General features: G+C 40.0%; 2 protein-coding genes across 4 annotated transcripts; both read left to right on the forward strand.

Annotated features, from left to right (window-relative positions):
• The first annotated feature begins 312 nt into the window (after positions 1-312).
• On the forward strand, positions 313-82,954 carry exoc6b (exocyst complex component 6B). 3 transcript variants are annotated; one of them, XM_026352424.2, is made up of 22 exons: positions 315-503; positions 8,403-8,568; positions 8,767-8,814; positions 8,901-8,991; positions 9,214-9,259; positions 11,081-11,285; positions 19,580-19,768; positions 22,750-22,818; positions 28,429-28,512; positions 29,016-29,062; positions 31,369-31,489; positions 31,583-31,654; positions 32,830-32,927; positions 33,734-33,839; positions 34,094-34,203; positions 39,187-39,298; positions 39,880-40,014; positions 40,538-40,729; positions 50,575-50,716; positions 55,334-55,407; positions 78,341-78,453; positions 80,237-82,954. In XM_026352424.2, exons 1-22 carry the CDS (start codon positions 340-342, stop codon positions 80,355-80,357), a joined length of 2,505 nt encoding a protein of 834 aa, XP_026208209.1. In that variant the 5' UTR covers positions 315-339; the 3' UTR covers positions 80,358-82,954. The 3 variants fall into 3 exon arrangements, with proteins under 3 accessions (XP_026208210.1, XP_026208211.1, XP_026208209.1); XM_026352425.1 differs by lacking the exons at positions 50,575-50,716; positions 55,334-55,407; positions 78,341-78,453; positions 80,237-82,954 and adding exons at positions 45,312-45,341; positions 46,321-46,395 and having other exon boundaries at positions 313-503; XM_026352426.1 differs by lacking the exons at positions 50,575-50,716; positions 55,334-55,407; positions 78,341-78,453; positions 80,237-82,954 and adding an exon at positions 46,321-46,395 and having other exon boundaries at positions 313-503.
• A 17,828-nt stretch (positions 82,955-100,782) lies between these two features.
• On the forward strand, positions 100,783-131,319 carry LOC113157549 (cytochrome P450 26B1). The gene is made up of 7 exons (XM_026353109.1): positions 100,783-102,080; positions 116,607-116,831; positions 125,164-125,282; positions 125,725-125,881; positions 126,025-126,180; positions 127,651-127,935; positions 128,059-131,319. The coding sequence occupies exons 1-7, from the start codon at positions 101,877-101,879 to the stop codon at positions 128,449-128,451; spliced, it is 1,539 nt and encodes a 512-aa protein (XP_026208894.1). The 5' UTR covers positions 100,783-101,876; the 3' UTR covers positions 128,452-131,319.
• The last annotated feature ends 12,860 nt before the right edge of the window (positions 131,320-144,179 follow it).

The raw sequence follows: 144,179 nt of genomic DNA on the forward strand, positions 1-144,179 counted from the left end.
TTAGTCTGTGCAGAACATAGTCTGATATATAGTATAATAAATAATACGATGTTAGGAAATTCAAATTAGTGTTCTGAATACATAGTCTAAAGTAGGAAATATCAAAAAGAAGAAATAAATCCAGCTGGGGGAAAATTAAATAGGAAAATAAGGGAGCCTTGTCATTTTTTGTTTGAAATATTTGTAAATGATTTACATGATTTAATAGTCAAATGTTAATCAAATGACGTTGTACAGGTGTTCACACCTTGAAGTCCCTCCTGACAGCGTCAAACGAGGGAAGCTCCGCTCCGTCGGGCTGCTCAGTGAAATAATCGAGCCAACGCTGTGGTCTCCCGCATGACGCACGGAGCTCGGTCGGTGCTCGGTCGGTGCTCGCCGCTCACTTCAGCATCGTCCACAGCAATATGCAGGATGGCCAGTGTGGAGACAGCCGCCGAGCACGAACGGATCCTGCGGGAGATCGAGAGCACAGACACCAACTGTATCGGACCGACCCTCCGGTAAGCAGCTGACATGACACCACCGAGTTAGCAACTGCTCCGCGACTCCAGGAGAATGCTCAAAACTTTAACGCACCTGTATCCATTATCGGACAGCTAGCCGGCTAACTTTAGCAAACATCAAAAGCTAGCTAATTTACATCATAGACGCTGGTGTCTAAACATATAAAGTTAGCTTAGCTGTGGGTTGGCCTAACGTTAACATGTTCGCCTTGACGCCGTCCTTGTAACCCTTGTAAACTTTGCCACCAAAGTTTGTCAACTTGTCCAGAGGCATTTCAGCAACTTAGGCTAACGTTAGCAAACAGGGCTAATGTTAATTGACATTCCGCTCACTGGCGTCGTAGCTTACAGTGGGTGACGAGGTTGTTGCTGGTAGCTAAGCACTCTAACCAAACGTTATGTTTGCTTATAATAAGACTAATAATTTGTGTCAGTTGGGCAAACATATCTGGAGGACGTTTGGCAGCTTTGGTTATTGACAGCTTGCTAGGTGGTTAGCAGCAGCCGAGATGAATAAGCCTGTGTCGAGAAGGGGCAAGTGCAGCAGCCCCAGACAAGACCTGTCTGTGTCTGTGTAGACAATAAACGAGCCTCAGCAACAGTTTATATACTGTAGTGATTTGGTGTGAAACCATGGCGTTAATCACCACACAGAGATGCACTAGTTGCTTTTGACATAAATGTTGCTCAATAATTTAGCCAGTTGAAACACTACTTACAGACTTAAGGTCATTTCCTTTTATTTTTTAGTCAGGCTAAAATGTTTCACATCCCAGATTATCTGTTGGATATATTCTGCAGGATGTGTTCTTTAAGCACTGTATTTGGAACCGAAATGGGTCACAGCTCTGTTTTTACTCATCAAGTTGCTCATCACATGTAAGTTATGTGCCAGACATAGGTGGGACATTTTGACACTTTGTGAGAACATGTTTCATTCAGACAGGTCTTTTTGGAAGACACAATTGACCAGTGGTCTTGGAAATTATTGTATATAGAGGAATAGAGATTGTATGGATAGGGAAATGCAACAGAGGAATTGGTCTACGGAAGACATGTCACAGGTGTGTGTGTGTGTGTGTGTGTGTGTCAAAGACGGTTTTTGGGGTTGAGACTGTGTTTTAGGTTTAGGGTTAATATTTGGTTTTGTATGAAGTTAGGCATTCAGTATTGTTACGATATAGTCTGGAATTGTGATACGTGTGTGTTTTCTCCTCTTGTCCCTGCATGTTCGTCGTTACCTTTTCATACCAAGACCTATTTAGGCTTGTTATTCGAGCCAATTACTGTGCCTCATGGGTTGTCAGTGGACGCAGAGAGAAGTGTGTGTTTGTGTGTTTACTGTACCTCTCAAGAGATCGTGGCCGTATGACTTTACAGTTTTGTGTGACACCTCAGGCTGTCACATAAACTGCTGTAACACTCCTCTGAGTGCAGTTGTGTGCCGTCTAGAAGGAAGATTATTTTCCCGTCCACACACACCACTTTGTGATGTTTCATTCCCTCCAGTTCCAACGTGCAGTCTGACTCATCCTCACTATTTCCACTTCTACTAGTGCACACTCAGACACTAAAAATATAATAGCACAGTCTATGTTTGTAACTGTCAGCAAGATCATTAGCTATATTTAGGCCAGAGGGATGTTAAAAAGAGCGAGTTCTAATAGCAAATAAATCAGATGTGGAAGGACACAGTTGCTAACAATAAGCTAATATTTGAATTGTGTGATTTGATGAGGGACTTGTTTCTTTCTTGTCAGAGGAACACAAACAGCTCGGATGCTGTTTTTATCCCTTGTCAACAAACACTGATGCTTTTCAATTCCTGTCATGTTGGACAAATGTTTTACAGAGATAAAAATGCATCAGGAAGCTGTTGTAGTAAGCCTTGTAGGATATATATATGTACCAATACTTTTGCTGACATGAGAATTATATATATATATATATATATATATATATATATATATATATATATATATATATATATATATATATATATATATATATATATATATATATATGAGAAACACAGTGCATGTGTATTATAGAGTATAGTATAGCAGGAGTGTGCACGTTAAGACCGGCTTCAGCATTCCTTTCCAACAGCAGCTTGAGATCTTATAGGAGCAGGACTGATCAGTCAACTCCCTCAGGTTACAGACATACATTCAGCTATTGTAAAAATGGGGAAACAGTGTTGTCTGTGTGTTCCTCTATATGGAAAGGGGAATCATACTTCTGTGCTTAGCCAAACAAAATATTTAGTCAGCTAAATCCATATGTTTAAGCCTAGAAGACAGACTAAATTAATACATTTTACAAAATAGTTTAACATTTTTACAACTAGCTAACTAACATTTTGGGGTTAGTTCCTGTCATCAATTTCCTGTATACATTGGCTCAGATGTTAAGCTTTGTAAACAAGTCACCACTAACATTATCTGTCTTCTGAGTGACTGTGAGTAACATTGGTCCTGTTTAGCCAGTAATAGATGGATGTGTAGATGGACAACGTTAACACAACTGATGTCTTGGTATTTTGTTCATCTGTTAATGCTGAATGGTGTTTTACAACTGTTGAATTGTCATCTGTTTATGGAAAAGTACTTGTCTCTCCTGATAAGTAGCATGTGAGATTATCTAGCAATCTGCTGCACATACTTTGAAGACACACTTTGTTTCCTAAGGATTGATGCATGATTTCTAACACGGTTTTTTACATAGTTTTGTGAAAATGAGATGAGATGTCACAAAAATTGTTAGTTTGCAAGATGTGATGTCTTTGAATGATTTTCTTTTTTTCAATTTCAAGCTCTTTACATATATATTAAGACACAAGTATTAGAAAAATATTTAGTTTAGTCATATAAAACAATGGTAAACAATTTTGTGACATTTAGCTGATATAGTACTTTAACGATACTGTTTTAATTGTATCAAACTTGGATGAGTCCCTTTAAACGGCACTAGCAAGGGAAGACTTGGTGAAAACTGTTTTGTTAAAGTAGTGCCCATCTGCTTTCCAGTTGTTTGTTTTCTCTGAGCAAAGGAATTATTTAATTTAGTTCAGTTCAGTTCATCTATATAAATCAAATAGTGAAAGAGTGGTTCAGGGAGCATGACACACCATTTTCACACATGGATTGGCCACCACAGTGTCCAAACCTTAACCCCAGAATCTTTGGGATGTGCTGGAAAAGACTTTGCACAGCAATCCGACTCTCCCATCATCAATACAAGATCATGACAAAACATTAATGCAACTCTGGACGGGAATAAATGTTGTGACGTTGCAGAAGCGTATTGGAAGCTAAAGAAGGTTGTCCAGTTAAATATTAGAGTGTATGAATTTTTTTTTTGGCCAGGCAGTGTATATGGAAAATACATACAATTTTATTTAGATTTTAATAAAAAAAACAGCACATCTCATTTGAGCAAGCAATAGGCCACAGTGGACAGGAAAAAAATCACTTGTAATTAGCTGAAGACACAAATTTTCACATTTATGTCAAAATGAATACCAGCTAAAAAAAATATCTGTATAGATACAGCAGTTGATAAAAACATGAGTAATTAGTGGGCTTGACTAATTGTGTAAGCACTAGCGCTGTTACTGAGTGTTTGTTTTAGCCATATACTGGTGTTGTATGACAGTGAAGAAGGTATTTTATTAAGTGTTAAAGAAAATTTGACCCACGTGACAGTTGTTTACTGTGTTGTCCTAGGAAAAGCCCAAAGGGTCACTTTTCCCCGTGTTTCTTTTCTGCAGCCGAGCTTATTGAGAGGCTGTGGCTGTGTGTATGTATGGTGTCTGCTTATCCAATCAATCAACTCCAGACATGCTGTGGCAAGCAAAGAGAAGCAGGGTCAATAACTTGTAAAAAGGCTCTGTGTGAGTGTGTGTGTGTTGAGCTCCACCCTATGTTTTACAGTGTGCAGCTGGTGAGTTTCGTCAAGTTGTAACCATTAATGACAAGGAAGCTTTATGTATGTGCCCATTATGTGGTTTTCTTCTATATGACCATGGAGAATGCTTATTTGTGATTGGTGGGCAGGTGAACATGAATATCTTAAAGCAACAACAGAGACATTGTGCGGGAGAGTTTACTTGTTAGCTAAGTAGCTGTGTTATAAACATAATAAAACACTCTGGTGTTGTATTATTAGAAAATAATACACTGGTGACATGGTTCTAGGGATAGCAGTATTGGCTGGTCTAGCACTTTGCTCAAGACTTTCTTGACTACTTTCTTAGTTTTTCCCTGTCATCTGTTAGCGTCTGTCAATTACAATAAATTGTAAATACAATAAATGCAAATTCATCTCTGACTGGTTGGAAGGGCAACCCTCATTCAGTGACCTTTAAAAGAGAAAATCTCGGCACTAAAGGACATCCCCTTCAACGACAGCTGTATAAGCATTATGATTCTGATTTGATTTTTTTATTTCAGCAGTGTTGCAGAGCTCTAGGTGGTAACTTTTCACACTTTGCATCACATGAGAAATTTTGTAGGACTGTGTGTGTTGGTCTCTAGAGGTGAAGTAGTGGGGAAAGGCAGGGAGTAACTTGCCACAGGCCTGTTAGTCCACACACACACACACCCTGCTGAGTCATCAGACTGTACTTTGGATGACACACATAACACACACACACACATTGATTCAAACACACTCAGAACTTGGTGTGCTTGTTGTAAGTGGGTTAAGATCCTATTTAGCCAGCTGTCAAGGACTCAGCAACTTGTCCCCAAAGATCCTTGGATAGAAAGTACACATGCACGCAGGCAGCTGTTTCATAGTGACGTTACAATTGAAAGCAGCCGTCTTTAACTTATTGTTCGTCAGTACTCCCCACTTTCAAACTTTGTTTCCCAACATGTAATTTTTTCCCCTTGTCTCATGGGATCCTGTCAACCAGCTCCTCCTCTTTCTAAATCTGTATCCCTCCACAGTTTTCATATTTCTCACTGTGTTTTGGGCTCCATTTGGGCAATATTTAATTTCTGTGCACATACAGCCCCCCCGCCCCAAAAGTAGTGGAACAGCAAGTCCATTTAATTTGTATTTGCTGTACACTATAAACATCTGCACTTAAGCTCAAAATATGACAAAGTACTATTCATCTTAGGATCCCCTGGGTGGGGCCCTAAACTTAGTTTGGCAACCATCAGTCTGTTTGCTTCTTTTCAGTGTATATTCTCGTCTTTGTGCAATGTTTGACACATTGTGAGAGTGGCTGTTAGGTAGAGCAGTTGTCCATCAATCATGGATCGTGGCGATTCCCAGCTCCTTCTGTCGTATGTTGAATAATACTTGGGCAAGACAGTGAACCCCAAGTTGCTTCCAGTGGGTTAGGCAGGCTGCATGACAGCTCCACCATGTGTTTGGGTACTGATGAAATTGAAGAGTGCTACATAAGTGCAAACCCTTTACCATTCTGTAGATGGAGACAGACATGTCCGAAGGAGCAAAGAAACGGAGCATGCTCCTCACTTCTTGGCGACAGACAGTGTCAGGCACTGTGGGGTGAGAAACGTGTGCAGTATTACAAATTGAAGCCAGTTGCTTCTAACACACATGCTAATCTTAGCTCTTACACACTCATGCCCATGTTGTCAGGAAACCAGCCATTGTGTGGAGACTACACAGGAGAATTCTTTACGTTTATCAACCTCTATTGTTCACTGAAACCTGTTTGGTTCTGCGTACAATATTCTTGTATGACAGTAATCATGATCCAATCCATATTAGGAAAAATAATTATTATCATCTTAATGGTTTTCTGGTAATAAAGCTTGCTGTCTCATCGCTAATACCCAAGGCACTATTGGTGGACTGCTTTTCTGGAACTGGTTGAAGAATTTCTTTCCATCTTTTTTCTTTGATTCATTCATCTAGTGGGAGTGTGAAGCTTTCTGAACAAACGCATGCAAAAACATAACCATTTTTGTGCTTTGTTATAGTGTACTATTTCTAGATGCATATTATGTCTTATTATGAATGTCTTTGTTTGATGTCAACACACTTTGCCGTCGCTCTCTGGCCTGTTTGTTAGTGTGTGTCTAAAGAAAACTCTTTGTGGCGTCAGACCTGCTCTCTATTGTACATGTCGGGCATTTCCTGGTCAACAGGAGGAAGGCTCCTGGATTCAAGCAGTGTGTGTGTGTGTGTGTGTGTGTGTGTGTGTGTGTGTGTTTAGAGGGGAAAGAACACAGGAAAAACTGTTATTTATTTATTTTTATATATTTAATTTGCATGTTTAAATTTAATTTAATCATAACAAAAAGTTATCTAGGGCTTATTCTTGGGATTTAACTAACAGCTGCAGAAATCCTCCATAAACACATTTTTTTTTCCCTTGATCTAGGTTACCTAAATTACTATTTAAAAGATTGGTCACACTTTCTCTATTAGTAGTTTCACGGTGGGATCTAGACATTCAGAGACCATCTGTTCACCTTCTGTACATCTAACAAAAACACATTTGTTGAGAATCAGAAATCTAATATTTGGATTAATCAGACCAAAAGGCAGTTTTCAGGTCGACTTACCTTTATTTCCTGAAGTAATTATGGACTATCTTTGTTACTGAGTGCTTCTTCTTATAAATCTGGCTTTGTACAGTAGTTGTACAAATTTTTATTGACAACATAATTCCATATTTTTTCTTGTTCATTTGTCAGTCCATCCATACAGCCACTCAGTTCTTGAGAACACAATATTTTTCACAAATCATCACTTGGTCTTAAGGATGAACTGATTAGATTATGTCCCATGTCCTATTCTCATCTCAAACACCTGAACGGATTTTTGTTACATTCGGCACAAATGTCCTCTTGTTCTAAAAATGGTGCATAAACATTTAAATTTTTTAAGAATATGAATCTGGACAGACGTGTGAAAACTAAAACATCTCCGATAATAATTCTAGTTTTAACTTTTATTTTGTTGGGTATGATTTGCTGAAAGCTCATCACTCTTTTTCAGAAACGGTTGATCACATTCATACAGTTACACACATTCATACCTGGAAGCTGCCCTGTACAACCAATACAGCCACTGAGCAGCTCCCCTGGAGCACTTGCGGGGACATATTCAAGGTCACCACAGTGGTGTTGATAAGAAAGTGGAAAAGTACTTCCACGTTAACCAGCAACGTTCCAGTCACAGGCTTGCTTTGCTAACCTTTAGGTTACCTTTAGCCACCACTGCCCTCATTAGCATTGAACTGTAAACTACCAAAGTGGCTCACAATGACAGCAGATCGTGATTGCTAGTAGCTCCCAAATGTGAGTTTGTAGATAAGTTTGGCAGTGTGACTATTAGTGCAACAACACCCCCTGTTGGACACATGGAGTACCTGCACCTGAACTTCATATCCCAAAGTGACCTCTGCAGATAACCTGATTTAAGTAACAGCCGAGACCCCAAATATATTCAGTTTACTGTCATTTCTGAATAAGTCTAATGTTCAAGAACTAGAAACAGGACATTTTTGACATTTTTGTCTATAAAGATTCTCAGTCATCCAGCTGAGGCTATTTGGAAGTTGAGTCATGGCAACTTGACTTCATTGTTGGTATGTCAGTTAATCAGTCTGCTGATGAAGCTACTTGATGACTAGTAAAATGAAGAAGGAAATCCATTTGCCATGACTCAACTTCCAGATTTGACATTTGAACAATGGACAAAAACAGTTCTTAAATAGCTTAATTCATTGCTGTGTTTAAAACTTTGCTATGCTTTGAAAAGCTAAATGTGTAGGTTCTTCTGATTTTTTTTTTTTGTGTAAAATCAGTATCTCAGAAGTGCATGTGGACTTCAGATAATTTTAAAGGATAATTTAAAGTCTTGGACCTCATTACCCAATGTCTTCTCAATTGTCTTCTTCAGATCTGTGTACGATGGACAGGAACATGGCCTGTTCATGGAGAAGCTGGATGTTCGAATCCGGAACCATGACAGAGAAATTGAGAAGATGTGTAACCATCACTTCCAGGGGTTTGTCGACTCCATCACAGAGCTACTCAAAGTACGAGGAGAGGCGCAGAAACTCAAGGTAAGGAGGAAAGAGCAGGATTGTGTAACAGAGCATGGACAAATAGAAGAAGGTTACAAAAAGCCAAGGATGTTTTGAGCATAGGTCAAAATGTCTTTGTGATGACAGTTGCGGAAAACTGCAGAAAACTGAAGCTAAAAGCTGACTGTGAAGGATAATTGTTGACACTTTCTCTATTTTTGCTCTTCTCTTTCTCAGAGTCAAGTGATTGAGACCAACAACCGTCTCCAGGATGATGGCAAAGAGGTAAATTCATAAAAATAAAAACTGTCCAGCTGTCCAATTAACCTCTTTACCTGCTGTCTTCAGCTGCTCTTCCTTCTCATTTTCAGCTCATCGGCTCCATGGAGGAGCTGAAAAGATGTCGAGTGCAACAGAGAAACATTGCTACGACCATAGACAAACTTACGCACTGCCTACCAGGTAACACAGACAGTTCCTTTGAATTTGTTTATTCTTTGTTATAGGCAAAAAAAATACAGTTTTCTGTCTTTGGTATTATATTGGGCATATTTTCTGTTGTGCATTAGTAAAAACAATACTAGTTTTGAAACTGCAGCTCTTTCTTTGACGTGCTGGGACTTTGATACATTACTGCTCTTTTGCCTTTTCTTTTATTTATTTTGTTTTGTTTTGTTTCATCAGTCCTGGAGATGTACAGCAGACTTCAAGAGCAAATGAAGGCAAAAAGGTATGTGACTGATTTCACTTTTTGAGGGCCCCATGTTAGAGGTCTACGGTAGGTGAAGAAGGACTGTTTAACATGTCGACCCTTCAATCTGACTTTTGGGGCACCGAATAGCAAGAAACTAGAGCATTGGCACTAGACTCACACTGCAACAGCCGCACTTGAACTTTAAAATGTGACCTGATTTTCAGTGTCTTTCAGTCTTCACAACTTCTTTTGTAACTCTTTCTAGCCCAATTAAATTGAAATTCTGCGATACTCAATGATAATTTTGTTGTCAAGGCAAAAAAACTATTTTATAGTGGAAATAGGAAAAGAAAATACAAATAATAAAATAGATTTGGTGTAAGCCAGACAGGAGACCTGGCAACTTGCTAACACAAACACAGAGCTGAATAGTTCATTTGGTTACATGACTAGCATTTAGTTCATGTCATTAGCTGTGGTTTGATTAGCATAAGCAATTTTTATTGCTTATATTCTCAAAACAGTCTTACCCAATTTCCCAAACATCCTATTTTTAGATCAAAATGAAGCTCCACACTCAAAACCATTCACTCTTACTGAAAAAACAAACTTTGCCCTCAGACATCACACACCAGCCCTCAAAAGATAATTACTAACTACTTTTACTATCTTTATCTACAAGACTAGCTGGATTTCCATTCAGGGATTAATGAAGTTTATCTTATCTGTACGTATTACACACACACAAAATTATTTTCCGAGACAGCTTGTCTCCTTGCACTTCCCCTTGTTCTCGTCCTCCTTCTCCACCTCCTCCTCCTCCTCCTCTCCCTCTCCTTCTCTGTGGATCCATTGTTTCAAAATTCAGTGAACTGATTTAGGCCCTCTATCAATCTATTGAAGTATCTGATTGATGTGTTTCATTTTGACTCTTAGTGTATTCACCTGGAGAATTGTTTGCTAATAATGAACAGTATTGAATGCTAGTGCTTACAAAATGACCACATGGTGTATGCAATAAGAAATTAAGGGATTTGTGAGGTCTGCAGTGACAGCTCAACAAATCTGACTCATGTCAAAACAGGGGAGTGGTGTTTAGAGTTTAGGGAATTGGGTGTGCTTTTTAATAAATAGCCTTATGGTTCTGAAATTTTAGTTAGAAAGCCTGTTTATAGTTTTTTAGCAATCAAGAAAAACTGTAAGATGCACTCCTGCACTAGTACTATGACCAACTTGTTGTTTGTGTGCTGCCACAAGATGGAGCCAGAGCTCATGGAACGACAATACAAATAGCTTCTCTCTGTGTCTTTTTCCCTGCCTGCCCTCGGCGTGACCTGTAGACAGGAGTCTGGTTGGTCGTAAATTTGTCATTTGTTTGTATGTTTTTTGACTTCTCTCCATCCTGCGGCTGCTGGGCTCGCAGAGAGCAGGGAGAGGTCAGCCAACAGCGACTGCTGCTAAGAAAGAAAGTGTGTGTGTGTGTGTGTGTGTGTGTGATGCATTGGACCGAAGTGGAGTGGAGTGTTTGGGGTGTATTGTATTGCCAAAGCTCCCTGAGGTGTATCTGTGTGTATTTATTTCTGTGTGTGTGTGTTTGTGCTTTTGGATGTGTTTATCTTTGAGTGCTTCTGCTTGCTTTTAGTCATGCATCATACAGCCAGGACAATGTTTTATTGCCATGTGTCTGTTAGTTTTGCAAGTGTCTCTTCTCATAGCCAAAACTTTGCAGGTTCACTGAGGATTTGCACATGTTTGATCTTTACCTGAAGTTTAAATTAAGTTCATAGGAAATGAACTGACAGACTGAATGAATGAAAGGGGACTTTTTTATTTGTATTCCTCTGTGTGCTGCTGTAGGTACTACCCTGCTTTGCGGACGTTGGAGCAGCTGGAACAGACATGTCTTCCCAGGGCAGGTCAGTACCGGTTCTGCTCCATCATGGCGGAAAACATACCCAAACTGAGGACACAGATACGAGACACGGCCATGACCCAGCTGCGAGACTTCCTGGAGAGCATCCGGAAGCACTCGGACAAAATAGGAGAGACGGCTATCAAACAGGTAAACAAACATAAACATACACAAAAGTAAACTGAACAACAACTGAAAATTGTCTTATAATTTTAAGGATTTGCAATTCTGTTTATCAGGTTTTGTGTAGTTTTACAGTAAATTCTCAGCACAGACTGATCCATAGACACATTTTACATCAATAGAAAGTGAATATGTGTAGCAGATTTGAAGGCAGTTCACTGTTCATATTTTTAATATGGACCAAAGTGGTGAAGTGACTGACCAACACTGGACCAAAGCCACACCATTAGCATGGCTAAAAATCATCTCCCCTTTCTTTACTCTTGTAACTGTAAACTATCAGCCAAAAATGTAATATCTGACATATTTCTGCTGCTCTTCGTAGCTGGTGTTGTGGAAATACAAAGTTTCTTCACACACCATTGTGCTGTTGTATCATTGTCACAACAGTTACTGCTGCAGATAGCAATCAGTACAAATAATGGAAATGTTTATGGTCTTGAATGCAGCATCACCCAATCTTTGTCTCCTATAATTATCTCTTGTCATCTTTCAAATGGGTCAGTTTTTAGTAGTTACATCTTGTCTTTGCTACCTGTATGTGCTAACATGCTGTTTTGTGTGTCTTTGTAGATAAGGGCTGTATAGTGTTACTGGCTTGTCTGACTACCCTCATACCACAATTGGTTTTTGTTCTCCGTCATGTCGTTCTTTCTCTGTTAATCAGAAGCAGCCTCCGTGTCTGTGTGTGTGTGCACACATGCACATGTGTCTTTCTCTTTGGTTCCACTGCCAGTAAACAAGCATGTAGGCGCTGCAGGAGACGACGTGGCTTTCCAGTGAACATGCACACACATGCTCACGTGCACATACACTCTCACATGCACAGAGACCCAGCTTTTCAGCGCTTACCTCATTGTTTTTCTGTTTTCCAGGGCCAAGGAAGTTATATATGAGTATGTCTGTTTGTGTGTTTTGTGTTCTGTTGTGGTATCTATAGCTCAAAGTGAGGCCTCTTGTTTATTTGTGTGCCGCCATTATTTGTGGAATGTTGTTCCGTGGAATTGCAGGGTGACGGGGTCTGATGGGAATTAACTTTTGACGACAGTGAAATGGAGATTCTGAGAAAAGTTGCCGCATAGTTGTTTATGAACTGTTTATGTATGGTTTTCTAATCGTGACTCCCTCTATTAATAATTGTTTGGATTTTGAATCATCACATTGGCCTTGGTATGAAAGACGAACAACCTCATCACCGCAACATCCTTGATTTAAATCCTGGTTGGGAATTTTGCTGCACTTGACCTAGTCAGTCTGCCTCTCTTCAAAATAAAGGGTAAATGTATCAAAACTATATCCCAGGAAATGGTGAATAATTAAATTGACCTGCTAAATGTGCTCTATGCTGATTGCCCAAATTGCCAATGAGAGGCAGACTTTTTAACATTCGCTTCAGCTTTAATTTTAACGCTTTGATTTGTCACTCTCTTTGGACAGAGAAGTGTTTTTACAGATGATTGAACAAACCACTGTTCTTTTCAGAGATTCATTAATTGAATAATTGATTGATCTAATTAGTTGATCAACAAAAAACATTAGTTAAGTATTATGATAACTAATAAAGGTCAGTTTTAGTGCTCAGTTCTCAGTTTAACATGATGGTTTTTGTGAATATATTCATGTTTTGCAGTTTCGGTCTAACACCACAAGCAAATTGAAGATGTCGTTTGGAAAATTGTTAAGTGTTTTTTGTAAACACACATTTTGTAAATGATTAAATGGGCACATTAGAGCAATTTAGCATTTTCAATTATGACTTCAAAAACCTTATATTTTGCTGACAGGAACTGTCAGGAATATCATGTTTTCTTTGTTATTAGACAAGTCATTAGATATTAAGGACATTTTTAAGGATCTAGCTATAAAGCTTGTTTAACACATCTATTGGAATTGGGTAGTAGTTTACAGCCCAAACTGTTTAGCCCTTCAGAAAGAAACACTGTAGGTATTTTTGTCCTCTAGATGTCACTAGAGAATTATTTCATAGGTCGAATCCAAATCATTGCTGTTTCTGGTAGACCAGGGGTTTTAAAGGTCAGAGTGGTGACAGGAGTATGAAAATGAATCATATGAATCATATGCTATGCTAAATGTTTTGAAACGTTTCCTTTGAAACAGTGATTTTCATGCCTTCTGTAGAGACTTGTTGCATGTAATGACAAGTTTTAAAGTTGTCCTTGAGCCTTGTGGTCAAACAACACCTCAGTTTCTCAGTCAATTTGTCATTTTTCCCCTTAATCTCGTCATTCATTCCATCCATTGAAAGGAGTTTTTACATCCAGCAGAGAGGCCACTGTGGTCAAATGAAAAACACTGATAACAAAATGTTTCCTTTAAGAGGTCACAAACACTAAAGAGTGTTATTAATGTCTTCAAATGAGCTTAGTACACAGCAAAAGTAGTCCCCATGAATGAATCCACATCCCCACACTCAGAACCCTTCACTGACCCTTCAAGTGGGGGGTCCTCGGACCGTAATTAGAGAATCACTGGCGTAGAAAATCCACTTGCAGTCTCTGAAGAAGCTAACCGCTAACTCCTCTAACCACTAATTACAAGGGAGATTATGGAAACCCCAGTGGTCTTGCAGACCTGATACTGATACTGGGATTATGTTGTTGTATCACATGTTGGCTTTCAGTGCTCAATTCAGTCAAATGTGTGTGTGTGTGTGTGTGTGTGTATATGTGGACAGACAAATTAGAAGTTCTTCTTTCCTTCCTTTCTTTTGTCCCTCTTTCACCCCCTACTTTTTTTTTATTCAGCTTCTGCTTTTTTCTGTCTCTCCATCTCTTCTTTCTCAGACAGTGTGTCTCTCTGGTGTGCTCTGTTCCAAATTAGCTCTAACTCTGTACCCAGTCATCGTTACAGCTCCCTCGACCAAGGATGTGAAAATAAATAGATCTGGGGGAAAAAGGAGGAGGAGGGGATGGAGGGAGGAGACAGAGGAAAGCGCTTGGCTTTACAATGGAGCTATTGTCTGCTGCCACATGCCCATAGAGGAGGAGGAGAAATAGGAGGAAGAAGAGGAGAGAGGGAGGAAGAGGAAGAGGGTGGAAAAGGATGGGGATGAAAAGGGTGAAGAAGAAGAGAGCAAAGAGGAGAAGAAGAGAGGTTTGAGAATGTAAAGAGAGGTTTGAGAATGTAAAGAGAGGTTTGAGAATGTAAAGAGAGGGGTAAGAGGAGGGTAAACGGCTAAGAGGAGAGAGGGAATAGAAGAAGTGAATAAGCAAGATGAACAGAAAATTGAGAAAATGATGGATGCAGAGTTGCAATGGACAAAGGTAGATATGGAGGTGGAGGGTGAGATGGACAGATCATGTGTGTTGGCCCATCATGTTCAGCTCTACTTCAGGTGATTTGGACAAATAAAAATGAAAAACTGTTGTCACAAGACAATAAGATAATAAGAAGGAGTCCTCCAACAGGCGGTGTGGCACACGTATAGCCCTGATCTCAACTTCATAGAGTCAGCCTGAGATTACACGAGGAGACAGAAGACACTGAGATAACCTCAATCAAAAGGAGTGTGGCAAGTTGTCCAAGATGCTTAGACTAACCTATTGGCCAAGTACCTTGAGAAACTGGGTGCAGTTTAAAGGTGAAAGGTGCTCACATCACATAATGATTAGTTTTATTTGTGGTGCCTAAAACCTGTACATTGTTTTGAAAGTGCATAAGCACTTTGTTACTTGATAATTCGATTATATTTTCTTTTAATTTGGCCTTTAAAATTTAGGATAAAGAAGAAGATTTGCAAATGAGACATGTTTTAGTGCCTGATTATTTATTTATTTTACTCAGTTCTGGACTGTATTTTGCCAGAGCAACAACAAGGGCACACGTGAATGGAAAAGAATATCAAAGAGGGAGACGTGAAAAAATGGAGAAGAGAAGGAGAAGTAGAGCTGGACAAGAAGGATTAAAAAAAAAAAATGAAATGAAGGAATCCATCTCCAAATGCCATTGTCAGTCTTTCACAGCTCTCCCCTGTCATTTGTCATTTCCCTCTTTCTCTCCTGCTCTGTCACATCACATTTCCCCCTCTCTATCAAGATATCTTTCTCTTTTTTCACTGTTTCCATCTCATATTTCCATCTACCTCACTTCTCTTGCTCTTTTTTTCCCCTGTTTCTTTGATTCACTTTCAGCAAAGGACGAGTAGTGCAGACTGTGTATTCTGTAGTCGTACACTCAGACACACTTGCGAACACTAATGGGAAACAGATTGTTGGGCGTGTGAAGTGGAAGAAGATTGATTACCTGTATCTAGTTACTGAACACACACGTGTGTGCGTGTGCAGCGAGGGTGGCGGAGGGCACACGCTGGGTCGGTGTATTGAACCATCACAGGGAAAACGAAAATAGACTGTTATGAGTCCCTTTGTCAGTCGCACTGTGTGTGTGTGTGTGTGTGCACCAAATAGTGCACCATAGTCCACTGGTGTTGGATGCCATTGACCTGGAGTCTGCCTGCCAAAAAGTGATCTATAGCGCAGATGTGTCAGTCATATTTTGCCCTGTATCATGATCTAAGTCATTTAATATGGAATTTTTTTTTTAATCCAGTTCCAGGTAGACTTGGTGGTGCAAATACCAAACTTTACATTAGTAAAGTCAGTGTGTTCCAACGTTTACTTCTTTTTATGGTGGAAAGAAATACTGGCAAACATCATGCTTCTGAATGAAAGGCGCTGGAACAGGTTTATTCCCATTTCCACCCTTTGATGCTTCAGGTTTCTGACACAATTAGCCAATCGCAGATGTTTCATTCACATCGGATCTGTTTTCTTCTTTTTAGAGTGTCTACTTCATGTTTTATACACATGTTCCCTCAAATTATATTAATTTATAATACAATTCAGAGACAATAAATCATTAAAACACTTGTGAAGTTTGGCCTGTTTTTTTTTTTTTTTTTTTGGACACAAATGTGTTGTCACTTAGTCAAACAAAAGCTGTTAGTCTGTCTGTCCAGATCCCACCATTTAGTACATACAGTAGTTTCAGCATTTTCTTGTCACTTGGTAACATGTTGAGTGTAAATTAATGGTAATTACATGCGTTTCTCATGACTTCAAATAGCCTGCTCTGTCACGACATAAACCTTTATTTCCCTCTTTGAATTGTCATGGGTGTAGATTTTTCTTAAATTGTTGTGGCTTTCCCACAACAAACAGTTTGTTTAACCACTTGTCAACAAAGAGATCACTGCAACTTTGCTCTTTCATTTGCAGTTTTTATGCTCACGCCACAAGTTCCCAAAGAAAACTGCAAATCACCTTGAAGCTCATCAGCAAAGCTATGCAGCGCACATTGAACTCAGGACTGTCTGACAGTGCTGCCACAGTGTAATGTCAGATCCTTTAAAAATATTTAGTCATTTTGTACTAAATGAATTATAATGTGGCTGTCGTTATGCCCCCTTTTTTCTCTTTTTTTTCTCTCATTTGTCTGGCTTTATCTGCGGATTTAAAAAATTCAGGGGTCATTTCTATGCTTCTGTCTGCTCCATTGCCATCCTCTCTTCACCTCTTCCCACCGTAGTCTTTTGTCCTTGACCAACTTTATCTTCTTCAAACAAAATTGAAGTTATTTTCCTTCGAGTCCTTCTTATTTTCCCCCATTTTTTTAGTTGTTTGTATTGTTTTTTTAAAACGGGATTGTGCGCAATTGATGACGCACATTCTGGCTCTTGAGCTTCAAGTGCCAAACCAAATGCCAACCCTGAAGAGAAATGCAGTAAAAGTGGGGGTTAAAGGTTTTTATTTACAGCATCACTTGGTATTGTGTGACGAATAAGGATGAATGTTGCTGTGTGTGTGTGTATACACAGTATTTTAGTAGATGCCTCAAGTCACAAATACACCTGTTGAAAAATGCAAAAGGAATGAATTCAGCCACTAAGTGGAATTACTTGACGTAGGTGCTGACGTCTGTATCTGCAGCATTGCACGCTGAAGAAAAAATGCTTTTCTATGTTAATCAGTCCTTCTCTCATGTCTGTCTTTCATGGATTGCTGTCTCTTTTGAGGTCCAGTTTGTTAATTTGAATGTGGAGTGAAAGAAAACATCCATTTGAAAGGTTAGAAAGGAATTCCGTACAGAGAAAAGTGTCGCTGGCGAAACAACACTCTTCACTTTTCGTTTTGGAGGTCTGTACCATTTTCTTTTAAGTGCGACGTTTCTCGTAGATTATTCTTGATTTTTTTTTTTTTCCTTTCAGCTAATTTGAAGTGTTAAGAGCCATAGAATTGGTGAGAACCCTGTTTGAGAGTAATGTGAAAAGATTGTTATCAATTTCTTTTTCTTCAAAAGAGGGGGCACATTTGTGTCCCTACTATCAACGATCCTGCTATAGAGGAATGCACCTTCCCACTGATTTTGTTTGTACATATTGTCTTTTATGACTCATTACTCTTGTGTGTGTGTGTGTGTGTGTGTGTGTATGTGTGTAGTGTAGTGCATGTGTGTGGGCATTAGATCAAAGATGGCATTGTGTTCTTCCAGCATCACCGATATTGTGTTCTTCCGGGTTTGTGCATATCCACCCTTCTGTGAACATCAGTTTTTCTCATTACTGTTGCCATTAATGGCTGAAATAGAGGCGCTCGAAGTCTCTGACGTATCTTTTGACGTCCTTATCAACAGATTTAAGGGCATAAGGTAGGCTACGTGCTGGCGCCGGCGAGCAAAGGAAGTGGCGGCGTTCACATTGATTTTTTTTTATTTATTTATTTTTTAAGTAACTAAGGCGGATCTGGGTGTAGATGGAAAGATGCACTGATAGGGTTTTCCCCCATAACATGGTTTTCCCACAGAAATGCTAGTTGCCATTTTGTGATAGAGGCTCGGCATTGGAATTGTTTTTGAGGAACCAACGCCGTTTAATGTATCGAAGAATTTAAAAAAATTGGTCACTTTACAGAGGCAAAACCATCGGTTATGTATGTTGATCAGCCATGACATTAAATCAAACTGGTGGTTTTAATGTGTGAGCTCTAAGAAACTGTATTTCCAAAAGAAACCGGACTTTGTTTTCATTTTGTTTTGGATACAAGCTCCCATTAATTTCTAAACAAAACTTCCTGCGTTTTGATTATTTTATTTTTAGGATTCCCGATCCAGCACGGCTGCACAGGGAGCAAAATGAATCATTTCCCATAATACTCTATGTTCTCCAAATAGCAACATAATGTAGACAGGACACAGTTTGCATCAGATATTATTGTACACATCGCATTGTTCTAGGGAAAATCTTTCCATTTCTGCTGTGTTCTGTTTCCTTATGTCACTGCCCCATCTTTTTTATTTTTTTTAATTGACACATATGAAAACATTACCACTTATTTCAAATAAGTTTTCTTTCTGTAATTTTGGGATGAAATCTAACTCCAGACGGTGCGTCCACATTGCTTTTAAATGTTTAGTATACAAAGTTTTACCAATGCAACTAAACTTTAAATGTAAGCTTTGAAGATGTTATAGCGATATAAAGTATAAATTAAACCCGTAAGCTTTTCCTGTCTCCATTTTCATATGTTCATTTTATGTGCTTTGTTTCTGCTTTAATTGACTCTTCATCCTGCCCGTTCTTCCCTTCCTGTCTTGCTATTTTCCCTCTGGTGTATTCTTAGGTGCTTGGTTAAGTCACTTTTATAGGTCATTTTCATGTGACAAGGAGTGGCAGGTCTTACTCAAAGGTCTCAGCCATTGTCCTCATCTGCAATTTCTAAGCTTTTCCCAAAATGGTGTTTAAAAGGGAAAATCAAATGGGAGGCGTTATAGCTCAGTTGCCTTTGAGTATTAACAAATACCTTTTTTTTTTTTTTCTTTTTTTTTATTTTTTTATGTAAATATTCTGGAAGTGTTTCTGACTCCCATTTAAATGTTGGTGCATTTTTATGTCTCTTCTTTATTCATCAGCCTACCTACAATGATGTATGATTGCATTTTGAGATATTGAAGTTTTAGCCTTTTTATCAGTGTTAACAACCAACATCTGGTTTTAGAGTCTGACCCCTGAAATCAAAGAGCTTCCACTATTTGGCTCTGAAGCTGAGCCAAACACTGAATATGAAATAATTCCTCCACCTCCTCTGTGGCTTTTGAAAAGGGATCTGTGGAAGTGTAGGAAATAACAGTAGTACAAGGAAGCCAAGCAGAGAGAAATTACCCCCCACCCCCAATAAAAATCTGTTCAGTTGAGTCAAATTTGCCAAACATTGATGTCTAACGTGTATTTTCATGTTGTGCTTAAGGCCCAGGTACAGCGCTCACTGGACAGTTCCATCTCTACACAGCCGAGGGCCCTGATCGGACGACGCAGCAGAAAGGAGGTGTCGGCAACGCCTGGGGTGGGAACAGAGAGAGACGTACACTTTGGCAGTCCTGTGTCGCAACAAGACTCAGGCATTCGGGATGTGGAGGATGACGAGGAGGATGAGGAAGTGAGAAAACCACCAGTCACACACACACAAACACAGAATTTGAGCTACACATGTCCTTCTAATTGTCTGGTTTTATCTCATTTGACAGAAGCTGGTACTTCTACAAAACATATCTATACACGCTTGGTTGATTATCCAACGTTATGTCTCTCAGTCTTTAGAGAAAAAGTAGATTAGAGAATGAAGTATCAAACAGTCCTAGACAATCAAAATGAATTGTTTAGAAGTGATGAAGTGATGCCGGCCCCATGTGAGTCTACTGGTCCATTTAGCAGTCTCACCTGTTTGGCTCAACTGTGTGGGAGTGGCTCATATTTTCTCTAAGGGGCTGAGATTTTAGCAGCACGTCAACTCTTTCTGAACTGTATGTTTGAATTCACGATTCCATCGTGTCAGAAAACCTCCTCTCTCCAAAGCTTTCCAACAGTTTATAATTCTGCTGCTTAGGCTACCTTTCTAAAACCGAGGATTCACAATTCACACTCCCTTTACGTGGTGATTGACCAGCTTAATGTTAGAGAATCACCTTTTCGTAAATTATTTCTCCATTTTCTAAGTATCTTTACTTTAATCTTTTCCATGTGCACTTATTTGCTTTTTGTAACTCCTTGTCTTTCCACCCTTAAATGACCAATTCATTTCCCTTTTCCATCTTTTCTTTTCCTTTACTTTTTCTTTCCTTTATTTTTCTTTCCATAGAATCCACCCCCACTCTAAACGGTATGTTCTTCTGTCCAGCAGTCAGATGTCATTAGAGTTAGCCCAGTGTCCCAGGTGAGGTCTGGGAAGTTTCTGCTGGATGACGTCACAGTGAATGTCAGACCCATAGCAGCACGTAGTCCACGTAATCCAGTTGAGCTACACACACCAGCTCATTTATAAGCGATGTTAAACCTCCATTTTTTTCAAGAGGCTGGTTGAAAGAAGTCTGTTTCAAACCAGAAGCAAAACAGAAGTCTAAAATATGCAGTGTGGATAAGGCACCCCTCAAACCTGAGACAGCTGGAGCAGTTTGCTCGAGAAGAGCTGGTCAAACTACCTGACGACAGGTGCTGAAGTCTCACTGAGAGCTACAGAAATCACTTGTTTGTTCAATTGCCTCTAAAGGTTGGGCAACAGAATATTAGGTTAAACAATTGTTTTGTTTTGGTATATTATATTCTATGTTTTCTCAATTAATGATGCGTCTTTTCTTTTTTCTGGAGTTACAAAAAGTCAGATCAAATAACTTTGCAAAGTAATTGGTACACAAATCAGAGAAGTGGGTAAAGAATGTACATCAATAACGTGTTTCCTGACTGAATGATAAAAGTTCAAATGATGAACTAAGGTCGTTCTGTCATTACTACAAAATGGACAAAGCAGCGTGACACTGAACTCTTCAAGTCATCCCTCATGGGATGAAAGTTCCCTATTGCAGCCCTTGTTGTTCACACTCAAGGAAAGCAAAATACAATGAAATCGAAGAGAATGGAGTTGAACTTGTCACCCCATTGCTACCATTCTGTTTTAAAGTCCCTGTTGTCTCCTTGGCTTATTTACGTCCTGTAAACTTGACTCAACCTTCTTCACGGGAAGACCTTGGCTCGAACAAAGGCCTGACCCAGCGTTGGTCAGGGTTACGACCGCATTGGCGCCGATGACTGCAGCAGTGCCAACCATTGGCATCCCGTCTCCTCACGCCATCGGTCTCTGCAGTGTCTTTCCCTTTCTAGCCCTTGTCTTCATTTACAGTCATCTCCCTGTGTTACTGTATCCCATCTTTCTTTGCCAGCTTTCACTCTTCTTCTCCTCCTCTATTCTGTCTCCATGCATCTGCCTTTAAATGGTATGACTTTTTGTATGTTCTCATTGTTTCAACACTGTGTGTTTGTGTGTGTGATTACATCAAAGCTGGCATTGTGCTGTGCCTCCAATGATTTTCACAGAAAGCAAACTTTCCAGAGGGCAAGAGGGCACATGTTTTTTGCATTGTGTGCTTTAAAATAGGTAAATTGTCACTGTGATGTTCTCCGGAAGACAGAGGATGTGGGTAGAGAAAAAGACATTAGGGATGGCTAAACAGAGAAACTGAATGAAAAATGGCTTTTAGACATTAGAATATGCTATAGAAGGATTTAGTCCTTTGTCGCTCTTTGTGCTTTTGTGTTACTCTGTCAGTTAGATTTGTAATGTTTATAAAACCTACCCTAAATGGTAAATGAAAGTAAAGTATATTGTGACCATTTTATTCCATGTTCAACACTATCTCTTTATTTAATTCAGTTCCATTCAATGATTCTTTATTGGTGTGACATGTTTATTAAAAACAGTTGCCAAAGCAAGGATAAAGTCAATAATAGACGTGTACTGAGCCAATCCAGTCATGTCTTAAATACGTGATATTAGCTATAATAAAGCTAATGGGTGAAAAAAAGGCATGTTGAAGGGTGATGGGCGGCAGCATTGCTTTCTTTCACAGTTGAGCTCTGCAGTGCAGGAATCTCAATATGAAATAATAATGAAATAATAATTTGGGCACACCTGTAAGTGACTCTGAGTTAAGATTTTGCAGTTGCACTTCTCATTTTGCTGTATATGCTGGATAAAATGACAAATATTGTTTGTTAGAGAAGATGCTCCGCATTGTGACACCACTATATAATCACAAGATTTATGAGTGTGAACCTTTTGGAATATCATGGAAACCATGAAATTCCAAAAGGTTCACATACTTCTTCTTTCCACTGTAGCTGTAGGTGAAGCTGTATCAAAGCACAGCACTTTGTGGAGTTATAGAAACACATTTACAGTTCTTGAGTTATAGCAAGTGTCATCACATCTCATCATTCATCACACTTTTGGCTTTTATGTCCTTGTTGTTATAGAATATAAGGGAACATGCTGTATAAAAGAAAAGATCTGTTCAACCTCTCGTGTTTGCTTTTTGTTCATAAGATGCACATTTGTCCAATTATAAAAAAAATGGTTTCTCTCTCTAGGTGCCTGGAGCTCAGGACTTAGTGGATTTCTCTCCAGTTTACCGGTGTCTGCATATCTACACTGTGCTGGTAAGTTTGTCCTCTTTTTTGTTTCCTTCTCTTTCATATCTCTTTAACTTTTACCTGCAGTCATTTATTTTCCAGTGCTGCTGTAACAATCATAAGCACTGATTCAGTTCCTTCTCTCTCGCCGCCACACATGTAAAAATGCGTGTGTTGTACTGACTTCTGTGTGAAGTTATTCAGAGGTTAAGAGAACTTAAAATGTTTTGTGCACTTTCTGGAAACTACTGCTAGATAGTCTGTTTACACGTGAACTTTGGTTACTTGTTATCATCTGTCCTGTAAATCCAGTATTAACATGAAACAGCACTGCTCATTAATTTGTAGCATTAACAACAAAGACTTAATCCAACCAGAGACAACAAAGGGCAGATACGGTTGTGATGGTTGACAAAGTTCTGTTGTCTCCTGCCAACGCTATATAATTAGGAAGATCTAGCACAAGATTTATGTATAGAGAGGTATATGATGCTGTAAGATGAGGCCTCGTGCTCAACCCTGGCTTTAATCCAACGTGTGTGTGTGTGTGTGTGTGTGTGTATATGTGAGAGAGAGAGAGAATGTGTATGTCTCATCTCATATAGAGTGAAAGCGACATGGGTGGAGGTGTTGACTGGGCCATGACTGTGTTACTTGCACATTTGGGGTGTATGTGTGGCGTGTGTCTGTGTCTGTGTGTGTGTGGGCGTGTGCATGTCTGTAGGGGTTGTGACCGGGCCAACACAGCCAGAGGCTTGGCTGTTACTGTTCAGTGTGTATTTGTGTGTCTGGGGGGCTCTCTGGCAGGGGGACAGGAAGTGCATGAACTTTGACAGGAAGGAGAGAGTGAACAAGTAAAAGAGTGATGGAGGGAGGGAGCGAAAAGGGAAAGTGAGGGTAGAGAAAGGGTAAAAGAGGAGAAATTATGCAGAGATTGAAGAGAAGGAGCAGTTTAATGATAGAAGAGAAACAAGGAGTGATTAAGAAAGATGAAGGTAATGCTACAAACCTCCAAGAGGTTTAAACAGGTGACAACAGGAAAGAGTCCATAGTAAGGAATGGAGGGGTGGGAGTTGAAAAAGAGGAGTTCTCTTGTAAAGACAATTTGAGTTTGTTTGTAGTTCAGGCAGCTGGAAGACAGCAAACCTGACAAGGATTTAGGAGAAGGGCTGGATGGGCTTGGAGGAAGTGTTGGAGCAGTTTGCCGTGGAGTCACATGCTAGTGCTAGCTTGATTTGCCTGTAAATTGTTAATTTCTGCAATATATTCACAGCTCAATTTGCCTAGAGTTGAGAGCTAATTCAGATCAATGGATGCTTGGAAGGTGGGAAACCAACCTGAGAAGATCAGCTGATGTTGATATGAATGTAGACATTGTATAGTTCAGTGTAATTAACCTGTAAAGGAATGACTGAATGAAACATGAGGGAGAAACGTGTGTCAAACTATGTACAGATGAGCACAAATGAGAGAGAGGACGGGAAATAAGGGAAGACAACAAGGATGAATGAGAGGAGAGGAGAAAAAGGTGGAGGAATTTAGAGGAGAGAGGGTGAAATGGGGATATGTACAGAAAGAAGCAAGCAAAGAGTTAGCTAAAGATCAGTTAAAGAGTGATAAAGAAAGACAAGAGGTGGCTGTGGGGGTTAAGGGGCAAAAACAGGAAGGTGGGGATAAAAAGACAGCACAGAGAGGGAGATAGATTAGAAAGAGGTAACTGCAGTGGTGAGTGAGAGCAGCATTAAGGTCAGTGGGAAAGAGATTGGAAGGAGTGTGTTCTGTCTTCAGATGCTGTTGAAAGGTCTGGTTGACCCCTGATGTCATCCTGGCTCTCACATTCACCTATCTGCCTCTCTCGCTGTCTTACACACACACACACACACACACACGCACATATTTTTGTATAGCAGTCAGTGGGAGGACACCACCTAGCCCCCTATTAGGCCATGATAATCTATTCTGTTTCAGCTTTTAATGTATCACATGTTACTGCCTTACTTTAACTCTAAAACCCAGTCGTAACTCCTAAAATTGCTCTTTAAACACCCTTTTTTATTGTGAGGACCGACTTAAATGTCCTCACTTTGTTAAAAATCTGTTAAATTCATACTGGTCCTCACAATAATAGCATACAAACACACACACACACTTTCCCCCTCTTGTGTGGTAATTTGAATGTGTTTATTCAGTCCTCTGTCATCTGCTGCTATTTGGATTAAGCAAACTAATGAGACACAAAGTCCCATTCTTACACACACACACACACACACACACACACACACACACACACACACACACAGAAATTGTTTTATCCATTAAAGCGGTTTTGTAGCAACTTGAATGACAGGTCATTGGGCAGAGAAGTGGATTTACCATTAGAAAAGAAAACCAGAATGTCCAGCACAGTTTGCAGTACTGGGCAGGGGGTAGACTGGAAAATCACAAACACACTCACACACTCACAGTCTAATTGTTAAATAACAGGCACGCGAATGTAATGGTTTCATTTATTTTTCTAGTAAACCTGGATGTGGAATCCCATTTGCAATCAAGAACCCTACTTTCCCCACAATCCCCCTTTTTTATTCTTCTCCTCCTCCTCCGCTCCTCCATCTTTCCTTCTCTTTTCCATGTTTAAAGTCTATGATTTTCCAGTCATAGTCGAGCAGCGTCAGGCCCAAACAATAATCCTTTGTTACACTCGCACACATGTTGCACACTAAGAAATGTGGACAGAGTTGTGATCAATGTAAACACAGGCCTTGAGCCCAACACACAGAGCTAAGCAGAGGGTTGGGGAGTAGATGGAAGGAAGAGCAATCCGATTCATCACACTGGTCAGACCGAGAGCTCTGTGCTGCAGCAGGACAGCCAGAACTTACTGGACTGCTTTGACACCCAGATTTTGTCCAACCCTGATCATAAAAACATAAAATCAGGACTAATTCATGGATAAATAAATTTCCTCCATCAGTGGATTTTCCTGTGGGGTATAGATTTGCATAGAAGTTTTGTTCGACTTCAGTAAACAGACAAATTTGTGCCATTGACAGAAAGAAATCTGGGTTTGCAATGTTTGAAGGAACAGAGAACCAGATACAAGGTCCCATAGAGAAACCTTTAATGGCTCATTAGCTGTTTTGCACCAGCAACCTACTCTATTCAGCTGCAACTGAGCAAAAGAAGAGTGAGTTTCAAACATTTACAAGACAAGATTCTCTAAATACAGTTTTTATTTAATAGTATGTGCTGTTAGCATGTACAGGTTTTATTCATAACATGGGTTTTTAGTTTACAGGCTGTTTGCACGCTTACTAGCTCGGAAAACTCTCTTTACTTTTCATCCATCCATTATCCTAATCACTTTTCCTCTTCTCTGGGGTTGCACAAAAAGGCACCTGGGCAGTGGGTGGGTTCAACCCCAGGTCCTTCTAGCTCTGAGATGATGGTACCAACCACTACACTACGCCGCCCTCTCCACTTTTCAGTAAACTTGTAATTGAAAGATATGTTTATAGCTTACGAGAAAATGCCAGGAATTAGTTAAGGGCACAGTTCAGCGGAGTTTTGTGACTGAACTTCATTAGGATTTTGCAGACTGGAAGACGTGTTACATTCCAGCAGTTTACTACCTAACCCTGTGAGTAATTGCTACACAAGTTTCTAAAAACAGATGTAATAGAAACGTTGTGTGTAACTGGATGTTTAAATTATTTTAAACTGGTTTTCTTTTTGTTTTTCTTTTTTCCAGTTTAATTTTCTTTGCAATCATTTGTATTTCCTCAGCTTTATCTGTTCCCTTGCAGACACATGCACACATACTGCATAACCTCAGCCCTGTGTTTCACCCCTGTGCTCTCTCAGGGAGACTGAGCTCTGTATAATGAAGAGTTCATGGCCGTTTGATGCTGCTCATTTGTTGAATACGCATTGTTCAACTGAGGGCCAAACAGGGAATTAAAGAACACAAATGTAGTTCCAAAACACTATTTAGATCTCGACCAGTCAGATGCATGTTTTTAACATTTACTTTATTGCTTTGTTTGTAGCTTTGTGATGTGTTTTCAATGGAGATAGTAGTCATAGTGTACAATTAAAGATCAGTTAAGCTTGAATACAAAACCTCCATCTAGATATTTATTTTTAACATTCTGTGCTTTGTTACTTTATATGTTTTTTTGTTTTTTAAGCTCTTCTCGGGCTTCAGATGTCAACATTTTACCAGAAAGTCTGTGGGTGTGAAGTTTGAAAAATATGACATTTAGAAAGGGTCAAACCGAATGATTATATTGTTTGCATCATTGAAAATATAGGATCCATCCCTTTGGAGCTTTGGCCATCAGTAAGCCACAGTTTAAAAAGTTTAGATTCCTTTAATTAATAAAGGTCCACCACTCATTAACACTATACCCAAATTAGCTAAGTACAAGGGACTGAAGTGTGCTGTAATATTATTTTTTCTTTATCATAGCTAAATACCACCAAGTCACAGTCTTGAGAAATGTTGGCATTGGCTAAATGCAGCTGTGTTTGTTCAAATCACAGAATGTTTCTATTTTAAATTTATAATCTTACTACCACATATCACAGGTGGTGCTCGCCAAAGACCTGAAAATACACTGTAATGAATTAACAGAACTCAGTGGTCATAATAGTGTGCATGTGCCTGTGCGTGTGCGTTATCTGCCCAGTTCTGGGGCTTTTATCTCTGAGCTCACCAAAGGACTGAGGGTCCTGGTCTGGTCCTTAGATAGGCCACAAGTTTCTCTTCACACAGAGCAGAGAGAGAGATAAGAAAGAGCTTCTGTGTAATGGAAGGATGAGATATGAGCTGGTCAAGTTTAGAAAGCTGACTTTGTGATTCTGTGCGTGGGGGTTTTAGTTTGAAGTCTGACCAGTGACGCCAACCAAAACTGAACAGGAACCAGTTTTAGTCATCAAAGACATGCTGTCTATCTCTCCTACTCACTCTCACTTACACTCTTTCTCTCACTCACATGACCTTATCTTATACTTTCCCAGCATTCAGTGGTTCTAACCTTTGGTTTTATACACCATTAAATGCATCCTTCCCTGAAATTAATAACAGCCTCAAACAGTTTTGAACACTTGGCTGTTGTCAGCGATGGCGTGTGGCTTCACAGATTGGACAGCAATTTCCAGTTGAATTGAAAAAGCATGAATTGGTATTTTTGACAGCTGAACATGTATTACATGGAAATGTGGGACAGTCGACATCAACAGAATCCTGAAATGTTGGAAAAAAGACAAGCCAAATCTGCCTTTGGCTTGTCTTTTTTTTATTACAGGCCTGTCCTTAATGTAAATAAGTGTAAAGCTTCAGATCCTACGGTATAATTAGATTTGAGTTTTTGAGTTTTAGCATCTGGGCCTAGTCTGAGATGTTTGTTTTACCCAAATATATACAACACTAAAATAAATCACACTCTTATTTTTTGTTTAACTGCCCATCTAGACTTAAGAATATTTTAGTGAGGTTTTGCCAGATTTCTTTCATCACTTACTTCATCACAAACTGAGTTTATATTCTATTCAAAAAGTGCCACTGTAAGACTCTCGGACATCCAGCATTTCGTCCATTCGTCCACCCATTCTTACCTCCAGTTTGTGTTGTAGGGTTTGCGCGACACGTTTGAGAACTACTACAGAAAGCAGAGGAGGAAACAGGCTCGCCTCGTACTGCAGCCACACTCTAACATGGTATGACCCTGCACTGCCACTGTGTGTTTGTGTTTTTATGTCCACGCACTCTCTGTCCACTAACTACACTTGCAATACCCATCTCCTGCACACACACACACACACACACACACACACACACCTGTACCTCACTCATACACACTCCTCAATGTATTTTAACGGCTGTTATTGCTAACAACAAACATTATTGTACAAAATTAAAGGTAATTCTGAACAATTTAATATTTAGCGTTGAATATGTTGATATAATGATATAATTAGGTTTACTGTTGAGTTGTTACTTAACGTTCTTATAGGTCTCCTGTGAATAGTTTGACCTGTAGTGGCACAACTGAACTGTTTATTTTTGCAAACGTATGTACGTCATGTGTACATTTGTATATAAGAAAACTCCAGGGTATTTATTTATTTATTTATTTATTTTGCCTCTGATTGTTTCTACATTTTCTTTTGCTCTGCTGTTGGATGCTGGACTCCTGGTTTCTCCACTTTTACATTTCTAGCATGAAACTTTGGAGGGATACAGGCGGTACTTCAACCAGATTGTTGGGTAAGTCCACTTGTGTTTCTTTTCTTTAGTCTTTTTCCTGCACTGGACTCTAGATATGATATTTATGAGCCAGAATCTGAAGGAGTTACAGAGTACTTTAATCCTTTAAGGGCAGCACATCATCTCACAACAGAATCTTTCAGACTGTACCAAAGTGTGTCTAATGAAACCAATATATGTGAATTGTATGTCATACATTGATTCTTCCATCTATTTATGCACCTAGTGTCAGCATTGTCTGTAATTGGGCAAAAGGCAGAGGAAAAACATTTACATCGTTATCATCTCTCCTCCACTGATTTTTTTTTTTTTTTTTTTTTTCCCCATGCTGTCATCCCTCTTTGGCCACACTCATTACTCCCCTCCTTTCACTTTTCCTTGAATCCCTCGTTTCATCCAATTGTCTCTGTTGCAGTTGCACACACGTTTACATGCTCTGGGAGGCGACTAGGTCTCTCTAACACACACCCACTGGTGACGATTGATAGAGTGTATGCAATGGTGGTTGGCTTATTGCTGTTATTACTTCTGTCTGTCTGACTGGAGCAGACACTTCTATAAACACTGCCAAGGTTGGACACTAACTAACACAGAGAGAGAGAGAGAGAGACACACAATCTCAGGTCTGGTATTCCCATTTGAAATGTCGGAAAGTGCTGCGTCTCATCCATTACTGTTTCTCTACCATTCAAGTCAGTCTTTGATCCATTTTCCACTTGCTCCATATGTATCCGTTCAGCCAATCATTTTGTCTGCATTCCTTTTAGCAGCCCAGCCCTCTTTATATTATTCAAGTCAGTATACAGTAGGCATAGGCACTTATAAGTAGAAACACGTTAACGACATGGGTTTAAAATTGAAATAAAAGCCAAAAGGAAAAGAAAACATAACATGATAAAGGAGTCATGTTTAAGTACAGAAGCAATTGGTCTAAAGAGTTGTTTAGTCTGTCATCAGAAATGTCTATAGACGTTTTGTATGGAGAAATGGCTCAAACATTCACTGGTTCGTAAGTAGAAAAATAATTTGAAGGTGTCACCTTGGGCTGTGGGGAAAATTATTTTAAACATGGAATGATTGAGCTGTCAATTAAACAAATAATTTCTCTTCATCAGGAAACACAGTTGTAAAAAATAGAAGGCTGTCTTGTTTTATGTATCTACTATGAATTTTAGGCTTTTGTTTCCCCTCAGGTTGAATTGTGAGGGTTAATTCTGCCTGCCTCACAAAAGGTGGAACTGTGGAAAAAGTTCATTTGAATATTTAATCCCAACATATTTATACCCTTATGTAATGACAAAGAGAAAACTAACCATGCACAGTCAGACCACAGAGTCGACCACAGTGTAGCTCATTGTGGTCTGGCAAGGCTCGCTGGGCATTAGTCTGAGTGAGACATGTTGTCAGTGGACATAAGCTAAAGTCACTTTGCAGGCGATTTGATCCATTACACACAGGAGTAATTTTAAGAAAGCAGTACAACATATGATTGACAACTGTGGCCCATTTCTGAGACACCAACTGCATTTTACGCCTGCTTGGATGAATCTCTTATTCACTCAGATGCCATTTATACTTGTAAATCTTTTTCAAACTGGCAAACTGTGGCAGGTTTTCTGGGAAAGTTGTCCATAATCACTTGAGCTATTCGTGCAAATAGGTTTATGGAAATATCTGAGTGTAGTTAAAAGCCCCACAGATGTTTCATTACAGTTTACTTTGTATTGCTGTAATGTGTTTAATTGTTAGCAAGATAAGTTGGTGGTGAGAGGTCAGTCTTATCATCATCTAAATTACCTAACATAGTTCATAGTTCACTGACAGGTGCGTCTCGCAGCTCCTGATTATTTGATTTAATATTCTCAAAATAAGTGTTACATTTTGAGTTTAGTAAATTGGCTAGCCTCCCTTTAGTTAAAGATCAAATCTGGCTACCAGAACCCCTAAAGCTTTTTAATTAGATCCTTACATTACTTTTTACACATAACAATTGTAAATTCCAGGATGTAGCGTCCTGAACTGACAATAAGACTCCAGGACTCCATGGCTGAGCCATGAAATTATCTGGCACCTAAACTGAGCTTTAAAGGTTTTAGTTTAGTTTTTTTTTTTGAGGACGGCTGTATAAGCTCAGTCATTATTCTATGCTAGGCTAACTGTGTCCTGAAACGTGAGGCTGGTCTCGTTCTTCCCATGTAACATGTAGGAAACGGAATATGTGGTTTTTGCATCATGTTGAATTAATATTTTAGGCTAATGTTAATATCTCATGTATATTCTCTCCCTCATTCGTTCCTTTCACCCAGGTTTTTTGTTGTGGAGGATCATGTCCTTCACACTACACAGGGCTTAGTGAACAGAGCATACGTTGAGGAGCTTTGGGAACTGGCACTTTCCAAAATCGTGGCTGCCCTGAGGACGCACTCAGTAAGATTTAACACACACTTAGTTCATGTAAATAATATGTTTTCACAAATGTACAACTTGTTGCTAGTTGTGATAACTCCTCTGTTTCCTCAGTCATACTGTGATGATCCCGATCTGGTGCTGGATCTGAAGAACCTTATTGTCCTTTTTGCTGATACACTGCAGGTATGTGTGTGTGTGTTGCTATTCGTGCAGCCCTGGTCAGCATCACACTGTATGAACTGATCAGTCAGGGCTTTTCTTTCCACTTTGTTGTTTTTAACTTTATGTTCACTTATCTTGGCACATGCCATTTAAGCTATTTGACCCTGGAGGCCCATGAAACTTGTTCAAAGTGTGTTTTTTAGTTTTAAAAATGGATGACTGCCAGTCTCTGAAGAGAGACCTTCTTTATTCAACCCTTTTAGTAAGAGAAGTTTATCATCAGATGTCTCTCCATATATTCACTTTCCACTGTATACATGAACTACCTGGATGTATTGAGTGTGATGGATGAGAGAATGGGGGGGATCAAGGGGAGATGGAAGGGATGTGGGTGAAATCCCAAATGGGAGAAACATTTGGAGATGAGTGACAGAGAACGAGTCAGGGGAAGTGATGGATGCATGGTATGATGCCCAAAAGTAATTCACGTGAAGTGATGAGGTGCCACTGAATGGCTGAATTCTCTTCTCTTCTCTTCTCTTCTCTTCTCTTCTCTTCTCTTCTCTTCTCTTCTCTTCTCTTCTCTTCTCTTCTCTTCTCTGAGCACTGTACAACTTTCTCTATTTCTGCATAAGTCTGACCTGAATCTGGGCCTTCTCCGCCCAAATTGTATCTGTTAGTGGTACTCAGCAGGCAGGAAAGGGTTACTAAACTATTTCTGAAAGACTTTAGGAAACTAAAGGAAAACTAAAGACCTCTCTTTCAGTGGTTAATATCCGTGTTGATGAGTCTACCATCAGGAGGGGCATCCATCCATGTACTTGAAGCTCAACAGACTATGGATTATACAGCAAGACAATAACTCTGATCACACAAGTTGTTGTTTTGGAGGACTGACTCAATTCCCGACCTTAACCTTAGGACTTGTGTGAAATCCCACACAAGTCAAATTTATGCAGAAATAGAGAAAATTATAAAGGTTTCACAAACCTTCAAGCACCAATGTAAGTAAAACAGATATGAGCAGAAAGAGAACAGAGATCATGATGTGATTAATGTATGTGTGATTCTTATGTTTTTCTGCCGTCTGTGAACTTCTTTCTGCATAGACCTTAGCTTGGCCTCATTGTTCATAATTTTTTAGATGTTCAGGTGCAGCTGGACACTGACTGGTTGCTCTGTTTTCTCTCTGGCAGGGTTATGGTTTCCCAGTGTCACAGCTGTTTGACATGCTGCTTGAGATGAGGGAACAATATGGAGAAATCCTGCTCAAGAGATGGAACGTCACCTTCAGGTTCTCATTAATAGGAGATAACTGACCTTTGCCGTTTGCATGAATGAGGCAGAAAGTGATTGAGAGAGCGTCTGTTATTTCTGTTTTGCATTAGCTGAGGATGTGTTTTTGAGTGCGTGCTGCATTGACCTTCCCCTTTCTAGTCTTAAGGTCATTAGGGCACACCGAGTTTTTGTGACCACTACACACACTTATACACTGGTGTTGGTTTGTGGGAAACATTCTCGTGCTGGTTTTGAAGTTTTATGACCAGCCAGAGAGGGGAAGTGTTTTAAAGCAAACGTCCGGAACATTCTCTGCCCTTCAGAATGGGTAGTACCCTTACCAGACTGCGTGTGTGTTTGGGTTTACATGCCATTGTTTGCCGTCGCTTTTGTCCAGTGACACCAGTGGGAACGGACAAACAAACACACACTCCCTCTCTCCTTCCTCTCTCTCTGTCTGTCTGTCTCTCTCTCTCACACACACACACACACACACTCACACAGTGGGGAAGCCACAGGAATGTTGTGTTGTATTGTTGGAGAGAGTGCGCTCTCCGGTTCACGGCCTCTCCATGGAACATTGGAACGTCCGAACTCTGGAGCGCCAACAAGAAGTGGGGGTGGTGAAAGAAGGGAGGGTGGTAAGAAAACCTCAAGCGTTAGAATGACTCCCAGTGGGATGATTGTGTATACGTGTGTGTGTGTGTGTGTGTGTGTGTGTGTGTGTGTGTGTGTGTGTGTGTGTGGGGCATCTCAGTCACTCCCATTGACCTCTTTTGTAATTATTTATATGTATTTTTTTTTTATCTTTATCCTCTTCAGACAGGTGTTGGACCAGGACAACTTTAGTCCAATTCCAGTCTCAACAGAACAGCAGTACAGACACTACACTTCCCAGTTTCCCCTTCAAGACCCTGAACTGGAAAAGGTAGGGGAAAAAAAGACACAGAGAATGGTTCAGATCAGGATACACCAACAAACAAGCAAAATAAACACAGGAAAACTAGTGTGTTTTTCTTCAGTGCAATTTCAGTTAAATTTATCCTCACAATACTTTGTTCATTTTGAATTGTGCAACAAATGTATAAGAAGAAGAGACTAAAATAAGCTGTCTGTGCAGAAATGGTGATGTATTTGCATAAAACTTCACTTAATGGCTGGTTTTTCCTCTGTTTCTTGTAGCTTCCCTTCCCCAAGAAGTTTCCCTTCTCTGAGTTTGTGCCAAAAGTCTACTGCCAGATCAAAGAGTTCATCTATGCCTGTCTGAAATATTCGGAAGACCTACATCTCAGGTATACTACAGTATGCGTCTTATTTTTACTTGAATTTTGTCCCCCTTTGTCAACTCAATTTGAAAATCCTAATATACCCTGCACAAAAGTCCTTTTCACTGTTAACTCCTCTGTACATCTGGTAGACAGCCATGTGCTTCCTCTGCAACACCTGGAGGCACCAGATGCTTCTTTTTAACTGCTCAAGGAGCTTTGCTACAAAGGTGGAGAGTATCAGGCTGACCTAACAAGTTCCAATTCCCACTATACAGGCAGAACATTTTTACCAGGGATGTTTGTCTCATTACATTTGACCTGCGCATGCACACACACAAATACTGAACCTCAGCAATCAAGTCCAGCTTCTGTTCCATGTTCTGTAGAGGGTCAACAGTAACCTTCAGCCTGTGTGTGTGTGTGTGTGTCTGTGTGTCTGTGTGTCTGTGTGTCTGTGTGTCTGTGTGTGCGTGTGCGTGTGCGTGTGCGTGTGTGTGTGTGTGTTGGTTACGCTTGATGGAAGAATGAACTAAAACAATGCAGCTACTTTTCTACTGAGGAGACGAGCAATCAGGAAACAACTTCTGTTGTCCAGAAGGAATTAACAAGGCTGGGACTCAGCCAGATACACACACACACAAACATGTGCATGTACACTATGCATAAACACATGCAGGTAACTATGTTTTCATGCACATTTTACAAGAAAACACAGGCTGTGATTTTCTTTTTCTTTTTTTTATTCATATATAGATATATATATATATAGATATAGATGCGCACCATCCTACTTTTAAATTTAATATAAATCTGAACACAGGTTTTATCTATTAGTAGAAATTAACTCATAACTCTTGGGTGTTACTGTGCAAGACATTGATTCATAAAGACATCAAGACCCAAATAAGAAGTGAAATTCCAACAGAAAACAACTACACACCTCTTACCCTGTATCTTGTAGCCTTCTGAATGTTCCAACAAACATCCAGTCTGCTTTGGTCTGATATTGGATTGTTTAAGGAAGGGATTGTTGAATCGTCTGAACCCAAATCTCCCAGACAGATGTGTTTCTCTCCGGTCTCCTGCTATCCAGACAGTGCTAATCGCTCTTCTCAATCAGAGCAATGACTCCACCGATTGACCTGGCTTGATTTCTACAGCCGTGCACACACTGCTATCTGGTTACCACGGTGGCATGCCTTCCTGGCCACTTCAAACGCACACACATACAGACGCACAGGTCCGGATGCAGATGGGATGATGGAGCAGGATTGTGGTCACTGATCCTATTGACCTCTGCCCTCAACCTCTGTTCACATTTCTGATTTGGCAGAAATAGAGTATGCTTGATGTATATGTCTGTATATGTGTGTGTGTGCGTGCATTTCCTTCAGTGCCTTTCTGTTATATTTTCTGTCATTTAAATGTGTTTCTGTGCTTTTTAGCAATTCTAGTGGAATCAGATGAAATGTCATAACACTCAAGGTTCCCAGACAATGAATCATAATTACTCTGTAAATCCTCTAACCTTTCTGCAGTGCCAACATGAGACTTGCATTTGTGGTGAAATTTCTTGACAACTGTTGTAAAGTAGGCAATGACATTCGGTTCAGACTTTTACCACATTTACACGCTTGTTACGAGAGGTTTAATGGCTTAACTGGTAGGCTAGGTTAGGTAAGGTAAAACAATTCCTTAGAAGACCAAGTAAGAATGTGTCAAGCTGTGTATATGAGGCTAGGTGTTGCTGAAAAAGACCACTGGTGCTCAGCCAGCCTGTTCAAGGTAAAGACTGGAAAGAAATTGAGGCAACTGTGGGTGAAAGTGAAAAGACGTTTTGGCTCTGATTTGCATTCAAGCAAAGACAATCAAGTACTTCTAAATTCAGTCGCACATGTTGGTTTTGGTCAGGAGTGGAATGTTTGATCACACACACTTTCACATTTCTCAGATTGCAACTGTTGACCTCATACCAGAGTGCTTTTAATGTTTTTGAAGTTGGCAACTAATTGTAGAAATAAGAATGTTCATGCCTAATTCAAAGAGGCCATTATAATTGAACAATGCCATTATATTTCTTAAGCATTACCAGCATTTCGCTGGGACTACAGTTTTTTAGTTAGTAACATGCTGAGCAGTTAAATGGGATCATCTGTAGTTTTTTCAAAGTATTTGTGAATACAGCCCATTGTGTCCTTACAAAGATTTTGTTATCAAGAAAATGTCTAAAAATAATCAATATCAGCTTCATGACGTGTTCTTAAAAGGGCAGATTTGCTCGTACCTTTGTTCTTATAGCGATGAATCCCGGAAAGTATGTTCTACTGTATTGTCCCTTTTTAGCATAGCATAGTAAATACCCCACCAATGCACAAAAAAGGAAATGAGACTGCAGACACAGAAATAGAAATGTATATACTTATATACATACATACCCACACAATTTATTGATACTTTATTAATACTGGTGATCTTCAGTGTCTTGTCCAGGGACGATTTACCAGGTGGTGGTAATCGAAAGTTGAGCTACCAATTCTGGAGTTTGAAGACGCCTGTGCTGCAAACTTGAGCCGTGGTTGTCCCTTAAAGATATTTTTTAGTTTACATGTCTGCAAGAGGACAAGGAAATCACTACACTTAATCAGTGTAGCTTATTTTAAAATGCAGTTTCTCTTCAAATTTGAGCTTTAGCCAGGTTTTCCCTGCTGTAGGCACTTTTTATGAAGCTAGTACTACTACCAATTCATACGAAATTCTCAATGCATTTTGCACAGCATATGACCTCATAATTGCCACTCTTATTCCCTATTGTAGCGATTTAGTGTGAGTGTTAGTGTTTCATTAGCAAATGACGTAGAAAGTCGCGCTATGGAGCCATTTGAGGCTGAGAGAAAATATGAGTGGAACTCCATTTGCCTATCATTGTGCACACACACTAAGGAAGAACAAGACAGACACAGATGCTGACCAGGCACACACTTAAAGCAACTACATGCTGATAGGAACAGCACATACTGTACACTCCCTCACACTGTCCATCTTTCAAATGTCAGGAGAGACACATGCACACAGAGCAGTGTGTACCTGGCTGGCTAATCCACAGTACATCTATCTTACAAGCGATAAGTGCTAGGTAATCACCGCTCCTCACTTGAATAAGGATGTTAACTGTGTGTGTTTGCACGTTCTTAACACTGGCCAGAGTGTGTCTCGTGGTATCATACCTGTGGCTTCCTGGCTACGTGCGCTCCAACCCCTTACTGTTTTCACTGCTGACTGTGGTGGGGGGGGCGTTTGTCATTGTTTTGCTCTACAGTATGTGTATTTTTAGCAATTGCTCCTGCATGTGTCCATCCATTCCTCGCTGTAATCATGCCTGAGCTCAAGGCTTTTGGCTTCTTTTTTGAGAGCGTTGACCACTACATTTATTGTGACTGATGGAGGAATAAATATAATGAAATTCAATCCGTATTCTGCGGTGCGTCTATTTGTATTTGTCTGTGCTTGCAGAGTTCACTAGCCTGCTGGAGCATCAGCCTGGGATGCAGAACGTTCCTGGTTCAAACCCCGTGTCTGTCACCAGGTGTGTCCTTAAGACACTCCACGTTAGTTCCCCAGGCACTGTATGTGCCTGCCCACTGCTCCCCCCAGGGGAATGGGTTAAGTGCAGAAGGAAAATTTAATAGTAAGATGTACGTGACAAATGACAAATAAAGACCTCTTCTTAGCATAAGTTGACTTTTTGCCGCTCTACACACATACCATTTTTGCCTACTTGGCACTTCTGCTGCTCCAGGAATTTTTTTTCCCCCCCTGCACTGAATTGTTGGAACGTTTTTAGGATTCCTTCACTTTTTTGGAAATAAAGTGAGGTGTGCGTGCGTGCATGTGCGTGCGTGCGCCTAGGTTGAATTCCAGGCACAGACAATTTACTGATTTGGTTGGAATGTGTTTGTTACCCACAGAGCTCTGGAATCAAACACACACAAACACAGATTATTCTTCATCATCTCACAGTGGGTGAAAGTGATTGCTTTCATTTTTGCTGAGTATCTGTCTCTGCATGACACGTGTTTGACCTCTTCAGAGCTTTTATATTTTGTGTATTTGCCACCTTCTCACTTCATGTGCATTCTCTTCAGATTTGTGTGTTTCAGGTTAAACCTGACTGTGATTTTGATGGTGTGTGTATTCACCCATCTGTCTGTGTGTTCAGCCTCTTGCTGATGTCAAAAGGTATCTGGACTCACACAGGCTTCTGTTCAACCTTTCCAAGAATCAGTTATTAAACAGTGGGTGACACTTTGCCAAGGATACTCTTGGCCATGAAAAGCCTTACTAGACAGCACAAAATTGTGGAGAAATTTGTCTGGGTTTCTTCACAAAACATCACCCATATTTCAAACATAACAAAATCAATGGTATGTTAGAGATTTGGTAAGTGGGTGTGATTAGCTGCCAACAAACAATTGTTTTAACAGGAAATTTGAGCTCATTTTACACTTGAGAGCCTCCCGGCCATCTTTATGTATTGTTGGCTCTACAAACCTGGTCATTTTAGGAATACTGTTGAGTGTTCCTAAAAGTTTGTTGAGAAGGAGTGGTGAGCTAAATATATTTAAAAATTACAGGGGTAGTGTCAGGTGACAGAATTCAAAACCAGATTTTTGAATAGTTAATAGGTTAAGACTTAAATAGCCTTTTCTGAGTTGTTTAGAGGAATTATTTTCAAACTGCAGTCTTAATAGGTAATTAAAGTCTGTGTTCTACTTCTAATGAGCCTGACAGCTCATAACATGGTAATGTGCTCATTAGAATTGGCTGACATTTAGACTTTTTTTTTTTTCTTTTCCAAATGGAGACATCCATAGACTGTGAAATTTACTTTCACTCACAGTGTTTGTACTGGCTTCCAGAGGCAGCCGCTCCACAAGGAACGGAAGAACTCGCTCCTGCACAGTCACTGATTCTCTGCCATTCTCCGTGTGTTTGTGTGTGTGTTCTCAGTTCCACAGAGGTAGATGATATGATCCGCAAGTCGACAAATCTGTTGCTGACCAGAACCCTCAGTCACTGTCTGCAGTACGCCATTAAGAAGAAGAATGTCGGGCTGGCAGAGGTAGAGTGTCTGTGTCTGTGTCTGTCTGTGTGTATGGCTATCATAGTGAAGACCAGCATGAATTTTTAACCATTGGACTGAAGACAACAGTTGGTTGTCTTCACTGAATGGTGAACTGTGATATCAAGTGTTGATATTTTCAGTTTGTTTCCAAGCCCAATGATCTTCCTAGAGACAAGACGATCATTAATTTATAAGAACAGGATGTCATGATAAGGAGTGTTATGGTAAACTCAGAAACTCAAAATGAACAAGAGTTGCTTGTCTTATCTTGTCTTGTCACTAAAGTGGTCTTATCTGTGTTTAAAAAACTTAAACACATCATTGTGTTGTTTCCACATCAATAAATAAGGTGCTTAATAAAAGGTCAAAGACATTTACTGTCTCTGTTTGTCAGTGATTGCATAAGTTAAAAATTCACATTAACATCTGCATCAGATAAACACAGTATGTTAACATTTGATTTTAGTATCTCTATGGTGCAGATGACTCCACCTGCTGCAGGTCTTTGTTTGGATGTTTATAGGTTCCTAAAAAATGCCCACAATATTTGTCTTCTTTCTATGTTTGTTTGCATCCAGCTGGTGCAAGTGATCATTAACACCACCCACCTGGAACAGAGCTGCCACTTTCTGGAGGAGTTCATATCAAATATCACTAATGTTCCTCCTGACACAGTAAACGCTACCAAACTATATGGAACATCCACGTTTAAGGTACATCGACACACTCAGCTTTTTCCCTGCTTGATTTATGTGCTTGTTGCTTCACTGGTGTTTTTGTTCTTCTATTCTGTCATTTCTACCTGTTTCTTTACTTTGATGTACACAAACAAACTCTATTTGTTCTATCTTTACGCTTTGTATTTATTTATTTGTCCTGTTAACACAAAACATTATTTGTTTTGTTCTCAGCTTCACTATGTATTCAGTACTGTACTGATGCTTACATAAATGAATGAATTTCACAGTGAGGTATTGGGATGACCACATGACCTATACAGTACCTGATAGGCTTTCTCTGTTCTTCTAGAGAAGAGTGACTCGTCTCTTGTAGAGCCTGGCTACTGCCAACTACTTTGTACCCATATGTGTCATTCATTCTTATGTAAACAATTGCATTGTAAACACAAGGGGCAATATCAAGGTCAAGGTTTGACAGGCCTGGTGATAAAATAAATAAATAGTCTGAAGATATGACAGAACCAAAATGCCTTCTGCCTGACCTCTTATCTTGCAGGATGCCCGTCATGCTGCTGAGGCAGAGATCTACACCAATCTGAATGCCAAGATCGACCAGTTCCTGCAGCTGGCTGATTACAATTGGCTGGCTGCTGAACAGAGAGTCGGCACTCCACTGACAGCCAGTGATTACCTGATTGACCTGATTGCTTTTCTGAACAGCACCTTTGCCGTCTTCACCAACCTTCCTGTTAGTATACACACACACACTAACCCAACATGTAATTATAACAGTAATAATAGCAATAAACAATCATAAGTTAATCTTATAAAGTTCTCACATGTAAATTGGCCGTTAAATTTAAATATAAGTATGTTTGTAAACTCACTCCTTGAAAACTATTTGTGCCCAATACTACTAAATAGTATGTGTGTGATTACTCTATAGAAAAGAGTGTGTGTGTGTGTGTGTTGTGTGTTATGGCAGTTTTGATGTCCACTCCATCCTCTGTAAAATGTGTGTATGTGCATCGATGTGTGTAAGCTCACTCAGCAATCTCTCTGAATGTTAGCATGAGACCTCACAGGGCAGGACAATCTGCTTTAGTTCGTTAGGGTATCCGCTTGTTACGACCTAGATCATTAACATGGGGCCCGTTAAGCTCAATAAAAGGTGAGCTGGTCAGGTCAGCAGATCCAGATTATACTCCAGCTCAGTCTATTGACTCTATAGCCCAGCGGTAGTAATTCTCCGTAAGGATTTTATATTGAACCATTAGCAGTATAGAGAGTACTTAATTCTGACTCAATACATAAAAAAGGTGACCTCACATTAACAATGTAAATAATTTTCTTTCTCTTTGCTCTTTCTCGTCACCAATACCGTCAACTCACCCAACGTCTTTGCTAGCTTAAAAGAATGTTGGTACTCAGTTTATTTAATTTTAAAAGCACAGTATGCTGCTAAATAAATTGAATGACGTGAATATTGCTATGCAGCTGCATTACCACATTTGGGTATAAACTGTGAACAGACAAGAACCATAGGTTTTTTTAGGGTGTACACTGCCTGTCCAAAAACAAAGTCACCATCTGGAATTAATAAGGAAATAGGTAAGAGCCTCCCATTGGATAATTACTGTATGGATCATTATGTTTCAGCTGACAACAAGTTATTTAACCCAAACTGATGCAGTTAGTAGCTTCTCATTTCTTAAACAACTATGTCTGAAGACACGTCCTGTGGTTGTGGAAAAGATAATAATAATAAAAAGTTATTAAAGTAATTAAAAGTTAATTTGTTTTAGAAGGGTCAAATTATTGTCATGAATCAAGCAAAGAAAACATTTAAGGAGATTGATGAAGCTACTAAAACTGGGTTAAGAACTGTTCAATGGAAGAAGGTCATGTGGTCTGATGAGTCCAGATTTATACTGTTCCAGAGTGATGGGCTCATCGGGGTAAAAAGAGAGGCAGATGAAGTGACGCACCCATCATGCCTAGTGTCTGGGGTTGCTGCAGTTGGTCAGGTCTAGGTTCAGCAACGTTGTGTGCCTAAAGAATGAGGTCAGCTGAATATACTGAATGACCAGGTTATTCCATGAGTGGATTTTTTCTTCCCTACTATCACAGGCATATTCCAAGATGACAATGTCAGGATTCATTAGGCTCAAATTGTGAAAGAGTAGTTCAGGGAGCATGACACATCATTTTCACACATTGATTGGCCACCACAGAGTCCAGAGCTTTACCCCAGAAGCTTTGGGATGTGATGGAGAAGACTTTGCACAGCGATCTGACTCTACTATCATCAATAAAAGATCTTGACAGAACATTAATCCAGCTCTGGATGGGAATAGAAGCTTATTGAAATGATGCCACAGTAATTGCCTGCCGTAATCAAAGCTAAAGGCGGCCCAACAAAATATTTGTCTGCGACAAATAGTAAACGGGCATTTTAACATTGATTGTGAGGTAATGTTTACGTGGAATTTCCACATCCAGAATTGATCCATAATCCATGTATTATGTTCCCCTTTCACTTGGCCCCAAAGTTTTTATGTTCATAGTCTAAAAACACATTCGATCAGTGTCCCCTCTCTGTCCTTTGTAAGACTGTTTTAAGCACATGTGCATAAAGCCTCGTAAAACATGCTGCAAACAAACACTTGCACACACACAGGTTGGCTTTAAGATGATTGCGTGCACAGATTTGGTCAAAGCGGGTCACAAGGCCGAAAGGCCACACACACAAACTGCTGGAAGTGTTCTCCAGAACTTTTAAGAAGCTTTTCCTACACCCCCACAAGCCCTGGACATGACCCCGTCACAGTCATTTTAACACACACTCTCACACAGTCTGGGGCCTCCTAAGTAGATCAGATGCTGTGGATGTAAAAAGCTGGGTGGTATGACCCTCTGAATCTGAGGTGATAAAATATAAAAGAGTAGAGTTACTCAGAAATAAATAAGATACTGTTGAAGGGAGTACTCAAGAACAAGGTCGAAAGAAACAAGCATAAACATATTTTTACCACTGCTACTACTAGTATAGTGTCTAGTAGTGCCTCCACTGCCACTGTGGCTTGTACAAAGCTCATTTCCAGAAAAGTTGGGACTTTTTCTAAAATGCAACAGTAGCTAAAACCTGTAATTTGTCATTTAGATTGAAGCTTAATTATTCTTTATTTTCTTTTTTCTCCCATTTCTTAGTGATTTCTAACTTTTACTTAAAGAATAAGCCAGTGACTTGGAAATTTTCTTTACAGACACACACACACACACACACCTACACCTAGTACTGTAGACTTTCACTTTGACACGAGTTTTTTGTTTTGATGATCAATGTCAAAAAGGCAAATCAAATCAAGAGTGACTGAATAAAAGGTGACGTCTTCCAAATGGGTGACTAATTTAAAGGCACTCTAGAAATGGAAATGCAAATTGGGAGTTGCAGCTGAGTCATCATAGACATTGGGATTTATTATGTATTAAGTTGCATTCAGACATCAAACAAAACACAAAAATCTTGATAATGCAACTTATCAGTGTGAATAAAAAGTGACTGACCTTTTTTTTTTATTCAGTAATGAATTATTGATTTCATAGACAAATATTATTGTCATTCATCATATTGTGTATAATATATAATACTTTATACAGCTGTGCATGGAATCTCGGTAGCCAATATTTCAGCTAAGTTCAAGCATCCCTGATCGCTTTGAGTACAGAAAGAGCAGAAACACAAAGGTTGCTTACTATTTCATCTGTTCTGTGTGTTGACAGGACATCAGCCTGATGCTTGCAGACAGCTGTTGGCTAGTGTTACTGTAGCTCCCTGGCAAGAACCGATTGAATAAAGTGAAATCTACAATGTTTAGTTGATTTCCACAGGCACAGCCAGAGATAATATCTTATTAAATGTTTTTTATTTTTATTTAAAATCCATTTTAGTCTTCTTGTTAATGCACACTCCGCATTTAGTTTAGGATGACAAGGCTGAGCTAAGCATCCAGACTCATGACAATACTTTAAGGCCGAATTCAGACAGACATTTACTCCTACATAAAAGCACAAACACAGTAAGCTACATTGGTGAAGGAGTGTTGTTTAATGTACATGTCAAATATAATCTGGAAAGTTGGGAGAGAGTATTTACAGTTGCATTGGAAGGTATTCAGACCCCTTCACTTTTTCTGCATTGGAACTTTATTTTAAAAGGCAAAATGCAGTTTTAGTTCATTAAGCTACACACTGTAATCCATAATGAAAAACATTTTCACAAACTTTTACAAATGAAAACTTCTGATTAACATTAAGACACGTAATTCAGAACCTCCTGTGATAGTTATTCCAGCACCAGTCTTGTTTGATAAGTCTCTACAAGCTTCCCACATATAGACAGTTTATTCCATTCTTTCTGGCAGATCTTCAGACTCACAGCAAACAATCTGGATACTTTTTGTTTTTTTTATAGTTGGCAAAAAGAAAATATGATGTTATATTAAGCCCATGACACACAAGTCTTTGAGTGTCTGTCAGCCTAGTTTTTGTGGTGTGATTCAGAGCCACTTTTTGTTCGAAATCTGGTTCCTCCTGGCCACTAGTGAGGTGTCTTCGGACAGGACTCTGAAACGCTGTACTAGTGCTGTCATATACGTGCAGCTGTCATGGGGGAAACAATTTAAATCCTTGACGTCACTGATATTAATAACACAGCAACATTCTTGCAACCCTCTGGCACACACAGTATGTGTTTTTGCGCTTGTGTGCTTGGTTTAACAGATATGTTCACTGCCCCAGTGCTCTCTAGAGAGGAGAATTTTGCACCTTTCCAGGTCCATCGAAGAGTTTAGTGCCATGCAGCTAAATACTTTTAATTGAATTGAGCTCAAATTTAAAAAATCAATTCACAGGAGGCTGGAAAATGCCTTAGGAGTGAAAATAATCATGTGAAAATTAGAAAGGAACTTTTGGCCCCGTAGTCCTTCAGTTTTATTACTTATAATCTCCTTGATCTGTTTTTGGCTGTGTACTTAGAAGGTTTGGCGGCAACTTCTCCTCTGTGCATCCAGGAGGTCCCTATCGTGCTTTAGCACATCACAACAAAGCACTAGATAAAGCCAGATTAGCATCATCTTAGGGGCCCATGTGCAATAAATATTAAAATAGAAAAAGCTGCCAATGTTCTTGCAGGAGTTTGATTGAGCACCTTTATTTCCATGAAGCCGTTACACTCTTTCAGTTTCCGTAAAGCTTTAATGTCTCCCATTAATAACAGTTTAAATGTGTTGCTGTACGCTAAATTTCCAGGTTTATGTTTCTTACCTCAGGGAACGCCTGTAGAACATGCAACCTTACCGGTGAGTATCTGGATTGTTGTGGTAACAGAGTGATGTGTACCAACCCCTGACTGACCTTCTTAACCTTTGAACTTTGACTCTAATCTACACTTGGGACTTTACCAACTTGTATGTGCATGTGAGGTGAAAAGGTAGTGATGCACATTTGCCTGAATTTGCTCCTGTGCACAAATCTCTGTTTCAACAAGGGAGAGAATACATTAGCAGCCTCCTGTCACCTGCTAGCAAATCTTCTTTGTATTTAAGCTAACTAACCACAAACAATACAGTAAACTTTATTTATACAGTGAAATAGTTAACATTTTAGAGTTAGATTTGATGTAGTCACCAGTCTAGACCTAAGCAGACAAAAGCAAGTCTGGTGTTCACTTACGTGTTGGTTTTCTTTGACTAATTCATAACAACAACAGAAAATGACAATCAAAAATGTTTTTAGTACTTGTTCCACTAGACAAAAAGACATGTCCAACCCTGGTGTCTGTCAGATCAAATGCGGTTCGAAGACCTTGAAGTGAAGCTGCTTGCACTGGCTCCATGTGTGTGTCAAGGTTAGATTCAGAAAGAAAACACTCACAAAAACGCAGCCAAAGCCGCGGTCCAGGTCTCATTTTTGTGGTGTTTTCTTGAGTGATGTTAACAAATATCTGCTACAACACAGAAATTTGTGATTGTTCAACAAGACTAATCTGGATCTTCTCTCTTTACGGTGATTTGGAGGTTGGCTATGTAAAATTAAGTCCCCAAACGCACAAGTGGATTCCCATTTCTAGTCATTTTCCAGGTCATGAATTAGAATAAACATCTGTAACCCTTCAGGTCCACCCCCGGTATACTCAGTCATTCTCATATTCTCTGTCACAGATTTAGTCTAAGGAGCTTTGAGCTCTAGGGTGTTGCACATCAGCATTGTATGTTTTTTTGCTGAGATTCCACCTCTTGACTTTTGGCTGCCCTGACTGGCTGTTCGCTTGACTGACAGGTTTCTGGATGGACAGAGAGCATATTGTACACCGTGTCAAATCTTTTCCAGGAGTTGTGAGTCTGTGGCGTTGTGGCATTGTGAAGCACTGACTTATCGTGCCATCGAGTTTCTCACTCAACCCGCTTCTAGCATTATGGGCCTATTAAATATGAATTCAGCTGGGAGTAGTTGAAAACAAGCTGTCCAAAGTAGGAGGCACAGAGTTTGGTGGAGATGCACATCAATCTGTTATTGTACTTCCACACACGAGGTTCTGGTTGTTCAAACTAATTTGTCAATAGTCTTTTGAGTCTTTTTTTTTTTTTTTTTTTTAAATCAGTATTAAATTTAACACAAACATGATCAACATCAAACAGTCAACATCAAATATGGAATTATGTTAAACTGAAACCTCATTGTTTATTTGACAGTATATAGTACCTGATCTGTCTCGGTCAGATCACCACAGCAGTTGTAAATAAGTTGTCATTGTCAATGGCAATCGGTACTATGGCTAACTGAACAGGACTGCTGGAGTAGTGTGTTTGACCACACACGGACAGATGGATTTATTCTGAAAATACATTGTTTGAATATTAGACCACATCCCTTTCTTGACCACAAACACACATAGACATTTTTTTCTGTTGTATCAAGTTAGCAGGATTGGAACCAGACTTTTTGGAGAGTGTTTGAAGCTGCTTTAAAAATGTTTAAAAGGACTAATCAATATTTTATTTTAATATTTAATCACATGCCTTAGTATGTTGTGAAAGAAGTCACTCATAATAACAAACCCCCATGTATTCATCACTAGAGCATTCTAGCGTTGTTCAGCCCTGTGTTTAATTTTTGGATTTGGTGTGCAGGTTTATTTTGTTGGCTTTCACTGTTTTCATAGCATTGTTTTCATTTTTTGTCATTAATAATTGATTTGCATAGTACAAACACCAGCTAATCTACTTGTTTAAAGACTATGTGGCATAATCTCCCTCTGACTGAACCCCGCCAACCATTCAAACCATTGAGAACAACAAAGCCAAAAAGACAAATTCACAATTCTTCTATGGGACAAGTAATGTTCTCTCTATTGGGCTGAACTTGTGTTTTCAGCACTTTTTAAAAATTGCAATAATCAATTTTTCACCACTGGAGGAGTGGAAAATAAAAGTTGAGTGACTCACAGCTCTTAATATTGTCCTACAAAGTTAATCATGGCTAATAGTTGCCACACAATCGACTTATTTAGCAGATCAAGCAACATTAGCATTCCTTTGAGAAGAGGTGAACATTATGGATGGTTATTATATTCAGTGTTCATTTAATTAAAAAGAGTGATTGGACAAGTTTAAAGCTACTCTAAACTACAGATTTCCAGCTACTGAATGTTGAAATAACAGAGAGATTGAGAGATGTAAGCATGTATTAAAATATTTTACTCACTCTCATCCATCTGCATTCCTCTCATTACTCGAATTTGTTCTTCCTCTTCCCCCCTTCATTCCCCTTTCTTGATTATTCACCGCCCCCTTTGTCTCTCGTTTGCCTATTTCCCTGACCCCACCAGTCCTGTCTCCGTCCTTTCCGTCCACCTTGCCTGCTTTCTTTCTCTCTTGTCTGTTTGTTCAGCCGTTAGGAGCTGAGTAGCTTTTAATGAGCTCTTTGATGAACGTCCCCCATTAGCCATATGGAGAGATGGAGGGAGGGCTGGAAAGGTGCAGTTTGGGAAGCATTTCCTCACCTTTTCTGTTCTTTGCTTTCCTTCCTTTTCCCTTCCTTGTATTGCCTCTAGCTTTAATTCTTCAGCTTTCTAGCTTTTTATTTTCCTTTCTTTCCTCCCCACTCTTTTCATTCTTTATCCTTTTTCAACCTTCTTTCTTTTTTCCCCTCTCTTCACTTCTGTTTCTGCCTCCCTCCGATTCGCCCCAGGCTAATTGTTGCCAGTTGTCTGAATTGAATTCAGGACAACATATTTGTCAGACTGGCCTACCTACGTGTTGTCAGTATGTCAGTCAGCCCAGATCAGGACACATAAATAGAATTAGACCATTTCACGCTCAATCTCCGCCTATAACAGTTGACCCCTGGGGGTGTGTGTGTGTGTGTGTGTGTGTGTGTGTGTGTGTGTGTGCATCAGAGACCAGCATTGTCTGGAAGGATATCCGGCCAGTTGTAGGTGTGTGGTTCACTCACAACTACAATGGGATCTTTCTGCTGCTGCTGTTTGGTTTGTTATATAAGCTGAATTTTATGGAGCTGGCAGGAGCGGGAAACTAGTTATTACTGTGGCAGCAACTTGAGCTGCTGCCTGGAGAGCAAACAGAGGAAATTATATTAAAGTATGTAGCTAAAATGGTTTTAGAGAGTTTTAACTAATGTGTCTTTTAATCTGGATTTACACATCAATTTACATTTTCTAGAAATACTTGGGGGATGGAGTGCGTATTTTAAATATTGTACAACCCTGGAGAGTTGTTTTACTTGTAGTTGTGATGCTTGACCAGCAGACATACAACATTCAGGTTACAAATACCTTTCAGACATGAGCTCGTTTCTGTTAATCTGACGACATCTGAATGTGTCTGAATGAACACCCTGGTCACTTTCCCTTAAAAGTGGTGACAGCGATCTTACTGCTACAGTGCTGTTGTCGCGTCGTTTTTAATAGTAGTTTTCAGTTTAAAAGACAGTGGAAAACAGAGAATGGGGGAAAGGAACCAAGTATCTGGGCTTGTGCAGAGATTTGTGAGAAAATCCTGATATATTCATTGTGAATGACAGCAACATTTACAAACACAGCCAAAGAACATAAGGAAACCAAGTCACATGTGTGATCAGAGCTGTGTAAACACGCAGTATAATTATGATTATAACAGATTCACACCAACACTTCAGCCTAAACATTAAGCGTAATTACACAATTATGTATGTGTTTGTCTGATGATGTGTATATTTTCTTGTGGTGGGTGTATACATGCACGTCGAGTCTCATAGTGTGATTAATGAAGGTAATTAAATATGCAGGGCTGGAATGAAAGGTCTGATGTTTATTGTTAACCACCTGAAGGTGAATAATCAGGGCCTTCAGTAGAATATGCACTTCCTTTCCTTTTTTCTCCTTATTTATATCCTTTTTAAAATAACCATTGTTTTATTCAGATTGTTACCTTCTGTTATCAGTGTTCACAAATGCGATCAGCGATCACAAATGTCTTAATGGAATAATGAGAAAGGAAGTGAAATGCAACCTATTCTCTTGCAGTAGATTTTTTCATTTTCCGCCTTTGCTTTTTTTTTTTTTTCTCCTAACGGCTGTACTTTTGCTCTTTCACTCACAGTTTAACTTCTCTGTTCTTTCCTTCGTTCCTCCTTCATTTGTTTGCTTCATTCTGTTGGAATGCAGACGCCAAAGTCAGGATCAAGGCCACAGCTAGTCACTGAGATTGCACACATGCCTGGTAACACACAAACGCTATACACTCAAACACACCCACACAAACACATGTTTTGATTTTTGTATTAATGCGTTGTCATGTGCTTCCTTATCCGCTGCTTTTATTCTTGTTGTGCTACTTTATCATTGTGACTGCAACTGAATTCTGCAGTTCTATTAATGCTCGCTCTCTCTCTGAGGAAACCTTGTGAGTAGGTGCACCATTGTGATTACCGCTGTGTCTGTCCATGTATGAATGCTTTTGTGTGTATCTTGGCTTAAATCTCTGCCTGAAGACTTCCACAGTTAGATCCAAAACTACCAAATTTGGTCCCGTGTTGTTACTTCCTTTGTAGTTGAGTGGTGTTAAATTCCTCAGCAGCTAGTACATCAGAGCCCCTGTAAACAAAACTAGAACTGCATGAAAAGGGGTGTTAATTCACCATGAAAGGAAATTAAAATGTTACAGCATTAATCAGAAAACAATGAGGTAGGTACAACAACAAACAAACTGCACCACACAAGGCTAAAGTGCATACATGATTCATAAAGACAAAGTAATCAATAAGTTAACATTTATAACATATATCAGTAGAGTGGACCCTCATAAAAGAACCATAATTTTCCAAAATAAATGTTCTGCTATTTCTGTTTTGCTGCTTTTCAAAGCTGATCGGTAGAGCAAACGTTCTCAGACACACAGAAAGCGATGCACAACATTCCTGATTATTTGAATTACAAACGAACAACAACTGGGCAGGTTGCCTGGAAAATTAAGTTTTAAAATATGGAAACTTCATCTCTTTTTTTGCTTTTCTTGCGCTCTCTCTTCCTCACAGGGTAAAGTGGCACAGACAGCCTGCATGTCCACCTGTAAACACATTTCCACTTCCTTGATGCAGCTCTTGATTGACCCAGAGATCAGGCAGATCTCCATGGGAGCTCTACAACAACTCAGTGCTGACGTCAAAGAGTGTGAGAGTAAGTGTTGATATCTAGTTTTTATTTTGTATTGACTTTTTTTGTATATACATGAAATAATAGCTGTTAATCCCTGTGCAATATTACAAAATACATAAATCAATCGCCATTGTTTCATCTCACACAAACTGTTTTGGTATCAAATCATATGTGTAATATATGATTGTAAAATTTGGTTTGCAGCCTCTGCAACTGCAAATTAACAGCTATCGCTCGTGTCTACTGCACTACTCTTTAATATTGTTAACTTTTTCTCTTATTCAACACGTCCCTTGCATACTTTTTTAAGCTTCACCCATGTATTCACCTGTTGCTCTCATCTTCCCCACATTTCCCCTTTTCCGCTTCTTCTTCGGACTCCCCTTATTCTTGCATGTCTCTCCTATATTGTTTTTCTTATTACCTTTCTTACTTTGTGCACTTTTTGTCCTCTGTCCTTCCTTTATCCCTGCATTTGCACACACACGCATTCCCATACACTTGACCACCACCCAAACAAGCAGATTGAAATTCAAAATTATTTAAAGACTTTCTCTAAAATAACTGTATATTTCTGTACATTATACAATATGACTAAAATTAGAATAGCACCTAGTATCTTTACTTTCGGAAACATGTTCCTTTATTTAAGCAAGTTCAGATCAAATAAATATCTTGATGAAGTTGGCTTTCTTTAAAACGGGCGCTGTGTGTGCAACATGCATTTGAAAACGCAGGGGGCGCTATGAAACAACCAGTTCCATGGTTTGAGGAGAGCATCCTTTATATGTTTTGTTAGCTACAGATCTTTGCATTTTAAACATTAGATTCTCTCACCTCTCTCTCTTCTCATTGGTTCGATTCTCCTTTTTTCTCCTTTGCTCCCTTATTTCATTTTTATCTTTTGATTCTTTCCTTGCATTTCTTCCTCCCTCGCCCTTCTTCTTTCCTTCTCTCTGTCCCTGTTTCTTTCTCATATCTCCCTTTTGCTCCACCCTTTTTTTTGCTTTCCCTCTGTCTTCTTTCCTCCTCTTTACACTTCCTTCCCCTCTCCATCACTCTGTCCTCTTCTCTTCTTCTCATCGTATCCTTCCTGCCCCTCCTTCTCTCTCCCCTCCGTCTCTTTATTCTTTTCCCCCCTTGCCTTGTTTTGCGAGTCTTAACTTGGAGATAAAGGAGGGCGAATAATGAAAGAGTGTGAAGCATCGTTGGCTCGATTTTTACATGATCAAGGTGCTTAGAGTCACAGCTCAGGTCACACACTGTGTGTGTGTGTGTGTGTGTGTGTGTGTGTGTGTGTATGTGTGTGAGTGACATAATGTGCAGTGACATGCGTACAGTGCTGCAAAAGGGTTAGGAGGTTACAGAGTTACTTATTCAGGACCGACAGAGTTTGGAAGAGAAAAAATGGGACATATGGAGTGAGATGAAAGGAAATGGGAGAAAGGAATATAAAGTAGAGGTACAGATGCAAAGGCAAAAAGTGTGAATGAAGTTTAAGGGAAATATAATGAATAAAAGCAAGACACCAAGACACAGATGAAGAATGACAAAGGATTAATGGAGAAGGACAAGAGTAAGTTGGATGGATAGATTGAAGGGAAGAAATGGGAGGATGTGGTGTGATGGCATAAGACGGAATGTTAAACTATAACCATCACATTTAAAATGAAGTGAATGAATGAATGATAACATTTCACAATTTGAGGCAAGAATATTAGAAAATTGTAAATAACCAGATCAATGGGTTAATGAACAAGTGCATGAAAAAAAGTATGTAAAACTAGTGGACACAGCAGATATGGAGGTGCTAAAAGGTGGCTCTGAAGATGGAGCAGACTGGAATGCAAGGGAATAAGGGACAAGGTTGCAGGGAACTGGAATCAAATAAAAGAGGTGTGAATAAAACAAAATTAAAAGCACATAAAGAGTACACAAGAAAGGAAAGAAAGGGCAGAGAAGAGAGCAGAATACACGGTTGGGGGGATTAAAAATTAATGGTTAAGTTGAAAGGAGGAGGAAGTAAGGGAGAGCTTAAGAAGGAGGGATTAGAGATTAAATAAAAGGAGGAATTTCAGGATTGTGACAGATGAAAGGAAAGGGTGGTATGGATGAAATGAATACGATCCCAATGAGTAAATGACAAAAGATGGAGAGGGTCGAGAAGGAGGCAAGAAAACCAGAGAAGAGTGTGAGCTAAGGAGGAAACATGATAAAAGTACAGTAAGGGTAAAAGATGAAGAAATAAGAAATGATAAGGAAAGAATTAAAAAAAAAAAAAAAAGATTAAATATTTAAAAGTTTTTAACAGGCCCCACCACTCACTGAAACCAAATGGAGTATTCGTTGCAAACACGGTAACTTAACATTCCTAACCCAGGAAATCACTCACTGTCAAAATTAAAATGTAGAGTACTGTGCAAAAGTCCACTTTTTGTGTTACTAGTTGTTGTCATGAAAAAACTAAGTAATAAATATATAAGGCCACCACAGCATTGCTAAAAAAAAACAACTTTAAAAGAGTTTTTACAGTAATGTAGATAGCTAGAAGTTGTCAGGAGATGGCTCTGAGTTGTGTGCAGATTGTGTTTGAGAAATGGTTTTAATACTGACTTATACTACTGGCTTATTGAAATAAGTTCATATAAAATACCTTATTGACAACAATTGAATAGTTTTGTGACAGATCTGTGTGGGATCCATTTGCTCCATAAAGCAGAGCAATTTTATGTTTCTTATAACGGGGATAATGTGGCTGATTTTGGTCTGACACATAAAACCTGATTTTTATTCATTTAGTCGACAAGTATCGCTAATCCAAACACACTCTAAAAAGGTGTAATCACTAATGACGTTAGGATAGCGGCTAATGAGGATCCTGTCTCTTCTACACCGTGTCTGTTTAAAAAATGCCTTAAAGATGCCCAAAAATACAAAAACTAGCTTACTACATAAAGTAAATGGATGTATATTCTTGAAGCATTTTATAATTGAATCTTGGTTTTGTCTATATGTATAAGCTTTTACATGCAAATCTGCATTTCAGTTTTCCACGCACTACTATAATCTGTACTTTGCAGCTCTTGGTCCTACACTGAGGTAGGAGTGCTGTTAGACCTACTGTAGATTAACTTTCAGCACAAACTCAAGGATTGATTCTGAATTACTTGTTGAATGAGAACCCAGAAAACACGTTAATGTTTTTATGAAGGCCACATTACAAAAAGCACTAAGTACTATGTCCGTGCAGTATAGGCTTTATAACAGAGATTCATCATTGGTAATTTCCGGAGGCCATAAGAAATAACCAGGTATAGCATTAAGGTGGGAAGACTTGTTGAAATGAAGACAAGGTTGACAGGGTATGAACGGAGGGACAAATAAAGAAAAGGAAGGTGAAGAGTGAAAGTTAGTCTTTCAGAAAGAGATAAAAGGTTAATGTAGCAGATATCTGCACAATTCAAGAGCAGGACTTCTGTGTGTGTGTGTGTGTGTGGGGGGGTGTGTGTGTGTGTGTGTGTGTGTGTGTGTGTGTGTGTGTGTGTCATTGGGGTCACTAAAGATGGCAGGCATGTAATCAGTACTGTGGTGTGTATGGCCCAGTGCTGTGTGTGTGAGTTTGTGTGTGTGTGTGTGTGTCGTGAGGTAAAAGAGATTAGCTACAGGCTTGTTTTCTCTCTCTCTCCGCGGCACTCCTCTTTTCTCCCATTCCCTCGCTCAGAATACCAGTCGGCTTGTTTACGGGGGCCAACTGACGCCAAGACCCCAGCTCACACTCTGTACGACCCCGAGACACACACACACACACACACACACACACAAGCGTCACCCTGAGTTCAAAATCCAACAGTTCTCGACTGTTCTCAAACATGCCGGCGAGGCGCTGTACAAACAACCAGTAAACACACACACACACACACACACACACACACAGTCACATCCAAGTTCAGCAATACAAATGCTAGAAATTTTCTACACACACATTCAACTCAGCCTACATTTAAACACACTGCAAAACCTTTGCTCTTTCTCTCCCTCTCCTTATACACACACACTGAATTATACTCTCACAAACATGTGCACACACACATTTTTGTATGGCAGTCAGTGTGAGGACACTCATTGGCATAATGCATTCCCCTACTGTCGTGTAGGCCATATCAATCTACTCTGTTTCAATTTTAAATTTATCACCTGTACTGCCATACCTTACTCTAATCAAAACCTCAGTCTAACTCTAAAACCCAGTCTTAACCCCAAAGTTGCTCTTTAAACGTCCTATTGTGAGGGCCGGCTGAAATGACCTCACTTTGTAAAAATCCTCAGTCCATTGGTTAGAAATGCATGCTAGTCCTCACAATGATAGCCATACAAACACACACACACTCTCTTTCTCAAGACAACAAGACCCAGCGACATGACTCTAGCACCCTGCCCTCCCTTTCCCTTCCTCCCCGTCCTCCCTCCTCCTCCCCCCTCCTCCCCAGGCTGTCATTTGTCTGCCAATCTATCCCGATGCATAGCGAATCTGACCAGGTCTTTTATTATTCCCTTTTTCACCCTCTTTTTTTCCCTCCTCCTCCTCTCTTCCCTCTCTTTGGGGGTGGACTGGGGGGGTGGGTTTGTATTTTCCCACAGGTTTTGCCAGAGCCGGCCCGGTCGCAGGCTTCCAGGGTGACACGTTGCTTCTGGCCTTCAGTGACTTGAGACAAGTAGGTCTTTGTCTCCCTCGTGGTCCTCTCTCCTTCGTTTTCCCTTTCTCTGATTTTTTTTTTTTTTCTCACTCCGCTATCTTTTTTTCTCCCCCCTTATGCTCCCCCCTCGTCCTTTACATCCATCCTCCCATCCTTACTTACAACCACCCCCAAATTCTCCTCCTCCTTCTCTTTCTCCTTCATTTGTTTTTTTTCTTTTTGTTTTTGCACCATTTGCTTTTTAGTCTACATTATTCTCATCCTTGTCCCTCTACCCTTTTTATTCTCTCTTTGTTTACTGTCATAATGTACAAGTTGCCATGTCTTCTAAAATGTCATGTCTTATTTTGTTTCATTCACCAAACTGATCTGATGCGCTTTATCTTGCTGTTGTTTAGAGATTTATCGTGTCCTTTAACGAATCAGTGTTATTTATTAAGCACTTTAAACACTCAACACTATGAAAGCAACCTCAATGGAACAACCCAATGAGTTATTGAGTTAAAATGAGAAACCTGTGTAAAAGTTTAACCAAATCCAGAGGTCATGACAAATTGATAAAACATTTCTGGTCAAGGAGACTTTGGTAGGACCTCACATTGGCAAAAGTCTGCTGCAATCACTGTCTCTTTTTTCATTTGATTCACTTTATACTACACCAAAATCACCACTGGTTGGTGGCCATCCCACGTAGGTCACTAGAAAAAGGAGGATGATTCATCAGCATCAAATCGATTCCAGGATACAGCAGAGACTGTTGGCTGAGAGGTCAAAGGTGCCTTACATGACGAGACCAAGTTATTGTGCTATTAAAGTGTGACTTTGACTCAGAAAGCAGATGCTAAGATAGCACAAAGGTCACACATTTGTTGGCGACTGTTGTTGCTATGTAAGATTGGAACTCCAGTAGCTGAAATTTCATGTCAAACCTTCTTTAGGTTGTTGTCTGTTTGATGTAAATCTGAACACCATGTCAGGGCCTTTTTGGAACAACCTGGGTCTTCAGATCTGATATTGAGAAACAGCTGAGTGCAGGAAGTCAGAGACTCTGTGGTGGGGCATCTTGTTTTGGGTCCTGGGAAAAACCGAGCAGCAACAGAACTGAACGGCTCCACTGAGCACCCAGGATGTTGGGCTGTGTGTGCGTGCATGAGTGTGTCGTATTTCAACGTTGCGAAAAAGCATTTGGCAGGCAACTGCGTACGGGCGTGAAAGTGTGTGCGAACTTGTTTGCCACCGCCGTTTTTGAGGAGAGACTTTCGAGTGAATGTTTGTGTGTCTGTCATCGTTGTTGAATGTGTGAAACGGGGCGGAGAGCCCGGGCGAAAGTTTGTGTGGCTTTCTGGCTACTGTGGGTTTGTCGTTGTTGCTGTGAGAGTGAGTAGAAAGTGTGTGTGCGTTTCAGTGTGTGAAGCTGAGCGTAGAGAGTGTGTGTCTGTTTGTGTGTCATCGCAGTGAATGTGTGAAACAGGGCGGAGAGCAAGTCAAACTTTGTGTGTCTGCGTGCCCGTCTTTGATGCGTGTATGTGTTTGTCGTTGTTGTTGTTGAGTGTGTGAAAGTGGTTGGAAACCGTGTGTCTGTATTTTGTGTGAGTGTGAGTGTGACAGCAGATGACGGATGGGCCGGCAGGATGGAGCAGGGGACGATGAATGAGGTGACGGACAGAGACGGATAGCCCTTTATCCCTCCGTCACAATCCCTCTTTCTCTCTCCCTCTCTTCTCTTTCTCCGCCTGTCGGGATGATGCAGTGCCTCTTGTTCTCTTGCTTGGAGGAGGAGATGGAAAGGGGGGAAGATGGGGAGAAGGAGAATAGAAAAAAATTGCATTCATCCGGCATCAATGTTTACTTCAACCCCCTCCACTTTTTCTTTCCTTCGCTTTTCCTCCTTTGCCTTCATTGCTCCCAATGCTTCCTCCATCTTCCTCTTCGTCTGTCTCCATCCTCTCCTTCCCTCCTGCTCTTCCCTCCATCTCCTCTTCCTTTCCCCGCTGTCGCCTTTCTTTCGCTGATTAGAATCATCTCAATCGCTTCATTTTAAGATATTCAGCTCCTTTGCTCTCATTTCTTTCTCTTTCAGCCTCTCATCCATTGTTTTTTGTAGCCATTCTTATCAAATCAAAAGACACACATTCCCCCCCGCCCCCAAACGCGCTTCCTTACGTGATTCCTGTGTGTACAATTCTGCCAGCACGCATCTTTTTGTGTGAGATCCATTCTTTTGGGTAAATTTTTCATGTTTGAATGTCAACCTGTGCGCTTTCATATGTGAACATTGATGCTTTAGTGTGAGCGTGTGTGTGTGTGTATGTGACATGTTGGTGAATGGCCGATAAATCATGCTGACGGGACCGTTTGTTGTGTAGTCGGGTCCCGGTGTTCTGGATGGTTCTGGGGTCCTGGGACAGGGCCGAGACAGGAGTTCCCCCAGGACACCCACATTCTCTCTCTCTCTCTCTCACACACACACGCTCACACTCTTAGACACTTAGATGGACACATAGAGCACACAGGGAAGAAAACATTGTTAGTCTGAGCTAGTTTGAAAATCACAGTACGTATAAAAAACCAAAAAAAAACAAAAGTACAGTAACTGTATATGATATATGGAAAATATCTCAAATAGCACAATGTATTGTAACAGCATCAAAGTTAAATGCTGATTGCTCAATTTCAGTCAACGGAAATGAAACTTTGTTCAATACCTTGTTTTAATAAACTTGATCATTTATATATGTACAGAATCTCAAAAGTACTGACTTCGGTTCCAAGGTTTAGGTCTTAAATACTTGCTGTGTTTCAAGTGCTAGCGATGTAGTCATATTTAATGAATGGCTAATTAATAATATTATTAGTTAGGTAGGTAATTATATTGAGAAAGCCCAAACTCTAATTTGGATATTTGTTGATTGGGCAGTCTGACTGTAAAACAAGTATTAGACTTGTTGTATTAACATGTCATTACATTTGACATCCTTAGTATATTAAACAAAGTCTAAGTCTTTTAAATGATATATTTAAAAGTAGAAAGTATGAGTTAAAGCAGGAAGCAACACTTAAAATCACTTTTTTATCACAGCCTTTGGTTGTTGATATTTTCAGTACTTTGGTGCTGCAGATACTATGTAGTCAGTACCAAAAAAGGTGTCATTCCCAGCCCTTAATGTCATTGTTTCTGTCTGAGCAGAATCTAAAGGGGATTTTTTTCCATCTGGCCACAAAGACAACATGCTCCTTCCTTGCTTTTACAGATGGGAAAGTTCTCCGGTTCCCTTGGCATGAGGTAAAACTAGCTCTGTCCCTATACATCAGGCTACAGAAAGTGCTATTTCAGTCAGGTACTAAACATAACTATGCAGTATGTAGCATACATTTTCAGCAAGTGGTTGGCGTATAAGAAATTAATACCTCTTAAATGCTCTTAGAAAGAGGAAATGAATCAAGACATGCACAAAAGGGTTGTCGACCAAACTTTAAAACATTACTGTCATTGCACAAGGTGGAAACAATAACAGTTAAATTATTTTTCCAAAGATGTAATACTTGATCTTTTTTGTTTTCCACTGCTGTATGCCACTGTCCACAATTGGTGAAAATTTGTTTCCAGCTTTTAGTGGGGTTTCCATTTCCTCCACCAATACATTTATTCTCTGTTCTAGACTTTGCAAAAGTACAAAACGATGATGTTCAACCAAGCTCTTTTATTTATGTAATCTGAAGTGAGATCAGAAAGTGAAACCTTAAACGCAAGAATCTACAGAGAATCTGTTTGCCTTTTTTTCTGCAGATTTGATCTGTTTAGTGTTGGACTAAGGGTGTAAAATTGTTGATTTTACTCCAAATAAATTGTAGACTTTACCTTCAAATGAGGTATAAAGAATGACAAAAGTACATCTGTAAGTGGTTACTGGTTTTACTATCAATTAAACTGTTTTTTATTTTAAGTTAATCAACTACATTTAGTCTATAAATTGTCAGAAAATATTCCCATCATAGTTTGTCAGAGCCCAAGATAACATCTTCAAATGGCTTTTATTTTGTTTTGTCTGAGGAAGGGTTCATAACCAAAAGATTTATGATGATTGAAAACAGAAGAAAAACAATAAATTCTCACATTTGCGAGACTGGAACCCGTTGATGTTAATTGCATTGTATTTGTGTGCAATAATTGACTTGATGATGCTAAGAATTGATGTTGATTAACTTTTTTAGCACTAGAATGAGCCTTAATCAAATCTATCAACAGAAGTGCTTAAGGCTCAACTGGATGGAAAGTTATTGTGATGTGGAGATGACCCTGTTAAACATTAACGCCCATGGCTCAGAAGTAGTTTAACCTTTTCTTGCTCTACACTGATCAGTGGTAGACCAAAAGCAGCAACACACAGGCCAGATTTTTCACTTTTATGGCAAACTATTTCAAAATGTCTAGAAAAAGGCTGATTCACTGTAACAAGCTTATCTGAGCTGTCAGCAACTTTCTCATGTTCTCTACAATTGCTAAATCATTTGGTGAGCGTAGGAGGCTGATTGTGTTAGTATGAGTGTGCACTCCCCAGGCTGCCCTTCTCCACAGATCCTATCAATCCTCCTATATTTAGAACATTCAGAAGTTTGTGGTTACTTCAAACCTTTGGCTGGCCTTAGTGTGTGTGTGTGTGAGTGTGCGACAGAGAGATGCTTGCAACACTAGAGTTCCACTTATCCCCTTCTCTAGTTCTTCATATGCCAGGAGAGCATTCTTCCGCCTTCGGTCCAGTCGTGTGTGTCTTTTCTGTAATTGATTGGACCTGGTTCATTCCTTTGGTTGACCACAGACAGTCAAATTCCATCTCTTTCACTTTTCTTTTCAGATGTTATTTCTCCCATCAACCCCTCTCTCTCTCTCTTGATGTCCTTTTGTTGTCCATCAAATGTCTGCCTTATTGAACTTTAACTCCTTTGGCTTTGTTTTCAGTAATGTTCCTCTTTTCCTTATTAATTCTTCTTCTTCAATATTTATGCACTGCCCATACAAAAAAAAAAGTCCCACACTCTAATATTTTATTAAACCACCTTTAGCTTTGATTACAGCACGCATTTACCATGGCATCATTTCGATAAGCGTCTGCAATGTCACAACATTTATTCCCATCCAGAGTTGCATTTATATTTTGCCAAGGTCCTGTATTGATGATGGGAGAGTCAGGCCGCTGTCTTCTTCAGCACATCCCAAAGATTCTCAATGGGGTTAAGGTCTGGCCTCTGTGGTGGCCAATCCATGTGTGAAAATGATGTGTCATGCTCCCTGAACCACTCTTTCACATATAGTGGTTCAGGTCACATAGCAAATCGAAGCCTTTTTTTCGATTAGCCTCACTGACAAGCGGTTTTCTTAAGGCAACACAGCTGTTTAGCCCCATATCCCTTGAGTTTCCTTCACATTGTGCATGTGGAATTGCTCTTACTTTCACTGTTAAATATAGCCTTGAGTTCTACTTTTGTTTTTCTACGATTTGGTTTCCCCAAACATTTAAGTGAACACTGATCACAATCATTTAAGATTTTTTCCTGACATTTGTTCCTCAAAGAAGATTGTTTTCCCACCCCTTTTTAATAATGCCTTGGACAGTTCTTAACCCAGTTTTAGTAGTTTCAGCAATCTCCTTAGATGTTTTCTTTGCTTGATGCATGCTAATAATTTGACCCTTCTCAAACAGATTAACATCTTTTCCACAACCACAGGATGTGTCTTCTGACATGGTTGTTTAAGAAATGAGAAGCTACTCACTACATCAGTTGAAACACAATCACCCACACAGTAATTACCCAATGGGAGGTTCTTACCAATTTGCTTAGTTATATCCAGGTGGTGACTTTTTTTTTCTCTGGATATTTCTTTTATCTCCTTTTACCACTTTCCTTAACTGTTTCATCTCTTTCTTTTTTTTTCCCTCTCCCCTCTCGTCTCCTGGATAACTGACTTGACTGCTTTAGTTACCTTTTTCATGTCCTTCACTTTATTCTACTCTTTCCTCTCCTCCTTTTTTATCCTTTTTTTCAGCCCGTTTCTTCTAATTTTCCAAGGTAATCTCTTGATTTCCTCCACATCATTTCAGATGATTTCTTTTCATTATGGATCATTTGTTTTAATCTCTTTCCCCATCTACCATTCACTCACTTTAGATTCGCCAACACGATGTGCATTTTATTGGTCTTAAAACCACAAATTTTCCTTTGTAGCACAGAGAAGCACACACTACTTTCATTACTATCTGTCTGCCCTCTGTCTGACAACTGTGTGTGTCCCAACCATTACCTCACTAGGCTCCCCCCTAGCTCTCCAAAAGCAACATGTATCCTGACTCTAGATTGACCAGCGTAGCCAGTAATGATTATCCAGTGACAGGATAGCAGATTTTCCCGCTCTGCTTTTGTATGTCTGAGTGGAGGTAATAGCCAGGCTAAGGGATGAGATGAGGCCCAGTGGGAGAGGAAACCTCAATCTCACCTCCTGCTAACCTAGACTAATGAGGCAACAAAAGGTAGAGACGAGAGAGATGACTGGAAAAAGAGAAGGAAAGGTGTTCAGACATATTTTATGGAAAACACAAGTAAAATGTATTATAACATACAAAACGACCATCTTAATGATTTAGTGATTATGTTTTGTCTTCTTTGCTGTTTTAAACACTGGTGAGTTGGAGTATCAGATGACACTAGGGAGAGCTGCAAACTCATAATACCTAAGCCAGAGTGTTTTATTTTTTTTATTTTCCTTTATCAGCATGAATATCACCATCAGAATCACTTGAATGACATGACAGGATAGACTCTTTAACTTTTTTTTCAAAATTAAAAGTCCATAGAAAGATAACTTGTTTCCAAGAAAGGCCTTAAACAATGCTAACTCCAGTATCATAATATACCATAAATTTAAGTAGTATAATTCTGATAATGGAAACAGGAAATGTTTTGCAGCTTTTAAAAACTCGAGCTTCAGGATCACTCCTCTAGAAATCAGCTAGAAGAACCAGATACGTTTAAATTTGTAGTTCAGATTTTACAAAATGTTGAGATTTGAATGTTGAAACAGGACTTGCAAGAATCAAAGCAGATTTCTTCAGTGTGGCCCTTAAGTATATAAGAAATTAGTTTTTTGTTTTCTGTTTTCCTTTTAACTTTAACTATGTACACATGATAGCTTGTTTTCTTTTTTCAGAAGATACTGTTTGCTTATTTTCATTTTTGTACAGTATGAAAAAAGCGTGCTCGCCAATCATCACAGCAGGAAGCCTTCACTTGAGTATGTCAGGAGTTTGTTTGTTATTTCATTGTTTCTCCCTTGAGTGCACATGCTACTTAACGCTCCTCACTTCCTTTCAGTTTCCTGACACTTACTAAAATAAATTATACCCTGTTCCAGGAAATAATGCTTCAAAATCATATTATATCTTAAAGGCTTTGTTGTTTATGTCCACATCTCTCCATTTAGTAGTTAACTTAATGTCAGTATGCATAATGCTGGGGTTGCAGTGTACTGTATAACGGCAGTTCTCTACAGTCTTGTATACCTGCCAAAGTTTAGTTTTTGTCTTGAAAAGAGGATAAATGGAGTTTCATTTAGGCTACTGGTAAACCCGTTGTATGTCAGCATAATTTATGTCCCAGGGTTTGATCCAAAAATTGTCTTTTGCCAAGCTGAGCGGAAGTCTACACCCATATGTCGAGGGAAGTGGAGATTAAAAGTATAGAAGGGAGAGGGGGGTGGTTAGAAAGTAATGACGAAATTAGTGGTTTACAGTAAAGTTGATCGGTACAAAATACGAGGAAAACAAAGGGCTGTGGGTTAAAGGAGAGGATGAGAGTAGTTTACAGGACATAACCAGTAGATAGACAATGTAGCACATTTGGCAAAACTTTATATACATATGATTTTATGTGAAGCAATGAATCTCCCTTAAAACGAAATGACTATTTAAATAATGTCTCTTTTACTGTATGTTTTAATGTGGTCTGAGCCAATTGAAGTAATTTAGCATGTAAAGAAAGATAATCTAAGTAAACTAGTTCAGTAAGTCTGAGGTCAAACATAGCCAGGTTACTTGCTTAGTCTTCAATCTCACCTCCTTACAACTTTTTAGCCAGGCCCAAGCTGGACCAGGTGTCTTCATAAGTAAATTGTAAATCAAGATTCATGTCACAAGTAGCTAAGACTAGGTCCTTCCAAAATGGAGGCCTAATAATTAAATATTTAAGTAAGACATGGGAAGTAGTAATGGAAAGGAAAATTCTAAGAGGAAAGACGGGTTAGAAGAAGGTTAGACAGAGGTGAGAATGAGGACAGCAAGATATAGATGAGGTCAGAGAGATGGAAGCATGCAAATCTGCTACTGTCACATTCCTAAGGACTGTGGTCACACTGGGACAGCTGCAGCATAAGGGTGTGTTTTTAAAACTGTGTGACAGGTCAGGTTCAGGAAGGGGACTGCAAGACAGGGATGAAGTGTATCAGGGTTGAACAGCGGCCAGCATACATGCTTAACAACAACTGCAACAGGTTGATCTTTGACCATTTTGCTCCACTAAACTCAGACATTTGAGGGAAGAGGAGAAATGATAACATGTAGAAGCAAAGAGATAAATTAGATGTAGTGGAAGGGAAGCAGGAATGTGGAAATGTGACATCTGAACAGGCAGGCATAAATAAGAGAGATGGGAAAACATTTCTACGAAAGAGTGGATGGATGAATGAATCCAAAGGAAAATGACAGGAGGAGATGGAAATGAAAAAGAGAGTGTTCTGGGCCAGATACTGAACTTGTAGAAAGAGAAAACAAGACATGAATGTGTGAAAATGTTGACGGAGCAGAGCAAAAAGCGAGGGATAACAAGTGAAAGAGTGCAGTCAGGTGAAAGTGATATGGTGGGTGAAACAGACATACAGGGTGGTCTCTTTCGCCCCTTGTCTCTTTACCTCTCTCCCCCTCTCTCTCCTCGGGAGGCTGACACTTCCCTTCATCCGTTTGACCGGTCACAGAAGGGGGGATGAATAGAGGAGTGGAGAGGGGTGAAAGAGCGGGATGAGGGGAGAAGAAAGAGGGCGAATGGAGGATGAGCAGCAGACAGACATCTAAATGCTCGCCTGCCGATCTATTGGAAAAACTGGAGAGAGGGTTGGTCACACATAAATATGGATGCACATATTGCAGCAACACATTTGTTTTTAGTGGGTACTTGTGTGTACAAAACTTCTTCAGGCGTGGAAGCACTTCTCATTGAAACGTTTTTTTTTTTTTTTTTTTTTTGTCAACCCTGCACAAACAAACACAGAAATGTTCCACTGGGCATCATGGTGGCCAAGCAGTCTTGAAGACATACTAGTTGATGTTAGCTCATGTTATCTGCCAAGATATTGTATTGATGATGAGAAAGTCAGACCACTGCGCACAGTCTTCTCCAGCTCTTCCCAAAAATTCTCTGGGGGTAAGGTCTGGACTCTAGTGGCCAATCGATGTGTGAAAATTATGTGTCATGCTCCCTGAACCACTCTTTTACAATTTGAGCCCAATGAATCCTGGCATTATCATCTTGAAATATGCCATCAGAATAAAAAAACATTGATAGAATAACCTGGTCATTCAGTATATCCAGGTAGTCAGCTGAACTCAATCTTTGGGCACATAACGTTGCTGAACCTAGACCTGACCAACTGCAGCAGCCCCAGATCATAGCACTGCCACTACAGGCTTGTACGATGGACACTAGGCATGATGGGTGCATCACTTCACCTGCCTCTCTACAACCCTAATGTGCCATCACTCTGGAACAGGGTAAATCTGGACTCATCAGACCACATGAACTTCTTCCATTGGACAGTTCTTAACCCAGTTTTAGTAGTTTCATCAATCTCCTTAGATGTTTTTATTTGCTTGATTCATGCCAATAATTTTACCCTTTTAAAACAGATTAACACCTTTTCCATGACCACACTATGTGTCTTCCAACATGGTTGTTTGAGAAATGAGAAGCTACTCATCAATTAGGGTTTAATAACTTATTGGCAGCTGAAAAATAATCACACATGCAGTAATTATCAAATGGGAGGCTCTTACCTATTTTCTTAGTTAAATCCAGGGAGTGCCTTTTTAATTTTTTGGATGGGTGGTATACATAAGTATTGCCTCCTCTTTGCGAGTGCATTTTGTGTATTACATGGTCTCCTTCCTCTACGCTTGGCCTTCTGTAGCTTGGTTTGTTTTGCTTTGTTTTGTTTTTCGGGACCAAATCTCTGTACAAGCAAATTAATCTATTTTGAATAGGGAAAAGTTCAGGGTTTTTTTGTCATCATACTGCACGGACTGACTGGTTTCATTAACAGGAGGGGGAGAGGTTTTGTTATACTGTACGTGGAATGCAACCTGGCCCTTGCTTAGCTGCGGGTATCCAACTCTTAATTAAACGTTGTCAGTGAAAACACAGAAAATCTTTTTCTGTGTACATTTGACAGATAAACACATTTAAGGAAGTGAAGAAGGTTGCAAGGAACAGTTGACTTGTTTATAACCTTTTCATGTTCCACTTGAATCAGCTATTTTCCTTCTTTGAGCATTTTTTAGGACTGTATCTCTTTTCTCTCTTTCCCTTACTTATCCTCTGCCTCTCCTTTTCCTGTTTCTCCTTCTTCCTCTCCTTCCCTTTAAAGTGCGATTGCTATGTGTAATGTAGGCTGATGCCTGAAGAAAGACAAGAAAAGGTTTCAGGCATAGGTCGCATACACACAACACACATAATGACTGCAGTGTGAGGTTAGTGGGATAAGTATTGGTGCCAGTCAGGGGTGTGAACAAGCCGTCAGACCCCTAAAACTCCCTTATCTGATCACATATGTACACACACACACTTCCACAAATCCTGTGTGTCAGCTGCCTGCACAGTGACACACTTGTTTCATGCCTGTTTCACACATATAGATTTTTATCTTTCTGTACAGACATAGACAAAATTATTGGCACCCTTCCCTTAAAGAAGAAATAAAACCCACAAAGGTCACTGAAATAACTTGAAACTGACAAAAGTAATAATAAAATTAAGACTGACTTAAAATTCAGACATCCTTTTGAGTTTTGGTTCAACAGAAGGTTTTTTTTTTTTTTTTTTTAAACAAAATAAGGAAAATGGCCTTGACAAAAATGATGACACCCCTAGAAGAGAGGTTAAAGAATTTGACCAAAGGGACGTTTTAAACTATAGTGTGTCCTGTAATTAGCATCATGGGTGTCTTCAAACTTCTAATCAGTCAGTCTGTCTATTTAAAGGGTGAAAGGTGGTCACTGTGCTGTTTCAGGATATTAGAAATAAAAATGATGGACAAATATGTTAAAGGTAACGAGCGATGACAAATTGAAGAGACAGATAACACAAATAGTAATCAAAGAGTTCAGAACATTGCAAAAGGTGTTAAAGGTAAAATCCAAGTTCAAGGTACATCAGCCTCAAATCACACCATCAGTCACTGTTTAGGCCAAAGTGGACTTAGTAGAAGGTGACTCAGGAGGACTCCACTGATGAACCATATGATGATTCATAAAAAAAAAAAATACAAAAACAAAAAAAAAAAAAGAACTTAAACTTCTGTTGAACCACAACTCAAAAGCAATGTCTGAATTTTAAGTCAGTCTTAATTTTATTAATATCTTTGTCAGTTTCAAGTTTTTCCAGTCACCCTTGTGTGTGTTTTTTTTTTTTTTTCTTTCTTTAAGGGAAGGTTGCCAAAGATTTCGTCCACGTCTGTATGTAATATATAGCTGACTGCACACACTTGCGGACAGCAGGTTCTGAGTGTAATAAAGCATTCAGTTATCCTGCTGTGCTGTGCTGTCTGTCCATATCTGCAAATTTATGAGTTTATTTTTGTGGGAGAGGTCACTTTGTGCTTGTGAGAGTGTGTGTCTTTCTCGGCCCCTGTCTCAACTTCCTGTCCTGTCTGTGGCCGGCCTTATCGGTGTGACAACAGGTCAGGCTGTGGTCACAGCAACAGAACTATTCACTGCCCTGATCGGGCAGGGTGGGAAGCAGCAGGTTGCTACTTCCAACCAACGTTCAACTAGCGGTCACGATTTGGAGGGAGTTTTTGGGGGGAAAGTCAAGGTTCAAGCTTACTCACATACACACATACACAAATTGATCTCCCATACACGACTACATGACTTTGATGAATAAAATTACAAATATAGACACTCACACCCACATATCTTCCTCTATCAGAAATGCATCACATTTTCAGTCACACATAATGACTGTCAGTCATACCTATGTTTTAACACACACACAGTGACCATGTGGTGACCGGGTCAGGTCATTGTTCTGTGTTATCACTCTCGACCTCTCCGTCAGGATCCCCGATATGACCTGCATCTACACCCCTTCCTGCAAGTGTTTGTATGTTTGTGGGACTCTGTGGTCATTCCCTGGTCAAATATATAAAGCCTTAGACTCTGAAACAGCTCTCACCTTTCAACTGTTTCCTGTTTTTGGATCATTGAGGAGACGGAGTAATTGAGATATGTTTTATTTCAAGCAGTATAGTGTTGTGAAACAGTCGAGCATCTAATTTTTCTTTAGCTCCAAATTAGATTTTTCAAGGGAACTTAGAGGGTTTTAAACCAGATGTCTCAGGATTCATACCAAGCATCGCCAACATAAAATTTAGACCAATAATGTGATTAGGTGATGAAAGGAAAAGGTAAAAGTACTGTTTCACAAGTAAAAGTAGCAATTTTACAAATCATCACATTATTTGATGAATTATTTTTTCCTAGTATCTTTTGTAACCAATTGCACTGCAGGAGTGTTCATCCAATTTAGTATTCACTGCCATAAAGTTCAGGCACCTGGAAGATCTTGACTCCAGATTGTGGTCAGTGTTATCCCCTAGCCTAAGGGAATCCCTAATGCAACATAGAAGCACTCAAAAACTATACCAAATTTGATTTTACCCTTTAAACACTTTTCTGTTTACTTAAACAACTTTAGGGTGGGTCCAGCAAAACAACAAACAAAACTAAATAAATCAAACCTAATTTTACACAACCAGAAACAACTAATCAAACATAGCTAACGGCACTCCTATAAAGATCCCAAGATCTCAGGGCTATTGGAATATAAAGATAGTACTGCAATCAGCAAGGGGACACAAGATGATTATCTTTCAGTCAACCGACACACTCCTTTGCTATGATCTTAAACTACAAAATTTAAACTGAGCTACACTGATAACATTAAAACAGAACCATTATAACATTCCCAAATTTTGACTTTGTGTTATAAATATAGCCTATATCTTTTGGTGAAATATAAACATTACATCATTTACATTTGTTTAATAATGCATTTTTACAAATCCATAAAATCTCATTCTGAACTGTGATCAATACATATGACAATTAATAAATAAACCTGTTTATCATTACAAATGAGCTCACAATGCATTCAGCATCTGAGTGTTAAAGTCTAAATTAATAACCCACTGAGGCACAGTAAAATTACAGAAGCAGGTTTTCATATATAAACAAATGTTTATATTCATAACAAAAAACATGCATACGATGTTGGTAACTTAGTGTTCAAAATAGTTTTTTGATAGTGTGTTTTTAGACACATAGATTTTAGACAGAATAGAAACTGCAGTAGTCCTCCGATAGCCAGGAGGAACTGGGAATCAAACCACGCATCCTGGGGTTTGTAGACGACTGCTCTACCACCTGAACTATTGCGGCCCCAAAGAGCGGAGAGGAAGTCTTGTGTCTCCAAAAATCCTGTTTTCTCAGTTCCTCTCACCTCAGGTCTTTTCCTTGCTCCCTTCCATGTATCTTTAGCAGGAGGGACTAAAATGCAAGAAAAGACGCAAGTGAAGGACATGTAGATTCAATTAAGGGAAATGGGATCCACACACACAGATAGTAACAAAAGTACACACAGTCAAAAAAAAGTCCATATTTGCAACACAGGTGCTCTTTAAAAGATTTTTCAAACGCAGACCTGAATACAGAAATTAAAACAAGTTTATTTGCAGTTGAAATTATTTCCTTGTACTTGCATGCTCATTAAGATTAAGAACATTTTAAAAGGTCCTAAACAACAAATCTAAAATCTAATAAAAAATCTAATAAAAAAAAAATGACAAATGTTAAACCTATAAATATGCATATATTTTCCATTTACTCTCATCACATACATGTATTATATATGACCATGATTTGCTATCGAGCTAATTTTAAAGTCACAGAGTCATAAAGTGTATATAGAGAGACTTTAGCCCTCACCAGATGGATGTAGAAATAGCCTCATTATCACATATCTTCAACTTATTATGTAATAGTTTATTGTGAAAATCTGAAGGAGTAATCCAAACACGAGTGTAGTGGGATTTTAAGTACTTGGACTAAGTGTGTTATTCTTTGTTGATAATATTAAAACATTTCAGGTAGATGCTGAAAACAGTCTAAAGTTTAATGTAGTATACAGTAGTTACAACACAAAATCTATCTAATTTGCCTCTTGCAAAGGATTGTTATTGGGTTTTTTTTTCAGAATTATATATTTAAAGTTTTATCAAAGTGAAGTCTGAAAAGTGGACGAACCCAAAATGAACTCTCAGCCCAGAATTAACCTCTGAGAAGTGTGTGTGGACCCAAATTGACTTTAAAAAAGTGACTGAGGCTAAATTGACCTTTTTAAAAAGTGCTCAAATCTAAATTGAGCTCCCAGTGCAGCTAAAAGCCGCTGTTTTTCTGGCCCTGTTTGTTTTGAAGTATTCAGTCTTTATTTGCTTTATCAGTGCACAGAGCAGCTCCCAGTAGGCCCCTCTGACTTCAGCCTGCACTCGTTTATCGTCTCCCCATTGCACTCTCACTCCTTCTTCCTCCTCTGTAACATCTAGTTACCCTCTGCCTGACCCCCTTCGCTCCCTCTTTTCCCTTTCTCCTGAAGTCCTGTAATATTTTCCCAATCATTCTTTTTGAGTTTTCTCTCTTTCCTTTCATTTACCTCCTCTTATTCTCTCTCTCTCCCACTCCAAGTCTTTCTGATGTCTCTCTCTCTCTCTCATCCTCTCTCTGTCTGTGTAGTGTCTAATTGACAGCGGAGACCCCTGGTTGAACCACCAGCTCTCTTCTCTCGTTTTTGTTTCATATTTTTCCACACCTATTCCATTTTAGCCCTCTCACTTCTTCGGGGGTCGTACAACTTCTCTGTCACAGCTGACGAAGAGAGGGGGCAGATAGGGAAAGGATGGGAGGTGAGGGATGGTGTCAGTGAGAGAAAGATGGGGACCTGTGAAAGGAAAACGTTAAGAAACAGAGTAGGAGATGGAGAAGTTAGTAAGTAAGTTAGGAAGTTATGTAAGCCTGTGACACGAATATGTGAATAAAACATCATTTGGGAGCCATGTCCTCATTCTCTCTTGCTAAAAAGCATTTGACTTGTAGTTGTTTGTGTGTGCTGTATGAAACTTAAAATGCAGCATTTTACCAACATGATGCTATTACTCATTTTTTCTTAGTTTACAACCTGTATCTCAGTGTGTCGGGGTCTTTGGGATCAAGCTAAAGAAAATAGCAAGTTTTAACCAAAGCTTAAAGTCACATGTTCCCAATACCTGATCCTTTTAATAAGGTCCCATCAGCACAATAAGAGATTGAGTGTATGAAATAAGTTTATCACTTAAAATTTTATTTTAATTAAATTTAATTTAATTTTATTACTTAACACGTACATTTTATTGGTAAATTGTTATAAAGAAACCCTTTAACTGATTATTCTTAGTGATGCAGTATGTTTAGTTCAACAGCAACAGTTGTACTCTACCAGGAAAAGGTCTACTGTTAAATAGACCTTGAATTAGATGTTTGAACAATTTGTTTTCCCTATACTATATAAACGTTGAACCACAGTTTAACAGTTATCAGAGATGAGTTTAAACACTTCTAAGAAATTTGAATGATGGTGATGCTGTAAATACCTTTGTTCATATGTTGATTCATTCTTGCTGTATTCTACAGCTGACCTCTGACTTCTTGGAAAAGTAGAACTACACAAAAGATAACTTCCCTACAGGGAGTGATAAAGTACCATGATTCTATCTTTACTATTCTGTATTTTATTACCCTCCACATGACGAGCAGTCGACTCACTGTGGATTAATAAAGTACTCTATGTACATTGAAGAGTATCACAGTGGAGGTTGTGCTGTATTGTGGTTACTGGCAGTGGTGCACTGCGGTCGTAGAAATGAGGGAGCAGGCAGATGTACAAAGATATATGCTTTTGGTTTTAATTTAATTTTTGGCCCTCTACTAAGAAAGAAAAATTAGTTCCCTGTTGCAACGCGATAAACATCCAAGCTTACTTCATTCCATTCATAGTTCAAGATGGAGTGATACTGTTCAAGCTGGAGGGTACAAGTTTGGTTGTTGTAGTTATAAAAAATAATGGAGGACCTTTCTTAACCCCACAATTAGAAGTTATAAACAAATGTTGCTAGAGTATAGTGAAGACATAAGAGAGCTGGATAAAGAAGAAAATGTTGGATGCACATTGTTTGTTAGAATTTAAGTAACAGTGGAGCAGTGTCTGTCATTGACAGGGCCAATACCCAGACAGTATTGCTCAATAATATAACCTTTGACCTTTTTGCTTTCTGAGGTCAAGAGCTGACTTTGGGGTTAAGTGTAAAATCCCTTTTCCTGCAAGTTGTCAGTCAGCTTCTGTTGACAGATAAAATGGACCACCCTGGCTTGTGGCCTTATTGTCAAGTTAAGCAGGTTTGACATGATGGGAACTTTGTGATTATCAGTAATTGAAGTCATGTATGTAGGCATAACTCCCTATTTAAACATCATAGTCAATATTCTTTTGCAGACTGTTACCTGTTTTATAACATCATCATGAGTTCTAGGCACTAGGCCTTTTCTTCTCTTACCTGATGTTTTACTATACTCCGTGAATGAATGAGAGAGTAATTGCTAATTGCAGGCCTAACCAAATAAGATGATTTGAAAATGCTTTGTTTTTCATCTTCTGTTCTCTTACCCTAGACCTTTGTGCTAGAAAACCATAGCAGGCCACCATGGAAGGTTTAGAGATTTAAGCAAAGAGAAACAAAGATATATGTTGTGGCAGGTAGACAGGCGTGATAAGAAGCACTTTCTCTGCTTTTAGTGAATTCTTGTTGGAAGGATGGAAAAGACACAGATGACCACTGTGACGGGCACATGTCAAAATACTCCATCACATCCAGGATATTTTTTTGTTTTCTTTCTGTTCTTTTGAACCTTGAACATACTCAGGGAAGACAGCAAGAAGCACATTTGACTGACATCAGTGTGGTCTGTGGTGACCTTTGAACTCAAGTGAGGGTTTAGTGATAAAATGAAGGACAAAGAGAGAGGTGACTGGGGACAGACTGGTGTCAAAGCAAACCGTTTTTTGTTTTGTTTTTTCCTCCCAGAAGCACTTTTTGATTTTGATCAGCTCTGAACTTTTAACTTGTGTTAAATGCAGAAGGTCACACAAAACTGCATGAATCAACATGTACTAGTGCGTGTTAGTAAAAGATGATCTATTCAAGCAAATCATTATTTATTATTTATTTTTTCAAGCCAACTTGCCAAACATTTTATAGTTTAAAGATCTCAGATTTAACACTTTGCTGCTTTTCTTGCTCATTTTTGTATAGTAAATTTATTCTTTTTAGATGTTGTACACTTTTGGTCTGATAAAACAAGACATTTGGTGAATTCACCGTCGACCTTCACCTGAAATTGTGATGTTTTGTGGGTTTCTTATGGTTTTAGGCAAGGCGATAATCAGCAGATTCATCAATATTGAAAATACTCAGTCTCAGCTCTGCAGTTATTACTTTAAAGTGCAGCGGATAGACAGAGAGATGATTGATGGATGGAGTTAAAAAAAACACACCCAATAGATGGACAGGTGCAAAAATGACAGCTGATAAAATGTCCAATCCACTCTCTTTCGTTTTAGTGACCTTTGACCTCTTCATGGTCAAATGTAAGGTGGAGATGTGCAGGTGAGAGAGTTGTGAGAGGAATGTCTGTTTGGAGTACGAGATGAATAATGGGGTGTAAGCAAGAGTAAAAGTAGTAATAAGAAATGATGGTTATTAACATATTATTTGAAATCATTATGTCTAGGATAAACTATTGTGTTTGACCACTCATTTATTTTTTTCCATTGTGGAAATGTTACATAATCACAACCTGTGTGTGCGCACATTTGTCTGTGTAGAGTGTAAACATGATGAATTTTGGGTGACCCTGACGTTTGGCCATTAGGATTGGGAACCCAGCAATTTCCTCAAGGTCACAAACAAATAAATCCTGCCCACAGCTGGAATAACCATTAACAAGTCTGCTAAACACTGAGAGTGAGGAGGGGGCAAGAGGTATGGACAAAAAGAAAGAAGGGCTGTAAAAACGATGGAGTGGATTTCAAAGAAAAAGGAGGACACTGAGAAGGAAGGCAGAGGAAAGAAAGACAGGAAAGATGGCAGAGAAGGGATGTAAGTTAAGGAGAGAGATAGGGGTTAGAACAAATTATAGATGGAGAGGAGGGATGAAAGGATGAAGGAAAGGACGAAGAGAAGGTAAGAGGGATGCAATAATGTAAAGGAATAAAGTTAGAGAACAGGACCCAAAAAGAAATGTCGAATCAGAAGGAGCGAACAAGTGTGGAAAAGAGAGAAGGAGAAAAGGGGGGTCGGAAAAACGGAAACAAAAAGAAAGAGAGAGAGTGGTAAGGAACCCCATTAGCAGTGGAGAATTGAGAGAAAACAAACAAGATATGTGAGGGTAACACTGTTTTTCTGCTCGTCCCCCAGAAGAATAAGAGGAAGAAATAATCTGAGAGAGTGTGTGTGTGTGTGGAGACAGGAGCGATAGCGCAGGGGAGGTCATGGCGAGGTGAGCGGGGGGGCGAGACGGAGAGAGAAGTTCAACTAGAGGTGAAGGGGGAGACCTGCCGTTTGTGTGTGTGTGTGTTTTAGGGTGAATTGGGGGTCAGGTGTGTGTGTGTGTGTTTCCTGAGGACCTGCTGGCTTGCGTGTGGCTTGTTTTTCGGAAAGCCCACACTTGCTTTTTCATTTTTTTTTCTCCCTTCTTCTCCTCCTCCTCCTCCTCCTCTTCCATGTTCATCAGTCTTATCTGCCTGCTGTCCTCCCTTCTTGTTGCACTTCTCCTACTGTTTGCAACCTCACCACCTCCCACCCTCCACCCAAACTTACCTACTGACCTCAAGTTCACCCATAACTCTGTGTCCTCTCCTCCTCCTCCTTGTCCTCATCTTGTTTCCCTTCTTTTTTCAGTTTTTTGTTTCTCCTTCATTTTCCATTCCTCCACTTTTCCTCTCCTTCATTTTCTTTTTTTTTTTAATCTTCCTTCAACTTTTATCTTCTCGTCTCCTTGCCTTGCTTTAAACTTAACCACCATTCTTCTCCATGTTCTCTCCTCTTTCTCCTCAACTTTCTTCTCTGGGTCCTTTCTCGTTTGTCTTTCTTTTGCCTCATTCTCTTGGTTTTTTTTCTGCTTCTCTCTCCTCTTTTATGTCTTTTATCTCCTCAGTCAGTTTCTCTTCTTTCTTCCCCTTTGTATTTTCTTCACTCCTGTTTACCTCTCCTTTTCTCGTATCCTTCTTTCTTAATCGTTTCTCTTTCCGCACCTGTTCTTAGCATCTGATTGTTTTTGTTTTCTCTGATACAAATAAAAAACACTAAAGAGGAAGAAAGAGAGAGAAATGTACAGATAAGGATTCCAGGGTACAGATAGCAACATGATTTTAGATAACACAAAACTCTTATGGATGTAGGGGTATGAGTGTGTAAACACAGTTTTTTAGGCTTGCTGCCTTTAAACAGCAGCAGTATCTATCTACACACGCACCAAATAACAAATAACTGCCTGCACACAAGCAGAAGGCGACATTCAGATAGGAACTGTCAGAAGGGAGTGCATTTCTATGTGTTTGCTATCTTTGCACTCAGTCATGCACACTCTCTGATGTATCTGTATCTAATTTGCTGACATATTTGTTCACATAAACTCACAGCCAGATGCAATTTATGTTTTATGTAACTGCTTTTATTTGTTTGCGTGTGTGTGCGTCTGTGCCCGTACGTGTGTGTACCTGTACATGTTTATGCATGCACATTTAGCATGCGTGTATGTGTGTTTGTACTTGTTTAAGTGGTAGGATTAGCGGGTCGGCCGTGCAAGGGTGAACTCGGGGACAAAGGAGAGAGATGAATAGAGAAGTAAAAGGAGCAGAGGGAGGAAGGGTAGGAGAAGAAAACACTGATAGGAGCCGCTGGAAGTGGGACGAAGGAGGAAGGAAAGGAAGGGAGGCAGAGAGTAAAGGACAGGAGGGAGGGAAAGTTGAGGAAGTCCAGTTCAACCATTTGTCTTATAGTTACTCTCCAGGTTCAGAGGAAACATCGGTTCTACTAACTCTTTAGTGAACATATTTAGGACACTTCCTGTTTTCATGAATTACTCAGATCAGGTGAATTCAGGTAAAAGCCATGACCTCTTTACTCGCTACGGTTGTGTAATAACCTATTTTGATGGTGTGAAGGGAGGTCCTCCAAGTGTTAGTTCATGCACTTGCTTTCAGATCTTTTCTCTTTTAGTAAGATGCATAATGTTCTTAGTAGTTTCACTACTTCGTTATTAGGATGATTCAAATAAAAAGGTTAGTGTGAGTTTGCACAATATTCTGGTAATAAAAGTATTTGAATGGTGAGACTAATTAAGTTGTTTTTGCTGTACTCTAAAAAAAAAATGTTTGTGATCAAGAGATGATTATGAAGCGAAAGTTTAGAATTCTTCAAAAGTTGAATTTCCTCATATATGCATCTTAATATATTAAACAACATAATGACACAGCTCTATTTGTATCAGATCACACACATTTTAACTGTTTCTTGTTCCGCAAGCGTGGGATTGATTGTGTGTGATTGAATGCGTGTCATTGAACAATCAACCACTTGCTTGGTTTTAGTCTTGGGTTTTTTCCTACCAAGGCTGCATTTGTTGCAGTCAACATGAAAACCAACATCTTGAAATGTCCTAAAATATAAAGAAACCACTGGTGTACTGAGCAACTTACAAAAATACAGGGTATTACAAGATTTTGTCAGATTCAAATTTAGTAGTTTATCTATTATGATATTGTGTATTCTTTGAACAAAATGCCTGCTTCTGAATATAAATGATGAGTAATTCACAGACTCAGCCTATTTTCGTGGACTTCATGCTGCTCATCATATGATCTCTGCAGATTGTATCACTAGTGTTGATTCACCCCAACTGATATCAAGTTCATGACCTTTGGAAGAACAACAGTGATCCAGATTTCACAAACAGAACAATAAAAAAATCCAATTAAATTGTTGGATGGCCTCAAAGTTGCCTGTCTATAAAAGTTTAGATGAATTATTTTAAGTGGAGGTTTTATTTGTGAGGCAAACTTTCGACATCAGGTCTCTGTGGTGCTACAAATTCTGTGTCCCAATTTGTTGAGCAAATTGACCTCATTCTGTTTCCCTTTAAACGTGTGTATGTGCTGCAGGTCAGCTCAGCCAGAAGGACGAAAACAGGCGTTTTGCTGTTAACCCTGCAATTTTCTAAATTATGACTTTGATAGTGAAATTGGGATGACGCAACAAAATTTTGAGGCAAAAGATTTTCCGAACATGCTGTTTTGTTTTGTTTTGTTTTGTCTTTTTTTTTTTTTGTTGTTTTTATTTCAAAGTCGATTATTTTCCAAAGTGTGTCACTCATGTCTTCTGTCCTCCTCTCTCTGCTTCCTGTTTGTCTAATGGCGCACCTCCATCATCTAACACTCATTCATCCCCTTCCCTTGCCCTTATCTATCTTCATCTGCCCTTCCTTTACCCTCTCTCTGCACTGTTATCCATTTCTCCCCATCTGTGTCTCTTTCCATCTTCACTCTCTTATTTTCTCCCTTTCTCTCCCCCACATGTGGTTTTGCTCTCCATCCCTCTGTACTCCTTCCCTCTCTCCCTCCCTCCCTCCCTCCTCTTCTCTCATCCCTCGCTCGCATATGGTTTCTCTCTCTGGATCTGTGTGTGTTTGGTGTTACCCAGAGTTCACTGGGGCTCCCTGCTCATATATATAAGTGTGTGTGTGTGTGTGTGTGTGTGTGTGTGTGTGTGTGTGTGTGTGTGTGCATGTATGTGTGTGTTTAGCAGACAGAAAGAGACATAGTGTGTATCTCTGAAGGCTTATGAGTTTGGTTGCTGGGGCCCATTTCTGTGTGTGTGTGTGTGTGTGTGTGTGTGTGTGTGTGTGTGTGTGTGTGTGTGTGTGTGTGTGTGTGTAGCATAGAGTTCACCAGGGCAGCAGCAGGTTATGCAACAGTTTGAAATGTTGGCCATTTAGAGTAAGACTACCCTCTTTTACTTCACTCTGTCGTCTTTTCCTTCTACTTTCTTTTTTTCTTCGTCTGCATTTTTTGGTCTGTTTACCTACACAGATGTATCAGCTCAATACGATTCAGACATTGGGAAATACAGTAGATTTTTCAGTTAATTGATCATCTGTTAAGTGTTGACATCATAAACATTGGTATTTAGTTGCACCAGCCATTATTGATTTACGGATTTTCTGGAGAAATCTTAAGATTTCTGCATTTTATAAGAAATCTTGATTCATATTTATTAGCTTTGGAGCTTGTACAAGTTCAGATTTCCCTGCTTTTAAATGGGTTACTAAATCTTACTCAACATTTTGAAGTGTTTGCATGGGCTGTCAGAGCCAGCAATTTGCTGGATGATGTTGGTGTTTCACTGCCGAATAATTTAATCTTCGGAAAATCACAGTTTCAGTGACTAAACGGCGAACATGTCTCTGTTTCTCTGTCTTTCTTTATCTAGTTACTGGACCTGTTTACCCAGTGGGATTGGTCGACCTACCTGGCTGACTACGGAAAACCCACCTGCAGATATCTGAGAGTCAATCCAAACACTGCACTTGCCCTGTTGGAGAAGTTAGTACACCTTTATGTATCAGTGATTCCTGACATCCTTCTTTTAATCCATTATAGCGAAACAAGGAATCAGTTAAACAGACCGTGTTTCAGAAATTTGATCATCCATTAATCACTCAAGTTGTTTATCAATTGCCAAACATGATGGTTTCCTAAAAGTGATCATTTTCTGCATTTGTCTTCTGTATAGCATCTTAAAGTGTATATCTTTGGGCTCTTAACTTAAATAGATTTATAGATTGAAGATGGCTCAGTTTTGTTTACTGTTAACTCAGTGCACTCTATTTTAAAGAAATGGTAAAATAATTTGGAAAATATGCTTAGTGCCTTACTTTGTGAGAGTTGTACTTGTTTTTGTGGTGTGTGTAGCTAAAGCCAAGTGGATGTTAGTGTAGAAGACGTTTCTTTCAACAACTGTTATGGACTTGAGTCTATGAGTTAAATCAATAGTTATTACTCTGGGCTTTGCTAACAACTTGGTTGGCGCCTTTGTCCATTGACAACTGGGATTAGCTCCAGTTCCCCAGTGACCCTTAACACTAAAGTGGTTAGGATGATGGATGGACGTAGTCAGAGATGATCACTCTGTAATACCTCTGAACAATCAGAGTGGAGTGAGGTTCTCAATAGTTCAGAGTGAGTGAGTCAGTGCAACATCATCTTCACCCATTTAAATTTTTGTTTGGATTATGTCAATGTGTCAAGATAAACTTTCACTGTTTAAACCAAGTAACTACTAGAAACATACATGTGACAGTGGACTAGGCCAGTAATTCAGAGGGCTGTAAATACAATTACAATCATCATGCAGTTAAAATGTCATCTTCTGTCTTCCTGAAATTGAAGACATTTTTCTTCCTGCTTTTTTTACTTGACCTGTTCAATCTTCTTTACCTTCATGTCTGTCATGTTTTGACAGGTTATTTAGGCCGTGAGTATTGTCTCTGCTCGTGTGTGCAGATGGTTTCTGGCATGTGTAGATACTAGTTGCACTAGGTGACTACTAAAATGTGTGTATGCACTTTTTTGTAGGTGTGTGTCGTGATATGTGGCTAAACGCACGCAAATCCTGATCACAGATAGCTAGCATGACATTTACTGTGGCAACCGTTAACAATGAGATGTTATCTCTAAAACACCCATATCGTGTATCTGCACCATCAGATTATCAATGTAAAGACTCAGCTGATGTGAAGATAGTGATGATAACCATACACACAGTTCTCACACAGATACACACTAACAAAGCACACACATAAACTTGAAAAGCTTCAGGCAAGACACACACACACACAGTCGTATGATCCCATACAATGTTCAGGACATTACAATTGACATTCCTTGATCAGGCTCATTTTCTCTCCAAAGCTTCACAGGCCCTAGGTCCAGTAGTTTATCTATACCCAGGAGGAAGCACCCTGCTGGGGCTTCTTTGGTCTGATGGACCCACCAACCTTCTTGGAGGTCCGCAGCAATCCACAGTGCTGCAACAAAATAAACACAAATTCTAAGATGAACTTGTGACATTTGACACACACACACACACACACACACACACACACACAAACCTGAGTGTGTGCCTGAAAATTTGCATTTTTTTGATTCTCAGACTAAACTGCAACTATATACTTGTGTTGGTTTTTCTCCAGCGACTCGGTGCAGACTACTATACTAACAGCATTCACCACAGAACCCTCTTCATCTCTTAACTAAAATTCATCTCACTTGTTTTGTTTCCCTCAACAATCCTTTTTTTATCCTGTCCTTTGTTCTGTATCTCCAGGATGAAGGAGATGAGCAGGAAGAACAACGTCTTCAACTTCAGGAAGATGGACAGAGACAAGCAGAAACTCATAGACACCGTTATCAAACAGCTACGCAACCTCATCGCTGGACTCCGCTGACATTTCCACCTTCGACAATTCGGCTTCATTTGATCTGTGTGAAACCGTAGACACCTTCGGTTGCTACGCTGATCAAACATTGATCCGTATGGCTGAAGACAAGAATAAAAATGATTCTCCAAAATCCTGTCCAGACGTCTCTTCATGCACACAAGCTGGAAAAAAAGGACATGGTCACTTCATCACTTCGTCAATTCATCTGATATGAGAAGTCATGGAAGAAAAGAATATTTTCATACATTATGGACTTCTTCAAAATACATTGTCTAACAAATCTGATGATGTTTCCTACTCGCTGATATTAAAGGTAATGGTCAGTATTTATTTTATCATCAGTAAATCCCATAAAACCAACCACAAGTAACAATTAATTGATCCTGACTATAACATCTGATACCTTTATTTTCAAAACACATCAGTCAGTCACAACACAGTGCAGAAAGGTTAAACTCACAGTATAAATAAATCTTCATTTTCAGTGGTCATCCTTCAAATTTCAGAGAAATCTTCCAGCTTTTAGTTGCTGTTGCTCTACTTGTTGCTATAGTTGCTGGATGCCACTGAGCCTAGTTATCCACATATTTGTGGATGGAAACACAGGTTAATTATGGCTGTAAGTCACAGCTGATTCCTGTGTCTTGGTGTTTAGGAGGTTAATTTTAGTTTTTGAGAGAATTTATTTTTTTGTGCCACAAGCTTCCCATTTTCCTTCCTTAAAGCCGAGTTGACCTTGTTTTCCTCCCCTGTCGCAAACAACCTTTAATGTCTTCCACATTGCTGTCCCTCACTGTGGCACAGTAACAGAGCAAATTGAATGTACATAAGCGAATGGGTTGTCTTCCATAGCAGAAAGTCATTTCAGGTCTGGTTTTAATGTTACAGCCACTAAACGGACTGAAGATCAGGTCAGTGAGGGGGAAAAAGCAGACATTGGTGACAAATGAACTGAATGTTACTTCGGTATCAACTTTTGTTCAATAAAAGGGGGATGTCGAAGCAACATGGCAACCCTTTTCTGTTTTCATATTCAACCTGCACTTGAATCAACACTTGAATGTCTGCTCAGATGTGGCAACTTTATTCCTGGATCGAAATTCCTGAAGGCACAGTCAGTGTTTGGGATTTAAAAGGGGGACGTTGTCCAAACATGGCAACCCTGTTCTTCCATCCCCTGCAACTAAACATATTTGGTGGGATGCTGAGCATGTTCTACTCATCGCACCTTAACAGTCTTAAAAAGGGGGATAACGATCCAATTTGGAAACTGCGATAAAGTGTATAGTATATTGTTTTAGCTGGTTGATTAGAATTAGACTTTATTTCTATAGAAAACATCGTACTAATGCCGAGCAAACACACTTTTCTGTCTTCCATGAACATATGTCAAGCTGTGTGTGTGTGTGTGTGTGTGTGTGTGCGCGCACGCGTGTACTCTGGCTACTTGTAAACACACAAACATTTGTTTAGTTGAAACACAGCACATAATTCACACATTCACTCTAGATTATTTTTTGAACTAATATGGGTCTTTTCACTCTTTGTGTAGCCTTTTATTTTTTTGCTTGAACCTGGGTGCAATAATAGCATTGGAAACTGCATTGTGTTGAAGTGTGTGTGTGTGTGTGTGTGTGTGTGTGTGTGTGTGTGTGTGTGTTTGTATGTGTGTAATAATTACTATAGCGCTTTACAAAGGGATTCAAACCTCCGTGTGTGTTTCTAAAGGGAATTTAAAATCTCCTTCCTATGCCACAAAGGAGGACGTTTGAACAGTCAACACGTTTGACCTGCTCTGCAACATTAGTTTGTGTTCACTTGTGCGTGTGGGCACATGATCAAATGTAGACATGTTTGTTTGTTTAGTTTTTTTGACTTTCATCTTTAGCTGTGTATCATTTTTAGGTGTTAGTATGGGAATGGGGTCGTCTTTGTCTTTTTTTTGAATGTGCCTTTGCTGTATTTCGTTTTGTTGTTTTCTTGCCAATAAAGCAGCAACACTGGTGTTCGGACTCTGGACACCGTTTACTGAACATCCACTTGGTGCTGGAGGTGACAAAACTATCTTCACTCAACGTTCTCTTAGTAGCTCCTTCCAGAGCCTTCAGCCACATACACACTTTTAGTCTCCTGTAGAACCATTTGTTACCTTTTCTGTGACACTAATTGTGATGCTGTACCCTGCTGTTTGCTTTCACCTATGTAACGATCACTTTTTAGATCGAGTTGGATTTATTTGGTGAACGCCAGTGCACTTTTGTAGAGTAAACACATTCTCTGACTAGTTTTAGTTCAAACTCTTTTCTGTTCTGACTCTGCTGTTAGACAAGAGCAGCTCTTTGACAGTGATAAGAAAGACGTCAGTGTTTGTTTCTCTCCACCCAGACAGTCACACTGAGAACTCGAACCTGTTCCCCTGCTCGTCTCAGAGTCCCCACACTGCACGTCGTTGCTGCTTTGTTTTTTATTTTGTAAGCAGAAATCTTTATTGATACAGAAGCACTGTGCACGCTGTTGTATTACCACTAATGAATGAAACTGAACTAAAATACTAATTGTGCCAACAGATAAATATGAAATAAATGGAAAACTGTTGAACATTCTGTCTTGGTTGTTATTTTAAGTGTTTCCTGTTATGTCACGGTAACCTTTTCCACGCTTAGACGATGTTCTGTACTTTAGATGGTGAAAGACCTAAATTCTTTGCAGTCGTGCACTGAGAAATATTGGATTTGTACTGATTGACAGTTCTTTCATGACCTCTGGCACAAGGCGTTGATGAATGCTCCTTTTATATCCAAACATGTCGACACCCTCACCTGTTGCCAGTTGACCTGCTAATTTTCGTCCTACAGAACCGTGTTGAATATTTTATTAACTTTTTTTTTTTGTTGCGGGCGTCAAACTAAACCTGCTTATTTTTACAAAATACAGTTAAGTTGGTCAATGAAATCTTTGTACTTTAATCAGATAAAGTATCACGCAAATTGACATATTTTATTTTATATTCATGTTAGAAGAAGTACCAACTTTTCTAGACATGGGGCTTGTACGTATTTACGTTACTGCAGCGTCGACCTGCAGAGCAGTGCCAGAGAAATCCTGTCGTTACAGCTGACGAAAGGATAATATTCCAATCATTTGTCAACATCTCTGTCTATCTCTGCCTTTCTAACACTGCCTGACTCTCATCTCTGTGACCTTTGACCTCTCAGACAGCAGGGACGTCTGCTGTGAGGGATGTGATTAACGACTGTGTGTGTGTGTGTGTGTGTGCGCCTGTTCACTGGAGGGCAGTGATGTGAATCCTAAGCAACACAAACTCTCTGCATGCACCAAGTTTCCTCAGCTCACTGTGTGTGTGTGTGTGTGTGTGTCCCAGCAGTCTATAGAGAAGCAGTGGACCGCTCAGAGCTTAGGGATGCCTCACAAAAACCTCCCTCTCTCTTTCCGCTCCCTCCTCCACCACCACCCTGAACTTTTCGAACTCTCTGTTCTGCCCTCCGTTTCCACTTTTTAAACATTTGCCTGAAACATCCACGCACTGATTAAGCTGGGTTTCTACGAAGTGCACTTCCTTCCTTCTGCTCTTTCTCATCCTCCCCGAGTAAATAAAGAAGGAGCCTCATCTAACGAAACCTGCAGACGAGCGACGAGTCACTGAGCAGTCACTGTGTTGCTGACTCTGCAGATGCTGCTTCCTCATTGTGCTCTCCTTCGTGCAGTGACACTGTCTCAGAGTGCGGATGTTGTTATTGTACAGTAACAGGTATCATGTGCGTGTTTACACATGTTTGTACGTTACTGTATCTATTAAACTACATTCCTATATGAACACAGTTTATGACTCATATACCCAACAAGGTCATTTTAATTCCCCTCATTTTTATATATGCAATAACTTTGTGCATCATTACTACAATTACATCTACAGCATAATGAAGTAGTAGATAGTGAAGTAGACGCTGTAACGTTTTGGAGGATGAAGTAAGGCTGTTTCTACCCAGTCACATCCACAAATACTGTAACAGTGTCAACAGAGCAGAGACACAACATATAGTTTTTGTGTGTTTTCTCACATCCAGTTCACGTTTTAGAACTTATGTGTTGTTTATTAAGCTTGTTGTTTTGGTGACTTACACTTTACTGTGTATTTCGGTTACAATGAATTCTGTTGTTTTAGGCACAGCAAGCAGCTGCATTCAGCCTGTCAACCCACTGTACACTACCTATGACAGACAAAGCAGCAATCATTTTTTACACTAGAATTAGTTTTACATTTGATAAATCGTATTAGCTCTAACAGAGGAAGAAAAGAAAGCAGAGAGAAACAAAAGCTCAGTGTTTCCCTCTCGGTTTCATGCTCCTTTGTGTGTAAGTGTGTGTGTGTGAGCAGGTCCAGTCATGTAAATGATAAAAGCGTGTGTAAAGTGTAAATTAGTGCGTTTTAAAGTCTTCCTTTCTGCTGCACACACGCTGAAAGTTAGCCCATCATTACTCCGCGTGTGTCTCCGATTCACGTGATCGGGCAAAGTGTGAGAAGAAGCAGATCTCTCCTTCAGACACAAACACACGAGCGTCCTGACTCCAATAAAACAGTCCTCATGTTTCCCTGTCTGTCTTTTTATTTTAAGAAGAGCCAAACACATCAGGAGCCGGCATGAAGCAGATGCATATAGGTTAGATTTATGGTTATGAGTAACAAAAGTGTCCAAACAAACGATAAACTCTGTCGTTACCTCCGTCATAGAGGCTGCTTTAGAGCAGTCAGTCTGATTTGTTGTCGACATATTAGAAAAAACACTGGTCGACAGATTTATATAAAGTTTGGACCTGAGCTGGTGTCTATCCAGTGTCAGTGACTGTGTTATTTGTGCATTTTATCAATTTAATAAACTCATCACTTGTTTATATCATGCTTTATAATGGTTTATAGGCTTTAACATATTTAGCAATGTTTTAAAGCAATAATGCTAAAATATAACAAGCTACAACTAATACAAATACTTTATAGATGACACATAGATCCAGATACATTTGATTGATTAAACACTGATATTAGGTTAAAACACTCAAACTAAGATTTGGCCACTTATATTTCTTCATTTCCATTTTTTGAAATTTTATTTTATTTTGTCATTTCATTCAGCCACTGTCTGATCTGATCTCACTGTGACCTGCATAGGTCAAAGGTCATCCAAGGTTGCCCTGGTGTCATGAGACGTCATTGCTGCATGTAGGACCACACACAAACGCACAGTGCCAGTGTATCTAATCTGCTCCTCACAGCCACACAAACTATCTTTTCATCTTTATGTTTTTTTAATTTTTTATCAGATAACTTTGTGTTTGAGTGAAGGAAGAAATGAAAAAGCTAAATATAGAAGTCAGGAAGCAGTTGTTGCAACAGGTTAAAGAAGACAGGAAGGAAAGTTGTACTGTACAGTATGTCCTTCCCTGTTTCCTTCCCTCCTTTACGAAAAAATGAACTGTAACCAACTCATTTTATTCGCACTATGTATCTTTGCATGTGTACGTTATGGTATCATATAGAGTCTAAAATTTAGTTTGAAGCCTGCATGCCAAAACCAACTGTATCACAGTGTAGTGATGATGCTGCTTCATTTCAAAGGCTCCTTTAAATGTTTCGCACTGCTGATGAGAGGAGAATATGGCAGATTTGTACAGTGATACAAAAGTTAAGGTGTCTTAAAGCCTTCAGTTCTTATAAAACCTGGTAAATGAAGACAGCAGTGCAAGCTAAGCCACTAACTCAGCTCAACTAGTATTTCCAGTCAGGACAACAGTGGTGATACTGAATCTAAATGACACTTGTTTCTTTTTAATTGTTGATCTGGAACTTGCCGACACTCAGGGGTCATCATGGGTCAACACCAACTTCACTTCCCAGTTTTGGTTTGGTTTGCATATCATCTGGCTGCAGCTTGTGAGATAAAAAGTTAAATAATCATCTCGTCAGATATGAGTGAGTTGCTGTTCCTTCCTCCACAGTTTGAAAGTGAGATGAGTGGATAACAGAGAGAGAGAGAGACAGCACAACAGTATCTGGCTGGTCATCAGAAAGTTGGTTTAACGTTTGTTTTGCAGGGGAGCAGCTCCGTAGCTGCAGGTCACACTGTGGTTGTACTGGGCAGCTTCCAGGTATGACTGTGACCAGGGTGACCTGTCAGTGAATACATTTATAGATTTAAAAAAAAACTAAAAAACTAAAATGTATGTGCCTGAAAACACACACACACACACACACACACACACACACAGGCCTAATGAAGACGGATGAGACAGCGCTCACACTTCTCCTCACCTCCCAGTTAGAGAAGAGCCTGAGGGGTCAAAGTTTATAAAAACACCAACTGTTTGTGTGTGTGTCACTTTCACTTTCTTTCCTTCATTTCACCTTTGAAGGATAAGAACTCTAACATTTCAGTTTTCCCACATTTTTACTTGGTTATTTTTCCATCATCCTCCACCTGCACTCAAACACAAATCTCATCCTCTGTCGTCGTGTTTGATTGTTTCTTTTTTCTCTCCGTCTTCCTATGGGACTCACAATAAATTTCAAAAGAATAAACTGTAATTTATCTTTTTTGTTTTCCTTTTAGTTTTTCTGTTTAGTTTCTCCCACGTCTTTGAAACCTCCCCTCCCTCTGACCCATCTACTTTTCCATTTTTCAGGCCAAAATGCTTGTTTCTGTATTTATTTAGTGTTGCTATCATGTTCATGTATCACATATTGATATATAGAAAACACATCTTTGTATTTGGGTGGGCGTGAAAGGTATGGTGGTCATCATTTGTCACATTTTGAAATAACTTGTCTAGTCCCAGTGTAGTTGCTCCAGTCGTGTATATGGAACCTGTAAACCTGGTTTTGGTTTTATAAAGGCTACAATAACCACAGCATTCCCTCTGACTAGTGCCACATGGAAACTGTGACATACTCTATCAATCAAAACTAGACTTTATCTCTGCTGGCTACTGTATCTTAAACAAAATGAATCTATGTCAAATTTATGTTTATCCAACCTGAACATTGATGTGAATTTACCTACTTGTTAGAATATAATGTTTCAGACGTGGAACCCGTGCATGTGGGAGTTTTTTTTTTTCTTCTATTTCAAACAGCACATGACGCACCAGAAAATATTTGCTGAACTAAACTCAATTTAAAAGTGGAAACGTCCTCTGAGCCTCAGGATAACCACATTATTCATCCCTCTCTGGACGTCTGTGGTCCGGTGTCCTGAAAACTCCTCATCCCTTCTTTTCCTTCTGTCTCTCATCTCTTTATCTCTTCATCTCTTTCAGTTTTCATCTACAGTGAGTTTTACTAATATTCCCCCAAAATAGCTGCGGCCTGACCAGCAAATTCTCCTTTTGACTGAGAGACGACTACTGTGTGTGTGTGTGTGTGTGTGTGTGTGTGTGTGTGTGTGTGTGTGTATGTGTGTGAAGTCCTGCCAGATTTTCTTTTTTCTCTTTTGTTCCTGACCACATAAGAAGAAAGTTGAATTATAATGGAGCCCATTATTAAAGTTCAGCAGAGACGTGATAGCTCTGCGTTTCGGGTATTGTTGTGCTGCGTGTGTGTTTGCTGTATTTTTCCCCCAGTACGGTGAATACAAAAACATTAAAACATTAAAGTGTCGAGCGGCATTACTATAATTGCCATTTTAGATCTGATTTGATACAGACCTCTCTGGGGAAACTTTAGGAAATGTGCAAGTTTCTGTGTTTGTGTGTGTTTGTGTGTGTGTGTGTGTGTGTGTGTGTCTGTGTGAGAGCATTTGGGCAAGCAAGAGCAGGGGAGAGCTATCCAGCTGGGAAATGGGACTGATTATCGTTATGATTTCTGGGAAATGAGCAGCATTGGTGATTACAGATTAACTGTGTTTATTAGTGATTTGTTCTTTTTTATTATTATAGTTATATTATGATAAATTAAGTACACTGTGTTTGTTTGTATCAGCTATGATTAGACACACGTGTCATTTCAGTGAAACATAAGATAAATTAAAATGCCATTACTTTGTAGCAACTCAGCGCACTCTCATTAATTTCTATTACTAGAAAGGAAATGAATAACCCCTGCCCACGCTGCCCGAACGGTTCAAAGAAAAGAAAAATCACCAAAATTTGGAGTTAGTCATGAAAATAAAAAAAACAAACTTTTTTTGACCACAGTGATTCAAAAATATGAAGACATAGTTTTGGGTTTCAGTTGTACACTCTGCTTATTTTATTTTAAAAATTGATCATTGTAAAAATTAACTATATGTATATATATATATATATATATAATCCAATATATTAATGTAACTTAAAGTTGTGCTAATGGTTTGGAGCTTTAGATGGTAAATTATTGCTTGTCTTTGAGGAAAAAATTAAACTAGCACTTCCTCGTAAATTCAGTTTTAGTTTTACGTTTTTTATTCTATGGGAAAATTCTTTGCAGCAGCTGCAGTTCCACAGCTGGCCACTGGGAGCAGGAAACTGACAATAAGGTTGGACGTGATGCTTTACTTCATGAACCCTGTCTAAAATATGCGCAGTTCTATGAGCATTGTGAAGATATGTTGATAATGAATGTAAACTGCAATAAAGGTAAACATTTCTTTTCCACTAAAACATCCAGTCTCCAGTTTGAATGCCTACAGTGTTATTGAAGTTTGTAGTAACTTTACACACTCACAGCACTTAGTTAAAGTTAGAGACACTTTGTGGTCTGGCTACAGAAACGTAATCCCGTTTGCACCACTGTTAAGAGAAACACAATCAATGCATATAAAGGTCATTCTTACAAGACGGAGTTGGGTGGTCTGAGATCTCACTCCTCTGGTTTTCTCCTGGTCGACTTCTTCTTTAACACAAACGTTAGCCGCAGGTGTCTCGTCCAGCCTGTTAAGAGAAACACAATCACGGGAACAATAACAAGACAGAAGAAGAGAGATATTGAGGGCTACATTAATCTTTTCCAGTTCTGCCTTTTCTCTCGTTTTTGAGGGCAAACGCTGGAAAAAACGAAAAGAAACTAAATGTTTCATGTTACATTTGCTGTGTTCTTCCTCTTTACGAGAACTGTTTCCTGTTTTTGTTATTAGAATGACAGCGAGTGTGCTTTTCAAAGTAATCGAGTAATGAGATTGAACTTTTCACCCTCACCAATGATGAAACACAGCAAGAGCATGAGACATAAACATTAAACGTTACAGAATGCAGGAAAACACACACACACACACACACACACATACACACACACACACTGCATCATTGAGCCCAGATGTCTTTATTTGCTTCTACACCTACACACAAGAAAACGACTGCTGAAGTCAGAACATTCATAAAACCCGATTTAACCCAAACACACTCTGCACACTAATGAAGCATTGAATACACTCATACACACAAAAAGGCTCACATACTTGCTTTATCAAGAACTCACCTGACAGTATCCACACACACACACACACACACACTCACCACACTGACCTAATGAACTGTGTTTTCTAGCTGACGGCGGTGTGTCATCATGGGAAACTGCTGCTACATGTGTTATGTATAAACCTATGATTAACAACATTGTGTGCCACAGATTATATGTGTTACGTACACGTGTAACTCATAATGTTTGTGGGAATTGGTTTGTTGGCCGTGAGTGTGTGTTTGCCTGCAGACTATTAGTCTGTACTGCACCGCGCAGACTAATAGTTTTGGGATGTGTGTATCGCCTTGTTGGCACCGAGCAGTGTGACTGTCAGCAGGGGATCAGACACCCCGAGGACACGTAGACATTTTACACACATGTCAGTGTGAAGGAGCAGTTTGGTTCTGCCCAGTAAGATGCCAGTCTGAGGTCAGACGCTCTGTCAGACTCTAATCCGCTCCATCCATCAGAGCGAGAACGAGTGAGGGACGCAGAACAAGAGACAGTAAAGTACTTTTATGCCAATTTCATACTTAATGCAAGAAAACAAATGTGCTTTTTACATTTAGGTATTTTAAAACCATGACCAAACTTTTCCCCTCGACCTAAGCCAAAATAATTTAACCAGGGCCACTTTTGTTGGAATAGATCTCATGTTAACAAGTTCTAATTTCCAATCAGTGATAAGATCAGTTTTTAAACTTAATTCAGTATTTTTTCCTCTCTAGTAACACAATGGAGCTATTTCTGGAGTTATTTTCTCCGGCTTGTACCTGAGAACGCACGTGCACATGTTGTGACACAATACAAAGTCTGGCCAAGGGTTTCACCCCCTTTCCACTGAGCTGCAGTTGGCAGTAACGAACCCAGGAACACAGCGATGAGCCAACAAAGTTAGAGAAGAAGAAGCATGTTTCTAGTAAAGTGAACTTAGCAAATGCGTCCAACGTGTTTGTTAGACTTCAAAGACAGAGACACACACTGATTGTTAAACCAAGATCACCGAGGTTATTACAGTTCATCCTCAGGGGAGCAGCAGAAATGAGGACGTCTTCGAAATGAATCCTGATGTATTTTAGACATTTCACTCAAAACTAAAACACCATTGTCACTAGGATTCCTCCTCTGAGGACGTTGCCATCACTTGAGCCACAAAACGATGATTCTTGGTTACGTGGTAGCTCTAGATATGGATGACTAAAGGGAGATTTCGCTGATTTGCTAATTAGGAAAGTTTGTATTAAACTTCTCTCTGCCTTCCCTCTACTTCGACAACTGTGGCTGCTCACTCAGCGGAGGTTGCAGCCTTCGTGTACCTGCTCCTCTGACATCGCCTGGAGGAACCGCTGGAAGAAAACTGACATTCAGTGAAGGAAAGCGAAAAACAAGGGCAGTGGGAAGGACAAAAAGCAAAAGAGAGAAACCAAAAGCAACGAGTTAAAGAGAAAAGAACATGTTGCGGGAAGAATGATTAAGTGCTAATTTGAAGGGGAAAGAGACAAAACAAGAGCGACCATCAGTCATCTTCTTCATTTCTGTTCTAAACATGTTTGTCATGTCTTTTTCTTTCCTCTCCCTCTCTCGCTTTTTGTCGACCGCCTGCTGTGTACAGGAGAAACCTTCGGTTTCATGCTCACTTTTTGTCAGGCTCTCTCTTGTGGTGTCATGGCCGTCACATTTTCCCCTCCACGCCTCGTTGGTTCTCATCATTTATCACATTAGTTTGTCACTAAAACACGCTCCCAGCATTACTCGTTTTTCCCTGCTGCCCCTGCATCCCTTCTTCATTAGACCGCGTATTTGTCAAGACAAAGGAGCTTCAGTCATCCCCCAGTCTTGTCATCAATGTATGCCGCTGCGACTGCCGACGAGGGAGGATTAAGGCCCATTCCTCTCTCATACAGAGATATTCTCTTAATTTAAACCACTCTCCGTCCTCACTAGTAGCGTGGTGGCTCCCTGTGGAGCTTTTGACGGCCAAGAGTCGAAGATTCTTCTGAAAAACGATTTTGGTTAAATGACTCAGAAATTACAACAAATAGATCTAAAGGATCCTCATAAATTACAGTTGGCTCAATTAATGTCTTTCATTTTTGCAACAAGTTAGAGTTTTTAACAAAACATTCCCGCCTCATCGTCTTAAATCTCAAAGATTCCTGCAATCTGAGATGATGCAGCTTTGTGTATGATGTATTTTAGGCTATGGCCCTCAAGTTTAAAATCTTTATAACTTATAACTTTATAATGTCATCTGGAAACTCAACATTCAAGAACAGGAAAGGTGTTGTTCTTTATGGACCCAAACAAGTAGTACATTTAAGAGGATTTGTACCCACAGCCCACCATAGGTGGGATTCATATAATATCACCAACAAGTCTGATGCTATATTATCACTCTTAGTATTTTAGTCAATATACTGTCATTTAAATTATTATTATTTTGTTAATTTTACAAATTAAGAGACGCTTCTGACTTAAAACATGACATCACAATATCAGATTCCTTTTTCACTTTAGTCTGTTTGTTCGTTTGTGTCCATCAATTATGAAGACTGGATTCAGAATAAAGAACAACAAGCAAAAACATGTAACATGTAACATAAAACAGTAGTGTAGTTGTTTTGCTTATTTCCAATTATTCCGAGTCTCTCAGTTAGTCTCAGTTAGTCTCCTTGTAGCGACTTTAAGTCTCTTTGCAATCATTTTGTGTCTTTATGGTCATTTGTCACACAGTCAACAACCTTTTAATTTAGCTCCATGACCTAAACAACAATATTCACACAGTCACATTATTTAACAGAACTAATGGAGCCATGAACCTGGTGGGCCCGGTTGATAGCCTATCCATGTGTTTGAGGAATAAAAAACAGAAGTGAGTTACTTCTTCTGTCTTACCCCTGCAGACATGTAGCCACGGCTGGAAACACTGTTCTAATGAAATGAAGCCCCAATTAAGTTGTCGCACAACGGCCTTGAGGAGCAACATAAAAAAGCCCACATCCTAGTTTTACCCAGAAGTCTTCCCACAAGCCCCGATCCAGAAAATTTGGCAAGGAGGGGGGACAGCCACTTTGTACTTAATTAGTTCAAGGAATCTGCATGGAATCCAGGACTACTTAACTGCACTTAGTCATTGACCTCGGGCGGGCATCAGACCCAGAACGTTCAGAACTTTATTCCTGCTACATTTATTTGCGATCTCTCCATTCTCAGTCTGGGTTTTTTTTTTAAAGGCACAAGCCTTCGGTCTATAATACCTAGATTTAAAAAAAAAAAAACCTCCTCAAAACTCCAGTTTGGAAAGTGAATAAACGTACTGACAACTTTTGAATTCTTATGGTCTGCCATGTTTCATTAATCTGACGCCCATCTGTTGATTAACACTAAGAAATACACATGGGGACCGAGTTCAAAAGGAGCCAAGTTAATTTGTTTGAATTCACACTCATATGGTGATCCAAGGCAAAGAATGTCACATGTAAAACCTCTGTCTCCCCAGAAAAATGAACCATTAGCCACATCTGTAACTACTGAGTACTACTTCACTTAATTTGTCTAATCTTTTTGTTTGCTCCCTCTTCACTGTGACTTTCCTGTTGTTTGTTGTTGTGTTGTTGTCCTCTCCAGGTCATTTTTATTCTTTCTTCATTAGCACGGGTCTTCAACTGCCCAGCTGTGCTACACACTGCTTTTATTTGGCTAATTGAAATTACCTAAGAGCACAAATGGTGATATAATGTGCAAAGCTAATTGATGCAGCCTGTGATTACACAGGAAAGGGTTCACAAAATAGTTTTAAATTAATGTAATAAAAGCTTTTCGGATGATCGTCTCTTTCCACAGTGAGATTATCCAAAACCTATTACTCTGTGAAGCAAATCCAAATTGACATTTTTTCTCAGATTGTTATTTTTATATACAGGCTTCACCTGCTTGAAAATCAGGTAGGAGTTCTCCCTCGAGAGTCTGTGTCTGTAAGTGTTGAATGGCTGGACTAATATTATAAATAAAAAAATAATGGGCTATAAGCAGAGTCGGCTATTATGCAGACTGACATGAATTTAATATATGTTATGTTTGAACAAAACTTGTCTGATCAATATATACCATAAAAAGAAGTGCTCTTTCTAAAGTACACTGTGGACAATTTATACAGTAAAGAAAGTGTTAAAGAAGCAACTCAACAAAATGATCTCCACATTAAAATGCTGCTTCTATGTTGCATAAATCACAACAAGCTCTGCACGGGTTTTGTTCAAGACCATGAGAACATATACATTTCATTGTAATACTTGAATGTACTGCATTTTAGTACCTGTACTGTTCTCAGTGTTATTTGAGGTTGAAAACTGATACAGCTGAGATATACCACCTTCTTTAATCAATGCATTTGTCTTCTTTGCAAAAAACTGACACCTACATTACCCACAATGCAACACTAACTGGCCACTGTTCAATAAGAGATGCTGATGTTTTCATTTCTTAAACCCAAATCAACTTCTCGAGGCAGCAGATCACACTTTAAAGTTCACCCTCTGGAGCTATGAAAGACTTTATACCCATTTTTCTCACTAGTGTTTAACACCTCAACACCGGTAAACAGGTTTTCATGTGTAAAATCAGTGGAATGTCCCTTTAATGAAATGATCACTTCTTTCGCCAACCGAACTACTAGTGCTGAAAGCCAAACTGCCTAAATTTGTCCTAATTCGTAAATCGCTTGTTCTCCATCAACAGATAATAGCAAGCCTCGGGCACTGACTGATCGCACTGGCTGTGATTTTCGGTAATTCCCTCCTCCTGATTTTGGTTTGGAACACCCACAAATCCAAAAACAGCAAACAACAGGCTCAAAACAGATTTGAAAATGGATGTTGTTTGACTCGCTGTTCACCCTCTGAAGTCATCAATCTGACTGGAAATCAGTGAGCGTGAATCTGACTGTGAAGTCTGCGAGTCAGGATGCTGTAGGTGATGTCATAGTTTGGTGACCTCATACGGCAGTGTGCTAATACGACCCAGGTTGTTGGGTCACGAGGGTCACACTAATGTAGGACACAGACGTGGATGAAATTATTGGCACCCTTCACTTAAAGAAAGAAAAACCTGCAAAGGTCACTGAAATAACTTGAAACTGACAAAAGTAATAATAAATAATAATTTACTAAAAATTCAGACATTGCTTTTGAGTTGTGGTTTTTGTAAAACAAACTAATGATACTGGCCTGGACAAAAATAGTAATTTGACCATAGGGACATGAAACTAAAGTGTGTCCTGTAATTAGCATCATGGGTGTCTTCAAACTTGTAATCAGTCAGTCTGTCTATTTAAAGGGTGAAAGGTGGTCACTGTGCTGTTTGGTATCATGGTGTGTACCACACTCAACATGGACCACAGAAAACTAAACAGTCGATAACAAATTGAAGAGACAAATAATCTGATTGGTAATTAAAGAGCCCAGAACAAATTCAAAAGACATTAGAGGTGAGATCTAAGGTCAAAGTACATCAGCATCAGATCACACCATCAGTCACTGTTTACGCCAAAGTGGACTTAATTGAAGATGGCCGAGGAGGACTCCACTGTTAAAAACAAATCGTAAAAAAAAAAATAGAAAACCCATATTGACAAACCACAAAGCTTCTGGGAGAATGTCCTCTAGACAGATGAGACAATACTGGAACTTTTTGGCATCAGCTTTATGTCCAAGCATACAAAGAAAAGAACACTATACCTACTGGAGGAGGCCTGGTTATGTTCTGGGACTGCTTTGCTGCATCTGGTACAGAGTGTCTTAAATCTGTGCAGGATACAATGAAATCTGAAGACTATCAAGGCATTCTGGAGCAAAACATGCTGCCCAGTGTTAAAAAGCTTGGTTTTTGTAACTGGTCATAGTCCTCCATGGATAATAACACAAAACATTGCACTATTCTAAAGTGGCCTTCTACGAGTCCTGATCTAAATCATATTGAACATCTGTGGAAGGAGCTGAAACATGCAGTCTGGAGAAGGGACCCTTTAAACATGAGACGGCTGGTGCAGTTTGCGCATGAGGAGTGAACCAAAATACCTGTAGACGTCTCATTGAGAGTTACAGAAATTGCTTGATTGCAGTGATTGCCTTTAAAGGTTGTGGAGCAAAATATTAAGTTAAGGGTGCCATTATTTTTGTCCAGGCCAGTTTCATAAGTTTGTCTTTAAAAAAAACATCTGTTTAACCACAACTCAAAAGCTATGTCTGATGTTCATGAGTTAATCTTTAGTAAATTTCTATTTATTATTACTTTTGTCAGTTTCAGGTTATTTCAGTGACCAACATGAGTTTTTTCTTTCTTTAAGGGAAGGTTTCCAGTACCTTCGTCCACGTCTGTATGTCTGTGTGTGGTAATGAGGTCATTGCTGATGAGTCTCAGTTTTTTACTCCCATACCCTCTCATCTGTTTCTGTTCCCCATCGTCTGCCCTCCCCACTTCTTTTTTCTTTAATATTAGGTCATGTTATAGTTTTGTCTTACAAATGATGACTGTGTTTCATGTCATTTAGGACACAAATCTGCTGATCAACTTCATCACATGATTAGTTGATTTCCTCTTGGATGATTAATCCTGTGTCAGCATGTACAGAAATCTTAAAAGTTTTGTTGTTCTCTTCTTTTGATCATATGATACAATCTGTTTAAGTCATTTCCTGGAAATCCTAATTTACATATTTACAGCAAACATTAAACCTTTTTAATTGATATGATTATTTATCACATCTTTTAGGGTTTATTACCCAGAGATGTTCAAATATGATCCACTTTTAGTGGTCGTACACCTGAATAGAAAAATGAAGGTGAACATAATTGTCTTTGCTACATAGCACATCACTATAAGGTCCCCAGGTCATCTTGCAGTACAACATCAACACAAGAGAATCCTGCTGTGTACTGGGACAGGCTGTAAAAAGAGTTGTCCATGAAGTGCTGTGAGCAGATAAAAACATTTCTCAAAGTCTGTTCCAAATAGTGCTAGCCATGAGAGGAGTAGCAGCAGCTAACCTGAGAGGGTGGGAGGGATGACGTAGAGTACTTAGTGTAGGAGTGTGGAACAGATGAACAGTTGTGAACCTCCACACTGCTCAACATCAGACAGTTCAACCAGTTAGAAAAAACTCTGGAGAACGAAGCAAATTTGCCAGATTGGAACTGGAACTTGTTTCTCTACCAGCCAGCATCCAAACCAATGTTCACCTGTTTTGGTCTCTGGCTATAAGTGTAGGCGCCCAGCTTCACAAAAGTAGATATGTGAAGCTGGGATACGGAAAGGATAAAACCACCCCTTTAACTTCTGCATAAAAAGAGTTGAGCATCTAACTCTCTCTCTCTCCTACCTCCATCTTTCTCCTCTCCTGACATTTGTGTGAATGTGTGTGTGTGCTTGTGTTCACTTCCCGTGTCCCACTAAGCCTCTAAAGCCTAAGCTAGACACCTCGGCTGCGAAGGGTCGTTCCAGGGTTAGAGGAAATTGAAAATATGTTCCCTAGCAAAACTCACACGCATCATGCTCCACACACACTCTCCTCACACGCTCTGACACACTATTTTATTTCCCTCGCGGACTGTCACACATCCACATGCTCTCCGCTTGTGGTAATAGTGGTAAGCGTGTGCGTGTGTCTGTGTGTGTTTAGGTAACGTGTTAAAAGCTTAAACGGACATAGCTGTGGAATGTAGAGATAAGGAATCTTTGTTTATACAAAGTAACACACACACACACACACACACACACACGCACACACACACACTCAGAGCGGAGCCACGCTGAAGCGGTAATTATCTAACTTACACACATAACAGCGTTTAACGGGCTAAGCACCACCAAATCTTCCCATCCCTGACCTGGAATGGAAAACAGTGGAAGTGTAACACATTATACAACAGGAGGCTGTGACCTTGTAATGGAGTCGATGAGGTCACCTAAGACTCCAGTAAAGATGTTTTTTTTTTTTTTTTGGTGTTGTGTGCGTGTATTTGTTTTTAAAAAGCACAGGAACTGTTTGAATCAGAGTTGGGCTGAACCTCTGCTGAACTCTTACAAAAAAAAACACATCAGTCACCACAATCTGTGCAATCAGAGTTACAGTAGAAGATTGTGAATCAGCACTGGCAATCTGGGCTTCGTTTATCTGCATCATCAGCTCTTCTCCTTGAGAGATTCACAGTCTAACTTAAGGATACCAGAGCCCTTTGAATGCACTTGTTTTGGAAACAAGAGGTAACACTCATGATTTACTAACACGACTGCAGCAGGTTCACTCAACAGGAACTGTGTTCTGAAATATCTTTTTACATGTAAATACGTTTTATTAATGTCTATGTGCAAAATGATTATCCAATACAACTGTATGACGTTTTGTTGTGCTGCGATGCTATCCATGGTGCTGACACTCCCATTATAACTACTAATGTGAGTTCTTAAGGAGCATTAAGTCCGCAATTTAGCAAAATGATCAATAAAGACATAATGGCACAGTGACAAAGTTTTGCTTATGACCTTTTGAACTTGAACTGGTGCTGATGCTGCCTCTGCATCTTTAAAACCCTTAGCTGCGTATTCACTGTGCAGGTCTATACATCATGACTGTTGTTTTAAAGCCGATCTGGCAAAGAATGGATCAAATCACCCACATATATTTAAGTATTTATGACGCAAGATATACTGTACTTGGAGAAATAAAGCTTCAGGAGGATATCAAACCAATTTTTAACATGAACTCACTCATTCACCCGATACCTCACAAAGGTCCTGTCTACACAGCATAAAGAAGTTGCATGTAAGCATTAATGAGAATAAGAGGTGATTCATCCATCTCAACTTTCAGATGTGCTTTAGCTAATGTCAGCACATAATGTAGTATATGGGGTATCTGTGTGTGTGTGTGTGTGTGTGTGTGTGTGTGTGCTATGTGATATGCTTATCAGTGCACAATCAAAACACAACTCTATGCTGTCTCTCTTCCTGTCGTTTTATCTCTTTCCTCCCGTCCTTCTGACCAGCTGTCATGTCCTTCTCCCCCGCTAGGCGGCAGCATTGGGCTGTTGTCTGAGAAAGAGTGTGAGATGCTGAAAAGGAGAGAGAAAGAGAGGGAAGGTGCTGTTTTTTGTTTTCTTCAGTAAATTATCCCCCAAAAAATGACCCTGTTGGTTCTTTGCCCTGTGGTGAACAAGAGAATAAAAGATATGGAAGAAGAATAAAATGGTAAAGAGAAGGGGGAGATGAGGTGTGATCAGAAGATACTGAGAGGAAGGGGAAAAGCTGTTGCACACATTAAACATGTAGATCAAGTTAAGAAAGCAGCAGCATTGGAGGTTAAGTGACAGATGGAGAGATAGAAATGGAAAAATAGAGAAACTCAAGGGACAGAAATTTAAATATATATATTTTTCCACTCAGACGTGATGAGCCATTACTGTATGAATGACCCTTGGGGTGTGGAGTGTGCTGCAGCTGGGGTCAGAGACTCCACCAGTCTGTTCCTCTGTTATGTAACAGCTGATCACAGTCAGAGGACCTAATTGAAGCCAGTCATTTTCTCTGTAATGGAGGTGGTGCAGCAGTTTGCTGAGAACTGCCCCATCATTGCTGTCCGAAAACAGACGAAGCTGGAATTTTATCTGTGACCTCTTGGTTACCGGACACTCAAGTGAATCGGTTCAGTTCGTCAGTCACCAGAGCCTAAGCTAGTTTTGTTCATGAGAAATGGCACAGGGGAGGATGATGGGAAACAGCCAGAGGAGGATGATGGGGCGATGTGAAGTCTCTAACAAGGAAATATCTTCAGGGATTTTAAAAAGTCTGAAAAAAACAGTTTAAGAATATCAATGAAAGAAGAAACAGACTGACAGGAAAGAAAGAAAAGACAAAAGGAAAAAGAGAAGAAAGACCAGAAAAGTGAAGGAAAGGAGGTCCTCTTAAACCTTTTTGTCAGTATAGAGAAAATTTCTTCAGAAAAATGAGTGGAAAGTTAAAGAAAGAGAGTGCAGGGCTCTCGTGTCTCTTTCTGTTGAAATGTCCTTGACTAAGACCCTTAAACTACTTCAGAGTTCAATCTGAGGGGATAAAGTGATAATCTGTAAATTAAATGGCCAATAAAGACACTTGAAGATTTAGTTGTGTGGCACAGAATCATATTGGAAAAAAAATGATGCAAATTGGTCCGAGGTCCAAAGTTCATATCCCATGATTCAACGGGAACATGAAGATACAGAAGTGGAAATGATGAGTGTACTGCAAATTCGGTGCGCTTTTACGCACCACATTTCGTGCGTAAAAGCGCACGTTGAAGTGAACCAATGACCAGTGAAGTGTTTTTTTTTTTTTGGTTCGGACTTACTTTTTTTGAATAACTGCAGTTGAAGCTGTTACTGATTTGGAGTCTGATGCGTCTACTAGGCGGTAAAAAATGAGGTTACATCAATTCCAGTGTGCGCCCGGCGCTGTTTTAATATGCAGGTGATTAGTTCAAGAGTGCGCACGTCCTGCACGGAGACACAAGTCATAAAAGTGACTGCATGCCCTGCTTCTCTCTCTCTCTCTCTCTCTCTCTCTCTCTCTCTCTCTCTCTCTCACTGGCACTCTGCCAGCTCCAGCACGCTCCAAGCCTCCTGTGCTCTTGCGCCGCTTGCCGCTCACTTTACACCACCCCTTCTTCTGAGAGGAGGGAGGGTGGGAGGGGAAAGGGAGAGCAAGAGGAGGAGAGAAGGGGGGCGGCGGGGGGGGAGGGGAGGGGGGGGTCCTCCAGGAGCCCAACGAGGTGGGGCAGAGGGGAGGTATGGAAGGAGGGAGGAGGAGGAGGAGGGAAGAGGGGAGGGGAGTCTCTCTGCCTCTCTTGCCATCGCTGGAGTGAGGTGGGGTTGGAGGGGGGCGACGGGAGCCCTTGGCCGCCTATTCGCCTTCCAGTTGCCACCGCACTATATAAACACTCATTGGTGCCTCTGGCTTGACGCGCACACACACTCTTTACGCACGCAGCCGCGCACACACACATACTGAGGGTGACTTGTATAGACAGCCAGCAAACAGAGAGAGAGAGAGAGAGAGAGAGAGAGAGAGAGAGAGAGGAGCGCTCTGAGAAACAGAAAGGTACACAGAGAAGAGAGTGGACGACAGAAAGTGAGAGAAGGAGAAGGAGGACGGTGGCTCCCGAGCATCTCCCGCGCACCTTTTCAATCCTGCACGTTCACGGATCTTAAAAGTCTTCACTTGACTTTATCTTCCTCCAGAGAGATTAAAACCTTTGCAAAGAGGCTTTTTAGGATTTTTTTTTTGGGGGGTGACTTAAGAGAAACGCGCTTTCTGGAAGAGTTTTTTGTTCATCTCACATCCCCAAAACTAAAACTTTCCATCCCTGGAGAAGTTTTCAAAAAGTAAAGTAAAGCCCTTGTTAGTTCCAGGGCTCGGCTTCACTTTTTCCACGTGTCCCACGGTGTCCCAGCTTTTGACATAAACGTGTCACCTTGAGACTTTTACTTGCCATCAAGTTTCAGACATTTTTTCCCCCAAACTTTATTTTAAGCCACTGATCCACAAACGAGACCAAAATGAGATTTCAAAAATCAGGAGAGTGTGATTCTTGTTCTAAGTGTTTAAATCATTAGAACAAAGTGAGTTTTAATGATTTTCTTTTTACAGTTTAAGAGGCGAGGTGTGATACTGAAGACACGGGGAGTCTGGCAGCGCAGCTCACCTGCAGCATCTCCTCCGCTCAGCCAACAACTTTTTTGGTGAACTTTTTACGCACAGAAAACCACTTGGTGACTTTTCACAGATAGAGATCCAGTGTGTCTGAACGAAAAAACATCGCACTTCACATAGTTCATTCATTCTGAAAACGGCAGCCTCTTGTCATTTCCAGGCAGTGCGTAAAAGAGCGCTGCGCTTTTACGCAAAATAATAATACTCTGAAAAAACAAAAAACGACTTTTAAATCGCTTCAGGGACCAACAGCTATTTTTTTTGTCACTTTAAAGTTAACATCGCAACTTTGAGCAGATTTCTGAAAGTTGTCCAGAGAGACCGCCGGGCTCTCCATCACCATGCTGTTCGACAGTTTCGACCTCGTCTCGGCTCTGGCCACCCTGGCCGCCTGCCTGGTGTCCATGGCCCTGCTCCTCGCCGTATCCCAGCAGCTGTGGCAGCTCAGATGGACGGCCACGCGGGATAAAAACTGCAAACTGCCCATGCCCAAAGGATCCATGGGCTTCCCCTTCATTGGCGAGACGTGCCACTGGCTCCTGCAGGTAAGAGCGCCCTCGGGGCTGGGAGGGGGGCTTGGTGGTGGAGCGCGACTCGTTGTCTGGGTCAGCGCGGGTCCCGGTGTCTGCAGAGTGAGACTTTATCCGTGCATGATGAAATCAGTGTTATCAGTTACTGCACTTTAAAAAAAAACTGCTTTTTAAAAACTTCTCTTCCCATTTTTTTTTTTTTTTTGCATTTCGCGGTTTGAGCTCATTCATCACACTTTAACGCGCTTCACTGGCTTTTTACTGGGTGTTATTTCATGTCTGCAACATCACGGCACCGCTGAGTCTGTTTTAGTTCAACATCCCGAACGCGCAGTGGCTTCAGATACGTTTTGGGCTGCTTCATCCTCAGCCTGCGCGCCTGTGATGCACACAGAGCGACTCCAGCCCTCGCACCGCTGCCTCTGGCTCCCCACGCACACACACACATGCACGCACGCACGGGACCATCAAAGACTTTAATTTCACTTTTGATTAGTTTATAGCCCTGCAATCTCTCATCGACTCTCTCACTGTGGCTCCATCCCGCGATCAGATCAGTTTTTATTGTCTCAGACGGGAGCGCGTCGGGTCAGCCAACCGCGGCGAGACTTTCCCTGCGCCGCGGGGTCGAGCTGCAGTCAGGCTGATAGGCTATCTGTCATATCTGATCCGGCGGCAATTAGTGATTGTCCCTGAATTAAATATAGAATAAAACAGAATTTCATTACTAATGTTCACATTAGTAGTTGAACATGTTCCAAAGTGACATGAATACATTTGGGAACGTTTCTATAGAGAGTCAGAATGAGGAGGAGGGCAGGAGAGGCACTTCTGTTGGTAAAAGGGTTGAGGTGAGTGTAAAGTGCACAGCTCCCCACTCTCTCCTCCTTGCTGGTGATTCCAGACGCTGCAGCTCCGCTTCCCTGTGGACTCCCCTGTGTTTTGGCTGCATCCAAAAGTTCCCAGCGTGCTGCATGTTTCAGAAATCACTCAGTAACCAAGATTCCGCCTCAAGCGTATTGACTGACAGACGGCGCGCAGTGTCGGAAAAATGGAATATCATGAGGCATGCATGGGTAGATGTGATTAAAGCACTCAGGGGAACTTTTAAAGAGATAGTTCTTATTTATTGGTGAGGTTTTTCCCTCCGTTTGCTTCAAAACCTGCGACCTGACTTCTATCAAGTGCTGGTTGTACTTTAGGTTCAGACCAAGCTGAATGCAAGTGTCGCTACTGAACAGAAGCTACCAGGAGCAGCTGATAGAGGAGTTTAGTTGGGAGGGGGGGGGCAAAGAGAGAGGGAGCAGAGCGGAGAGAAAGAGAAAAACTTCAAAATGAAAAGCAAAAGGGGTTAAAGGGGGAAAGCAGGGGCTGGAGGCACGTCAGCCGCGCGCACAGGCAGCGGCTCTGTACTTATGAGGACCAAATGTCCCCACAAGCATAGAAAAACTCTGCAAAGTGAGAAGAGTGTCTGCTGGCTCTGTGCTTCTTCCACTGGCCACACTGGGATGAGGTCTTGACCCAATCTTAAAGTTTATGTCAACAAGTTAATGTGGTCTCAAAAACTGGTGTATGAGAAAGAAATGTAGCGAGACAGAGATGCTGGGCTGCAGCCTAATCATCTGTGGGAAAGCCAGCAGACATGAAGAACTGGAGGAACCCTCCTGCCCAGATGCTGTTTTATGTCTCTGCTACTAGTCTGCTGCCTGATTACTCAAGGAGACGACATGTCAGAGGTGCTCGCAGGCGAGTTGTCTCTCGGAGGAAGCTGGGGAAAGGCAAATGAACACACCAAGCGCTAACATCTCAAATCAAGTTGTCAGTGTGGACTAGCAGCAAATCTTACAATCGAGTCTCGTTTCTTTCCATATTTTCTGCAAACGATGACTGTCCCCTCTCCAGAAAACAGCCAGGTTGGTGGATTCATGTGCATGAGATGAGCTGTACCTGACATTTTAATGATGAGTGAAAAGCAGCTTTTCTGTGGTTTGTGTGTTTAATTGTTAAAGCTGCAATCTCTGTTTTTTTTGGCCACTTGGGGGCAGTGAAAGCTCACTATGAACACAACCAGACATATGACTTTTTTACTTTATATGGCTGACATGTTAGCAAACAGTTAGCAACACATAAACAGCAACAATACCATTCATAGGGAATTAACGAATGCAGAAGTCCAGAGGTCACTCGCTGCCTTTTAGCTCCGTTTTTGGTCACTACCAACTGCTGAGGAAAATGACTGGCTCTTCAGCTGCAGAATCTAGTGTACAGCTGCCTGCTGCCGAGAACAACGCTACGAGAGCGGTGAGAGGTTCAAACATTGAAATTAAACTCTGGTGCCTAATAAAGCCGCGGGGCGCTGCGGACTGTAATGATAAAATAGTAACTCTCCTCAAGCTAAGCACAGCGAACAACCATTGATACATTATTATTATGAAACTATAATATCTCCACACGGGGGGTTTGTGGGTTGCAGAGTGTATGTTTCTATGTGTGAACGAGACGTAGCTATGTAGGAACATGTCCTGAGGCAGTCATAGTTGCATCGAATTACTCTGGTTCAGATTTACGAGGAACTGCCAAAGTGACTTTTTTTGCCTGCATCTTGTTCACGTTTCATTATTTTCTTTTTCTTTACTCACGTTCTCTTTCGCTTTCCTTCACTCTCTCTTTGCTTTCTCCCCCCGCAATGCCTCCGCCAGATTTTCTACATAAACACACTGTTCTGTCTAAAGGTATGTATATATATATATATATATATATATATATATATATATATATATATATATATATATATGTACACGCAGCGTATTTTTACCTCAACGCACACGGCAGCAGCAGCAGCAGTAGCACATTTTTGTGACGGATCCATTTTAAAGCAATCTGCAGTTCGAAATAGTTTTATGGTCACTCTGCCAAAGACCTGTCTGCTCTCATTAGAAGCCTGAGTTTTCAGAAGAAATGGTGCCAAGCAGGAGCGCAGCTGAGCAGGGAAACACACACATGCATGGAATCACTACCTACATGGTGCAGGTTTTTGTACGCACCTACATTACTTTAACCCACAGTAGTTCTACCCACATACTTACTGCACATACACCAATATACACATATGTAGACACAGATTATGATTGTCTGCATGCACTGTAAATACGCCATGTTGATACGTACATTCAGAATGTGGTTAATGGACAGAAACACTAATGCTGGATGACAGTGTATATTCCTGTGTCTGACTGTTTAAAACTGTAGCGTTGTTCAGTTAGTTTACATTTTTCCTCTGTTTCAGTCACATTGCGTTAAATTAAATACGGATACTTTTTGGGTTCGTTTCCAAAACTGCTCTTGTTCACAAATCCTGCAGTTGAACCATGATTTAATGTGGAGTTCCTTCTCTGTATCATCTGCATTCAAATAAACATCTGTGAAGATTTGTTGACCTGAAAGAGTCCCACCGTCACCTCCCACTGCCACTCGGAGTCATCGATGTGCAGAATTCCCAGACGTGATTGTCAAGTTTATTTCATAGCTGCATTTTAAATTTAGAAACTTTTAAATTACCAATATGGCAGCCTGAGATTTCTGGGAAATGGAGTTCTCCAGACTTCTGAAAACTTTGCTCGTCTGCCAGTCGGGGCTGCTACAGCACAGAATTTCCTTGTTTGACAGGACAGATATTAACACACAGACTCAGACGCCCCTTGATGCTGTTCCCAGTCAACAAGGGAAACCTATCTGTTCTTTTGGATACAGTTTCTCCTGGTCTGGTCCCGGTACCTCACAAGTACACACACACACACACACACACACACATACAGTGCAGACAGGCTGAACTAAATCTGGGTCAGACTAAAGGAAATGAACACACGGCACAGAGACCGAGACTGTTTAACCAGAGACAATGTCTCTACGTACATTGGATATTTATGCAGAGTGTTATCAGTGATTGTTTCTTGGTTTTAGTAATGAGTCACATTCATCTCACACACACATGCATTCAGACTGCACCCACTAATGCGTTGTCCTCCTGCCTGCCAGCTAGTCTCCTTGTCTGTTTGGCAGTGATGAAGTGCAAATGACGGTGGGCAGAGTATTAACGGTCTCGCAGACCAAACACTCTCTCATCCCACATAGTGATGACAGCTCTCTCTCACTCTATCTCTCCGTCTTCTTCATCTACACCTGTCCTGCTCACTTTGGTTTTTCTGAAAGCACATTTGCAGATATTTGAGCATTGGATTCCCCCTTTTTATTTTAGGCGGAATTCATAGATGTAAACACAGATATGTGTGTACTGTCCACAGCAGTTTGGGAACTTTTATGGTCTCCAACACTGTTGTGCTGTGGACTAGTCTAAAGTAAGCACATGTACCATCTTAAAAATCACTCATCATGATCAAACTGTGGTTCAAATCCATCCCTGTATTATGCAGGATTTTAAAGTTGGGTGTCTCAGAGCCCCTCAGGTTTACAGCAAACCTAAGATCTTTGTTTTTAGGTGGATTGTGCCTTTAACAAGCTCAGACAGAGCAGGGATTGTGATGCCTCGTGGCTTCATCTATAGTAGGTTCCATTACTGCGGTCCAGCTCACTGTGTGCTGCATAGCTGCGGTTACACAGTGCTGAGGTACACACACACACACACACACACACACACACACAGTAAATGGAAAGACTTTGATTATAGACACACTCAGTCATATAGCCTGCAGCAGACGCACACACAGCGTACAGAGATGTAGCTCATAGCTGCAGTAAAGTGTGTGAGCGTCCACTGTTGACTGATTAACCTTCTTATTCTTCTGCTCTGTACTGTGAAGAGTGGCAGGATGCTGGCAAACGGGAGGGTGTGTTTTTGTGGGGTGAGCGATACCTAGTTCACCGAGCGGGCACAGGGGGCAGCATTTTTATTTGTGTGCGCTACGACGGTGTTAACATTCAAGGCAGGACCGTCAAACCTCAGAGGACTCTTCTTCTCCGACCCCGCTAACATTTTTTCAACCTTCTCTCCATCTTTGCTGATCATCGCTCCTGGTTTTAGTCACGTTTTGAAACATTTTTTGGTTTATATATTGAATTATAAGGCCCGTTTCCATTATTCTTGTTCGTGGAAGTAAGTGTCTCTACATTAAAAGTCCTGCTTTTAAATTTCCTTCACTGAGTTTAAGCGTTATCGGTCTTTAATTCTAGTCCTCTATGCTCGCATCGTTTCCATCATTACACTGGTGGTTCTCCAGTGTCTCCTCCTTCGCTTTTACTCAACCACTCCACTTCCCTGCATGTTTTTTTTCTCTTACATGTTTCTCATCTTTCTCCACTCACAAACAATACTGGTAGAAACTTTCGGATGCATGGACGGTAACTTGATCACAACAGGAAGAATGCATAAATCGAAACCTTTCCTCCGGTAAAAGCATCACTCCACATTTATCATTTTACATTTCCCTGTTTTCCTTTTCCTGTCTTCTCCATCCATCCATCCTACCTCCTCTTCTTGTTCTGATTAGCAGGACGTACTGGCAGCGGTCTCCCTTGCCCCTTCTTTCACCCCGAGACCACACTGCTCCCTCCTCTAACACTCTTGTCCTTGGCCGAGTATAGAGCCCAGTGCTAAGCTCTCTCTGCCAATGAGTGTGTGTATGTGTGTGAAAGAAGGGTCACATTTGTCTAAGTTATAAATGTTGTATATGTGTACTCGCAGAAAGACTAATTTTATGCTTTATTTTCCTAATTGTCAACACATCTCTACGAAAACCAATTAGTCATTTTGGCGTCATTAAAGAGCTTAGTCACAATTCGCTAAAGCGTGTGACCACTGTCCTTTTAACCAACTTTTACCAAAACTAGAGGAAACACTGCCATAGTTTGGGACTATTTTCAGCTGCGCAATAATACCGAGTCGGTGCTTTAGTGAGTATTTAAGTATTTAAAGCAGCAGGGCAGTTCATATGGGGTTAATTGAAAAACAACATTGTCCACGTTCATCATAATGAAGCAACATGTCACTGACATGTTTCCAGTAGTTTCAGATACACGAGGCTTTGAAGACACAGGCAATAGCTGTTAGCGCAAGTAATTCGTTTATCCAGATTAGTAAGATAAAATAGAGAAAATTAGAGAAAGAAATAGAATATATTTACACATAAACATAGATTTGTGTATGTACTTGCTTGTAGTTGAAGTATGTGTGTGTGTGTGTGTGTGTGTGTGTGTGTGTGTGTGTGTGTGTGTGTGTGTGTCTGACTGTGTGTGTCAGGGTATTAGCTGGGGTCCCGGGGTGAGTGCTTAGAGAGTTTTGAACAACCATAATCTCCCTTTCTATAATGTCCCCGGGTCAGGGGCCAGCCCTCTCTCTCTCTCTCCCTCTCCCACTCTCTCTCTCTCGCTATTCTCATTATTTTTTGGCTGAACTATCCATAGCCCTTTTTTGTTAATCCGCCCTTTTGAAAACCAGCAGCCTTCCCATCTCTCCGCCTCCTCTGCCACGCTCTGCGCTCGCTTTCTCTCGATCCCTTTTTGGCGCTCACCTCTTTCACACTTTCTCCTTCCCTTTATCTTGTTCTTTCTCTTTTGTCCTCGCCACCGTCTCTTTCCCTCCTCTATCCTTCCTTCTTCCTTTCCTCTCCTCCTATCCTCTTATTCCTTTCTCCTGCTCCCTCTGTCTCTCTGATGTGGTGGCGTGACCGCAAAGGGACAGGGTTCATTGTCAAGTCGAGGACCTATCGTACCATTCAGACACACAATCACACACATACATACAAAAACTCACCCACTGGTTCCTTGGTATTCCTGGCACCGGCTGAATGATTGACAGCTGAAAAGAAAGAAGGAATTCCCTCACAGCCTTTGACCTCGTTTCCTCTCTCTTCTCATTCTCTGCCACCACTTTAGCTTTTTCACTTTTCATTTTTAACCTTTATTTTAGTTTAAATCTCAAGATTCAGCTTCTTGACAATTTTCGGCTCCATCTTTGTGTTGTCCTGCAGTCATCTGTCCGTCGTGGACACGTTTTTTCCTCGTTTGGATTTAGTTTTCTATAATATATGCACGTTTTTTTTTCTAGCGCTGATTTTCTGCTACTTCCTTATCACTACGGAACATCGCACCAGGCTGCCGAAGTACGACTCGATGATGATTTCATCATCACTCTCTGTTAAAAATTGCGTATGAGCAAACAGCTGATGTCTGTCGCTCACGTATCCCTCTCTGCAAAAAGACAACATCACTTATCAGTAGTCTACAGCTTTCTCAGCCAGTAGCTGAATTTCAACTCAGTATTCACATACATTTGAATTGTGCCAAACACTATTTACATTTTTACATTTCCAACATGCAGAAAACCATGGTTGTGAAGCTGCATTTACTCGATTCTCCATCTTTAAAAATCTTTGCAAAAGTGTTAGCAGCGTTATAACTTTTAGCATCAATGCCTCCAAAACTGTAATAAAAAAGAGTGAAACTGAAATTTAACCACAGATGCAAATTTACTGGTTGCGACAATTTGAAGAAGACTTAAAGATGTGAGATGCCCGTCAATGCTAACCAAACTGTAGGATGACTCTCTGATAAACCATCTAAATAACAAAAAAACTCACATAAAACAGGGAAACTCCAATTCAAATCCCAATTTCTTCATGCTCGTGTTATTCAGAATCCTCCATCATTAGCTCTTAAACTCACGGCACTGTTTTCTTTTTTTAATGCCGAGTTCTCATATTGGTTTTGGAAGTCACCATGCTAGATCGGGAATTGTGCCATTTCATCCTAGAAACTACTTAACGAACTACTACACCTAGACCTTAAAACAAATGGCGACCTGTCACTCGCTGTGGTTATGTGACAGATGTTTGCTTTTAACTAAACTCCACTGATCACTGTTTATAATTGAGTTTAACATTTGTGGTGTCAACTCTCTGTCTGGAAGTTGACAGATTTAGACGTGTGTCTTCCAAACTAGCAGCAGGACATGTTCATCAGAGCCAGTGAATGACTCTGAGTCTTTGTTGCATTCATAAGCGCTGTCATTTATCTTCTGCTACTGTTTTCCCATCAGTCTGTTTCTCCCTCCAAGTGTCACTCTAATATTTCTCTTTTATAACTGCTCCCCCCTCTACGCACACTCTCGCTGTCCCCTCGGCTTGCCTGTGTGTGTGCCGCGGCGTTGATCTGAGTAAACATAATTAGCTGTGTTTTTTTGTCTTGCCCTAATAAAAGAGTCATTTGTTGGACATTTCCACTGCTGCTACAAAGAGGACATTTATAAGCCTGAGCCCAGGTTCGCCCCCAGGCCAACCCCAACAGAACAGACTGGGTATTTTTAGCACGGTCGGCTCCATAGCTAACTGCGCTCGGCCAGTGTGTGTGAGAGAGAAGTGTGTGTGCGTGTTTGTACATAGACAGAGAGAACATAAGAGAGACAGGGAGATTTTATGAGATATTCTCTGATTGTGGTGGCACTCGTCGAAAAAGTGTGTACAAGCATGTGAATGCGTAGTGAAAGCTGAATGTTTGGATGGAGTGTGTGGAAAATCCTCAGCGAAACCCTCCCTCTCTCCCCTCCTTTATTGAGGCTCTTGTAAAATATCTGATAAATCTCTGTTCAAAAAATATAAAAGGCACCTCTGTAGAAGCTGACATCGCTGGATACAAGCGTGGCCCTGTCCGGAGTGCAGACAGACACAAAGGTGAAAGCATTATACAGTACTTAAGGGACATTTCCTCAGTTCGTTATTAAACGCTGTTCTTACCAATCAGTTGTGTGTGCATAACCTTTAACCCTTAAGTAACCCTTGATTTTAATCTTATTCTAACCTTCCTTTAACAACAACTATGATCCGTCAGTAAATCTCAACCTGCGGCTCTGCGTCGTATTTCATACCTGATGATGCCTTGGGGTCTAGTTTAAATTCGCAGTACTCAACGTGCCGGCGCCGGTGTTATTTTTAACTAAAAGGGAACAGGGCGTTTGGGGTGAGACAGACGGAAAGTGGGAGATAAAACAGACAGTTTAACGCGCTCAGGAAAACTCACTTCGATTTCAGTTCATTTCAGGAAATGCGCCTTTCTTTGTGTGTTAGAAGAAGAACAATGGGAGTCAGTAGCAGAATTTGTGGAAATTAGGATGTGACGTGAAACCATTTTGTCGCTCACTTACATCTCGGCTTTGTTGCTTGTCAGCAGCCTGGTGTCATTTTCTCTTCCGTACATTTTGTATAGAAGCAAACATCCAAAAATAAAAATTTTGCTCAACTGATTTCACGTTGACGAAACATTTCAAAGATGTCGATTTAAATAGAAATATTACACCATCTTATTGACAGTCACATTTGTGCCACACAGCAATATACAGGAGTTATTTAACATATAACAACGATGGAACATGGACTTTTTTTGGGATCATCATTTAGCTTAATAAACTACGACATAGCAAGTGAAGACGGAGGAGTTAAACACTTAGATGAACAGTAAATGCTGCATCAAAGCCAATTATAATACCTGCATTCTCAAACCACTGCTCAATTCATTTGAACGTGCAGTTTAACAATTACGCAACAAAAACAGCTTGAGTTCACCCTAAACTCTTTGACTTATGGCTTTGTTCAAAATGATTCACATTTGCAGCTCCTGACGGCACTGTGTTGGAAAAAACCGAGCTGTGTTCCCCTCTACACACATGCACACATCATGTTTTGGAGCCTCCACGGTTAACTTGTACTTTTCTTCGTTGCTAAGTAACATGTCCACAAGAAGAGAGAAAAAAAAAAAAAAGCTTTAAAACTTTATGCCCGCCATCATTAAGAGAAACCTCTTTATGGTTTTCAGCTCACATCAGAGTTTGTTGTCTGTGACCTCGGTGGTGAAATCCGCCATAATGTTGTGGTAGCAATTTTGGTTTCTGGGCTTTTGCGAAACTAAGCGAGTGTTTACACTGAAGGCTCCTTAGCTTCAACTGAAGTTCGGAGGGAAAGTGTGTTTCAGCCTGTGCAGTCAGTGTGAAGCTGCGACGCCTGCATCTCTGCGCGGCGTCTACGACTTCATGTGTGTGTGTGTGTGTGTGTGTGTGTGTGCTCTGATCCCGTATGTGGTTATGTACGTGTTCTCCTGCAAGAGAAGTGTGGCGTCATTACATCACAACTTTTCCATGCTTGCTCTGTGTGTGTATGTGTGTGTTTTGCCAGATTTGGGAGGGAGACGAATGGAGGGTGTGTGTTTGGGGAGGGGGGGGTATACACTTCTTACCTTTTAAGCTAAATGTCATCCAAACCACACCCCTGGCTCACACACACAAACTCAGATTATTTCAGTGTAACTTATTTTTGTTTTATGCACTTTTTTTTTTTTTTCCGTTTTCTCAAAGGGAACAACACACTTGAAAACTCTCAGCATTCTGCCAAAATTGTGTGTGTGTGTGTGTGTGTGTGTGTTGTGAGAAAAGAAAGTAGTGAGAAAAGGAAAGTGAAAATATATGAGAAGGCACTCACATAATGCACGTAGCTACACATACACGCAGCAAAGAAAGTACACAATCGGCCCAATCTGATGCTGCATCTTGGAGTGTGAAAGGGAGCCTTGTCTGGCTGCCTGAGGAACTCCCTTTGAATTACACTGTGTTGGTGTGTGTCAGCGGGCCTGCCAGGCAGACATACTAAACCACTCTACATCCATGTGGCAGCAAAATGTAGCTTGGAAAACAACCCCACTCTAACACAAGCACACACACACACACACACACACCCCGAGGGCTCCAGAGGCCAGCCGGCGACCTGGTGTGTGTGTTTATGTGTGTGTGCATGCCACAGTAAAAAGAGGAAGTGTACAGGAGCTGTGAAAACAGTTCAGGTCAACAGTTTGTACCCAGACACATCAACACAGAAAGAAAAAGAAAGCTGGAGTCAGTCCTAACCGGCCACATTAAGGTGACTATTTCCAGTAACTACAGTGAAATTTGACGTAAGAAACTGTTTCAATGATCTAAAACATCCATCGTAAAGAGCGAAGCTTGCTAGAGTTGCCATTTCAACGTTCAACTGGAAGCGACGCATCGTTGAAGGAACAGGGCAAAGACCAGAAAGCAATGCTGCTATAAGACAGGATGTGTTTTGAGCAAAACGAAACAAATATATAAAAAAATCTAAATAAACGTGTAAAAATACACATGGTCGATAACCTGATGTCAACTCGTCGACTTAACATCTGACGTAGCTTAAGAACAACCATAAAGGGAGCTACAAAGGTAGGGTGTGTTGGGCAGAATGGTAATTAGCAGCATTTTTCATCTATAAAAGCAGTCTGGCAATCAGAGTTCTCAAAGCAACATGAAACAGCTAACAGAGCTGCAAAGAGGCCGAGGCATCTGTGCTCAATTTAGATCGAGTTCACACAGAGAAACCGTGAGATGTGAGGTTTGTCGCTAAAAGGGGAGAAAGAGATGAGCTGGCTACTGCCAGGAGTGGAAAAGTAGGTGAGACTGAGGATTTGCTGTATTGGACCTGTCTGCCGTGGGTCGAAGCTTGACAGGAATTGAATTTGTGAATAAAGCCTCAAAAAATTAGAGTCAAAATCGATCCACTGTTCTCAGCCCAGCCCTTCTGCTGCGATGCTCTGCGATGCTCTGCTACAGTCTGCTATACTCCGCCACACTTCACGTATTTGTCGAAATTACAACTAAAAAGTTCCCAAACGTACAAATTACTAAGAAATAATTTAAATACTCCTATTGGTTAGGAGGCTGAGTAAATAGATAGGTTGTGGAGCATTAACCTTTACTTCTGATTTGAAGTTTTTATTACTATAATTAAACAAAAACAATAGAAGAAGAAACACAGGAAGAAGTCATTTAGTTCAACAGGAAGTGACAAATTACTGTAAAGTTACTTTTGATTACTTTAACATCAGTATGGATCATCACAGAGACAGAAAGATTTAGTTAAGATGTTCTACTCGACCTGTGAAAGGAGTTGGATGATGTATTTTATGGCTATGAGGCTTAAAATAACCACTGTTTTAACACACAGTACACGTTAGTTAAGTGTTTTCTATGAATACGTTTTTCAACAGTTGTTGGAAAGCTGAAACAGTTTTAGATTTAATGGTATTAAATGTAAAAAGTCTTCACTGCAGGAACCCGACTCACAAATTACACTGTAGAACAGAAACACTCTGAAGTTAAATTGGTGCAGCAGCGAGACATTATGGGATTTTGTTTGTGTATGTACACACACACACACACACACACACACACAGTTTGTGTAAAGCTTACAGCTGCAGAAGGTGTGTCTCAAACAGGAAATAAACGACCTCTTCAAACAATTGCGCATTCACACGTATGCTTAAGCGCTTTCTGTGTCATACATGTACACAGAGAAACACACCAAACTAGTTCTTAATGTTAATTCCCACAGAATAAAAGGTAGAAAAAAAAAAAAAACGTTTGCTATTTTCTACATTAGAAACCAACAACGGTATGTTTGCATATTTTACCATATGTGTGTGTGTCTGTGTGTGTGTGTGTGTGTGTGTGTGTGTGTGTGTACATATCTCTTTCCCCATGAGTAAAGTGGGGTCAAACCAGTTAGTGTTGTCACGGCAATTTGCAGTTCGGCCTCCACGTGTTTGTTTGCTTTGCATGTTTTTTAGTACATTTTATGAATTCAGAGTGATTGTGTGTGTGTGTGTGTGTGTGTGTGTGTGTGTGTGTGTGTGTGTGTTTGTGTGTGTGTGTGAACATGCATGACCACAGCATATACATATATATATGTCCTTAACTGTATGTGTGTGTGTGAATGGTGTGTTTGTCTGTGAGACCTGGTGTGTTTGTGTGTGTGTGTAACACAGTAAGCCGCCCTCGGGCTGATATATATTCTTTTCGCTCAAACAGCCCATTTACAGTTCTGGGGTCGGCTCCCTCTCGCTCTTCCATGACCCGGACCCGTTTAGAGGTCAGCGTCAAAGCTGAACCCAGGTCAGCTCGCTAACTGACTCCAGCTCTGGTCCTCTGGGGGTTTAGTGAAAGCCAGGCTGCTCAACCTGTGGGGCACAGGCCCAAAAACAGGTTGTGCTTCTTCTGGTGGGTCCCAATGTGAAAAAGGGACAAAGATGTGCTTTTAGCATCGTCTGAATATTCAACTGTGATGTTTATCTACCTTTCTTCCTCTAAATTACATGTATTTAGGTTCTTGTCCTCTGTCTTCTCCTTTGAAGGCTTGTATGTCAACTACCCATTTGGTAGCTGAATGGTTACGACCTTTGCTGCAAGTCATACCGTCTCTCTTCTAACATATGTCCTGTCTGCCTTCTAACTAGCCCTGCCAAATAAAGTTTTTAAAAATCCATTTTAAAAATACCCCGAGAAAGGATAAGTACTCTATGCAAACTGACACTAGGACTTGTAGTAGTTAAAATCTTTAAAATCTTGGTTTAACATAATATTAAGTCACAGGTCTCGAAAGTGGATGTACATAAAATAAACTGCATTGTGGTACATGTGGATGAGAAATTGAATTGAAAATGTTTTGAGAACCTTTAACCTCAACTATTCAGTGGTTGATATTAGGACTGAACTCCTGAAGGCAACTTAAAATGGTTTGATTGAATGAACCTGATCTATGTGGGCTTCTTAAACATCAGCAGTCTGATACCTTCAGTGGATAATTTTCTGTAAGATTCCAGATGAAAGAAACATTGGTAACTTTTTGCATATGGTGGAGTCACCAGTAAATTGTCTGTTTGGGCCCCAAACCACAGAGAGAAAAATACTTAGTGAGTGCTTTTAGGGTTGAGGATCAAAACTGACGTGAAGGTCAGATGGTAAAAGCTGGTTTTAATGAATAGTGAGCATATTTATAACAGGTTGTGGCCGGTTTTCTGTCTGTTTTCCCATTTAACACCTGCATCATTTGGGAGTATGTCAGAGATCTTAGTGATGTTGATGGAGAGAACGAAGAGAACGAAGAGAACGACAACAACTCCGGTCGCTTTACAAAGCAGCGTGTTGAAAACATAAGAAAGTGATTTCATAGTATCATGTTCACGTTGTTAATATATCAGCTTTTCAATTGCAACATAACGAAATTCTGTTCTGTCCAGTGTTGTTGTATAAAAGTGGTTCTCTAGAGATGAAAAATGACAGACAGAGGGAGGTGATGAGAATCTCAGTCAACACGGGGAACAGGAAAAGTGTTTTTCTAATGTCAGCAAAACAGGGTGGAGTGTTTGGGGATTTCCTCGAAATAGTGTCTTCTCACACCTTCTGTCGAAGGTTTCCACTGGTGGAGGGAAATTCCACCTTCCAGTGAAATCCTCATCATTTCCTCGACAGTCTCTCTCCACCCAAGCATCCTTCAAAATAGACACATTTTTTTTCTTAGTCTTCAAAGTTTTAAGTTTCCCTAACTTCTTACAGAAATATAAATCTTTTATTTGCAGTACTTTTTTTTTCTCTGAACTTTAAAGCAGATTTTTGCTCCTATTATTCTAAACGTAAATGATCTACATCTAAATAAAGTCTGTAGAGATTAACCGATACATGCCTCGTCTTTTGTCTAGGGTTCGGGCTTCCACGCATCGCGGAGACAGAAGTACGGCAACGTGTTCAAGACTCATCTCCTGGGTCGTCCTTTGATCCGAGTGACGGGCGCCGAGAACGTTCGCAAGGTGCTAATGGGTGAACACACACTGGTGACGGTGGATTGGCCTCAGAGCACTTCGACGCTGCTGGGACCCAACTCACTGGCCAACAGCATCGGAGACATCCACCGAAAGAGGAGGAAGGTCAGCAAATACACACACAAACACACACACACACACACACGCACACACTGCGTACACGAGCCCACGCTGACGGCACCAAACACGTGAGCCTACATTTGTGAGACACACTAAAACGTGTCAGTGGGGGAAAGATTCAGAACTATTGAGTGACAATGATTCACTAACTAGATAGAGAAAAACATAAATACACAAAATAGACAAAGTTATAAATGTGTATATACACACAAACATAAAACCAAGTCTAATTTGAACCAAAACAACCTCATATTTGATCATTTTCTTAACTGTACTTGGCCATTTCAGAATATATAAAATAAATAGCAGCACTGTATTTTGATTATTTTATCATTTGATTAATTATATTTAATAAGAATAGGGGACAATGACCTGGTGAGAATCCTCTGTGCAGATTAATTTCCAACTCACTGCTGTTCCTAACACTGCAATGAGAGCATAATATCATAATCATGTTTTAGAGACTAAATATCTGTCTCGCAGCTCTATGAGTAACGACTCAGCCATGTTTGCCATTTAGGAAAAGTTCTTTAACTAGAGACGAGAAGAGTTTGTGTCTCCACACCCGATCTCATGGGCGGCAAAAAACACACACATCCTCTTACTGCACACACTCATAAGGATAGAAATACATGCACAAACTCATATATACATATTTATACTCGTTGGTGAAACAGCTATAACACATTTGTCAGAAGCACGGGAACACACAGACAAGCAGAAAGAGGGGATCGGTGTAAAACTACCCTCCCAGCGTTATCAGCAGCGTTCTGGCTACTGAAGCGTGAGAATGAGCCTCGCATCACTTTCCTCCACTTGTCTTCACCGAGAGAGAAGAAAAAACAACTAGTTCCAGTCGGCAACGCCCACCCTTGATTACCTGATTTCTGGGTTTCATATCTCTGCTTCATTTCAGCCTGCACACTATCGCCTTCTACTTTCTCTTCTTCCTCTCTTCTTTCTCTTCTCTCTCTCTCTCTTCCATCCTCTCGCTTCCTCTTTCTCTGTCTTCTGTGCCAGGGCCATTTCAGGTAATCAGCCACTTACTCCTCCCTCCTATTATCCCCTTATCCCCAGAACACATACCTTTCTCTCTCTCACACAAACACACACAGTGGCTGCACGTACATACAAAGTCAGGGGTAAACACACGCAGAGGATGAGAAGAACAAGAGGCAGAGTCTGGTGTTTTTTCCTGTAAATCAGTCTCATTTTCTCTCTGGATCCACCATGGAGGGGGTGAGGGGTTGTGGAGGCTGGATCAGGTTTCGTTGCCACGATGCCTGGGGATGGTGAGGGGTCGGCTGGGTCTAATCTGGGCTCTGATCCCCCCTCCTCTCCCAGGAGACCCCCACACTAACCTCATGTAATGACCCCTGATTAGGAAGGCTGCCTCTGACATGGCACAAAGAGGGGCTTTCTGTGGGGGCCCAAGACACACACACACACACACACACACACACACACACACAAGTACACGAAAGCTTTGGTGTACACGCACTTGAACCTCCCCCGTTCTAAACCTAAACATCCAGATACACAGATCTGTAAAGTTACCATTCGTTGAATATTTTAAGCACGACGAGCAATCGGCTACCTGCTGCTGTTTGGCCCACGACCTCCACCACGACTTCCTGGCGAAGGAAGCGAAGGGAAAGACAAAAGGAAAACAGGTTTCCCTTCGGAGATCAAGTGATAGAGGATCAAGTTACACACTTTAACTAGATTTTCAAGTACCACATTCAGCTAAATATAAGATTAACTCCAACACCAAGAGAACAAATTTTCACACTAGTCCATATGGGCAAACGTTCCTTGAAATACCAAGGAGAAGAAAGCACCCATCATCAAATCCTTTTCTCAAACAGAAGTGAAACATAAAATAATACCAATAAAATACACATTTGTGTGGTTTATGTCGGTGGCATGGTCATTCTTGCCGGCTTGACAGGTGCGTTATTTAGTCCGTGGTGCATTTCTACAGTGAAGACGTTAGGGTTTAAATTTGTGTCATGATTAGAAAAACCGTCAGAAACTCCTACAGGTTAAGGGTTGGGTAACGTTAAGGGTAGAGACAGTCCATAGTGCAACCCTCTCTAAAGAAGCCACAGTTACACAGACACTCTCCATTAAAACATATCTGATGTCTTCATCTCCTAACTGCCTGGTCCTCTCCAAGAAAACAAAACATACTGTCCTATATTCAGACCAGTACAGTAATTAAATGTGTTTTCATATTAATAAATGGCTCATTGATTTATTATCTATCATAATAATACTTTAAGGTTCATCTAGATACAATATAGTATGATCTAATATGACAACAGAATAGTATAAAGGGCACAGAGGTCAGCTGGGCAGTTTTAAAGGCCTACGAAGGCACATGCTTGACTGGCTTACTCTCTGACCCACTGGACGAAAACTGCTCCTCTGTGTGAGTTTGTGTGTGTGTGTGTGTGCGTGTGCCCTCTTTGTGGCTTTCTTACGGAAAACCAACCTTCACACAGCACATTAGCCTTTGGTGGATCAGCAGAGCCAGCCAGTTTCCATATAACCTTGTGTTAAGCTAGGAAACTAACTCCCTCAAAGAGCCACAGCGGCCTGGTTTTCCACTACAGGCCAAACACAGCCAAATGGAGCCAGCCAGCACTTGCACGTCAATCCAGACTGAAAACAACACCAAACAGACATATTTCTGCTGCAGACAGACAGAGTTGCTCTCTTTTATTACGTGATGAGGAGTTAAGAGTTAGAGATGGTTCACATTCACAACCCGTTCACTTCTTGCGCACTTTGCCCTGAACTGTAATGCATACATTACAACAGAAGGGAGTTAAAACTTTTATAGGCTCTGAGTCAGCCTACATGAGACATTTCTCATCTCTAAAGGCAGATTTCTTCACTTCTGTCAAAGAAATCGACTGTAAAGTATCAGAACATCAGATCTTACACCCTTCAACTACTATGCATCCTTTGAGACTATATAAAAGGTGCTATAAGGTGTACGAGCATTAAAACATATATCAGTTCTTTGTAGGTATAGTTTTGGTTTCATTTAGTTCCAGACCTGTTAGAATCTCTGTTGAACAGGTCTCCTGTCCTAAGCTTTATCTCTAGTTTACAGTTTAAGCTAAAAAAAATAATAATACTAAATATTAATTCATTAATTCACTGAATATTTGATGTTTCTGGTAAAAGTTTAAACCTGCAATAACAACCTACTGTAGTAGGACAACACTGATGTAGTCTACTGATGTAGAAGTATCACAGCACACGTGTTGCCTTTTCACACATCTTATGAACAACACCTTGCTCCAGTATGCCGTGGTTTTGCGTTGTCTTCTGTAAACACTGTGCACAATATGTGGTTCAGTGAGCCCTACTTCGTGTTACACCATCAATGGCCAGACACACAGTATTTGTGTTGTGATAAACATGCTGTGATGGCCTCAGAAAGACAGACACAACTCCGAAAATGCAAAATAGTTTTTTTAATAACAAACACACATATGCAAACACACTTAATGTTGACAGTAGCTGCCAGTTCTTTATTTTCCCCTGTCTGACATATAGTGTTTCCTATTTTCTTGGCCCCACATCTACCTCCCCCTTACTTCCCTGCTTTTGAAATCATCAATCCTTAAATCTAGATTTAGAAAGAAGAAAACTAAGACTAAGACATGCAGAAAGAGTCAAACCAAGGGGTGATTTTCAATGCCATCATCTTCACCCTGATGCTTTTTTATCCTTTCTTACATGTAGGACATTCCCACTATCATTGCTTTTCCTTATTTCTTTGATTGGCACATTCCTCATGTTGACACTGAAATAAAATGATAGGTTCATGTAACACAGCTGAAGAACCCAGTCCCATCACACCAGAAGATGCTCGCTGCTTGCAGCTTTCCTTTAGCTTTGATGGTGGGCCTGTCTTATGTGCTTCTGCTCATCACCAGTGGAGGGCAATGCCAATACTAACTGAGCTGAAGCCCCTTTCTGTTTCTTCCATCCTTGCTTTTCTCAGTGTAAAAGGTCAAATTTGCAGAAATAAAAACACATACTATGAACAAATTACTGATGTATATTTAAAGAAATGTAAAAGCAGATGGTTATTTTTAATAATTCAAATAGAAAAACATACAAATTATGCCTGTAAAGTACAACTTTAAAACTCAGAAAATAGAAATACTTGCAATAATGTGATCGATAATGCAATACAGAAGCACAGAGATAATATGATTGACCATATTGCGGCTGTATCATCATCATTAATCCTTCACAAGCTGAAATAGGGTCATTTAGCCTTCCGTGTGGCCTATTTGTAACATTGACTTGACACTGACACTGGCTGTTCTGATCTTTACATCTAAAGTGCCTGAGCTTCACAACAAAGCAATCCTTTGGTGGTTCACGGTGAAAGACAAGAAAAGAAAGAGAAGTATTTTTAAAGGACAGATGAAGAGGCAGAGAGAGACGGGAAGAGGTGGGAGGAAAGACAGAGAGAGAGAGAGAGAGAGAGAGAAACGTAGGCAAAGGAAGGCAGAGAGAAGAATAAAGGAGTCTTTACATGTCTGTGGAACCAGCAGCTCGCAGCACTTTCACATAATTTAAGACATATGGACGTTATTAGGACGGCCGTGTCTGTGTGTGCATGTGGCATGTGCGTCTGTGACTATATCAGTGTGGTGTGTGTGTGTGTGTGTGTGTCTTTAAGCCTGTGTCTTTGCGCTGCAGGCTACAGAAGACAGTCACGTTTTTGTGGTGCAGCAAAAAATGACTGTTGTACCGAACAATCCCCCCTACCGCCCCCGTCCTGTGTGGAACTTGGAACGTCCCAGAGTGACACTGCATTAAAAACTGTGTTTGATTTGCAGCCTGGCTGTATTGGGAGATACCACGTGTGTGTGTGTGTATGTGTGTGTATTTGTCTGACCTGTAGTAACCTTTCAGAGTATTGGCCTCCCCTCTGCCTGCATACACGGTACATAGACACCCACACAGACTAACTCATTGGTCTTACAGTAGCTCACCCCCGCTGCTTGGTCTCTATTAATGTATGTACGTGCACGTGAGCAGCATGTGTGCGAGTAGAAGTAAGAAAAATACTTAGGGAAAGTGACCATTTATGGATAATCCAATGCAGGTGAGTAAAATGGCTAAATTCACAGCGTCATACAACCTTCTTTGTCCTATCAGATATACAGTATTTGCCAAATCACCTCTTGGTCTCTTGGGTTTACTTTGAAATCCCACTGAAGATTTCTCAAATGATTCTTTAACATGGCCCGTGCCCATTTTCTTAATCATTGTGTAAGTACCTAAAAAGACTGCTCAGTTACAGACAGATTAATAGTAGTGAACCGGCTAGTTAGAAACCACCAATGTGAACAGCTGCTTGATTTGAAGCTAATTAAACCATCAAGTGACCGAGTGACCAACCTGTCAGATGCATGAATGATAACGTAATCAGTTAAATGTATAACAGCATTTAAAACTAGCAGTGAAACTGGCTAATTGTAATCAATCAAGCCAGGGCCTCTCGTGTAAGAAATGTAATAATATTTATCTATAGCACCCTCCAGACTCGGGTAATGTCATTTTAAAAATACTGGAAGACAGCGTTAAGCTGTATTATTCTTTCATGCTTCACTGAAATTCCTCCAAGACTTAGACAAGGCTTCATGTAGAGGAACATGCAAACTCATCTGAGGGTAAAGTCGGCAACAATCAGTGTATTTGTGCTCACATTAGTCCTGCTCTCGTCCGCATTGTTACTCTCAGACAACGTATCGGTGCTGTGGCCGAGTTTACCGCAGCAGACAGGAGGCTGCTGTAGAAGAAAGCAGGCGAAGCCAAGTGTTACGATGCTGTGTCAAAATCCCTCAGGTGTACTGTTTCAGTATGCATATGCAGTACAGCACGCATGCTGACTTTATAAATGTGTTGATTATCTTGTTATTGGTATGATTCAAGAGGAGGTGGCCTCATCCTGGCCCTAACGCTAAGGTATGTTAGCGTAGAAGCTACTCGGATGAGTAGTGAAACATTTTGAACTAACAAGAAAGAAATCCAGGTGCCATGACTCAACTTAACCCTACGATGACCAACTGTATCCAATCCATCATAAATTAACAGCAAATTATCATTGAAACTCACTGACAGCCCAACGAATGGAAGAAGGGACATGACAGGCTTGTGTTTTTTCTCAGGCTGTTTTGAGGTCAGACACCGTGGTCAGGGTCAGAAAGCAGGTCATGTAAACTGATCTGTGACCGGCGCCCCCAGGGTGCAGCAGCAGAGGAAATGTAACGTTCCTAACATCTTGGAGTGCCCTGTGATCTGCACCAACCACTCCCTAACGCACATACACATCACGTGTATGCCCATAGAGTGCATACATCAAATTCACGCACACAGCACCAGCTCAGTAGACTATTGTTTATTCATTCTGAGGGCTACGGAGGGAGGGAAGCAGGGTTTGGAGGATGAGGAGAGTGCGAGAAGAAGGCAACAGAGGAGAAAGAACATGAGAGGAAAATGAAAAAGAGGACAAAATAAGTGTACAAATGCCCAACTGATGGTTTGGTGGCTGAAACATCAACCTCAGGAACCACATGTACCCTCACAGGCTTGGGCTAAAATCCTACTAGAAGCTCCTTTCTTCCCTCTCAGTATTCATTATGTCTCAGTGAAGAGAAGCAGGAACACTTTGTTTTCATGTTCTTCCAGCACGTTTACATATGGAAAATATATTTCAAATACACAATAAAGTCTTTTTCCTTGTGCATTTCTACTTTAAAAGCTACAAATCCAGCAGAGGTTCAATGTAAGTCCAAACGCAATAGTGTATTACACTGGTTTGTTGAAGGTTCATTTTAGACAAACACCCAATTAAAAAGTAATTCCATAATATTTACTGCATCCCTTCTTACAGTACTTACTTAAAGCCAAGTCTACGTGGTGTCAAGCATTGTTTAGTTTGAATGTGTGGTGATAAAATGCTGAAGTCATAAAAAGAACCCACAGCAATAAAAGACGCTTAGAAAAACCACAGCGGAGATGCAATTGGGAATTTTTGCAGGTTAGATGATAGAACTCGCTCATAAACAACATGATATTCAACCCACACCCTAACTGGCATTTTCAAAATGACTAGTAGGCTTATCATTAGTATTTCTAGTTAATATAAAATGAGCTTGTTCAAATATTCCAGTCTCATTTCATTGAGCACAGTTATATTGTCCTCTCTCTTCTACATCTTAACTTTTTGTGGCTTTGTATTGATTCAAATTAATATAAACTCTTATTCTAGTCTGCTCTGCTCTTTTGTAACCCTCTCTTCCCCAATGTTCTCCACTTCTAAATCAGTTCCAAGACTTTTTTTAAGGGCAGCTTTGGAGGTTAAATCAGATTGAATAATATTTGTCCTAACAACATTGATGACTGATTCATATGAGCAGCCAGGAAAGACTTAAGTCTCCCCGATCCCCGCTCTCTTGCTCTTTCTGCCTGTCATTCTGGTTCTGCTGACTGCAGGGGAAAATCTCCACAATGTATAAGTCTCTGTAAAGAGGGAGGAAAGGCGAAGAGAAGGAGAGAGAGCAGGAATTTGGGAAATAAGAAGAATGAACACACAAGGGAAAGTATGGAAAGTCTTCTTTTTACTGTAGGTATAACTCATAAAAATGAGGGGATTAACGGAGCACACAGGAGAAAATGAAGGGAATATTAGTGACATGGAGGGACATTGAGTTAAAGCCACTTTTTACATACCTGAAGAACTATGTATGAGCAAAATGTCAGACAATTCAGTAAGTAAGTTGGATCACCATTTATATGGACGTTAATCATTTTAGTAGTTCATGTGATTTGGCTATCAAAAACCCAAAGGAGAACTCATCTTGGCTCAAGAAACTGAAGCTTCTACTGAATTTCATTGAAATCTTGTACAGAGATCCCGCAAAATATCTGACACACTATCAGCCCAAACTAAAACAACTCCCTGATGCAGCGAAGACACTAGTTCAGCAGAATAATCCTGTCCTTTCATCCATCTGTTCACACACTCAGAGGTTTCACATTATGTTTGTGTGCATGTTTGTACTAACTGTAAAAAGGGAGGGGAGACTGGAACAGCCAGTCTGTGTGCTTAATCTTTTTTTTTCTAGGGTTTGACTTGGTACTGGTTCAAAGTCATGCGCTGCTTAGTACGTAATGAAAATCCTCCCTAGTCTTTATCTGTGTCTCTACAGTTCACACATAATGTTCATGCTTACTTACTTACCGATTCTTTATGTCTTTTATTGTGTCTCTTCAGGTGTTTGCCAAAGTCTTCAGCCACGAGGCCTTAGAGTCCTACCTCCCTAAAATCCAGCAGGTCATCCAAGAGAGCCTTCGAGTATGGAGCTCAAACCCTGAGCCCATCAATGTCTACAGGTGCGGTGGGGGTCTTGGTGTAGAAATACATTCACAAAAGGTAGAAATGTCATTTTGAAGTTAGGTATTGGAACAACATCATACCAGGTAGAAGCGCAGAAGTGGAAAATTACCTTATGAGTGAAAACACTGTAACAGACAAGGCACAGAGGTTTCAGTAGCTGGTACAGAAATAGGGGTCAGTGGTTCAAATCCTGGACAAACCCCCAGTTTGTCATGACTGGCTCGAAAGCGGTAACTTAATGGTAACGATATTACAAATTAGAGGGGGGGCACTAAAAGGTAGAAAGATAATTATCATGAGCATGTCAGTAACTATAAAAATAGTGTAGAAAAAAAGTTGTAGAACACAGGTTCCTTCAGAATGAAAAAGTCTAATTTGCTTATATGATTAATGTGTTTACTGGATGTAAATGGGTCCTGATTGGTTATTTTTCTACAGGGAGAGTCAGAGATTGTCATTCACCATGGCAGTGAGGGTGCTGCTGGGTTTCAGGGTGTCAGAAGAGGAGATGAGACATCTGTTCTCAACCTTTCAGGACTTTGTTGACAACCTGTTCAGTCTGCCTATAGACCTGCCGTTTAGTGGCTACAGGAAGGTATGTGTGGTTAACATCCTCACTTTCTAATGGAAGTCAATTTATGCTGCTAAAATTCATAAAAAGCAAATAATAACTAGCTATGATTGTTAGTTACTGGTAATTACTGTTAGTAGATAAATTCCTTTTGTGTGTATTTGCAGGGTATTCGTGCTCGAGACACACTGCAGAAAAGCATAGAGAAGGCCATCAAGGAGAAGCCGCTGTGTTCCCAGGGAAAGGATTACAGCGATGCACTGGACGTCCTGATGGAGAGTGCCAAAGAGAACGGCACGGAGCTCACCATGCAGGAACTAAAGGTAACAAGCTTAAACACATAAAAATCACCTGAGCAACAACAGATAGGAAAAAGTTCTGCATACACATGTCAGAATATGGACACATATGGCATAGAAACTATGTGCAAACATACACATAGTCACACATAGCAAAGGACACACTCAATATTTATCCAGCAAAGTGCCTCCAAGGGAAGCTGTCTGGGTTGACTAAGCACATAAGCGCGCATACACACACATACACACACATACCAACAATCATTATTTGTTGAAATAACCTTCGGGTAATAAGCAATGCATGTGACTTATGGTGCACATCCTCATGACTACAGTGATGTGAAGCTGTAGCCAAGACAGTAATAGTAAAAGACAGACACACGTACTCAGCCTCATGGAGCGGCACACCCTCTCCTTACCTATTAATGTAATTCTAAGGAATTCTTTGGAAACTCAACTTACTCTGCCTCTCGCTGGCTCTCTGTGGTTTCTGGGTTAAGTCCAGGGCCAAAAATAAGTCAACACTCCCACTGCAAGGGGTCTGAAAGAGGCCTCCTGTACACACACACACTAACACATATATGTATGTATAAATACACACACGGTGAACTGGGGAGCCCCTGTCCCAGAGGCCCATGCTGAAGCACTCTCCAGTAGTTTTTTGACGCATGCATGTATAACACACACACACACACACACACACACACACACACACACACACAGACGTGGAGGCAGAGACGTGTTTTGACATAGATGATGGCAGATGAGAGGTTTATAATGAGAGTCGTGCTGCCTGGCCTCAATGTTATTTATTCCACTACCTTAATAATAGGCCCTGCACAGCATGCTAAATATTGCTATTGGATACGAACATCTTATTTCCAAACATACTACTTTTCAGGTATAAAACTACATTTCTTATTATGTTTTGATTTTGACATTTTTTTTGGCCACAATTTTGTTACAAAAATAATGGCAAGAGTGAGGTGTGGAGTATTGGCGTTGCGGCCAACTTAAGGGTTGAGTTTGCTCACAGTCTGGCTTTGTAATTGTTAACAAAAAAGTTTCACATTTTGAAAATAGTAATTCAAATACCGCTGTAGTAGGCACTGAAGAAAAAATACAGTATGAGAAATTCTATACAGTATTTTCTAGTCACTATGACTGGGCATTTGGCCATTATCCACCCTAACTCTTCACTAAGTTATTCTACTATCTATATTTCCACCCTCCAAACCTGAAATAATGATGTGTGATAGTTATATGTCACCATGTGATACAAGCTCTATATTAGTCCGTTTTTTTACTTCATGGTTTCTTTGTTTTTATTAAGTTTGAAAGCTGTAAAATATTAAAAGGAGTACTGGATCCATTGATAGGGTAGATTCCAACAAGGTTAAGGACCTGAAAAGGATTGCAACATATATTTAAAGACAATGAGATAACAACAGAAAAGACGTGAACAGATACACCATCTTCTCTCCATTTCCCTAGGAGTCAACCATTGAACTGATCTTTGCTGCCTTCGCCACCACTGCCAGTGCCAGCACATCTCTCATCATGCAGCTTCTACGCCACCCTACAGTCCTAGAGCGCCTGAGAGAAGAGCTGAGAGCCAGGGGCCTCCTCCACAATGGCTGCCTCTGCCCTGAAGGAGAGCTGAGGCTGGACACCATCATCAGCCTCAAGTACCTGGACTGTGTCATCAAGGAGGTGCTTAGACTCTTCACGCCTGTCTCAGGGGCCTACCGGACCGCCATGCAGACTTTTGAACTTGATGTGAGTTAAAGAGTAATAGTCCAGAACAACTCTTCATGATTGCTGATGATCACACCAAAGAAATGTTGCTGCTGTCCTGAATGCACCCTCAAAAAATGCATTTCTCTTTCTTTTTGTGTCCAGGGAGTCCAAATTCCAAAGGGCTGGAGTGTGATGTACAGCATTCGGGACACTCATGACACTGCTGCAGTCTTCAAGGATGTGGATGCCTTCGACCCTGACCGCTTCAGCCAGGAGCGTGGAGAGGACAAGGAGGGACGATTTCACTACCTGCCCTTCGGTGGTGGCGTTCGATCCTGTCTGGGCAAGCAGCTCGCCACCCTCTTCCTCCGCATCCTGGCTATTGAGCTGGCCAGCACCAGCCGCTTCGAGCTGGCCACTCGGCAGTTCCCCCGTGTGATCACGGTACCTGTGGTCCACCCTGTTGATGGGTTGAAGGTCAAGTTCTACGGCTTAGACTCCAACCAGAACGAAATCATGGCCAAGTCAGAAGAGCTGCTGGGAGCAACGGTTTGAAAGGCAGAGTTGTCAAGGGGGTGGAGTAGGGGTAGTGTGAGTGATTGAAGCCTTTAGGGAGTATACTGAAAGAAGGAAAGAAGGAATTTCAGTTATCTTTTCTTCTCCACCTTTGTTCTGCTAAGTTGGACGTTCACTTTGAGACTTAAAGAAAAGCTGAAATCTTCATCTCTGGTTACAGCTGATCAGGACTTTGGTCTAAGAAAAGAAGAAACTGACAAAGAGAAATCTTAATTATACTCTATTCTGTGTATTTTAAAAGAAATATACAAACAAAAGTATGTACAAAAAAGCTATGTAATATAATTTGATGTGAGATGAAAGAGAATGTGGATAGTGTACATCAGGAGAAGTATGGTGGTACTTCTGGTGAAATTAAGTGTTGGAATTACAAGTGAAGATCTGTGTAGAAGGAAGATGAGATGGATGAAACAGGGTATGGATGAAAGAATATGATTTAGCTTTTGCCTAATCAAAGTCAATGAAACATTTTAGCTGTCTAGCAGGGTAAAAGGTGGATATGTAGACAGAAAGGACAATATTTTCTGGTTATTGGTAAAAAATTGAGCCAGAATTCTTCGTGGTGCCACTTAGATTCAGAACATATTTTCTGTGTATTTAAAAAAAGACAGAAATCAGTGGTGGTATTTTTCAGGTGTGTAGCTAACAGATGCAGTCAGAAACATCGTTGTGGCACAGAGTCTGTCAAAACTTTGACTGGTTCGAATTTGTACTGCTAATTATGGTCAAGTATAATTTCAGGCAGTAACGGAAAGTTATGTGCTTAGAAATAGAAACGATGGATGTAGTTCTGATGGGTAAGATACCGTATACTGGATCATTGGCATTTGACTTTCACTTACACATTCTCTAAGCCTCATTTTTTTGGGTTCCAAATTACAAAGCCTAAAAAACATCAAGTAATTGAAAGAGAAAAATCAAACTGTGCCCATGATAAACTACAATAAGAAAGAAAAGAACAACTCTATATTTGACATCCTAAATTCTATCATCTTTAAATTGTGTTATTACCAGTATCCAGGGAAAGTCTTCCATCACTCTCTTTTTCATCACTGCAAAATGTTGTCCATATACAGTATATATAAGTAATCTTGGTGGTGTGTGAACTCAGGTGCAGAATAGTGGTGAATTATAGGTAAGCCTTTGCTTTTTGATATTTAACTTTGACCAACTGCACATATAAAGACACTTGCTCACTGTTGTAGTTTCAGAGCTGGACCAGTTACTTTTTGAATGTTGCCACATAAACAAACAACAAACAAACAAAAGAAATCTGGGTTTCCCAATACTGTTTGCTGTCACTTGGGGCAGTCTTGCAACAATTATGTTTCCTTCCCAAAAAACAAATTTGGTGGTGTAAGCAGAATCAAGCAAGAGGAACTCCCAACTGGCATCACCCAACATAAAACCCAACAGCAAAGTATGAAAACTAAAGCCAGGTCAAACAGTAATACGGTCCAGGTCTGCTTAGTAGACTCTCTGAACCTGTGCTTTGATTTATAAAGTATACTTTTTAAGATGCATTGAGATTGTACTCTCTTGGACAGTGACTTTATCCTGCAACGAGGATACAATAAAAAAAAAACTCGGAGGTGGAGAGGAGAAAACCTACTTACATGCTGCTTGAGTGTTGCTTTGTCATTCTATGTTTGTTTATTTGTGTGCTACAGAGTGTTTTCCTGTCTCCTCGTGGCTATCTTTTTTGAGTTCTGTGGAGAAGGTGACGTTCTGTCTTACTACTCCTCCAATCAACGCTAAGAATGCAAGACAAAGTAAATTCCAGCGACTTTATTTGCTAAAAGAGATTTATTGTTTGGGGTGATTGCACAATCAGAACTCTCAGAGCTTTGTATGGTTCCTTACTTACTTCCCATGTATGGAAAGCTTCCTCAGTGGAACCTTTGGACTTTCTGGCTGAACTCTGGGACATTCAAGAGACCTTAGACAGAGTTATAAGTTCCAAACAGAAGCTTGAGAGAGAAGGACCGATGAGTTCAGAGGAGGGCAGGGTCACGGTCTGAGGACTTTTCTTTCTGGATGATCCTGTTGTCCAATAGCATTCCAGATGAATCCCGCCTGTGCCAGACATTGTTCACTCTTTCACCACACCACTGATTTCTTCATGAAAAAAAAAGAACATAGAAGTTTTTTGCTGCTTTTCTTGTGTACATTTTCTAATTGAGAGTTATAGATTGCAATAGTTAGTATCAACTGAGATGAGCTATTTCTTTCCAATATATTGCATTTTGTGACAGCAAAGAGAACATTGATAGGTTATATTATATATTAATTTCTACAATTCTTATTTCATTAGCAAGCTAAGGGGGAAATCAGCTATTTACATCTACTAATAACCTATTATTAATGTTACTGTATGATTAATATTGTTGTTATAAGATATTTGAAATGCTATTTTTATTCTATTACAGATTTAGAGTTTTTAGCCTAAATGAGAAGGTCTTTGGTAAATATTGGGTGTATTTAGAATGTTATGTATTTCATTTATATTGTAAACTGTGTTTAAAATGTTAATATTGTTGATTTAATTACTATAATAATTATTTGTTTGGCTATTCAGACTTATTATAACTGCATTTTATTTGATATTAATTATGGAAAACAGAAAGCACTTGCGAGGTATGTCTTTTTTTAAGTGCCATGCGACTACACTTCCTCTCACCTGTTGGTTTCTCTGTCTTCTGTCATTCTGTACATAAAATGTTTATTTCTTTTTACAGAAAATATGTTTATTTAGTTTACATATGAATGCCTTGATCTACTTTCATCATTTTTTGTTACAGTGATTGTTCAATGTACTCCTGTAATAAACTATACAGTAAAAATTTACCTGAATGTTGGATTGTTTTTTAAATCTTCCTCTTCAGCTAGCTAAAATTAAATAGCTACAAAGTTACCAGAATTTCCCATAACAACTTTATATCTCATAAGACAATACCATCCATCCATTACCCTAATCACTCTCCCTGTTGGGGATCACAAGGGTGCTGAGGCCAATCCATCCATGGGGCAAGTAGTCCTATGCACCCTAGATAGATCAACAGTCTATCATACTTATCATCTTTACCTTCTTGTATAGTGTGCTTTTTATGTTTCTTATTAAGATCTAATTTAGTCTAATTTAGACACCTGGGGCCAGTTCTACATTACGGTTATCATAGCTTTAAGTTTAGCAGCTTAAGTTTATACTAGATTCAGCTAATCTTAGTTTACCTTCAGTAAACTAATAACTGTTGGCATGTTGATGCAGCTAAAGATACTGAACCAAAATAAGGCTGATTAGCTATGTGGGATCCAATAGCACCTTTTCAACCTCAGCCTAAAACAGAAGCGTGTGCCAAGCCTTTGGAAGACATCATGTCTCATGCCAGTCCCAAAATGTTAATGTCCAGCTGCTCTAAATGACATCTTCAATCTGTCCATACTCCATCCCACAGTCCCTGTCTGCCTCAAACCTTCCATTATTGTTCATGTGCCTAAGAAATCAGCTGTCACCTCCCTTAACGACTACTACCCTGTTGCACTGCCCCAGTATTCATGAAGTGCTTTGAGAGGATCATCCTAAAGCATAGCATCGACCCTGTTGGTCTTGACAGCCATCAGTTCGCCTACAGGTGCAACTGGTCTAAATGAGATGCAGTTTGATTGTGGGATAGCTTCTTCCCCAGGGCTCTACACAGTGTTACCCCCCACCCCCTCCTCCACACACAAACCTCAAAACCTAAGACGGGATGAGAAGTTTAAATGCTGTCTGAACTTTAATTTTTTGCATAATATTTTACTGTAAGTCCTACTGACCTAATCTCTTTGACCAAAAGATTACTTTAAGATGAGCTTGATGTGTTGGGTGTGTTTAATATAATCCTGTCTATCCTGCTGCGAGAAGCTCCTAAAGATAATGTTGCAGATTGACTCTTCCACAACTTCCTGGATAACTGGCTACCTGACAGAGAGACAGACCACAGTTTGTACAGCTGTATGATGCAAGTCTGAGCAGGTAGTCAGCAGCACAGGTCCTCTCACCTTTCCTCTTCACCCTGTACACCTCCCTCTGACTTTCAGTACAACATTGAGGGAGGAACAGGGATAGTTTCAACACTCTCTCCATTTTGGGAAAGTAGAGATTATGTAGAGGTACAACTACATGTGAAGTTACCTGGACAACAAATAGAAAAGTAAGTGAGTCAAAGAAAACTTGATGAGCAGAAATACAGTCACACCACAAGATACACACCGTTCATCAGCAGCAAGAATCTGAAAACCAGGTTGGAATTTGTAAAAAAGAACAGAGATGAGTCACAAAAGTAGTGACACAAAGTTCTCTGGACTAATCAGACCAAGATCAACCTCTACAATGAACCAAACCATACAAGTTCATCCAACACACAGTGCCAACTCAACTTTGTCAGAGAGAAAACTCTCACTCACTTTAATTTACTTTTAAACTATTTGGGTGATCTGACACAAAAGCTGCTATGTTCTATATTGTTTAATATATCTAGATATACAATTGGAATATGATTTAAAAATTCATCTTTCAATCATAAATTCAAATGTCTTCAGTTTAAGTTTTCTCAGCAGAAGACTTTTTTTCTGCTCAGATTCATTCAGATGGCCATGGAACCTTTTCAATCAAATCTTACTAACCAAATGGTATGATGAGTGCCTTTGTGTAAGTTTATCTGACTGAAACGTTAGATCAATGATTTCTATCACTTTCCCAAAGCACCATCAAAGAAACAACTAACAGCCTAATTTGTGATACATGATACTTAGACTGTTGGCAACAAATCTCCAACAGGCTGGGTGCATAAATAAATGTATCCCACCATTAAAACAACCACAGACTTGATTAAATGACATTGAAGTATTCCTGAATAAGAGCCTTGTCTATTGCTCTATTTGCTTGCCTATTAAAAATCCATTGGGAAGCAACACATAGCTACAGATGATAATAATAATGATAAAACATTGTTATACAGAATCTTCTGCTTTCTGTTGCGAATGTTAACCATTACCATTTTGTTATTGAACAATTGTTCAATGTCAGCCTAACAATGGGACTGAGACTTTGTCATGTGGGCAACACACAGAAATTGGTGGTCTGGTTCAGTCTCTCAGCACACTGACTGACTGATGTCTCAATGCCTCCATATCTGTTTTTATTTCCAAGCCAACAGATTACTGTGGTTTATGAACATCAAGGAGAAACAGGCTGTGATGGTCACTGGGAGTTTTTCTTTAGCTTGATGGCAGACAGAAACGGAGACAGAGTGACAAAGCTGTTACAATGAGAACAGATGTTTAAAGCTTTACTAACTTAAGAGAGCGCACACCCACGGCCACATTAGCACAAAAGACATTTTGGAATAAATGATAACACACACACAACATGAATATAAAAAAATAGACTAATTGAATGAGATACGGCCTCAACATCACACATGCACACACAAAGCTTAAGTGAAGAACAACTAGTTCGTTTGTGTTTTTTCCAACAGGAGAGACAGTTTACCACACTAAGTGCTCCGAAATGGACCACTTCAAGGGAACTGTGTGTGTTTGTGGATGTAGGGGTGTGTGTATTTGTGTGTGGTTGGGTTATGGTGTGTGTGGACATGATGTTATGTTTTCATGAATGGAGTCAGATCGTGCATGGACTGACTGACCTCTGAAGTTTGTTACTGTAAATGTATTCTGTGTTTGTTGTATTACCATACTGGATTCAATCTGTTTATCATTATACTGTGTGTGTTATGTGTATCAACAGTAAAAAGACAGCTATCTTCTGGATAACATGGTTCATTAGTATAATTAGGAGTAAAAATCACTCTTTTACCAGAGAGCAATACATAGATGTATTGGATTAACATATTTAAGAAAAAGTCCTTTAGATATATATCACATCACCATTTTTTGATCCTCACAGCAAGTGTTGAAGTCGTCAAAACAATTTAAAACAATGCACGAATGAAATTAACTGCTGTTACATCTCTGACAAAGCATCATGAAGGAGAGAGGATCAGGAGACAGCAACGATTACAAGGAACCATACTTTATTTCAGAAGAAAAATGTAGACGCTATGAACAGCTTGGTTTTGGCTCGGGAGCAAAAGAAGAAAAAGATGGATCCGAACACATGCGAAATGGTTAGGATTAAGGGCAGAAGTGCTTTATGGTTTGGGCAAACTTCAAGCTTGTAATGTAATGAAGATAAACAACACTTCCCACACTGCTCTGTGGACCACAGCCCACAGCTATGTTCAGTAGTCAACTTATCAAATCATCGCCAGGAGCAGGTGGTGTACAGGATAGTTTTCCATACATTCAGTCCACTTTAATGCAATTGTGGAGCACCAATTACACAGAATGTGGCTGTTACACGTCTATCTATTTGGTAAAACCTTCTGTCTTGTAACACCTGTTTGTAGCTAAACAAAAGAAGACAGACAGTGAAACATTTCTTTTATTGCTAGGCGAAATAAAAGAAAGAGAACAAGACAAAACAACGAGAAAGTGACAGAGGACTGCAGGAAGGCATCAATTAAAAGATTTGAGGATGAATGAGAGAGAGTCCTCTCAGCTGTGGCTCTTCTCTTTTTAAATTTCATCCAGCAGGTTGGATGCAGAAGCACACACACTGCAGGTATGAGAGATCGTGGAGAATATCCAAAAGCCAATCAGCACGCTGACTAAGTCAACAGAATCTGAGTGCTGTGGGAGAGGAAGTGTGACGGTCCATCTGAGGACAAGATGATGTGGTGAAGATAAAAGAGAGAAAAATCAGAGGAAGAGCAATTGAATAATGATGATCACTAATGTTATGAAGGCCTCTGATTTAATCCAAATCCTGTGGCTTTGAGGAGTCTGGTTCTGATTAGTAAATATTAGAAACTCTTAAGATCAGTGTTTTTTTCATGATTCATTATTATTTTTTTCAAACTTTATCTTGCTTTGAAGCTTTGTTAAATCTTAGCCTCAGCAGCGTCACGGCTCTCAGGATGGGAGACTTGGTCTGCCGGTCCACCAGTCATCGTCACCACTTTGATCCAAACCAAAATATCTTAGTGTGTTTGACAGACTGCCTTGGAAAAATGTGTCCAGACACTGAAGGTGTCCAGAAGATTTTCACAGTTTTCACAACTCTTGTGTTTTTATTTGCAACTGTAAATGCTTTAGCTGGCTAAACTGACAAAATTCATTTTTTAATATGAGTCTGTAGAGCTGAAAAGGCTGCAAGTATGACAAATGTACTGTATATTAAATATTTAATGTCCCACTGGTTTTGTTTAAGCCATCATAATGATGTAGAGCTTAATGTCAACAAGTACACTAACAGTTTATTAACTTCATTTTAAAGAGTTGGCGCTGAGTGATTGTAGCTGATAGTAATGTGTGAGTGTGTGAGTCCAGTATCAGTATGCTGAAGTGCAGGAATTATTTTCTTGGAGGTTTAGGCAGCATTTTTACTTTTGCAGGTGGTCATGGGTCAAAAGTGCTGCTGGAAGTTCAAGTTATAAATTGACAGTTGTTGGGGAAGTTAAATATTGCATCATTTTCATTTTCTCATCTTAGTGCAAACATTGCTTCTCTTAAGAGCACTTCAGTAGTTTTTCAGCAGAAAGAAAGTGAGCCAGCAGCCGGAATCAGCAGAAGCTTTTGGCACACAGCTGCCAGCCGTTGAAAAACTGTCAATCTTAAATGCTGCAGTACGTCGAAGAGCAAAGATTGATTATATATCTTTAAATATTGAAATGGTAGCCAGTTACGTGTTTGGAGACAAAATGGGTTACATGCAGCTTAATACTGCAAAGTGCTTAAACTACATTAAAAAAACAAACCTTGCCTTAGCACTGTTTAGGTCTATTTGTCCTTCACTGTTGCCCTTTGTTCCTTTCATTTTCTGTGTATGAATTTGCCTGTGGGCATGGCCTTATACAAGTGTCAGTATTTCCAGGCATGCAGACATGTCTGTTGTACACCAACAGACATGTCTGCATGCCTGGAAATACTGCCCTGTGTTTCAGTATGTATGAGGTGTGTGTATTTTCCCTAATGCAGTAACGTGGGGTTTCCCTGCGTGATGGCCTGTCAAACATGTGTGAACTGTCCCTGATTTGTCATTACTTTTTAAAAAGTGTTTACAGTGAGCCAACAGCTAACAACACACATCTGCTTATGCTGCTGCAGCTTGTGGATGAAACATTTCCAAAGAAAACATATGGGACAACCCAATGCCGGTATGTCAAGAAACTATTTAAGGAACACAAAGCTGCTTTTCTTAGGTTTAACTGATAGAGCTGACACTCCTTTTACAGTAAATATCAAATGAGAAGAGTAGGAATATACATTATTTGGAAGCTTGGAAGCTAGTCTTGCTCAACAATGAAAGCTGTTCCAGGAGTTTACATGATTAGGCCTTTTGAGTTGATTTATACGACAGTTTGTTCCAGAAATCTGAGAAAACTGCTCCGTGTCCATCCATCCATCTGTCCATCTATCACTCAGCAGACTGTGTACAGCCAAATAAACACAAGAAGAAACTCACATGTCCTCACATATTGAGGATATTATTTCTCCAGGATTTCCAGATAGATTCTGCTCCATAAAATCCAGATTTCACAAAGCCTTCGTGTCAAATCAAAAGAAATCTAAGAAATCTTGAGAGAAAACGGCCCAGGTCCTACATCCAAAAAACACATTTATCCCTAACAGTTTGTGTGTTCTCCAGTGAGTGATTAAGCCAAGAGTGAGAACGTTTATACATTTCTTAAAACACTCATCTATTCATTCAGTATTTTTCATGAAAAAAAGCTCAATGGCTAAAGACCATAAGGGTTAAATTAAAAAAACTGAAATAAAGATTTCCACCACTGAGCAGCAAAATGGTTTACATGTCAGAGAATATACATACACAAGATTTTGTTGAAAATCAATAAGTAAAAACAGAAATCTTGATAAAAATGATTCATTTAGCTCAGAACAGGAAGCAGGAAGCCCAGCCAGTGAACCTCCGAAGTCCCCAAACTGTTGATCAAATTGGCAATCAAGTTATTTTCATTTTCAGTTAACCCTGGTCACATACTGAAATAGTGTTCTGTTAAAAGTCCCTTGTTTATTTAATCTCTCTTTTGCACAAGAGGAAGAAAAGAAAGCATGAGAAAAGGTGTGACTCATTGAGAAAAAAAGAAATAAAGATAGAGGGAAGAAACTGTTGCAAAACACGAATGACTGCAACAGTAAAGAAATACAAACTAAAACACAGCATAAGAGACAGAAAAAGAAAGGTGTGGGAAAGACGGAGGAAGCAACACACCTGAACAAGGAAAAGTGAAAGAATATGAGACAAAAGGCATAGGTGATGATAGGAAGATACAATCAAAGATAAGCTGCGGGGATTACCACATTACTGTGGTGAACATGGAGGATCATGAACTTCAGGTGAACTCATAATGATGTGTATAAATCCCGGCAGGTGCAGGAGTCAAACTGAGTTCAAAGAACAAGCAAAGACACATACACACCCATGTTTGTATTTCTATACTTATGAGCACCCACAACCACATAATAAATTCTCATAAGCTAACCCCAATCTTTACTGTAGCGTTTGAACTAAAATCATGTCTTCAACCCTCATACAGGAAAATATCCAGAAATTCCAGAAATGACCTTAAAATTACACAACTTTTATGGGTCTTGACAAAGATAGACATACAAGAACACACACACTCCAAGCAGAACACGTGCAGCACAGGACACACTGGAACCATGTATAAAAATGAAAGTTCACTTAGTATGTGAAGTTCAAGATGTGCTCGTCCTTTGATGTGAACCCTACATGACCTGATATGAAGGCCAACAGCGAGCAGCCATCTCAAAACCCCTGTATATACATTTTACATTACCATACGGTATACTCTCTCTTTGTTAAAGTACCCAATAGCACCACCTAACTCCTAAAAAGTATAATGAATGTATAACGTAATGGACAAACAGAAACAGTGCTTATAAAACATATAAAATACCACAGAAAAATATCATAACAATGGTTATATTTATTACTATCTATGTGATTTATGTTAAGAACACATTGCTCTTTACGAATGAATGATTGTTCCAAATTAAATATTCCATTATAAAATCTACTTTAAAGTGTGTATGGAGCATGTTTCATTAAGATGAAAACTATAATAGGACAGATGTTTTATTTCAGTGCTGAACCCTAAAGAAGCTGATCATGAATTATTGATGATAGTGGTAATGGGTTAAGTATCAGGTTTAGATTGATCACTGACAGAAGGTCTGTGTATAGCCATATTGTTTAGTTTCAGGATATTAACTTACAGATACAGATATATGTGGCTGTCTATCCTTTATTTATTAAAGGATTTTAAGGATTTTTTAAATGTGAAATATGTTCATTTGTTCACAATTTCACTGTTATGTTCACCTAGTGCAATATAAAGGTTCAGAAAATTTTTTTAAAATTACTACACCACTATTATACTTTTCACAAGACATTTTCACACAAGGATAAACACAAGTGTAAGTAAGGCCATAGTAGGCCATCTGCATGCTGGCCTACTATCATAATGGTACTATGAAGTGCACACAGACATTTATCATCAATGCTGTGATTTATTTACAGTGACAAATCATTTGAAGTTTGTTTGGATATAGGTTGGGGCTAAACTTAATCCCAGTCTTGGAAAACATCCCTCATCCACAACACATGCTTTCTAGTTTTCAAACAGCTATGATCAGCTAGATCAGCCTCCTGAATACTGGCTTTTGTCTGATATGTATCCCTCAAAAGCAGATATAAACTTTTTTCAAAGTCAAAGATCTAAACTAAACTGAACTAAATCATAAAACTGCATCATCTAAAAGTTGACGAAAATGGATATTATAGCTTAGGCATTCAGCGTATAGGCTCAATTATGACATGCTGACATGCCCCTTTCAGGATACATGATCTCTTGATCCTAATGGCTTTCCACAATTTTACTGCAACCCCAAACCATAAAAGAAAGGTCAAATGTATCCATAATCAATGCAACTGATTGGTACGGGCTTAGCCTCATGTAATTTTACCAGTGACATAACAACAGGGTAATGAAAAGATCCACAATTAAAAATCCACACTTTCTTGATCACTGTAAGTCCTTCTGTGCCCACTGTGTGAAGAAATGGTGGTCATCTGACGCATGATGAGGCTCAGATTGCAGTTTAATCAAATCACCAAACCACTTTATTCATGTGATTAAAATGTATCATGTATGACTTATTATCACATGATTATTACTAAAATCACATTTCAACATTAACTACAGAGCACATTTATCTCTTTCATTCATTTCGTTCATTGTCTTTGTCCAAACAGTTACAAGCATGTTAGACTTGACAGCTCAAGACCACAACTTCAAGAGGGTCTGCACTGAACCACTTTCACTGCTTTTCACCCGTAATAATTGATTTGTTGCTAGTTTTATATTTTGATGTTTAAACATTTTGTGGGTACTGTACGCTTATTAGAAATGTTGAACATTTTCCACAAACTGCTCACAGTGCAGATCTGGACCTTTCTCTTTTCTGGAGGTGCTGAAAAACAAACCACTGAAGAGCACTTTGCAAAGGTATATGACTTATGATACCTTTAATATCTATGGAAGCACATACTGTATATATATATATATATACTGCATGTTCCATACATTAACTTCTATCTGACCTTCAGATCAGACACAAAAAAAGTTCTGCATCATTGTTGGTCAAGTTACTGAGGAAGAGTAGCAATTTGCTCTTTCCTAATCACTCGTTAAAGTAAATACTATTGCTATTATTACTAATCAGTATAAGTATCAGTATTTACTTATTGTATTAATTACCTAATATATTTCTATATTACTGCCCCTAGAGAAATTACATGTTTGTAGACTAACAATGGCTACATAAAAGTAATGTCAGTTACATTAGCTATGACTTTGCCAAGCAGGCCAAATGTTTAATTAACCAATTACACTATTGTGTGTCTATCTCAGATTCTTTTACATTCTATGTCAACCTCCAGCGTTAACCCAGTGAGTGCTTTCCAGGGACCTAGTTATGGGTATTGCTGACACTGATCGTTGCATCTGTGACTGAGATCCACTTACAGTTGACACATGTCTGCCTCTTTTATCTTTATAAACGAGCAATTGTGATAATTATACCACTTTAGATTTGTAATCTCTTTCACTACTATTATTAAAAAGTACTAATAATACTGTAATGTGTAGTAAGTAGTACTTTTTTTGTTCTTTCTACATATTATCATTTGGTTTGAATGTAAATCCTTGGGAAGTTGGGGGTGCTCATATGTTCAGCGTACTGGCTGACACACAGAAGAGCTGTGTGTCTTCATCTTGAAAGAGGGAGAAAAAGAAGAGAAGGCAAAGAGACAAGGTGACTGAAAAAGAAAGAAAGCAAGGACAACAGGATGCAATGCCTGAGGACAAAATGAAGAAGAAATCATGAATGAAAAAGAGGAACGGAAAAAAGAGAGAGGAGAAGGAGGTAAGGGAAGCAACATGGATAAAAGGAGAGGTGAAAAATGTGGAGCTTGATTAAAAAAAAAAGATACAGAAGAAAATGAACGAAGTAGAGAAGATGGGGAGAACAGAAGTGGAATGGAAAGGAGAAATGAAAGAGAAAATGTGGAGGGGAAGGAGAGAGAAAAAAGAATGCAACAAACAAGGAGAAGATGATGACACAGAGAAACTGGAGACTACTGGAGAAAAAGGGAAAAACAGGAGGAGGTGTATCAGCTGTGTCTTGGCTGTTTCAGCTAGCCTCCCCTATCAACCCATTAACAATCTAAATTGTTGAGGAAAACTCTCTTTATCACTGCCATCACACACACGTGGACTATTTTGGCTACACTTGCCCTCCAGTTCTTCTCTTATCTACTTTTATAAAGGAACAATGGCTTCTTTCAGCCATCTGCCCTCCTTCTCTGTCCAACTCTCTGCCTCTCTCTCCTTCCCTCTTCATCTTCTTCAGCCTCTCTCCATCCTCGGAATGCAGATTTCCAACCACAGGGTTTGAAGTTGGGCTGGAGGGGAGCTAATTATTATGGAAAAGAGAACAAGACGGGGAAAAGAGATGATGGCTGGGAGGGGGAGAAAGAAAGAGACAGACGAACGTAGAGAGGGAGATGAGGCGAAGTGCAGCGCTGTTGTTCATTAGCAGAAGAAAAACAAAAAAACAAAGAGGCAAACACAGAGAGAAGTGAAGAGTTCATTTCCCATAGTTTACATGTCCGTTAAAGGTCTGGTGAGCAGCTGGGGCATATCCCAGAACACACTGGGCATGGGCCATAACAACTTGGGTTCTGAGCCACCTGGCTCGTGGAGGAGTGAACATGAGGAACAAGTCTTAACCACTAAGCTACCACACAAAGACAAAAAGTACTTGGTAATAGTTAGGGAAAGATCACAAAGAAGATCATGGATTGGGTTCCAACAGGACTAGTACTTTTTAATTTGTTCTGTCCAGTTCTTCCCTTGTGGTACAGTTTTTATGGTCAGATCTTCACTTGGCAAACTTGGTTTGGTGTAGCTCAAAAGAACACATCACGTACCCTGACAAGAAATGGTCACAAACATGTCCCGAAGCAGTTTATTTATGGGGGAAAGATTTTAGGCTCCAGTAGCCATGTACCAAGCACTTTGCATACTGGGATGCAGATGAGTTCAATCAATAGTTCCTAGCAATAGAACAAATTGAGGTCAGACCTGCATTAGCAATGGTGCCTTCTTCATCTGTTCTTTCTTCACCCTTTTGTTTCGAACTGTGTTAAAGTTTGAAATGATTTTGAAAGAGATTCTCGGTTTAAAGAACACAATGTCATGTAGGAAACAAAGTCGCAAACTAAGGTTATGTTTCCATTACAGGTGTCAATGCTTAATTCCAATTGGTTTGCCAGATAGCATCTTTTACTGTTGCTATTTCATATTTATGTTTGGAAATTAAATGCACACATAACAGACACACATATGCACATTTACCTAAAATGTTAGTCGTGTGTAACAAGACAGTCATAACAGTCAAATCAGAGTTTTCTTAAAACTGTACATCTACATATTTTAGTTAGCATGATTCCCAAAACTTTCACATAGAAGAAACCACTGTGGCACTTAGATAAACACAACTAGTTGTTGCTTGTTAAACAAATGACCAGTGCTGCCCTTTTTCTGTTATGGGTATTCCTGAATAATCACAAAACAGCATCGGTCACTGGATAAAAGATTTGGAAAAGCATTTTAAAAACTCAAAAACAAGGAAATGTACCTGAAGAAAGACTGAGAAGGTGAATAGATCCCTCTTTTAATTCAACTGAGGCTGAGAGAGATTTTATATGTTACATTAGGATTGTAAGAAGTCATTAAGAAAGTGTAAGACCTGTGATACAAGACGTGTCAGTGAGACAGAAAGAAGAGAAACTCTTCCTTCCATAAACTACATCTGACCTTGTAACAAAACAAATCCTAGCCACACATCTTTGACTTTGTCATGTGCTGACATTTGAGGAGTCCATTTACAAAACCAACATTTCCTATACAGTGCTAATATCCAGGCATTTTGCCCAGGTAAATTAACAGAAGCCAAATATTTTATAAATTCATTTTGGACTCTTTGATTCATGAAGCCAGCATTTCTCATCCATGTAGATTTCAAGCAGTCAAGATCTTAATGCTGCCAAGTGCTGAAAGCTTGTCACTGAGCTACCTGTTCATAATTTACTTCACTACTCAGAGTGTCTGTGCCAACGCAAACTGAATGGCGAGACAGTTTGAATTGTAGTCTTGGTAATGAGAAGGAAGAAGTTAGCTAATGCTGTTGTACTAACTATAGCACGTCTGAAAGTCTAAAGTGGCTAAAGCAACCTGCTCTCTGACAACAGTGAGCAAAGGAACAGAGTGACTGTTTATACTCATACATTAAAATACAACCAAGATTAAAATACACAGCATCACATCCTTCAACAGTTAGATGAAAGTATTGATATCCCTCTCAAAACAGTTCGCAAAAGATTTTTAAAATGACACGTTACAGTTTTATGGCGTATCGTATGCTGGACTATGTCTTGGCTTAAAGTAGGAACTGTGAGCCTGCCAAAGTGACAAACTGCCTAACATGACCAATCTCAGGTCTTGAATATTGATCAGTTTTGGCTTGAATATTTCTGGCCTTGTTTTAGTGTATGGAAGTTTAACTGGTTTGTTGCTCTGGTATGTAACAGGTTAGACCAAATATTTGACTCCAGGGTTTTTGAGTATGAGACAATTCACCTTTAAGGCCTCAAGACATTCTACCTGGACGGAAGCAAAGCAAATATAGTCCAATATAGTCAGTTGATGTCATGACCGCTGTCCAGGGTGCTGAATCTGGGGTTGCCCTGGGCAAATCCCAACATTTGCACACAGGGGTAGGAAAATCATTTATCCCTAAGACCAACAATGAATTGCCCCCACTTACCCATATTAACCATCGGTGTCCAACCTGGATTGGCGTTTTTATCTGTTACAGAACGCCATTGTTGCCCGAAATGGTGGTTGATATATTGTTTAAAACAGTACACATCACCATAATTTCTTCCAGTAGTCTAAAAGAAGGCTAAGTCAGTTGTGCATGCACAACATCACCTA

The sequence above is a fragment of the Anabas testudineus genome, chromosome 18 (genome assembly GCF_900324465.2).
Source record: "Anabas testudineus chromosome 18, fAnaTes1.2, whole genome shotgun sequence".
In the NCBI taxonomy this organism is placed as follows: Eukaryota; Metazoa; Chordata; class Actinopteri; order Anabantiformes; family Anabantidae; genus Anabas; species Anabas testudineus.

Bases quoted from the DNA above. Each gene is read 5' to 3' on its own strand.
- LOC113157549 (XM_026353109.1), top strand. From the start codon at position 101,877: ATGCTGTTCGACAGTTTCGACCTCGTCTCGGCTCTGGCCACCCTGGCC. The intron at 102,081-116,606 runs GTAAGAGCGCCC...TCTTTTGTCTAG, and splicing joins CGTGCCACTGGCTCCTGCAG to GGTTCGGGCTTCCACGCATC. The intron at 125,882-126,024 runs GTATGTGTGGTT...GTGTATTTGCAG, and splicing joins CGTTTAGTGGCTACAGGAAG to GGTATTCGTGCTCGAGACAC.
- exoc6b (XM_026352424.2), top strand. From the start codon at position 340: ATGACGCACGGAGCTCGGTCGGTGCTCGGTCGGTGCTCGCCGCTCACT. The intron at 31,655-32,829 runs GTATGTGTGTGT...TCTCTCTGGCAG, and splicing joins TTTTTGCTGATACACTGCAG to GGTTATGGTTTCCCAGTGTC. The intron at 40,730-50,574 runs GTTAGTATACAC...TCTTCCTCACAG, and splicing joins CCGTCTTCACCAACCTTCCT to GGTAAAGTGGCACAGACAGC.